General features: G+C 44.7%; 2 protein-coding genes across 3 annotated transcripts; one reads left to right on the top strand and one right to left on the bottom strand.

The window, feature by feature from the left end:
* Positions 1 to 38,795: 38,795 nt before the first annotated feature.
* OPN5 (opsin 5) lies at positions 38,796 to 58,612 on the top strand (the record flags this gene model as incomplete). Its single annotated transcript, XM_081855675.1, has 6 exons — positions 38,796 to 38,925; positions 49,513 to 49,632; positions 51,437 to 51,607; positions 55,430 to 55,764; positions 56,839 to 57,083; positions 57,984 to 58,612. 6 exons carry the CDS (start codon positions 38,796 to 38,798, stop codon positions 58,057 to 58,059), a joined length of 1,077 nt encoding a protein of 358 aa, XP_081711801.1. The 3' UTR covers positions 58,060 to 58,612.
* A 12,349-nt stretch (positions 58,613 to 70,961) lies between these two features.
* On the bottom strand, positions 70,962 to 130,288 carry PTCHD4 (patched domain containing 4). 2 transcript variants are annotated; one of them, XR_014154875.1, is made up of 5 exons: positions 105,340 to 105,444; positions 104,369 to 104,849; positions 74,446 to 76,218; positions 72,086 to 72,127; positions 70,962 to 71,189 (listed from the first exon to the last, which is right to left on the bottom strand). XR_014154875.1 is itself a non-coding variant. In XM_081855490.1 (3 exons), exons 1-3 carry the CDS (start codon positions 130,259 to 130,261, stop codon positions 74,585 to 74,587), a joined length of 2,664 nt encoding a protein of 887 aa, XP_081711616.1. In that variant the 5' UTR covers positions 130,262 to 130,288; the 3' UTR covers positions 72,687 to 74,584. The 2 variants fall into 2 exon arrangements, 1 of the variants encoding a protein (XP_081711616.1); XM_081855490.1 differs by lacking the exons at positions 70,962 to 71,189; positions 72,086 to 72,127; positions 105,340 to 105,444 and adding an exon at positions 129,713 to 130,288 and having other exon boundaries at positions 72,687 to 76,218.
* Positions 130,289 to 130,583: the final 295 nt, after the last annotated feature.

Below are 130,583 nucleotides of genomic sequence, written 5' to 3'. Positions count from 1 at the left end.
AATCTTGAAGTTGCTCGGGTGCACCTGCTGGCCACACTCGTATCTCTCTAGTTGATGGTCTAATTCTGCGTACGAGAGGTCTATATGATGGTATTATAAGTAAGGATATGTGGTCTGACTGTCCCAAATTGGGCAAGGGCTTGGTCTTGTATCCATGCATGATGTTGCTATATACTCGGTCTAGGGTATTTCCCCCCCTAGTGGGACAATCAACATACTGGTGGAACTTAGGAAGCACAGTCCTTAAATCGGCTCGATTGAAATCACCAGCAACCACAAATGCTCCATCCGGGTGGGCCCGCTGCTGTTTGCTAATAGCAGTTAGCAGGTGACCCATAGCTGTAGTAGTATTTGCATCGGGAGGTATATACACCGCTGTTATTATGACAACATTAAACTCACGTGGCAAATAAAAAGGGCGGCACTTCACCACTAGGTACTCCAAGTCAGGAGAACAATGCGTGTCCATTTGTTTAATGTCCGAGCTCCAGTTGTTATTTATATAAACGCAAATTCCTCCTCCTCTGCTCTTCCCGGATTCGGCGGTTCTATCCGCTCTAATTACTGAGCGTCCTTCTAGCTGCAAAAGTCCCTGTGGAAAGGAGGAATCCAGCCACGTCTCTAAAAGGACCATAACACAACAGTCCCGGATACTTTTCTGCCGAGAGGTAATAAGTTCCAACTCCTCTACCTTGTTGGGTAAAGATCTAACATTTGATACAAGGAGACTTGGCAATGCAGGCTTGTGCGGGGTCTGTGCGGGGGTAGTTTATCTGCTTCCCTTTCGCTGAAGACATTAGCCAAGTCGGCGTATTGTCGTGGTACCCTCCCTTGGTCTGTTACTTCCATCCTTGCTAGCGTGGCTTGGGTGCCTACTTGGCTCTCCCTCTCCGTGCAATGTGCCAGGCAATGCGCTGACCCAAAGGAAACCACCCTCTGGTGCCATCCCACTAGCGGATCATGCAGCGCTAGCCAGCTCATTCCCAAAATAATGGGCGCTCCTCCCAAGGTGGCTATATTAAACGCTATCAGTTCTGTGTGCCTTGCCACCTTCATTATCATGGGGACAGTCTGCTGGTTAACTTCTCCTCCCAACAACGCCCTCCCATCAATCGTGGTCACCTGCAGAGGGTTATTTAAGGGGATAGTCTGTATCTGGTGTTCGGCTGCAAACTCCTTACTCATAAAGTTGCAGGAGCTGCCTGAGTCCAATAGCGCCTTCACCTTTAGTGGGTGTCCGTTTGCCAGCTCTAGCAACACCTCTATTACAAGAGCTGGTCTTGGTGGTTCCGGCGTGGGCACATTCACTGTTCCTTGGCCTGGCTGCTGTGCCCCGATGGTGGCAGCCAGGCGTTGGCTTTTACTTGCTCCTTAGCTCCCTCCGCCTCCTCCCCAACAGCTCCCGCCATCCCTTGCCATTCCTTTCTTTGTGGACAAACTCTGGCAAAGTGACCTGGCTGTTGGCAGAGAAAACATTTCTTGGCGCCTTTTCCCTTCTTCTTCCGCCCTTCACTGGGGTTTGAAACTGCGCGCGCGCACGCGCTGTTCCAATTTCCATCGGCTCTGCTGGCGGGGAAGGCTGCTCTGGAATCTCTGGAATGCGGAAATCCCTCCAACGCTCCCCTTTCCCTTCCCGCTTCTCCAAGGCTCTGGCCTCCTGGCGTGCTCCTATGGCCAGCGCGGATTTAGTCAGCTGGTCCATAGACTCCGCCCTGGGCGCCCGGGAAAGTTCGTCTTTCACTGCCGAAGATAGTCCTTCTTCGAACAGCATTTGTATCGGTTCCGCTGACAAATCCCAACTTAATTTATGGATCAACATGGTGAACTCAGTCCAGTACTCACGGACAGATCGGTTCCCTTGTTTACACGCCATTAACTGTCTGCGCGCCACTCCCTGCTCTATCTCGCTGGAGAACATCAAATCCATGGCGCGAAAAAACTTCCTTGTGTCCTTTAGGACCTCATTATTGGCTGCCATTAGGGGTCTCACCCAGTGTTTCGCCCCCCCTTCGAGATGGCCAATCACAAACGCTACCCTCGATTCCTCATCAGGAAAATCATCAAACTGCAGATTGAGGGCATATTGCATCTCTGTCCTAAAGGCTTGATAGTTCCTGGGATCACCCCCAAACTTCTGCACCAGTCCTGGCACCTTCCTTGAGAGTTGGGTGGCTTTTCCCTTTTCTGCATCGTGAGCCCTCCTCTCCTCAAGCCTAGCCGTTTGCAGAGCTAACTGGACCTCCAACATCCTGTACCTTTCTTCCAGGCTTGGACCGGCTGCAGCTGCTCCCCCTTCTCCGGCTCCGGCTGGGTTGCTCATGATGCCTCTCCTTGCACAAGCTGCTTTCAGAGACTGTCGGATTGCTGTGATGGGATGATGAGCTGCTTGTGCTTAAAAGGGTTGGTCCCTCAGAGTTTGCTCAGCGTAGCAAAGCTCTGCCTTGAGCGGAGCCCTTTGGCATGGCTCCGTCAGTCGCTGTTAGAATCCGACAGTGGGCGTCTGCGGAAACGTTTCCAACATAAAAGCTGTTTAACGGAGAGGCGAAGAGTGTGGCGGAGAGGTCTAGCCGGCCGAGGGGATTACTATCTACCTTCAGATAGCGAAGCCCTGCGCTTGCAGGGAAAGCGGCAAACTCTCAAGAAAAAGAACTCCGATACTTGCAACTTTGTGGCTAAGAATATCAAGTTCTGGAAGTCTCGGAGCAGCAAGAGAGACAAACGGAGTTCAACCGACGCCCGAAATCAACTCAGACACGCCGAAACGCCAGTGCGGGATAATGAGAGAGTGAGTCGCCTGGGCGGTTACGAGGTTCTCTTTCAAGTCTCTTCCCCCCTCCAAAAAATAGAAGGGAAAGTAACGCTGGGAGGAAAGGGGGAGAGCGAAGAGGGACCAGAGACAAAGTATCGGGTTTCGGCGATCGTTGAGAACAGGAGGCTACGAAGAGGAGAAGGGGCGTTTCTCCATTATAGCGCCAGAGTGTAAGAGTAACAAAACCGGAAGAGAAAGCCCCGCCGCCATTTGAGGATTCGTACACGTGGGCTTTGGGAGAGGTAAAAGACAGTACAGATATAGACAGTTACACTGGGACTTATACGTTACCTGCATAGGAACTATATTTTTCTTTCCTTGGCTGAGGAGACCTTTGACTGTAGAAACATACTTTGGGAAGCGGTGCGAGTATACGCAGAGCTGGCAACCTCCGATAATAAGATGGAGGCTCTGTGATATGTGACTGTCCCCCGCCCCCCTCTGCCTTCGTTTCGATCTCCCCTCTTCCCTACCTATTTTTCTGTTTTACCTCCCTTATATTAAGCCTCCCTGTACATCTACCGAGTAATATGGACTGATAAGGTTGGAGGTGGGAAAACCTGCGATATCGGAATACTCTGTTCAGAAGAAAGAGGACTATGTTTTAAAATTCTGATATCGACTTTTCTTCATATAGATATCGATCTTCTACATGGACTCTTGCTAATTGTGCAGGTTTAAGAAAGTAGTAATTTTGATTAACATCCAATGAGTCAAGGTGGTTATAAGGTAATAGATAAGGCAAGAGCCACAAAGGGAAATATCTAAAATAATCTCGGGGGAAAAGAAGTACTGAGGACAGGGAGAGACATAAGGATATAAGATGGCACATACAGGGAAGAAAACCACGAATGGTGGGACACCTGGCGATAGGAGGGGCTCCAAACAGGAGGTAGACTTTAAATCAGATATTCTAAAGATGTTTGCAGAGATCAAGCAAAGCCAAGCCAATTTAGAACGTAAATTAGAACATGTGGATAATAGGATTGGAAAAATGGATAGGAAAATGGACGAAACTGTGAATGAACTTAAGGGCCAAATAAAAGAAATATCCAGGAGAACGCAGCTCACAGAGGAAGGACTTAAGAAGACAAGGGTGGATTTGAAGGACATAAAGAGGGATAAGGAAAGGATTAAAATAGAAATGATGGAGTTAAACAAGGCACATGAAGAGATGAAAGACATTATAGCGATGAATGAGTTGAGACAGAGGGAGGGGAACTTGAGGTTAAGAGCTGTGCCAGAGATACAAAATGAAAATATAAAAGAAAGACTTACAACAGAGCTAGCGGAATGGCTGGGTTTACCAGCCGAAGAGGTGGCCAATAGTATACAAAACGCATTTAGAATGCGTGTTAACACAGTAAAATCAAGGAAACTCATAGGCGACTGTTTGATCATATTCAAGGATAAAGAAATGAGAAATAGGATCCTTCAAAAAAACAGAGAAAAGAGGTTGTACATAGATGGTAACTACATAATTATTTTTAAAGATATTCCAATCAGATTACTTAAACGAAGAGATCATTATAAATCCTTGGCGCAAACATTGAAGAGAAATAGGATTGAGTTTAGATGGGAATTCCCGGAAGGGTTATCATTTACGTATAAAGGCAAGAGACATAAGTTAACAAATCAAGAAGAAACCGGGAAATTCCTGAGGAAATATAAGGAATTAAAAGCGGAGGTGCCTGAAACGGGAGTCGCAGAGGGGGACCCACCAGGTGAATCAGGATCAGGGGAGGAAGGGGGGGAGGAGGGAAGCAGACCGGATGAGGAGGTAGAGGAGGAGGTGGAGGACCCAGGAAACTCATAAAGGGGGAAGGAAAGAGGAAAAGAAAAAAAAGGGAAAAAAGAGTATAAGGATAATTTAAATAGAAGTTAAACACTATGGGATTAAAAATTTGGAACTGGAATATCAATGGGATGAACGACAAAAAAAAAGAGAAATAAAATCGAGCAATATTTGAAAAGGAAAAATTTGGACATTATTTGTCTCCAAGAGACGCACGTAGCCAGAAGGCATAGGAAAGTGTTAATTAATAAAAGATTGGGGAATGAATTTGAATCCTTAGATAAGAAAAAGAAAAGAGGGGTGGTATTGTATGTCAAAAGCAAAATAGAAGCTAAGACAACATTTAAAGATGAAGAGGGAAGGATAATAGGGGTTAGTGTTAATTGGCAAGGTGAAAAGTTGATGGTAGTAGGGGTATATGGCCCAAATGGTAGTAAAACAGAATTTTTCAGAAAACTAGAAGAGATGCTAATGGAATATGTAGATCAAAAAATAATTCTGATGGGGGATTTAAACGGGGTGGTTTCGCTAGAAGTGGATAGACTCAGAGAAGGAGTGAACAAAGAAGGAAAACTACCAAAATCCTTTTTTTCTATGGTAGAAAATTGTAATTTGGTGGACATCTGGTGTCTGAAGCATCCACTTGATAAACAATTCACCTTTTACTCTGAACCGAACCAATCAATGTCACGTATAGACCAGATATGGGTATCAAATGAACTATGCCCAAGAGCTAAACTAGCAGAAATAAGACCGAAAATAATCTCGGATCATAGTCCAATAGAATTCGAATTGGAGAGTTTGGAGACAAGAACCTATAGATGGAGACTGAAAGATTATCTATTAGATGACCAAAAAGTTGTGGAGAATGCACGGAAAAAATTAATAGAATACTTTGCGGACAACTGTGGCAAAGGAACAAAGGATAGTGTAGTATGGGATGCGAGTAAGGCAGTGATAAGAGGATATTTTATTCAACAGAATGCAATTAAGAACAAAAATAGAGAGAAAAATAAAGAAGAAATTCTAAAACAAATAATGTTAAACGAACAAAAATTATCTCAAAAACCTAACTGTCAGAAAACGAAAGAAAAAATAAAAATCTTGCAATCTCAGTTTGCCACAATAATAAATAGAGAGGTGGAGTGGAATATAAAAAAATTAAGACAAAGAAACTTTGAATTTTCGAACAAATTGGGCAAATGGCTCGCATGGCAAATTAAGAAAAGGAAGGAGCAGGGAACAATTAACAAAATAATAGTGGGGGGAAGTGAAAGAACCGACCCCAAAGAAATCAGGAGCGAATTCCTTAAATACTATAGAAGTCTGTATAAGGAACAGGAGAAAATAGGCCTAAGGAGGATAGAGAGATTTTTGAAGGAAAAAGAGGTGCAAAAAATCCCAATAGAGGAAAAGCAACGACTGAACATACCAACTGAAATCGAGGAGATAGAAGAAGTAATCAAAGATTTAAAGAGGGGCAAAGCACCAGGTCCTGATGGATTTACTGCTGGTTATTACAAAGAGATGAAATCTATATTGGCGAGACCTCTGAAAGAGATCATGAATAACATTTTAAAGGAAGGAGAAATTCCTGAGACTTGGAAAGAGGCATATATTACGTTTATCCCCAAACAAGATGCAGATCCAACTCTAGTTAAAAATTATAGACCAATCTCACTGCTAAATATAGATTATAAGATATTTGCAGGAATTCTGGCAAGAAGGTTAAAAAATTTACTATCAGAAATAATCCACAAAGACCAGGCAGGATTCCTGCCAGGTCGGCAAATGAGAAACAATACAAGGAATATAATTAATATACTAGAGTACTTATCGGTCAGGATTGACAAACAAGCCATAATGATGTTTGTAGACGCCGAGAAGGCATTTGATAATGTGATATGGAATTTTATGCTGAAAAATCTAGAGCATATGGATGTGGGTAACAACTTCTTTAATGGGGTAAAAGCAATATATACAGAACAGAGGGCCAAACTGATTATAAATAATATGGCGACGGAGGAGATAAAGATACAGAAGGGAACAAGACAGGGTTGCCCACTCTCCCCGTTGCTATTTATAACAGTCTTAGAAGTCCTCCTGAATTCAATAAGACAAAATGAGAACATAAAAGGAGTGGTATTAGGACGTAACGTGTACAAGACTAAAGCATTCGCTGATGATTTAGTAATAATGACAGAAGAACCAACAACTGCAATAGAAGAAATATTAAAGGAGATAGAACAATTTGGAGAGGTAGCAGGTTTCAAACTAAATAAGACAAAAACGAAAATGATAGCTAAAAATGTGGACCCAAAGACACTAGAAATAATCCAACAACAATCGCAGATAGAGATGGTTAAAAAAGTAAAATACCTCGGCATTTGGCTGACACCCAAAAATATAGACCTATTTAAAAATAACTATGAGCCGGTGTGGAGGGAAATAAGGAAAGACTTAGAGAAATGGAGAGGGCTGAAACTGTCATTTTGGGGAAGGATCAATATAATTAAGATGAATGTTCTATCAAGGTTAATGTTTCTATTTCAGACGATACCTATAATTAAAGGGAATCGAATCTTTAAAGAATGGCAGAGGATAGTTTCGAGATTTATTTGGCAGGGCAAAAAACCCAGAATCCAGTATAAATTACTGACAGATGTTAAGGAAAGGGGGGGTTTTGCACTGCCAGATTTAAAACTATATTACGAGGCCTCATGCCTGAATTGGATAAAAGAGTGGGTAAAGTTGACGAACACGGAGTTACTTGATTTGGAGGGCTTCGATAACCGTTTTGGTTGGCACGCCTATCTATGGAAGAACAAAAGGAAAGTACATAAGGGGTTCGAAAACCATATTTTTAGAGGGCCGCTAACTGAAGTGTGGGAAAGATATAAAAATGTGTTAGAGCCGAAAACTCCACACTGGCTATCACCTCTTGAAATAATGAGTATAAGGACTACCAATATGAGAAGTAACTGGGCAACATACAACCAGCTACTAACTAAAGAGGATGGGAAATGGAAGCTCAAACAATACGAACAAGTAAAGGAACATGTCTATGACTGGCTACATCATTATCAGGTGAATCAGATGTTTAGTAAAGATATCAAAGAAAGAGGCTATGTAGACAAAGATTCGAAATTTCAGACGGAGATAATAAATAATGAAGTGAAAACTATATCGAAACTGTACAGGATGTTGCTGGACTGGAACCTAAGCGATGAGGAAGTTAAATCAGTAATGATACGCTGGGCAAAAGATATAGGTCATAGTATACAATTTGAGGATTGGGAAAGATTATGGAAAGATGGCTTAAACTTTACGGCGTGTACAACGATAAAGGAAAATGTAATGAAGATGTTTTATAGGTGGTATTTGACGCCCATAAAATTATCGAGAATGTATAAGGTGGATAAAAAGTGTTGGAAATGTAGACATCATGAGGGCTCCTTCTACCACATGTGGCGGGAGTGTGGAAGGGTCAAGCAATTTTGGGAGAAAATATACATTGAACTAAAGAGGATATTAAAGTACACGTTCGTAAAGAAACCAGAAATCTTTTTATTGGGGATTTTGGGGCAAGAGATAAGAAAGGATGATTGTAAACTAGTATATTATGCGGTTACAGCAGCAAGGGTAGTACTAGCCCAGAGGTGGAAACAGCAGGAAACGCCAACGGTGGAGGAGTGGAGATGTAAGTTGCTGGACTACGCGGAGCTGGATAGATTAACAGGAAAAGTTAGATATTTGAGAGACCAAGTGTTCATCAAGGATTGGGGAAAGTATGTAGATTATCTGGAATGTATTAGTGAAGGACAAACAACGCTAAAGGGATTCAGAGACGTACTGTAAAAGAATAAGAGTTATTGTTCAAAGCAAATAGAAGACGGGAGTAGGCACAATGACAATACAAGCAAAGAAACGTGTAATCTTATTTATTGTTTCGAATGATTTACGGACAAGTTGAAGGAAGTCTTGATAGGGATAGCTAGGTGAAATGACTGAGGCGAAAGCAAAAATTTAGTGTATTCTTTTTTCTTTCTTTTCTGTTGAAATGTATTTACTTCTTTCTTTATTGTGTATTTTTCTTTTTATATATGTCTGTCAATCTAATCTTTTTTGTATATATATATGGAAATGATCAATAAAAAGTATCTCGGAAAAAAAAAAAGCTGTTTAACGGAAACGCGTCTCCTGGATTCTCTGCGTGACAGTTTCCGGCGAGGGGTGGGGGTCCCTAAAGGGGGCCTTGATACCTCCTCACTGTTCTCACTGGAAGTATCCCAGAGCCTCCCCTCCGACTCCCTTTCCCTTGGAGCTCCTGCTCCCCCCCTACTGGTTCCCTCTTCTGCTGCAGAGTCTCTCCTATTCTCCTGGAGCCTTTCCACCAACTGTTCTTCCGATGGCAGTTCCCTGACAGTACCTAACCCCATCAGAATTAGCCAAAATAAACAGCAGCAGCAACAACAACAACAACAACAAATGTTGGAGATGTAAACATCAGGTAGGAACAGCAAGTGGACCTGTCCCAAAATTAAATTATTTTGGGACATGATTTATGAAGAGTTAAAAAAAAAGCTAAAACATACATTTCAAAAAAAAACCAGAAGCATTTTTATTGGGCGTTTTCACAATAAACATTCCAAACAAAAATAAAAGAGTGTTCCTCTACACAGTTACAACAGCAAGAGTCTTAACAGCGAAATATTGCAAGAACGAACTAACGCCAATGTAATGGGATGTGGGGTTGCTTGTGCGTAAGCCGCAAACGGCTCCAAGCTGAGTAGTTTGGTCAAACTTTTCCCCGGCTGGACAGCCCTTACTCCATGGCTGTCTCAATCACTGGCAGAATCCGTCAGTGGGCGTTTCCTGAACTTTTTCCAACATAAAAGCTCTTTGACACCAAGTCGACGCCTCGCCTCCCTGCGTGGAAGCTTTCTGCGCAGCGTGGGCGTCCCAAGCGGAGGCTCTGTGCTCTCCCCACTGGTCTCGCTGGAACAGTCTCGGAGCCCTCCCTCCGAAGCTCCCTCAACCTCCCCTTTCTTCCTAGCCTATCTCCTTCCCCAGCGGAAGTGAGCTCTCTCTCCTTACTGGGTCCTTCTCCTGCATCGCTGCTGCGCCTTACCTCCTCTCCTGTCTCCGATGGCAGTTCCCTGACAGCCAACAAGGGAGGAATGACAATTAAAATTATGCAAGTATTTAGAACTTACTAAAATGACACAGTTGATAAGAAATCAATCGATAGATAAGGTTAAGAAAGAATGGGAATATTTTAAAAATTAGTTGAATAAATATGGTTCCAGCAATAACACTTGGCTGTGTTTAGATTAATTTCGCAGATAGAGGTATCCCAAGATTGAGACAAATAATTAAATATAGATCAAAGATAGAAATGGCTGAATTGAAACCGCAAAGAGTAGACGGAAGTCAACAAACCAACAAAATAAAAAAGGGACTCAATCCAGTATGAGGGACTTTGTGAGTAGAATACCCTGGTACTAGTCTGAATTAATTAAATATTGATTTTTGTTTAAATAGGTAGTTTTAGTTTTGTTAATTTTTCGGTTTTCTTTTTTTCCTTTTTCCTTTTCTCTCTATTTTTACTTCTTTTATATAATACATATTTATTTTGGATTCTTGACAATTCAATCACGTATACTGTAATAACTATCTAGGAATATATAATGTACTATTAGTTTGGTTTTTGCTTTTTTTGTATGTTATGTTTGTAATGTTTGTTTAATAAAATTATATAAGAACAAAACAAAAAAACACAGATTTGAACAGTTCCCCCAGAATGTTGTTCCCAAGGCTGCTGGAGGTGGGGGAGTAGAGAAGTTCCTTCCAATGATTTCCTTTGCTTAACTTGGCTAAGTCACTAAGTAATGCAGTACTTAAACATAAACAGTGGTGTAGCGTGGGAGGTGCAGGGGGGGCCGGCCACACCGGGCGCAACATCTGGGGGTTAAGGTTAGGGGGCGCAAATCCACGGGTTAGGGGGAGCAAATCCATGGGTTAGGGGGAGCAAATCCACGGGTTAGGGGGCGCAAATTACTTGCCTTGCCCCAGGTGCTGACAACCCACGCTACGCCACTGAACATAAAGAAGGAAACACCAACTCTACAGATGCATCATTAAAAGTTTGAGCTGCCTGTGACCTTGATAAAGGGAGTTTCGGTCTACACAAAGTCAACACTCTCCTTGCATTTGCACTGTGCCATTTTATTCCAGACAGCCACGGAAGGTGCAAATGTAATGCAAACTGTCATTTCACTGTAATGCAGTTTTTCTTTTCATGACGGTTTGCATTGACCCTGAGGGAATTTGAAAATTGACTGCAGAGGCCTTTGTGTGAAACACTCCCTAGTTTGTTCAACCAGGCAAGGCAGCACACAGAAGTTATTTGTTTCTTAATGGATGCCTTCTGTTAAGAAAATTGACCAACAGATGAATAGCAAATTAATTCTACTTGATTTTTAAAAATCTGTAGCAAAACTGATATATACTTCTTCTGTAAGTCTTTCCATTTAAAGATGAGAAATGCCATGTATTGCAGGTAGTGTGAAAAAGGCTGAGTGGACTCTGAATCTAAGTTAACCTGCTTTTATTTAATATATACTTCTATTCAAGGATTCTAAAGAATATGTGAGAGCGAGTGGGAAGGTGCTCTCTCCCATGTGCGCCTCTTAGCCCCACCCTTGCCAAGGTGAACACAGTTCCTGATCAAGGGGGGTGGGTTCCCTTCAAGCTCCTTGCAGACCTTCCAGGAAGGTCCGGGGTACAGCAGACATGACGGGGGGCACTGGGCGCAGGGCTGGCATGCAGGTGCCCACTCTTCCCTTGAAGTCAGTTTCTCCCATTTAGTTTGTCCTATTGTTAGTTTGGGGTCTGGCAAAATTTTGTGCCGTGGGGTGGGGGGTGTTTCAGCATCATCTTAAGATTCAGTTCAGTTGACAAGTTTATAAAGTTGAGTGCAGAATGTTATCACAAATCTTGTGGGGATTTTAGGCTTTACGAAACCTGTGAAAGAATCTCAGAAACTGACACTTCACACAGAAGTGTTGTGTGGCTTATTCCCCAGACGACTCTTCTTTTTCTCACTATTCAAGTGAACCATTGGCAACATTTATAATGCATTTAGAAGTTATGTAGAGATTCCAGCATCGTGGCCCAAATGCTGAAATGTGTGGCACGCATTCTGCAGCTGTGGTGCCCAATGCGAGACAAGGCCATGGGAATTAACCCTTTTCTACCACACCACAGCTCCAGTGAAGAACTCACCACCATTCAAAGCTTCCATTCTGTGCCAAAGAGAAGCTGGGGATGGAGGGTTGAAAATGTCTCAGTCCCTACCCAAGCAATTTACTGGTTCAAGTCTCCCCAGCATAACTTGAGGCAGTTTAACTTAGTACTTCTCTGCAAAGAAACCCCCAAGGCATTTGTCACAGAGCAAGCCAGCAGTAAATCACACTGTTTAGTAGCAGAAGCACAAGTCTGTGAAGGACTTGGCTGAGTGTCAGGCCTAATGAGCACAGCAGCTCATCCCCAGCAGGTCTGACCCTATGAATCAGTTGCTGAGACTGAAAGTCCCCACCTCCCCACAACTGTCTAAGTCCCCTCCTCTGCAGGGCCTTTTCCAAGCAATCAGAAACTATGTCTGTGTGCAGCCTACCTCTCCTCCACCCATTTCAGCCCTCTTCTAGTTCTGGGAGACAAGAGGGGAGGGGAGCTAGTTGCAGCAGGAGGGGGAGACACCTGTGACTCTTGACCTGCAGGACTCATCTCTGCCTCTTGGCCAGCTTCGGCTTCTGATTCTGGACTTCTCTGCAACCCTCTCCTCTGCAGGGAGGTGGGACCGATTCGGATGGTCCACCCCAATCACTTGATGGATCCAAATGGTTTCCAGAGAGTGGTAGGGGATGTTTGAAGGACCAGGTGCGCAACCTGGGAGTCATTTTGGACTCACAGCTGTCCATGGAGGTGCAGGTCAATTCTGTGTCCAGGGCAACTGTCTACCAGCTCCATCTGGTACACAGGCTGAGACACCATCCGCAGACACCTGTCCGCAGACTGTCTTGCCAGAGTGGTGCATGCTCTGGTTATCTCCCGCTTGGACTACTGCAATGTGCTCTACGTGGGGCTACCTTTGAAGGTGACCCGGAAACTACAACTAATGTAGCAGCTAGACTGGTGACTGGGAGTGGTCGCCAAGACCACATAACACCGGTCCTGTAAGAGCTACATTGGCTCCCAGTACATTTCTGGGCACAATTCAAAGTGTTGGTGCTGACCTTTAAAGCCCTAAATGGCCTCAGCCCAGTATACCTGAAGGAGCGTGTTCACCCCCATCATTTGGCCCGGACGCTGAGATCCAGCGCTGAGGGCCTTCTGGGGATTCCCTCATTGTGAGAAGCGAAGGTACAGGGAACCAGGCAGAGGGCACTTGCCCCGTGGAACACCATCCCAATAGATGTCAAGGAAATAAACAACTGTCTGACTTTTAGAAGACATCTGATGGCAGCCCTGTTTAGAGATGCTTTTAATATTTGATGAATCATTGTATTTTAAGATTCTGCTGGAAGCCGCCCAGAGTGGCTGGGGAAACCCAGCCAGATGGACGGGGTATAAATAGATTATTATTATTATTATTATTATTATTATTATTATTATTATTATTGACTTCTCGTTGCCAGAGTCTTCCAGCTGATGAAGACCCGTTAACCCCTCCTGACACCTCTTGTTCCCAGTCTTCCCCCTCTGACCACTCCTTGTTGTCCCACCACTACACCCTGGGCTCTGAGCCTTCTTGCCGTGGGGGGTTCTCCTGCTGGTTCCCCCCACCATTCCTCTGCAGCAACCTGGTCCATGACAGTATCTGACCATTTCAAAAAAAGACAGCTTTTATAGTATTAACTTTATGTGATGCATTTATGCAGATGCTGAACAATACTGTATTAAACAGACTCATTTACTCAAATAAGCCCCTTTTCCTCTCTGTTCCTTATTCAATGGAAAGCAAATGGAATCTTGTGTATTGTGCTTATTTTGGCTAAGCATTATCCGGTTTCCTAATACAAGAGAACACTTGTGTGTGCAGTTTTCGTCAATTCCTTCAGTAAGGATAAAGAAACAGCACCACATGCCCCCCGGCCACGCGAGGCGAAAGAAAACGTCAGTGGCTGTGATCCAGAGCTCATCATATGCTGTTATCGGTAGCCTGAGGAAGTGGGCAGGGCAGTGGTTCCACATTGCAAAATATCTATGCCCTGCAATGCAGACAAGGAATCTGCATTCATAGATCTCACTCCAGAAAGCAAATCTACATGGAAAAATTGTTTGTTTATCAGTCCTGGAACTCAGCCAGCAGAGGGAGGAGGATTTAAGGAAAACCAGAATCACTTGGTTTTGCCTGTCATGGCCTCTACTGCCACCTACTGCTGAGCTCCTGGAATCCTGCCCCACCAGCCTCACTGAACTCGGTTCATTTGGGGCATTTGCCTGCCAACAGCCTTTGTGACAGGTTAGTCTAATTGCAGGAACTTCTTCAGGGGATTTGAAACCGGATGAGTCGCATGAATGTCTAGTATTCCTTCTACCTTGGGTCTTGTTCCTCAAGCCTGTGCCTTCAGTTCCCAGCTATGACTGGGACAGGCTTTTGGAGATGAAGACAAACACTTTGGAGCCCAGCAGACACAGAAGCAAAGGACAGGGCTTATCCAGAAAGCTCAGAGATAAAAGTCACTCACTAGTTTTTTCAGACAAAAGAAATAAATCTGTTTGCTGCTCATTGGGTGTGATGTGCAGCGTAAATTAATAATGCAGAGTTTTAAAGAATAAAAGCTTTACTGAATTAAAATAAACTTCTTCATAAACAACATGGTTCCAAACAGTTTGACTGAGATTACATACTGATCACAACTGAGGCAGACTGACTCTGACTGAAATCTTACAGAGAACACAGAGAGAAAATGGCTGCTCTTATAAGGAGAATGAGTCCCATGCCAGAGTGACTCCACAGTTAGCAGTTAGGCCTGAATAACTTTAGTAGGTCCAAATGATTGTGCAGTCCCAGCACCTCCCAGCCTGCTTTGCTGTTTCTGCTCTCATGTGTCTTTGTCACATGACAGGGTGTGCATAGAAGACTAACTAATACCAATGAACATCTCTCCACTGTTAAGCACAGTTGATCTAGTGTGCTATAACAGAGGCGCAGCCTCCCACTTCAACCCATGGTTGGATGAAAGGCCAACAATCATGTGCATAGAAGGACCCTGGGAAGAAGAGGTTTTCGGTGTGCTCTTCCAGCCAGGTGACTCTTTCAAGCTGATGTCAAGAACAACTGCTGTCAGATATCAATCAATGGCAACAGCTTCCTGAAATATGATCACACCTCCCTGTCAACACAGTGCAAACTTTGCAGTTCACAGAGGATATTTACTCCATCAAATCCAATATTTAAGGAATTCCTTCTGGACCATGAAAAACAACCAGAAAGAGCTGAGAATGTGACCGTCTCCTACATGCAAAATGACTGCAAATCTCCATACTTCTTTAATAACTTTGCTCTTCAGGTCTCCAGTGTGTTCTCCTTTCATGAAATAGAACAACAAAAGTACATAGCTTTTTACTCTGGATGAGTGCTGCATCAAAGCATCTGACTTGCAGACCTAAACCTTCTGTAAAGTAACCAGCAAAGACCTTAAACTGGTTCATCATTGACCATCATGTTCCCAGAATAAACTCTGGGGAAATGAAAGGGGAAATAAGGCTAAATCTCACAAACCTTGCCGAACCACCCTTTCCCTCTGTTGCCTCCCTGTTATGCAATAAAATAAATGCCATTCAAGATATAGTGTGAATGCAGTGTTCAGTCTTATCCAATATGCTCTGTTGAATTGCAGTTTTGATTGTATTAGTTAATTTTATGTGATGTTGTGGACTTTATGTATTGCAACGTGTACTGGGGACTAGTATGGTGAAGAGTGTATTATAAATATACCAAATGAATGAAAATAAATACACTATGCTGGCTACCTATTACTTGCTTGTAAGTGCTGAACTATCAATTGTTACATAAAATAACTATCTGCTATTTTTCTAGCTCTTGTTTCCTGAGAGGCTGTATTATTAAAGTGATATTTGCACCCAAAGTTGCTTCTTCTTTTTTTTTTTTTTATAAATATTTATTAAAGTTTTTGAATACAATACATAAATAATAAACAACATTACTTATATCATAACATAGTTTCATCACTTCTTTGGACTCCCTCACGTCTCCCGCTCCCACTTACATCGTTATAAAATTTTTTCAAGCAAATTATCATCTTGTTTAGAACCTTATATCCGCTCATTTAAATAAAATCTAGCAGTTCTCCAAAAAATTTATATTTTCCTTAATCTCACTTATCGTCAAATTCAAATCTAATTCAGTGGTGGACAATTATTTATGATCTAGCATCCTTCTTAACATTCAACCAAATTACAATATTTTTGTAGATAAATCTTAAATTTCTTCCAGTCTTCTTCAACCCTCTCTTCTCCCAGGTCTTGGATTCTGCCAGTCATCTCGGCCAATTGCATATAGTCCATCAGCTGCATCTGCCACTCTTCCAGTGTGGGTAGATCTTGAGTTTTCCAGTTCTTAGCGATGAGTATCCTTGCTGCCGTTGTTGCATACATAAAAAATGTTCGGTCCTTCTTTAACACCTTCTGGCCGACCATACCCAGAAGGAAGGCTTCTGGTTTCTTAGTGAAGGTATACTTAAATAGTTTTTTCAACTCATTATAAATCATTTCCCAGAAGGCCTTCACTTTAGGGCAGGTCCACCAAAGGTGAAAGAATGTTCCTTCATTTTCTTTACATTTCCAACATTTATTATCAGACAAATGGTATATTTTGGCAAGTTTAACTGGGGTCATGTACCATCTGTATATCATTTTCATTACATTTTCCTTCAGAGCATTACATGCAGTGAAGTTCAGCCCAGTGGTCCACAACCTTTCCCAGTCCTCAAACATAATGTTATGCCCAATGTCCTGTGCCCACTTTATCATAGCCGATTTAACCATTTCGTCTTGTGTATTCCATTTTAACAGCAAGTTATACATTCTTGATAATACCTTAGTCTTTGGTTCTAACAATTCTGTTTCCAACTTCGATTTCTCCACCTGGAACCCTAACTTTTTGTCATTTTTAAAAACTTCTTTAATCTGAGCGTAATGTAACCAGTCTCACACTTTATCCTTCATTTTCTCCAAACTCTGCAACTTCCAATTGTCTCCATCTTTTTCTAATATTTCCCAATATTTTGGCCATTTGGCCTCCATATTGGGTCTTTTTCGGGCCTTATCTTCCAGAGGAGAAAGCCACCTTGGAGTTTTGTTTTCCAATAAGTCTTTATATTTTGTCCAGACATTAAACACTGCTTTTCTGACAATATGGTTCTTAAAGGCCTTGTTGATCTTAACTTTGTCGTGCCATAAGTATGCATGCCAACCAAAAGCATTATTAAAACCTTCCAAATCCAACACATCAGTGTCTTCGAGAAGTAGCCAGTCTTTTAGCCAGCAGAAAGCTGCGGCCTCGTAGTACAACTTTAAGTCTGGCAGGGCAAAGCCCCCTCTTTCTTTCGCATCAGTTAATATCTTAAACTTAATTCTGGGCTTTTTGCCCTGCCAGACAAACTTAGAAATATCTCTCTGCCACTTCCGGAAGCACTCCGTCTTGTCCACAATCTGTAGTGTTTGAAACAAAAACAACATTTTTGGCAATACATTCATCTTAATAGCAGCAATTCGGCCTAGCAAAGAAAGTTTCAATTTTGTCCAACTGTCTAAGTCTCTCTTAATTTCTGACCAACATTTTTCATAGTTATCCTTAAATAGACTCAGATTTTTTGCTGTTATATTTACCCCTAGGTACTTTACTTTTTTAACCACATTCAATTCTGTCTCTCCCTGAAACCGTTCTGACTCTGTATCTGTCAAGTTTTTTTCCAACACCTTGGTTTTCTGTTTGTTTAATTTAAATCCCGCCACCCGACCAAAGTCCTGAATCAATTGTAGTACTCTTTTCGTACTAGATTCTGGCTCCTGCAGAGTCAAAACTAGGTCATCTGCAAAAGCTTTAAGTTTATATTGTTTCGCTCCGACCTGAATTCCTTCCACCAACCGGTCCCCTCTAATCATATTCAAGAGCACCTCCAGAACCGAAATAAATAGCAAAGGGGAAATAGGGCAGCCTTGTCGTGTTCCTTTTTCGATTTTAAATTCTTCTGTAACCACATTGTTAACTATCAATTTAGCCTTTTGTTCTGAGTATATTGCATCAATCCCATTCTCAAAACCCCGTCCCACTCCCATTTCTTTTAGATTTCCCTTCATAAATTTCCAGGAAATATTGTCAAAGGCCTTCTCTGCATCTATAAAAATTAACACTGCTTTTGTATTTATGTCTGTTTGCAAAAGTTCCAAAATGTCAATAATGTTCCTTGTATTAGCAAACAAGTGTCTACCTGGGAGAAAGCCTGCCTGGTCCTTGTGTGGCATCTGAATATAGACTGCATTTTTAATCAAGACTTATATTGGCTTATATCTTGATCAGGTTCCTAAATTAAATGGGCTTAGATTTTCAAATGTTTCATGCCAGGCAGAGAAAACCTTGGCCATTCTCCTAAGACAAGGGGGCCCCATTGATTTATAGTAGAAAAACAATTCTCAAAGTCATAAAAAGAGGAAATTAAAGGCTGAGAGCGAGGACACTGATCCTACATGATACAGAAGATAAAAAAGGCTGAGAAAACACCATTAGGAATGGGGAAAATAATACCATTTGCCTCCCAGTAAAATGAGCCATATCTTCTTCCTAAGGTTGAAAGGCCAAGAGCTAATGGGAGAAGCATCTAGCTGGCTGTGAAAGGAGGGGTGCAAACTGAAGAGGCTTCTTTTAAAAGCTGTGTTTTACTGAGTTTCTTCCTTTTTACTTTGAAAAGCTTTATTCTTTTAAGAGGCTACCTATGATAAATGTATGAAATATATTAGCTTAAATATATTGGCTTAAATGTAATTATGCAAAGGATTTAAGAAATGCTAGATTCTTATTTCATAGAGTCATATTGCAATAGGAGACCAGAGGGGCAAATGAGCCTAGCCCCCCTGCCAGACAGAAGACGCCATCCAAGCAGTCTTGATATATAGTTGTCAGGCATTTGTTTAGAAACCTTAAATGAAGGAAATCTTTCAATGTTGGTGTGAAACTCAAGATCCTTGACATCTGTTGAACATAAAAATGTAAGATTAACCATTTGTTTTAGAAGGCAATAGGGCAAGGAGGGCAAGAGGTGAGCTGGTAATTAAGATTCCATGTAAGATATATTATTACTTATATGTCATATATATAGCTCTTTGTCTCCCTTATAAGGGCAAGGAAGTGGGTGTATCTTTTGTGGGTGTATCTTTTGTGATTGGTTCTAGCAAACAGCCAATAGGAATTTCAACCAGGCTGATTGAACAGAGGCAGCCACAGGAGGAGCAAAGGGGGCTGGATTAAGGGAATATAAGTGCTGGCCAGAATGGCAGGAGGCCAGGCCAGAGCTTGGTAACCATGTACCACTGTGCCTCTTATTTATTTGTCTGACAAATAAATTACTATTTTAATTTCTCTATTGCTGCGTTGAATATTTCATTCCAGCTAAGCGTTAACCACAAGCAGGGTGCTACATTTTATGGTGCCCTGTGACTCGGATAAGTGGTCTGCTGGAACGCAGCCCCTTCGCCCTACTGGGCAGGGTACAAGAGAGAGGACAACTGCTTACCCAAAGCGCGCACTGGTAAATTTTTCCAGGGGGAACGCAGAAGACTCGTCTGTCTGATACCCTGCTCACTGGCGGCGACGGACCGGGGGAAACAGGGAACCAACCAAGGGTAAGTGCACAAAGGGATTTTTGGCCCTCCAATTAATTAGGAGGAAGAGAAGTCTTGATCAAACTTCTGCGTCTCAGTAAGGGGAAACTGAGTACGCTAGGTGGTTGGGTACATCAGATGGTGATCTGGTGTAGGGAAAGGGAAGGATTGGGAGGTAGAGTGTGGTGAAGTATCCAGCGCATTGTATGTGTGAGAAAGTACAGAGCAATCTGTAGCTGACCTGAGTGTGGAGTGGGCAGTACTTCGGTTCCTAGTAAGGCGACTTCACTAGGCAAGGAAACCCACAAAGCGCGTCTGTGAGTGACTGAGTGGATACTTCACAGGGCCATACAATGGGAGTTGAGGGTTCAAAGGGGGAAAATACACCTCTTGAGTGTATGTTAAATAATTTTAAGAAAGCCTTCTCAGGGGCATATGGAGTCAAAATGACGCCAGAGCGCTTGAGAACGTTATGTGAACTAGAATGGCCAAAACAAATTACTGGATGGCCATCTCAGGGAACTTTTGATATAAATTTAGTAAGCAAACTTTGGACTGATATCGCCAAAGAAACTGGAGGGTGCCCAGAACAATTTCCATATATAGATTCCTGGCTGAGCACATTAAATAAAAATCCTCCATGGATAAGGGAATGCAAAGTCAAACGATGCAAATTATTGGCTGTAAAAGCCGAAGCTAGGAAAGGAATCTTGCCAAATAAACTCAAACCCATTTTTGAGGGGCCAGAGGAAGAGGTGCTTCCACCTCCACCCTATGCTCCACATCGAAGGGAGCTTAATCCAAACACTCCACCAGTTGTAACCCCAAGGCAAGAAACTGGAATGAATAATGGGAGTGGAGTCACAGAGCTTGATTCCTTGATAGATTATGATAAATATCTTCAGGAGGCATTGGAGTCCTATAATAAAGCCCAAGCAGAAGTGGTTATTCCACCTGTGACTCCTAATAGACCTCCATCTACAGTCTCCTTTAGTGGAACAACTGATTGCCCACCCCAAACCCCTGTACATCCAAGTCCCAGAGAAATGTTACAGAAGTTACAGGGAGACCTTGCTCGGTCAGCAAGCAATACAGCCAGGCGTATAAAGCTGCTAAAAGAACGCCTTGCGACAGATACCATCCCCTATGATTTGAGGCCCCTAGAGCAAAGTGAAGAGAAAGGTCACGTAGTAGCCCCTCTTAGAAGAGTATTTGATGCACTTGAGGAGCCTGCGCTGGTTAATGGGCAACCCGGACCACGGCCACCTCGAACTTCGACCCTGCAATATATTCCATTCACAACTACAGATCTGATGAATTGGAAAACACACACCCCATCTTTTGCAGAAAAACCTCAGGCTATGATGGACTTGGTGACTTCAATAGTAAATACTCATAGCCCTACTTGGACAGATTGTCGCCAGCTCCTAAATACTCTGTTCACCACTGAGGAAAGGAGAGACATAATTGAAAAGGCACAGATATATTTGCGTGAGCAGGCCAGAGTGGGAAATATTTATAATATTGACCGTCATCTCCAAGATAACTTTCCCTTGGAAGATCCTAATTGGGATCCAAACAATGCAATTCACCTGGCCAGACTTACCACCTACCGCCAGACACTTGTGCAAGGTATCCGCAGGGCATGCCAGAAGCCCACTAATATGTCTAAAGTCTCAGAAGTAGAACAAAAACCAAATGAGAGTCCGGGAGACTTTTTAGAGAGGCTGCAGGAAGCCTATCGTATATGGACTCCTTTTGACCCTGAAGCCCCTGAAAACAGCAGAATGATTACTGCTACATTTGTGGCCCAGTGCGCTTCTGACATTCGTAAGAAAATTCAGAAATCAGAAGGATGGGAAGGGATGCTGATGAGCCAAATTATGGCCATTGCACGCCGAGTTTATCGGAATAGGGATGAGGCTGAGAAGCAAGAGAAGAAGAAGTGGCAGAAGGAAAAGATGGTAATGCTAGCCACAGCAGTGAAGCAAGAACACCGCCCCTTAAATGGAGGGAGAGGGCGAGGAAGGAATCCACCACTGGGAAGGAATCAATGTGCAAATTGCAAGAAGGAGGGTCATTGGAAGCGGGAGTGTCCTGAACCCCTGAGGTTGGAAGAAGTACGCCCAGGCCCAGGCCCAGGCCCAGGCCCAGGCCCAGGCCCAGGCCCAGGCCCAGGCCCAGGCCCAGGCTCCGGCCCAAGAAACCAGGGACGGGGACGGGGAATGATCCGAGATGGAAGATATCAGAGACCAGGACAGGGACGGAGTAGAGACAATTTCATTGGACTGGCAGAAGAGGATTTTACTCAAGACTAGGAACGACCGGACTCCATAAAGTTAGGCTTCCAGGAGCCCACGGTCACGATTCAATTAGGAAGCCATTTAATAGATTTTATGATTGATACTGGGGCTGAATACTCAGTACTCCCAGAACTATTGCAGAAAAAGGCATCCAAAAGTGTAATCATTAAAAGTGCCACTGGACAGTCAGCTAAGAGGTCTTTCCTCCAACCTTTGGAATGCCAGATTGGGGGACATCGTTTAACCCATCAGTTTTTGTATATACCTGAGTGTCCAATACCTCTCTTAGGCAGAGATATGCTGTCCAAATTGCAGGCCCAAATCACTTTCACTCCTCGAGGTCCAGAAATGAAACTGCCATCAAAAGCAGCAGGAATAATTACCCTCTCAGTACCTAAGGAACAATCATGGCGCCTAATGTCAGCCTTGCAAGTCCAACCCACATTGGATACAGAATTAAACAAGCTCCTCCGAACTCTACAGGTGCCACCAGGAGTATGGGCCGAAAATAGCCCACCAGGAATGGCTAAGAATATAGCTCCAATTGTAGTAACCCTAAAACCTATGGCTACCCCTGTATCTGTAAAGCAATATCCCTTACCCCGGCGAGCAGCAGAGGGCATCCAGAAACATTTGGACCGCCTATTAAAATATGGTCTGCTTAAGCCTTGCCAATCAGAATGGAACACACCCCTTTTGCCTGTTCGAAAACCTGGGACAGATGAATACAGGCCAGTGCAGGACTTGAGGCTCGTAAACCAGGCTATCGAGACCTTGCACCCAAATGTACCAAACCCATATACCTTGCTGAGTTTGATCCCACCAGAAGCAACATTTTTTACTGTATTGGACTTGAAAGATGCATTCTTCTGTTGCCGGCTGGCACCACAGAGCCAACCTATATTTGCCTTCCAGTGGGAAGACCCTTTGACAGGAACAAAAGGCCAGCTAACCTGGACAAGATTGCCCCAAGGATTCAAAAATTCCCCAACTTTATTTGGCACTGCCTTGGCAAGGGATCTAACAAGTTACCCCTCAATACCGGGAGAAAAGGTGGTTCTGCAATATGTGGATGATCTTATACTAGCTGCAAAGGATTTTGATACCTGTAAAGAAGGGACAGAGGAACTGCTCCACTTGCTCTGGGAAGCTGGCTACCGAGTTTCCCAGAAAAAGGCACAGTTATGTTTAGAAAAGGTCAAATATTTGGGCTTTGACATCTCACACCAACAACGAGCATTGAGACCAGAGAGGAAAGAAGCTATTTGCCTTATCAAGGAACCTACCACAAGAAAACAACTTAGGGGATTCCTGGGAACAGCAGGGTTTTGTAGACTATGGATACCTGATTTCAGTAGTCTGGCCAAGCCCTTACATGAAAGCACTCGAGGTGCAGAAAAGGACCCATTCGTATGGGGACCTGAACAGAAACAAGCCTTTTTAGTTATCAAACAACGACTTATGGAGGCACCAGCCCTTGGATTGCCTAATTCGGAAAAACCCTTTCAGCTGTATGTACATGAACAGAATGGGATTGCAGCGGCAGTCCTGACCCAGAGATTAGGAAGTTGGAACCGTCCAGTAGCTTATTTGTCTAAACATTTGGACTCAGTAGCAAAAGGATGGCCTCCATGCCTAAGGGCAGTAGCAGCCACTGCGAGCCTTGTCAAAGAAGCTGATAAATTTACCTTTGGCCAGACGATGTATGTGAATGTACCTCATGCTGTTCTGACACTCATGGAATATAAGGGTAGTTATTGGCTAACGAACCCAAGGATGGCTAGATACCAAGGCTTATTGTGTGAAAATCCCAGGATTCATCTACGAGTAGTGAATATGCTCAATCCAGCGACTTTGCTGCCCCTACCAGAGGTAGATGATGAAGAATCACATGATTGTCTCCAAGTAATGGATGAAGTTTATTCCAGTAGACCTGATCTGAAAGATGAGCCATTGAAAAATCCAGATGTTGTATATTATACGGATGGTAGCAGTTACCTGCATGAAGGTGCCAGACGAGCAGGATATGCTGTGGTCACCAATGAGGAAGTTGTGGAAGCTGAAGCTTTGCCTGCTGGCACCTCAGCACAAAAGGCTGAACTTATAGGTTTAACTAGAGCTCTGCAATTGGCAGCCGGATGTAAGGCAAACATCTATACTGATTCAAAATATGCCTTCTTAACCCTGCATGCACATGGAGCTCTATGGAAAGAAAGAGGTCTAATCGGAGCCCACGGGAAGGCTTTGAAATATGGACCTGAAGTAGAAATCCTGTTGGAAGCAGTATGGGCTCCAGAACAGATTGCTGTAATGCACTGCAAAGGTCATGGACGAGGAAGGGATCCAATAACCAGAGGAAATCATGCTGCTGACAAAGCAGCCCGAGAGGCAGCCCAAAAGCCTGTGGGAGGATTTATAGCAGCCCTCATACCAGAGGTAGTTCCAGAAGATGTTAAACCTCACTATACCCCAGAAGAGAGGAAGTGGGCTGAACAGGAAAGAGCGGTTGTGAAGGACGGTTGGATGATCCTGCCGGACAATAGGATTTATGTACCTCATCATCTAGCAGGCACAATTGTAAGAAATTATCATGAATCTACTCACCTTGGCGGTACTGCAACTAGAGAGAGTCTCAGTCGGAAGTTGTATATTATTAATCTATCACAATTAGCAACTTGCATTTCACAGAAATGTGTTCTTTGTGCTAAAAACAATCCCAGGCAGGGACCGGTACAACCTCCTGGAATTCAGCATGTGGGATACGTCCCCATGGAAAGCCTAATTGTGGACTTCACAGAGCTGGTCCCTTCTAAGGGATTCAAGTATCTCCTTGTGTTTGTAGATACTCTTACCGGATGGGTTGAAGCTTTTCCCACCCGAACTGAAAAGGCACGAGAGGTAACTAAAAGACTCCTCACTGAATTGATCTCAAGGTTTGGATTACCTAGATGCATTGGAAGTGATAATGGGCCAGCGTTCATTGATCAAGTAGTACAAGATGTATGTCGAGTCCTACAAGTAAAATGGAGACTGCATACAGCATATAGGCCTCAGAGTTCAGGGAAAACTGAAAGAATGAATCGGACTCTGAAAACCCAATTGGCAAAATTAACCCAGGAAACGGGATTGGGATGGGTAGATGTGTTACCCATAACACTGTTTCGTGTTCGGTGTGCACCCACAAAAAGACTTAAGTTGTCACCTTTTGAGCTCCTGTATGGGAGACCGCCCTCCTTTGTTCAGGATATTCCAGCTGACCTTAAACAAATAGGAGATCATGTGACACAGGGACAAGTGCAATCTCTCTCCCGTGTTTTTGTTTCTCTTAACAGGTGGGCCCTCGAGCGCACGCCGTGCAGCATTGCCGAGCCGATTCATCAGTTCCAGGCTGGCGATAGCGTATGGGTGAAAGAGTGGAAACGTGATCCACTTGCACCTAAGTGGCGTGGACCTTACACCGTCTTGCTCTCTACTCCAACAGCGGTGAAGGTAGCTGAGGTGACCCCCTGGATTCATCACTCTCGTTTGAAGAAGTCCGAAGGCAGTTGGACGTGCAAAGGTGACCCCTCTAATCCTTTAAAACTAACTCTCTCCAAAAACCCCTGTATCTAGCCCTACCGGGAACGGGCTAGGTCACGGGCAACATTTGACGACCGGCCTGCTGCAGCCACAACCTGGAAGCTGGCTGACCTGCGCACGCCTGAAGCTTGAGGAGCGTCTGAACCAGCGACTGTGAACGGAAAGATTCTCTAATACAATTGATTGACTGCCCCCTTTGTGGAACAATTATCAGAGATATTACTCATTGGGGATCCTCGGGATATATGTTTTGGTCTTGGTGGTTCCCCATTTCTGTCACTGGGGGAATTATATTGGGGCTAATAATTATTTGCTATCACAATAAGGTAATCTTTTGTGGAAGGAATGCATATACTAGACATCAACATGATTTTATTATTAATCCTGATCCCTTGGGAAGGGGAAGGGTCCTTGAATCTGACCAAATTGGCTAAATATGGATTCAGCCATGACCACAATATGTGGGTAGGTTTAGCTGAAATGGTAGCTAATGTTGCAAATAGGACCAATTGCCTTGTTTGCTCTCTTGGGCCAGATGATTCAGAGGGAGGTATGCCCTTATTACCGATACCATTAGATGCCATTGGTATGGTAAGCGAAATGCCACACCAAACTGAAATACAGAATTTCCCCGGATGGAACTCAACTAAACCATTACGAGTTATACCTGTACAAGGGGAATTCTGTGTACATAAATCATCCGATGCAGCTGATTCTCCCATGATAGGCTCTTCTCATTGTCACTATACTTGGGATTATATTAAGAATAGTCATACCTGGGCACACGGTACTACCTATCGAACTCGGAATACCTTGCCCTGTGCACCTCCTTTTATTCACGCATGGAAAGTGGTGTGGAACATAACTGTGACAGAAAAAGGCAATCTAACATACTGCACTGTGAACTCTCTACCCCTTTTGGTATTTCGCCTTCTGTACTCCACGTACCAAAAACCTCAGACCCGATGGTTGTGGTGGATATGTGGAGAATGGGCATACAAGAAACTCCCTTCCAAATGGAGTGGGACTTGTTTCTTGGGTTGGGTATTACCACCAATGTGGATTATGCCCACTAGTTCGGCCAGGCGAACACGAAGGAATGCTGATATTTCTCATATAGCAGGAGGAAGTACCCAAAGTTGGAGCGGTACTGATGATTGGCCACCAGAGCGCATTATAGCCTATTATGATCCTGCCTCCTGGAATCCTGGTGAGCTCATACAAGGGGCACGGGATCCTATTTATAATCTAAACAGAATAATTCGATTGCAAGCAGTAGTGGAACTTGTAACCAATGCAACGGCCCAGAGTTTGAGACTTATTGCACAACAGTTGGATGAAAGTAGAGCCGCCATTTTGCAGCTGAAAATGGGAATGGATTATGTACTTGCCAGGCAGGGAGGCCTATGTGGAGTCTTGAACTTGACAGGGAATGCCTGTTGCTTTAACATTTCTGATAATGGTGAGGCAATCCGTGTGTTGGCCACAAAGATGGAGAATATAGCACATGTCCCAGTACAAACATGGGAAGGATGGGATATGGGATGGCTCACCAATTGGTTACCTAATGTCACAGGACTCAAAGGGATACTATTGTCTTGCTTGTTTTTCTTGACAGTAGTAGTATTGGTTTTATGTATGATGCCATGTATCATTTCATGTTTTAGAAGTACAATTAGCAAGATGGTTTCAAATGAAACTCTACCTCATATCATGGCCCTATACAGAGCTTTACCTCAGGAATATGATGAAGGTCAAGCTATCAAGGACACTTGGGATGAAGGTCCTTGAGCTTGAAAGGGGGGAATGTGGCATCTGAATATAGACTGCATTTTTAATCAAGACTTATATTGGCTTATATCTTGATCAGGTTCCTAAATTAAATGGGCTTAGATTTTCAAATGTTTCATGCCAGGCAGAGAAAACCTTGGCCATTCTCCTAAGACAAGGGGGCCCCATTGATTTATAGTAGAAAAACAATTCTCAAAGTCATAAAAAGAGGAAATTAAAGGCTGAGAGCGAGGACACTGATCCTACATGATACAGAAGATAAAAAAGGCTGAGAAAACACCATTAGGAATGGGGAAAATAATACCATTTGCCTCCCAGTAAAATGAGCCATATCTTCTTCCTAAGGTTGAAAGGCCAAGAGCTAATGGGAGAAGCATCTAGCTGGCTGTGAAAGGAGGGGTGCAAACTGAAGAGGCTTCTTTTAAAAGCTGTGTTTTACTGAGTTTCTTCCTTTTTACTTTGAAAAGCTTTATTCTTTTAAGAGGCTACCTATGATAAATGTATGAAATATATTAGCTTAAATATATTGGCTTAAATGTAATTATGCAAAGGATTTAAGAAATGCTAGATTCTTATTTCATAGAGTCATATTGCAATAGGAGACCAGAGGGGCAAATGAGCCTAGCCCCCCTGCCAGACAGAAGACGCCATCCAAGCAGTCTTGATATATAGTTGTCAGGCATTTGTTTAGAAACCTTAAATGAAGGAAATCTTTCAATGTTGATGTGAAACTCAAGATCCTTGACATCTGTTGAACATAAAAATGTAAGATTAACCATTTGTTTTAGAAGGCAATAGGGCAAGGAGGGCAAGAGGTGAGCTGGTAATTAAGATTCCATGTAAGATATATTATTACTTATATGTCATATATATAGCTCTTTGTCTCCCTTATAAGGGCAAGGAAGTGGGTGTATCTTTTGTGGGTGTATCTTTTGTGATTGGTTCTAGCAAACAGCCAATAGGAATTTCAACCAGGCTGATTGGACAGAGGCAGCCACAGGAGGAGCAAAGGGGGCTGGATTAAGGGAATATAAGTGCTGGCCAGAATGGCAGGAGGCCAGGCCAGAGCTTGGTAACCATGTACCACTGTGCCTCTTATTTATTTGTCTGACAAATAAATTACTATTTTAATTTCTCTATTGCTGCGTTGAATATTTCATTCCAGCTAAGCGTTAACCACAAGCAGGGTGCTACACTTGTGAATTACTTCATTTAAAACTTTTTAAAATCTACTTGCCAAAATGTCTGCAAATATTTTGTAATCCACATTTAAAAGAGAGATGGGACGATAGTTCTTAAGTTGTGTCTTTTCAGCTTCTGATTTTGGTATCAATGTGATAAATGCTTCCTTCCACGATTCCGGCGCCCTCTTCCCCTCCATAATTTCATTGCTAACCTCCATCAGTGGTTGTATCAAATAGTCTTTTAATGTCTTATAGTACTTGGAGGTCAGCCCATCTGGCCCTGGAGATTTGCCCAGTTGCATGTTCTGAATGGCTTGTTCAATCTCTTGTCGTGTTATTTTACTGTTCAGGAGTGATCTATTTTCTTGTGACAGTTTTTTAAGTCCATTTTTTCCCAAAAATTGTTTAATCTCAACCTCATCCTGCGGCCCTTGAGTGTATAATTTTTTGAAATATTTCTGAAAACATTTTCTAATCTCCGCGGGGTTCTGAATGTTTCTTCCTTCAATTTCCAAATTTGTAACTGTGTTTAATTTTTGTCTCTTCTTCAACTGCCACGCTAGCAGTTTCCCACATTTGTTTGCCGATTCAAAGGTTTTTTGTTTCATTAGTTTAATCTTCCACTCTATTTCCTGATTTATCAGTTTAGAATATTGTGCTTGATGAAGTTTGATTTCTCTCAGAATCGGCTGTGACTTCGGATTTAATCTTAACTTCTTCTCTAATTCTTTAATTTTCTCCAAAATCTTATCTTTCCTCTCGTTTTGTGTCCTTTTCTTTACAGCATTCTGTTGTATCAAGAACCCCCTCATCACGGCTTTGCTTGCATCCCAAATAGTTCTTTTTTCCACCGTAGTGTTCATGTTTATCTCAAAGTAGTCCTTCAAAGCTTTTTGGGCCTTCTTAATGATCTCCTGATCTCTAAACAAATTGTCATTCATCTTCCATCTAAAGGAACCGGTTGGTAATAGTGTCATATCCATTTTCAATGCATTATGGTCGGAGCAGGTCTTTGGGCAGATTTCCACCTTTCTGACCTTGGGTGCCAGACCTCTAGTTATCCATATTTGGTCGATTCTTGTCCAAGTCAGCTGGGCTTCAGAGAAAAATGTTCCTTCTCTTCCCAAGGGGTTCTTCATTCTCCAGATATCAATCCAATCCATATTGTCTGTCATTTCAAAAAAGGTCTTTGGTAGTCTTCCGTCTTTTGTGACGTTTTGGCTTTGTGACTTATCCATGTTAGTTGATACGACCCCATTCATATCTCCCATCATAATGATGTTGTTGTAGTCCAGATAGTCCAGCATGGTCTCATGCAACTTCTTGTAAAATTCCGATTTCCCTTCATTTGGGGTGTAAATTCCTAATATCAAAATTTTCTCTCCTTGGTGTTGTATTTCGATTGCCAAAATTCTTCAATGTTCATCTTTAAATAGAAATTTAGGTGAAAGGCTCTCTTTTGCATATATGACCACACCTCTCTTCTTTACTATGTCCGAAGATATGAATTCCTGGCCAAGCCTTTTATTTATTAATACTTTTCTGTGGAGCCTAGTCACATGTGTTTCTTGTAAACAAATAATGTCCAATTGTTCCTTTTTTAATATGTGAAAAAATTTCCTCCTTTTTTCCGGGATGTTGCAGCCATTTATATTCCAGCTCAAAAGTTGCAGAGACATCCTGAATAAATCTGGTTATTTTCCTTGGGGTGGTACTTTGTTCTCCGGGTCTTCAGGGTCTGAGGGTGCAGGTACCCCTGGTGGTTCAGGCCCCGAGGGTAGTTCAAGTCCTTTGTGAAGGTCCTCTCCGTATGCAGTCAGAAACTTATCTCTGTCTTCCAGTGCTCTAATTTTAATCTTCTTCCCTCTAAAAGTGAAAGATAATCCTTGCGGAAAATCCCACCTGAAGATGATTGAGTTGCTCCTCAACAATCTTGCTAGCTCCAAATAGTCAGATCTAAGGTCCAACAGTTGTTTAGGGATATCCTTGTAAATTTCAATTCTTTTGTCCAAAATGTCCAGTGACTTTCTGTAATGCAGGCCCAAAATCTTGTCCCTTTCCTCCTTTGATCTCAATGTTATCAAACAGTCTCTGGGCTTCTCTTTCTTTATAAGTCTTCCAAGCCTGAAAGCTGATACGATTTTAAAGTCTTTTTCCTCTAGATTCCAAAACTTGGAAAATTCTTTAGTCAGAAACTCAGCTAGGTTGCCTTCTTCCACTTCTGGTACCGACCTTATCCTTAAGTTGGTCTCCCTGTTCCGCAGTTCTATCATGGAAAGATAGGTCTGATGTTCACCTACTTGTTTACTGAGTGGTCTTACCTCTTTTTCTAACTCTCCCAGTCTTTGGCTGGTATCCTCAGCCAATTTCTGATTTTCACCTGCAGCCTCCTTCAGTTCTCCAATTGCTTGTGCATTCTGTGCAACTTGTCCAGTTAGTCTATTTAAACATTCTGTGTTTTGATCAATTTTAGCTGTTTGCTGATCAACTTTTCTATCCAAAGACTCCAATTTTTCAAGAATTTTCTCTAAAATAGAGCCAGTTGCTCCTGAGGCCATATCTTCCAATTGTAATTCCTCAGTTTCTCCCTCCCCTGCCTGTGGCAGAGAAGCAGCTTCTTCCTCAGAAGGCAAAGTAGGCACAGATGATCTGCGTGCCTGTGAGGCTGCGGTTAAGGTTGTTAGAGTTGTTTGTCTGGTTTTTGGTCCCTTTCTTTTTGCGCCACTCATTCCAAAGTTATCTAAAAGTCAAGGTCAAGCTGAGTTGTTCCCATGAGAAAACAACGGCACAGATGGTAACAGTCAAACAGGAGGCCGGGAAAAAGAAAGTAAAACAATGTCACTGCTTTAAATCACAAATCCTCTAGGGGGAGCTTAAAATGTCTTTAGGGAAGAGATCAATTCCAATAAAATTAATAAAGTCTAAATCAATGTCCAGGAACCTTCACTAAGATACGTTTTAGCAGAGTTAGTATTTAAAAAGCCACAATATTTCAGACAGTGCTTACTGGAATTCCGAAAGGTACTTCAAAGTAGCAAGTCCAAACTCCCTCAGATTGTTTCAAAGTTTAAGTTCAAAGTATCCAAATCTGCAGGCTGACTGCTCAGCTGCTCAGGCAGTTCCAGCTCCTGGGTTTCTTACTTAAATTGTAATCCAAATAGAAGAAAGGTATCACAGTCCCAATAGAAGTCATAACATCAATTACTTAGAGTCCTTAGTCTGCTTAAAAGTAATTTCAGTGGGTGCCCAGATCAGTTAGGTTGAAAGTTCGCTCTTTGCCTCCACTCCTCCAGCTTTTTACTTTGAGGTTCAGTGTCAGCAGAAGACGGACTTCCTGTTTTTCGTCACTCCGCTTTCAGCCAAATTCGTTATTTTTAGATCTTAAAATTTTGTAAAGTCCTTATTACTCACGGGTTGTTACTTTCCGAATCAGAGGTTTCAAGAAGAAAGGTCAGCGCTCACCGGCAGCAGCAACGCGGCTTCGCTCTGTTGATTGCGAAATGACCCACAGCGCCGCTACCCCCTCCGCGATCCGGAGCCCCTTACGGGGTCCCTTTAACGTTTCGGGGGCCGCTCCTGGCGCCCGCCGGGTCCCGAGACCACAAGCTTCTGCCGCCTGTGGTTTTTCAAAGTGGGTCTCCGCTTCGCCGCAGCGGACGACCCGTTCTCAGCGGAGCTTCCCTCTCCCGGTTAGAAGAGGGCAGCCATTGCCGTTCGCGCAGCCTCCGGAAGTCCAAAGTTGCTTCTTGCCTGTAGCTAATACCACAACGTCATTAATGCGTATATGTGGGTAATGTTTTATTATGCTTTTATATATGTTGGAAGCTGCCCAGAGTGGCTGGGGCAACCCAGTCAGATGGGCAGGGTAGAAACAATAAGTTTATTATCATCATCATCTAAACCAATTACCATATATTAATGAATCAGATGTCTCTGCTTTTTTAAGATGCTGTCTAGCAGAGACATCACCTTGCCAACAAAGGTCCGTATAGTTAAAGCCATGGTTTTCCCAGTAGTGATGTATGGAAGTGAGAGCTGGACCATAAAGAAGGCTGATCGCCGAAGAATTGATGCTTTTGAATTATGGTGCTGGAGGAGACTCTTGAGAGTCCCATGGACTGCAAGAAGATCAAACCTATCCATTCTTAAGGAAATTAGCCCTGAGTGCTCACTGGAAGGACAGATTCTGAAGCTGAGACTCCAATACTTTGGCCACCTCATGAGAAGGGAAGACTCCCTGGAAAAGACCCTGTTGTTGGGAAAGATGGAGGGCACAAGGAGAAGGGGACGACAGAGGACAAGATGGTGGACAGTGTTCTCGAAGCTACAAACATGAGTCTGACCAAACTGCAGGAGGCAGTGGAAGACAGAAGTGCCTGGCGTGCTCTGGTCCATGGGGTCACGAAGAGTCAGACACGACTAAACGACTAAACAACAACAGCAACAAATGAATCAGAAAGTGACAGATGGGGCTTCTGTCTCTGAGTTTTAAAGAAGTCTGTAGTTCTGCTGTCCATCGTCTCCCAAACATAATCTTGCAATAATGGTGCGAACTTTGCCAGTGCATGTGGACATTTTTCAAAAACATTTCATGCAAACTGCTTAACCATTCTGAATAATGTTATATAAATATGAAAAATAAATAAGTATTTCAGATATATGGAAGTGATGAATGCTCTCTCACCCTTTTGCCCCATTGAGTAATGGCTATTTGGTCTTCCCTCTATCTCTACAAGAGAAGATGCCTTTGTGCAGGGGTTGCTAAACTTTTTTTACCCAGAGGGCCGCATCGCCCTGCTGCAATCTCTTGGTGTGAGGCGTCAAACGTGAGCAGTGGTTTGTGCCCCAAAAGTGGGCATGGCTACCTGACAGTCTCTCACAGACAGAAATACATGCACACACTACATGCAGATGCATCCCACAAATGTTGGCACACACCTACAAATGTTCCCAGGTTTCCCAGAGGCCTCTGACTGGTCCCTGTGAGATGGGCCTTTGGTCTGATGAAGTTGGCAATGGAGGCTGCCCAATTAGGGCATTGTCCCACCAAGGGAAATGCCAAGCAATTATTTTTATAGTTTTCCCCAAATCTCAAAGCCACACTTTTTATTGCCCCCTCCATACTCAAGTCCTTTCATTTGAACTTTGAGAGACTCCTGGGTTTTTCTGTCAATCTCCCACTCCCCAGCCAGTCAGCTCTCTGCACCACTCAGCCAGTCACCATGTAAGGCCCCAAAGACCTCAGCCATCTCTCTTCCAGGCAGGAACAAAAATGTGATAAATTTGTATTTTACTAGAGCTGCAGATTCCTTTGCCCTGTTTTCCAGCCTCTTGTTGTCACAACAGCAATCCAGTCATCGTGTACAAGGCCAGAAGGGCTGCGGCTGCTGCTGCTGCTGCTGCGATGGAAGATGCCTTAGCTTGTTAAGCCAAGGAGGACACACATTTCTTTGGGGCCAGCAAATGGATGCTGCAAACCTGGCAACACTGGATTTGCCAAGGAGGTGCATGTAAAGTCCAGTGTTTGCAGGCCTGAATATCCTCCACCAATCCCGCCACCAAATTCAAGTGGGTGGGTACAGAAATAAGTTTGGAGAGGGGCAGGATCAGCCTGCAGACCAGCAGGTCAAGGCTGGAGAGAGAGAGGTTTGGAAGAGAGATTTCTTACTCTCTCGTAGCTGAGATAAGCACAATGGTGATTGCTCCAAGCACATGAAAATTTGTGTAGATTTGTTCCCCACAAAAATGCTTCAGCTAGGCTAGAATAAATTGCAGATGCTTAGCTTTGCAAATAAATGAATGTTTTACTCAAAGTGTTTCCAGAATTAACAGCAAACAAGTCTCCATCTGTTAGCAGTAAAATGAAGATGAAAAAGGTTCCAAATGACCACAATTATCTAGTATTATCTGGTGAAGGCAGTTGGGAGTTTGGTGGGGTCCCAGACTTCACAATCCATACTACCTAAAGTTAAGAGATTGTTTTTAAGCATTTACATTCTTGGACAGTGGATTTTCAATGACAAAAATAAAATTACTTAGAGTCCACAAGGACACATCTGTCTTCATTCTTTTTTTTCAATTCTGCCCCCTGAGTTTATCTTATCAGCAAAAGTAGACCTTCTTCATCCTCTTTAACCATCAATAAACAAAAAATACCCTACATGATGAACATCATTAGCTCAGGCACTTGCATTAATTAACTATGTTTGCAGAGCTTCTGTTTCTTTTATGGACACCAGATAACAGGAAAAATTTGTACTATAGACAAATCATCGGTGTTGCTTGTCACTGCTAAAGGGAGGCTCTTTCGGGCTATGTAAAATCCTCACCTTTTCAATTTGGTCTATGGAAATCTATGTGTTGTTTTGGTTATGTCTCTAAACACATAACCTCTGGCTTGAAAGGTGACAAGATCTGTGAAATGCTGGCTCCTGGAAAAAAAATAAGTCAAAAATAGACGATTCATTCAAACAAGATTTGCATGAGCCTTCCAATAATTATTGAATTTGACATAGTAAAACTGCATCAATTTTTGCAAATGAACAGCAGCTAGCAGCAAAAGAGAATACCAGTATTTATATGTGGAATTTCACCCCAGTCACAGGCAAAGTCCAGGACTGAAGCAGCATCCCCAGCATCTCTCCCTGCCTCTTGTTCTCTCATTGGCTCCTCAGAGCTCTGACTGGGCAGGTCCCCAAGGGGAGGGGCTGCTCCAGACGGAGAAAGAGCTCCAAGCAGGTGCTAAAACGCCAGACTCTCAAGCCCCAGCATGCGGGGAGCGGGGAAGGCGGCTGGGATGGAGCCCATGGGGAACAGCACCTCCTGCCAGGCTGTGAGGAAGCCCTTTCCTCTTCTTGACTACCACTTGCCACATCTCTGCTGAAAGAGCACAATTCGCCATAGACAGTAGTCAAGGAATTACTTCTGATCTGGAAACCAAGAGCAGAGCTTGGAGGGATGTACCGTGTAAAACTCAAGACACAGGTATTTCCGAATTCTTTTCTAACTTTTAAGAACATTTTTTCTGAAGGGTATATCTGAGGGTTCTGCACGTGTGTGTGTGTGTGTGTGTGTGTGTGTGTGTGTGTGAAATATGAGGTCATTTTAAGAATAACTTTTGTTGTCTGGGTAATGCCTTGCTCCACAAGAGAATACATAGTTGTAGAGAGGGGCTTTTGTACAGCTCCAATCTGTACAATACAGTGTGTCACATCTTCGGCGCTGCAAGTCTAAATAGAAAGCTTGCTGAGGAATCCTTGGCTTTTATTAATGCTCCTTTAGGCTTGCACAATGGAATTGGTGTTCCCCATTTACAAAGTTTGGGCATCATCCCATCAAATTTAGTTCCCATTGTTTTCAAGGAAATGTGATTTCAGTAAACGAGACTTAAGAAACTTGCATGGCACCTTTAAAACAAGAGACTGAGATTAAAATTGATTGGCTTATTTAAAATAAAGATAATGTACTAATAGGGGGTTCAGATTGTTGCAGCTATCATGTCTAGAATCTTTTACTTGCCGATGTGCTATATTTATTTAAAGTACAAAAGATTTGGATTACAGCAGCATTAATTTTAGGGGTTTTCAAATGGCTTTAACTGAAAACCAGTTATCCATTTTACCTGTTGAAGAGCTTCACATACTCCCAAAAGAAGATGATGGTGCAAAAAAAGGTCCTATTTTGTGCCCCTCTTTCAATTTTAAATGAACCAAAATGTTATTTTGTTGATCTCTCAGAAAAAGTAAGAATTCCAGGTGAAGATGCACAGTACAATCGGAATGCTAGCAGCAGCATTTCAAGTTAATAAGAGCTACTCTGGTATTCCCTTCTCTTCCTTCCTTTTCAGGCAATAATTTAGGCAGGAGGCAACTTGAATAATATATGACAATAAAGAAAGTGAAGGAGGTGCTTTAGTTTAGTTTATAAGCTTTTAGTGTGAGGGTTGTGACCATTCAGTTGTGTCTAATTATGGGGTGCATCCTATTCATGTCACAACCACTATTTTTCTTTGTCTTTTTACACTTTAACAGGAGAAAGAGAGAGAATGAAAAAGGCAAATATGCATAACTAAAATATAAAAATTCCTGTATCTGGTGATGGGAGTTAAATGGGAATGGCAGGTCTGGAAAGGTTGATGAAGGCTGTCCTATTAGACACTGACAGCAATCTAGCACTGTGGTCCTCAACTCAACTCTTCCAAAGTTGTCCAATATGACTGTAAAACCACCCAAATTCTGTGGGGTGGAATTCATAAAATCATTACTTAAATCGCAGAGCTAAATTGTTTTGAGCGAAAGGGAGTCCAAGGCTGGCCATCCACCCATTGAATCCACTCTTTACTCTCTCACATTTTTTCCGTATTGCATTCAAATATAAGTCCATCCTGTCACTCTTTCTTGCTTGACCCACAGAAACCAGCAGAATCTGCCATTTGTTTGGTAGATACTGTATAAGAAAAGGTAAAAAACAAACAAACCCTAAACCTCCAGAGATGCTACAGGCATTTACCTTCTGCTGTCACGCTATATTTGTAAAATACTACATCTAAGCTTTTCACCATGCTTCCTCCCTTGCCCAACTTGGGATGTGATATTTAAATATCTTTAATACATGACAGGTAGATGCAGGGCAGAGTGTCGGGGAAGTTCTTTCCAAGGCTTCCTTCGCTCACATCCCCCGCTGACACCCTTCTTTCCCTCCGTTCTGCTTGTTGCGTCTTCTCCTCCATCGCAGAAAGCTCTTCAGGACTGGGACTTAGTGTTTTGTTTTTGCCTACATTGCCCTTTCAAGTTCTTCAGGCAAATAAGGACACAGCTCAAAAGGGTGTACTGTGTTTTCAAATAAAACTCAACAAAACCATTTTTAGTATAAAATAAAGAGTTCTAAAATACTTTCTTGCATGTAAGTCTCCTAATATGGCCAGGTAATTGCATCTGCATAATAAAATCCATGGCTTCACTATTATAATTAATAATTATTTGATTATATCTTTGAGCTGGTGCTTCTCATGTTTTACCATCAACTTTAAGGGTCTGCCTGCCTCCACCCAAGTTGGAATATCGTTTCAGAGGAAGAACTATGAACCTATTTATTAAATGATTGAACACATAGACGAAACTCTGCTGGAAAGGTTTTTTATTTCTCTGTATGGAAACCCTTGGTAAATAGCAGAGAGAAGATTTCCTGGTGGAAAAGCACCACTTCCAGCCAGGGGGGAAGTCAAGCAGGTCTTTCCCCCCATTTTGTTTCAGTGTCTCACTTAAAAAAATAAAAATCGCTCCCATTGAAGTGAATGGGAAGGAAAGCCACTTCAGGTCTTGCAACAGACATGACTAAGACCTGTTATTTTCAATAGGTCTACTCTGAGTAGTACATAGATTCAATTTCTTACCCTCCCTTCACCGTAAGGTCCCAGGATAGGTTACAGCAATATAAAACGTTAAAATTTGTTGGATGCATTCCGTATACATTTGGGCAGCTATAGAATTGCACCCTAAATAAAAAAGAAGATCTTTGATGGTGTTTCAGGGATTCCTTCCTTTTGGCACTCTCAAGGAATGTGGGCTGAGGCGCAACCTTCAGCCATCTGTCCTCAAACAAGTCCTCCATTCTGGTTCCAGTTAAGCCCCATGGAAGGCTTTCCAGAAGCCTAATGGTGTCCTGGGAGGGATGTTTGAGGTGTGGAAATGACAGCGCACAGGCAGGGAGGGCCATCCTTCTGCCTGCAGCTGCTGCTCTCAGTATTATTGCTACTACAGTGGTACCTCGGGTTAAGAACTTAATTCGTTCTGGAGGTCTGTTCTTAACCTGAAACTGTTCTTAACCTGAAGCACCACTTTAGCTAATGGGGCCTCCTGCCGTCACCGTGCAATTTCTGTTCTCATCCTGAAGCAAAGTTCTTAACCCAAGGTACTATTTCTGGGTTAGCAGAGTTTGTAACCTGAAGCGTCTGTAACCTGAAGCGTCTGTAACCTGAGGTACCACTGCATTTACTTCCATATTATTAATTATTAGGCTTGTTCACCCCAGCTGACCATTCCCCTGCCCAGCACATGAATAATTATAAGAATAAATTTTGCATTAAAATTGTTACGTGGTTACATCTTGTAAGTACCAGACCATTAACAGGGCAGTGCTTAGCATGCTTACTCAGAAGTAAGCCTCCACATTCAGTGACGCTTACACCCATGTAAGTGTGCATAGAAGTGCCCTGTTGGTGCAGCCAACACCATTTAATCAGTTTTAATCAAACACAAAATCAGAGGTGGCCATTTCACATTAAAAACTTCCATCAAATAGGAATAAGGTTTCGGTATTTCCCCATTTTTATAAATGAAAAGGTTTCTAGATTTGTAGCATTGTGCCAGGTATGCGCCATTAATATTATTCTACTTCTCAGGTACTACTGTAATTTCTATTTGACTGAAATGGACTCAAAACAAAATATCTCATCTGAAGATGGCTCTCTTCCTCCCTATGAGCAACATGAAGACCCCTTTGAATCAAAACTCTCAAAAGAAGCTGACATAGTTGCTGGATTTTATTTATTAATAATTGGTAAGATTCTCAAATTATTCCCGTGAATATACTGTATAGTACTATCTCTGGATGTCTGCAAAGGAACTAGATATATCCAAGTATCAACCATGAAAATAAAGTGTGGGTGGATAATATTAGTTTTGATTTCCACCATGCCCTAATCCGATGGGGGGGACCCCACCCCCCTTTATCCCCCCTTTGGCAGCTTCATGATAGCCATTTTCCTGTTATTAGATGGTTATGGGGATTCCAAAATGTATTGCAAATGGAAACTTCATAAGCCATTCATCTGTTAAAATTTGGCCTCAAGGTGGCTCACATTATGTCAAATCAACAACAATAAATATAACAGAACACATATTGGGGAAAATTACAAATAACCATAACAGGTAGAATTCATCATGGGGGGGGGGGAGGCACCTCTGCTTGTGCAGCAAAGCTTTGCGTACTTTTCCTCTCCCTACAGCCCCCTTTGCACCTCCCAAATCTGCCCTAGAGCACCTGCCCAACCCTCTGGAGCAGATTTTGAGCTGCACAGAGGGATGCAGGGGGAAGAAGAGGAAAAGGAAACCTTGTCATGCAAGCCAAAGTCTGTCATCTAGTCAGCCCCCTGCAATGCAATCTTGTGCCCAACGTGGGGCTTGAACCCACAACCCTGAGATGAAGAGTCTCGTGCTCTACCGACAGATGCCAGTGGCCTCGGCCCTGTAGGAAGACATGCTCCAATGGGAAAGCCCCGATCCACAAGAGGCACCCATGGAAAGGGGCAGGTGTGGCGGAAGGAGTTTATGCTCCGGCCCTCCAAGGCTTGAGGGGCTGCCATGTCCGAAGCCAGCAGGTGCCCCTTGCTTGGGCTCCCCGATTGTCCAGAGGAAGCGGCTTTTTGGCCGCCATCCCCGTCCCGGGACGCCCCCAGACCCGAGAGAGGAGCGCGGAACTCTCCGAAAAAGAAAGACAATGGAGACAAGCACCAGGCCATCTAAAAACTTTAAGGCGGAAAGCTGAATCAGGAGATCCGCCATAACTCGTCAGTTCAAACTGCAATTTCAATTACCTTGCAGCAATTACACTACAATAAGACTGAAGACATTTCATCAGAATCTGGAGAGCCGAGACGGAAAAATTCTTTATTACAACTTACCCTGCGCATAAAGACAAAGGAAGGGTAGCAAGAGGGGGAAGGGAAACCAGGCGGAAACACCCCCCACCCCCCCACCCCATATCAGCATGAAAGGCAGAAAAACAGCAAAGACCCTCGCAAATCAGAAGCGCGGCGTGGAGGGGCGAAGCCGGAGAGCGAAGGATGGCGGGAAGGGCGGCGGCAGAAGACAGGGCTGAGCTGGCGGCGCGGAGGAGGGGAAAGAGGGGGAAAGGGGAGAGAACAATGAGGGAGAAAGGGAGAGCAGCAGCGACCAAAAGTGAAGAAAAATGGCAGTGACAAGAAGCTGAGTCATCGCCTCCTCCTCCTCCTGCTCCTCCTCCTCCTCACGGCTGGCTGGAACAGGAAGAAACTTCGCTTCATGGCCAAGACGCCACCAGAGTGAAGGGATACAACCAAGATGGCAAGGACACCGAGGGGAGGGACAAGGCAACCGCACCTCCAGAGATAGAAATTGGGGGTGTGTGTGTGTGTGTGTGTGTGTGTGTGTGTATATATATGTATGTATATGTGTGTATATATATGTATATACACACACACACACACACACACACACAAACACACACCAATACCATCTGCCTCACGACTATAGGAGTATCCCATCCATCCCAACAACAGAATCTACTATTCAATTCCACAAGAGTGTTCAAGTAATAAATTCCACAAGACTGCTCAATTAACCAATTTTATAAGCATTTACTAACCTGTATGAATTCAAAGAGCCTGTTGATTTATATTGATGCTATTTGTTGTTGTTGGACCAGAGCACTCCTGTCTTCCACTGCCTCCCGGAGTTTGGTCAAACTCATGCTGGTAGCTTCGAGAACACTGTCCCACCATCTCATCCTCTGTCGTCCCCTTCTCCTTGCGCCCTCCATCTTTCCCAACATCAGGGTCTTTTCCAGGGAGTCTTCTCTTCTCATGAGGTGGCCAAAGTCTCGGAGCCTCAGCTTCAGGATCTGTCCTTCCAGTGAGCACTCAGGGCTGATTTCCTTCAGAATGGAGAGGGTGGATCTTCTTGCAGTCCATGGGACTCTCAAGAGTCTCCTCCAGCACCATTGATGCTATAATGTAATGTAAAAAGCAATTGATTGCATGGGTCCCTCAGAGTTTGTAAAGTAATATAATTTGATAAACTGATAAATCTGATACATTGGTATTATGCAATTTAACGGATATAAAGGTGTACAAATAGAATTACAGAAACAAATCAATCCCTTTTTATTTAATTGGGGTGTGTTATATTGCTCCTCAAGTTATCATTGTTAAAGGAAGGATTTGGAATTTAAGATCTAGTAACCGCAAATGGGGGGTAGTTAACTGACCAAGTACCACCCAGTTCTCTCTAAAATAAGGAAGTACAGATACTGAAGCTCATTTTTAATTTTAATTCTATATATTTTCTTAATATTTTTATTTTATTTCATTATATTTGTTGGAAAACTGTAAATAATAATCAAAAGGAGTCAACTAAGACTGGGACAAAGTTTATACTTGTGTGTACATAGAAAGACAGTCATAATGGCAAATAAGAAAAATCAAACCACACAAATGACCTCCACAGTAGCCTCAAGACATCAATCAGCTGAACTAGACACCAATGTAGACCAAAGAGAGCTCATCATATGAATGAATAAATCAATAAATGACAATCTTGATAATATGGGCAGCAAGATAGAACAGAATTCCAAATTAATAATGGATCTATCTGGACAGCTAAAAGATTTGACTATCAAGAACATGGAAACAGAGAAAACTGTTCAAGATCTAAAATCCAGAACTAATAAGCATGAGGAACTCACAAAAGAAATAACTAAGAAGATCCATAACGAGAATAAAGACCTGAAGAGGGTCCAGAATACAATCATGGAGGAAATGACGGAATTAAAGAGAGTGCAGGAGGAAACATTAGACCAGATTGCAATTCTTGAGATGCATCGAAGAGAACTCATTCTGCGCTTTAGAGGTGACCCAGAAACTCAAGATGAAGATATAGAAGCTAAACTATCAAAAGAGCTCACCAGTTGGCTAGGAGTACAAAAAGATGAATTGCTACAAGATATAGATAAAATATTCAGAATAAGATCAGGAAAACAAACAAGTCAACCAAAGGACCAGGAGATTGCCTGGTCTTTTTGAATTCAAGACTGCTGAAAGATAAAATTTTGCAGAAAAGGAAACTGGTGATTGACGAGAAATATAATAATATACAAAGAAATACCAAAAAGACTTCTTAAAAAGAGACTGAATTACAGGACAATAACAGAGGCCTTAAAGAGCAATCATGTAAGGTACAAATCCCTGAGAGGATTTCCTTTACATTTAAAGACAGGAGGAAGACTTTCAGATCTGTTGAATAAGTTTCGAAATTCTGGCGAAGATATAAGAGAGAACTGGGGGGAGAGGCATCACAGGAAAGTGAAGAGACACTGGAGGCCATTGGAGGGGAGTGATAAGAACAAACAGCCCAAATCCATATATTTCTATTGCACGTCTTTGAATATTGAAACTAATAAAAATTGATGAATTTAAATATTATCTCTTGGAATATTAATGGTTTCTTGATGATTAATGGTTTCTTGATTCTGTGGATGAATTTTTGACACAATGAAAATAGAAAACAAAAATGGGTGGTTTTCATTTAAGCAGCCTTTCCATTAGTGTGAATCTATTTTCCGTCAAGGTTTTCTTCTGTGAACACTTTACCATTGAATCCATTGTAGGGTCAAAAAGCTTTACGTCTCATGATTTTATTAATAGTGTTATGAGTTGTGGGGAGGAGGTTAGGCTATATGCCTGAGCCCCCTTTCTAATTCCTCGATCCAGCATGGTAATTTCCTGCCAAGTGTGGGTTGGTAAGGAAAGAAAGGGAGTGGCTCTGTGCCAGAGGGCGAATGGGTGCCCCCCTCCACTGTCTGTTAGGAAGACAAAAGGCCAGAGTCGAGAGGGGAGGTAGATGAGCTAGAAGCTGGAGGCAAAAGCAGCAGCCTGGGAAGCCAGAGACAGAGCCAGGTCTGAATTCTGCTGGGACCTCTGTGGCTGTGGCTCTGGGAGAAGCAGGACCTTCTTGGGGTGTTAGCACTGGGGACCCCTCCATCGCAGGCTCAGGTTGTATATACAGGTGCCCCCCTCCTTACGTGTGATCATATAGCACGCAACCATGTATATGCGCTAAATAAAAAGAGTCAAACCTGGAAATGGCGGGAGAGAGCTGGAGAGTCCTTGTGGCTCATAAAGAGACCCTCGCTGGAACCTGATGAGGACGGAGGAAGCCCAAAGAGACCGGAGGCACAGCAAGGCTTTGTTTAGGCTGCTCAGCCTCCCTGCCTAACAGTGCACCCTCCAGCCTCCAGCTGCCCCCAGAGCTTCAACTCCAGATATTTTGGTCTGGATTGGGGAGAGAAAGCTGGGAAGCAGGACAAAAAATGGGCATTTAGAGGCTTTTCAGAGGGTGCTCCTCACATGATTTTTGCTTAGGTACTCAGGGGCCCAGCACGTAACCCACGTGCAAGTGGGGGAACACCAGTATTTGTAAATAAACCATATATCATACAGACACCGTTGTCTCTGCTGTGTCTCATTGTCCCAAAGGAAACCTGGACCCTGAGTGAACGCTTGGACCCCCTGGGATCTTGCACAGCTCAGAGATTGGGGTGGCAGGCAACAGTAGTTTCTCCCTAGGACTGTGACCTGCCTATGTGTAAATACTCATATACTGTTTTCTCAGCATGGTTACATTCAAGATATGAGCCAGTTACAGCTTTTAAGAACATATCTACACCATAGATCTAAAATGGTTTGATAATAGCTCTCTTTACCCAGAGAACCTAGGAAAGCATTCTTCTGTGAAGGAGGCTCTTTCTCTTTCAGAAATCTGATTTTCACACAGTGTAACTTCTTTTGGAATGAAGTGGGCACCTCCTTCCTCAGGGGACTTGAAATTAGTAACACATCAAAGATGACATCTCCTCTTTGTCCACACGTGATGTTGTGTATTGAGTCAAAGGATTTTATATCTGTATTATTATTGTCTGTAATTGAATTAGGGTAAAGTAACTGCCTTTTGGTTCCAGAGGGTACAGCTACCATTGGTTCATTTAAGCTGCTGTATTTGGATCCTCTGTCTTATTGGTTGCCTCCAAAAGGCAGGACTGTGATTGCCTGATATTGTTCCCTCCAAAATATATCCCTTCTAGCTTGTTCCCTGTCCCTATAAATGTAGCTCTCCCCTCCTCAGGTTTTAGTCTTGTTGCTTTTAATAAAGAAGTGTTACTAGAGAACTGTCTCCAGCATATTATGTCAAGAGAGCTGAAATCACAAACCCCACGTCACAACAACTGGCGACGAAGGTGGGATCCGGAATGCTGAGGAGCGGTTAAACGCAGCCCTGCCTCAGAGTCCAGATTGTAGCTAAGAACAAGACTCACTGGCCAGCTGAGAAGACGACCCTGCCCACAGGACAATGGAGAGTCCAAGGGTATTGGAGCCCTTCCAGCCATCAGAGCTCCACACGTGGGAAGACTACGTCGAACGCTTCGAGTTCTTCGCAGTGGCTCAAGGGATCACCGATGCCAGCAAAAGAAGGGCCACATTCCTGAGCTACTGTGGGCCTGAGACCTTCAAGCTGGCCAAGGCATTGCTTGCCCCAGCGAAGCTAAGTGAGACATCTCTCAAAGATATTCTTGCCTGCCTAACAAGCCATTTAGCGCCTACTGAGACCAAGATGGCCCGGCGGATGGAGTTTCATAAGAGGCAGCAGCGTGCTGGGGAGTCTGTATCTGCATTTCTAGCTGAACCGCGGAAGCTCGCTCAGCACTGCAACTTCCAAGATCTGGAAGAGACTCTCCTGGATCGGTTTGTCGGTGGTCTGAGCAGCAAGAAAGCCAGAAGACGCATTGTGGCTAAAGAAGAGGTTACCCTTGCTTCAGCCTTGAAGGAGGCCACTGCCACGGAGAATTATGAAAGAGAGGAGCTTGATGCCAGTCGCAGGGCCCCTAAGCCACAGATAGAAGTTGCGCATGCCATGGACGAGCTAGAGGCTACTCTGAGCCAGAGCCCAGTCTGTGGGTTCGAGTCGGTGCGTCAGGCCTGCACAGTGCACAAAGATCACCGAGGCAGGTGCCCTGGTTGTGGCGGAAACCATGAGCAGAAGAGTTGTCGTTTCCGGGATGCTATGTGCCGGACGTGTGGAAAGACAGGTCACATCGCCAGGGTCTGTAGATCGGCGGCGTTGGGAGCGACAGGAGCACCTAGACTGGAGCATCGCAGATCGCCCACAGCAAACCATGTTCTAAAGGACTGCCACTACGTAACGGAAATCAACGGGAGGGTCATGCAGTTTCCAGCGCAAGGCAAGGCACACGTCAAGGTGAAGATTGAGGGTCAGCTGTGCGACATGGAGGTGGACTCCGGATCTGGATTCACTATCGTGTCGGACCAGACCGCGAGGACATTCTTCCCCAGGGGTAAGTTGCCCCCTCTGGAGCCCTTCCCGGCAACTTTGCAGTCATACTCAGCGGGCCGCATCCATGTCATGGGAATGTGTGCCGTGAGAGTACAGTTCCGGGACAAACAGGCGGTACTCAAACTGGTGATTGCGAAGGGCAGTCGCCCCAGTCTCCTGGGCACTGACTGGTTCCCCGCCCTGGGACTGAGTATATCAGGGCTTAATTCAATCCAAACCTGCCCTGAGATGAGCGAGGCATTATGCAAAGAATTTGCTGGTCTCTTTAATGGAAAACTGGGTTGTTATAAAGGGCCCCCAGTTGACTTCGAATTGGACCCTGGGGTGGCCCCAATCCGACTCAAACCAAGGCGAGTGCCATTTGCACTGCAACCCAAGATCGAAGCAGAGCTGGAGAAATTGGTCAAGCAGGGAGTTCTCTCACCCGTGGACTCCGCTAAGTGGGAGACTCCAATCGTCACGCCCCTGAAAGCAAATGGGGAAGTCAGGATCTGTGCTGATTACAAATGTACTATCAATAAGGCACTCAGGGGAAACTCATACCCCATTCCAGTCGTATCACATCTGTTGGCTAAACTGGCTGGGGGCAAGGTGTTCGCCAAAATTGACCTGGCACAAGCTTACCAACAGCTGCCAGTAACCCCACAATCAGCAGAAGCACAGACTATTGTCACACATAAAGGGGCGTTCAGAGTTAACAGATTACAGTTTGGAGTTTGTGTGGCCCCAGGGATTTTTCAAGGGCTCACGGAACGCCTGTTAAGAGGTCTGCCGGGGGTCTTGCCATTTTTTGATGACGTTTTGATTGCTGGAAAAGACCCACAGGAACTGGTTGCGCGTGTCCGTGCAGTGTTGCTCAAGTTCAAGGAGGTGGGGTTGCAACTAAAAAAGGAAAAATGCAGTTTTGGGGTGCCAACTGTGGAATTCTTGGGGTTTAAAATTGATGCATCAGGCATCCACCCCACAGATGCTAAGGTTAAGGCCATCATCGAGGCACCACGACCACGACCACAGAACAAGACGGAGTTGCAGTCATTCCTGGGACTTATTAACTTTTATCATTCGTTCTTACCCCAGAAAGCTTCGGTAGCTGAAGCATTACGTAGACTGTTGCAGAAAAAGAAGGTGTGGCGATGGGGGCAGGAGCAGCAGAAGGCTTTTGACTCCTTGCGAGGAATGCTGAGTAGCAAGAGCGTCCTTGCTCATTATGATGAATCGAAGCCGCTGGTCCTGGCATGTGATGCCTCTCAATACGGCCTGGGGGCGGTGCTGAGTCATAGGGAACCGGATGGGTCGGAAAAGCCCATCTCTTTCTATTCCCGTACGTTGTCGCCCACGGAGCGCAACTATGCTCAAATTGACAAAGAGGCGCTTGCAATTGTGGCAGGAATCAAAAAGTTCCATGATTATGTGTACAGTCGCCATTTCTCCATTGAAACGGACCACAAACCACTGTTGGGGTTGTTCAACCCGAACAAACAAACGCCACAAATTCTCTCCCCCAGAATGTTGCGTTGGTCTATATTCCTGAACGGGTTCCAGTACACCTTGACTCATGTGCCGGGAAAACGGTTGTGCCACGCTGATGCGCTGAGTCGATTGCCCCTTCCTGGCGGGAGCAATGAGGATCCTGCTCCAGCGGAGCACATAATGATGCTGGAAACACTTCCGGGGGCTCCTGTAACGGCTACTGATATTGCTGAGAAAACGAAGAAAGATGCTGTTCTCTCCCGTGTGCTCACTTGGGTGGGGAGGGGGTGGCCAGGTGGTCCGCATGAAGACAAATTCAGGCCTTATGCGACAAGGCAGCACGAGTAATCCATGAATAAGCGTTGTCTCCTGTGGGGAGATAGGGTGATCATCCCAGCACCACTGAGAAACAGGGTTCTTGAGACGCTTCACATGGGACACCCGGGAATGGTCAGGATGAAGTCACTAGCCCGATGTTATGTGTGGTGGCCTGGAATGGACCAGAACATAGAACAATGGGTACGAACATGCAAGGCATGCCAAGAGGTGCGGCCAGAAGTGGCCAGAGCACCAGTTCACTGGTGGGAGCAGTCCAGATCTCCCTGGAGCCGGCTGCACTTAGATTTTGCTGGGCCATTCCAGGGGAAGGTCTTTTTGGTTATCGTCGATGCATATTCCAAATGGTTAGAAGTGGCGATGGTCCCTAGCATGGCATCAGCTGCCGTAATCAAGGTGTTGAGGCAGCTGTTTGCAACCCACGGGTTACCTGAGACCATTGTATCAGATAATGGGGCAGCTTTTGTATCCCAATAATTCAGGGCATTCTTGGCTGATAACTTCATAAGAGGGGTCACATCCGCGCCCTTTCACCCATCCTCCAATGGGCAGGCGGAGCGCATGGTAAGAACAGCCAAAGAATCCATTGCGCGCTTAATGGAGGGTAACTGGTCAGCTCGCATCGCGCGAATGTTATTTTTGCAGCATGCGATGCCGTGTACTGCGACGGGCAAGTCGCCAGCTGAGCTGCTCTTGGGTAGAAGATTGGTAACGGTGCTGGATTATGTCCACCCGGATAAAATGCCAAACCGTAATTCAAGAGCAAACCCCCAGGCTGAGACTGACACAACAAGGTATTTCGCCCCTGAAGATCTGGTCTGGGTGAGGAACTATTCACAAGGTTCGCGGTGGGTGGCTGGTGTGGTCACCCGGGCTAGTGGACCTGTGTCCTATTATGTGACCTTGGAAAATGGGCAAGTTTGGAAGAGACATATAGATCAGCTGAGGCGCCGGGCGCTCAGCAGGGAGGAGTCTGATAATTCATCCCTGGCTAACGACGCAGAGCTGCAAGACCAGAGTGAAAATGGCCCAGAGGTGCAATCACCAGGGGCTTCAGCAAATGAACCAGGGTCTGCTAGTCCTCAGGATGACGAGGTACAGGTAGGGGACCCTGAGATGTCTGGGACTCCATCTGTTCCTGACGAAACCCCTATAGCAGCCCCCCTACCACTGGTGACACCCAATCCAGAACCAGCAACACCTGTTGTCAGGAGATCAAGTAGAAGTTGTAGGACCCCACAGTACCTGAAAGATTACGTCTGCTGTGCTCACTAGGGGGGGAGGGGTGTTGTGTATTGAGTCAAAGGATTTTATATCTGTATTATTATTGTCTGTAATTGAATTAGGGTAAAGTAACTGCCTTTTGGTTCCAGAGGGTACAGCTACTATTGGTTCATTTAAGCTGCTGTATTTGGATCCTCTGTCTTATTGGTTGCCTCCAAAAGGCAGGACTGTGATTGCCTGATATTGTTCCCTCCAAAATGTATCCCTTCTAGCTTGTTCCCTGTCCCTATAAATGTAGCTCTCCCCTCCTCAGGTTTTAGTCTTGTTGCTTTTAATAAAGAAGTGTTACTAGACAACTGTCTCCAGCATATTATGTCAAGAGAGCTGAAATCACAAACCCCACGTCACAACACTTGATACAGTGCTAATTGTGTAGATGCAATTTGCATGCCCTGTTTTTCCAGTGCAAAGAGCTGTCCTGGAGAGGCACAGTCCAGGACCGCAGTGGATGGGGCAAAAGGGTTAGTATTTAACTCACACCCTGCCTTTCCAATGAAAATTATTGCCCCCCCCATCCCAAGGTACCCCAAGGGGACTTCCTTTTTGGCGTTCACCCCCTCCTCTCCAACTGCACAAAAGCATTTGCATTTTTAGACATGTGCAGATTGATGTGACATCTGATGTGGCCTTTGGAGCCCATACTGTGATGATGGTGAAGAAGCTTCATTTCGTTGTGCCATGGGGTGAATCTTGTGGCAAAAGAATGTCAAGGGAACGGCAATGGCTGAGCTCTCCAGCTCTTTATACTAGTCTTGTTCATTTCAAGAATCTTACAGTTCGTTTTCATTGCTGTGTATGCAATTGGAGCAGAAATTATTTCAGTTCTGGGGGAAATATTTTGAAGTTACTTTTGAGTACACCGACACCATTTTTGTTTGATTTTTCATTACAGGGATTATGTCCACTTTAGGCAATGGATATGTCCTTTATATGTCTACACAACGGAAAAAGAAGCTGAGGCCTGCGGAAATAATGACTGTCAATCTAGCAGTGTGTGACCTGGGTATTTCAGGTAATTTAACTTGAGCGGAGCTGAGAATGAAAATATTACCATAGTTCCTGTTCCTATGGACAGGCGTGGACTCTACATGGTTTTCACATTCAGATTTCGGTTGGCATAATTTTGCCTTGAGTAATGATTATAGAAAATCATTAGCGACATTCAAAGGCCCAAACATTTAGCACTTCCACAGGTTACTTGGTCTAACATATAAGTGATCAACATTGTTAAATTGATTACTTAAACATGACAGCTTTGTTTTCTTTTTAGCCTTATATTTAATCATTTATTATTTTAAGAAACACTGAAAATTGTGTGTGAGAGAGAGAGAGAGAGGAGAGAGAGAGAGAGAGAGAGAGAGAGAAATTCACAAACAGCAGAAATGAGGAATCCTGCAAATTTAGATGTTCTTACCAAAATCTGCTGTGCTTCCTTAAACCCACTGTACATATTCACTCTGAGAGCTACAGTGTGTGTTCTCATGACATCATTCTGCGACATTTTTCATTTAAAAAAATTCCAGTTCTGAAGAAATGTAGCCTTATTTTAACAAGAATAATGAAATAATTTATATCACTTAAGTTACATTAATATTCAGGTGACTTATTGAAATCACATAATTCACACTTTCAAAACAAAAACAGCAGCTAGAACTGCCATGGTTCATATTTGAAGGCAAATTTGTTCTGGCAAAGCAGTATTAGGAATAAAATTATCTTAAAATAAAATAAGCAACTTTCCCACCTCCAGCTCCTCCCTGCATCGCAGTTCTTTCACGAAGACTTCTCTCAGTCTCCATGACCTTGCCTGGGCTGCCTTCCATTGCCCCTGTTCCCCCCTGAACTCTCCATTGTCCATATGCTATACAGCGCCTTGCATCCTGCTAGGGATAAATAAAAATTTATTGGTAATGATATGAGATACCACCTTGCACCTGGAACCCCATCTTGGTCAAATGTGTTTTGGAAATTAAAATGTTTAGAATTCAAGCGTCAGAGTTCTGAAATTACGTAATAGCTGAATGTCAGCAAAACATTCTAGTTTACTAATCTCTACCTGAGAATGAATAATTATCCATGAAGTGTTGTTGGTTTTGGTTGTTGTTCTTCTCAGTAATTTATTTGCATAAAAAGGCAGATCTGTTTATACTCTGCGAATCCTGCCATGTCATTCTGTTTTTGAATATGCTGTTTTGCGCTGCTTGAAAAGTTCACTTTCGCGCATCTCCATCTTGAAATGCTGCTTTGAGGGCGGCAGTCATAGGCGCCGACTCCATGGGGCCTGAGGGGGCCCGAGCCCCCTCAAAAATTCGTTTGGGGGGGCTCCGCCCCCCCCAATAATTTAAGAAAATTATTAGTTATATTATGCTTTGTAAAATCACAAAATTATGTTGGTATTTTTTATTTTCCTTGTTTGACGATAGTTACCTTTTAAAATACATTCAGTGATGAGTTAAAACAAAGCCACTCCCGATCTAGAGAGGGGGTGGGGTTGCGGGCTCTCGACCCATCAACAATCTCGCGGGGCTGGCGTCAGCCCCGCGAGAAGCGGGGATTCCCCCTAGCCCATTAATATTCACCGCCCACGGCGGCAGCCAATCGGCTGCCGCAAAGGGCAGGCCCTCACAGGTTCACTTAAGGTCGGGGCAGCCCGGGGCTCGCCCCTTTCGTTCCCCCAGCAGCAGCGGTTTGGAGGTCTTGGGCCCCCCCAATATTTTTTATAAGTCGGTATGGGCCCCCACCCCCCCAATATTTTTTATAAGTCGGCGCCCCTGGCGGCAGTGCAAGATCATTCAACTCTGCGCTTTCCTTTCCAGTGCTGGGAAAGCCTTTCAGCATCATTGCCTTTTTCTCCCATCGATGGATATTTGGTTGGAGTGCCTGCCGCTGGTATGGATGGGCAGGTTTCTTTTTTGGCATCGGAAGTCTTATTACCATGACAGCAGTCAGCCTGGATAGATATTTCAAAATCTGCTACTTATCGTATGGTAAGTGACCGGGTGGGCTGGGGAGGATTAATGTCCCTCCTTTATTTTGGAAACTAGAGAGTAAATTTCTCTTTCCATCAATTTAAGCGGCAAACTTTTGTTCAGAGGAATGTCATCCAAGAACTGTGTCCTTGTAAATGGGCAAGAATTAATAAAAATCCCTTTGTGCTCATAAAATTGATGTAGAAAACATCAGGAGGTCTAAAGTCATTTGAATAGTCAGATGGTTAGTTAAACATAACTGTAGTGTTATAATTACTTTAGAATTAGAATTTTGAGTGACTGCTATGAGTTGGATAAGATGGGTAGAAATTAAAAAGCAGACGAGAAATCCAAAACTATACAGTTAGGCGTAATAAACTAGAAAAGATTTCTTAAATCTTAGATTTAAAAAGTTTTTAGAAAATATCTGGCCAACAATATCACAGACGCAGATAAAACACAGTCCAGATCTATTTCCACCCACGTGGAAACTCTGAGCAGTTCCACTCTGAGCCTTTTCTCTAGCCTGTGTATGTGTTTGTTCAAGCATGAGTGCATGCGTGCACGAGAGAGAGATTTTTTGCCAGGATCCTGGCATTAGGGAAAGGGCTAAACACTGCTACTCATCTCACTGCTGGTCCAGATCCTGATTTGGATGCAATGCAACTGATTTAAAAGAATATTTAAAAGGGTGTGAAGGCAATGTTACTGGAAGGCGACAGACAGATCATAGAGATCGGAAATCTATAGAGCCCATGTCTGAGCTCCTCTCTAGCTGAAAAGCAATGGGATAGCTGTGCCCTGACTCACCTTAACCCTCCAGTTTAAGAAGGCAGATTTCCTAAGCTCTGAAAAGAAGAGGAAGCAAAAGGGGCAAAACCTGAGAGGCCACATTTAGCTTACAGTATAATGTCATGCCCCCTTTGAATAACTCAGAGAAGCTATGAGCTATGCCAAGCAGGGCACTCAAGATGGACAGGTCATAGTGGAGAGTTTTGACCAAATGTGATCCACCTGGAGTAGGAACCGGCAAGCCACTCCAGTATCCCTGCCAAGAAAACTCCATGGACAAAGGCAACAGGCATATAAAAGTTATGATGCTGGAAGATGAGCCCCTCATGTCGGAAGGCGTCCAACATGCCACTGAGGAAGAGCGGAGGACAAGTACAAGTAGATTCAGAGCTGATGAAGTGGCTGGGCCAAAGCCAAAAGGTCGCTCAGTTGCGGATATGCCTGGAAGTGAAAGGAAAGTCCAATGCTGTACAGAAAAATATTGCATAGGAACCTGGAATGTAAGAACCATGAACCTGGGTAAGTTGGATGTGGTCAAAAATGAGATGGCAAGAATAAATATTGACATCCTGGGTATCAGTGAACTAAAATGGACGGGAATGGGCGAATTTAGTTCGGATGACCATCATATCTACTACTATGGGCAAGAAACCCGCAAAAGAAATGGAGTGGCCCTCATAGTCAACAAGAGTGGCGAAAGCTGTACTGGGATGCAATCTCAAAAATGATGGAATGATCTCGATACGAATCCAAGGCAGACCATTTAACATAACAGTAATCCAGGTTTATGCACCAACTACTGGTGCGGAAGAAACTGAAATTGACCAATTCTATGAAGACTTACAACACCTTATAGAAGTGACACCAAAGAAGGATGTATTTCTCATTATAGGGGATTGGAATGCTAAAGTAGGGAATCAAGAGATAAAAGGAACAACTGGCAAGTTTGGCCTTGGAGTTCAAAACGAAGCAGGGCAAAGGCTAATAGAGTTCTGTCAAGAGAACAAGCTGGTCATCACAAACACGCTTTTCCAACAACACAAGAGACGACTCTACACATGGATATCACCAGATGGGCAGCATCAAAATCAGATTGATTATATTCTCTGCAGCCAAAGATGGAGAAGCTCTATACAGTCAGCAAAAACAAGACCTGGAGCTGACTGTGGCTCAGATCATCAGCTTCTTATAGCAAAATTCAAGCTTAAACTGAAGAAAGTAGGAAAAACCACTGGGCCGGTAAGATACCATCTAAATCAAATCCCTTATGAATACACAGTGGAAGTGAGGAACAGGTTTAAGGATTTAGATTTGCTGGACAGAGTACCTGAAGAACTATGGATGGAGGCTCTCAACATTATATAGGAGGTAGCAATGAAAACCATCCCATTCCATGTATGGAAGTGAGAGCGGGACCATAAAGAAGGCTGATCGCCGAAGAATTGATGCTTTTGAATTATGGTGCTGGAGGAGACTCTTGAGATTCCCATGGACTGCAAGAAGATCAAACCTATCCATTCTTAAGGAAATCAGCCCTGAGTGCTCACTGGAAGGATAGATTCTGAAGCTGAGACTCCAATACTTTGGCCACCTCATGAGAAGAGAAGTGTGATGGCCTGGGAATTGGATTCAGAGGCTGAACCTGAGGAACCCCAGCCTGCACTGGAGTCCCCGCCTCCAGGGCTGGCTGAGCCAGGGCTGGGGCTTGAACCTGTGCCGGATCCTCAGGAGTAGACACCAGCTGAATCCACTCTGGCTCTCGCCTTAAGGCCAGGAGAGGCGAGTCACCTGTGGGCCGGGACCGCCCTATGCCTCAGAGGAGATAAAGGCCAGTCAACCCAGTCCCAGGTTGCGGGAGCAACATCGTTGGTAACCTGTTCCTGCTGGCACCCTGTCTTGCTCTTCCAGAGTTCCTGACCACGCCAGGCTCCTGGCCTTGGACCCCGCTTCGCCCTTGACGGACAGCCTCCATACTCTCGACCCAGGACCGGACTCAGACCACGCCGCATGGTAAACCCCCCCCCCCCCGGGACCAGCACAAGAAGACTCCCTGGAAAAGACCCTGATGTTGGGAAAGATGGAGGGCACAAGGAGAAGGGGACAACAGAGGATGAGATGGTTGGACAGTGTTCTCGAAGCTACCAGCATGAGTTTGACCAAACTGCGGGAGGCAGTGGAAGACAGGAGTGCCTGGCGTGCTCTGGTCCAGGGGTCACAAAGAGGCGGACACGACTAAACGACTAAACAACATAATGTCATGCAGATTCCCTGTAAAGTGCAAGTATGCAAAGAGTAGCAATTCCACAATAGATGCGGAAGGAGCCTAATGTGTGGGGGCTGTGATCTTGCGCCCCTGGCAGAACCATCCAGATTGCGCCCCCCAGACACGGACAAATTAGCTCTTTTTTCTGCCTCTCCTCCAACCCCCCTCTCCATCCATTCAATTCCTCACACACTTCAGTTGCTCACACACTAATCAATATTTTTATTTATAGATGTATTTATGGACATATTTTAGCCAATTTTGTGCGCGCGCCCCTCGCCTGCCTAGCGGGGGCCTTCCTCACCCCCCCTAGCTACAGCCCTGTGTTTTCATGGGGTCACTGCCATATGAGGAGGGCACCGAGATCAATGGGAAGGGCCCGTACAATTATGCCAAACCTCCATGGTTGGTAATTTAAACATTCTCCCAGGGACTTTTAAAAGGTCTGATAAATTGGATTACTCACATGTGTACATGTACAGTGGTACCTCGGGTTAAGTACTTAATTCGTTCCGGAGGTCCGTTCTTAACCTGAAACTGTTCTTAACCTGAAGCACCACTTTAGCTAATGGGGCCTCCCGCTGCTGCTGTGTCACCAGAGCACGATTTCTGTTCTCATCCTGAAGCAAACTTCTTAACCCGAAGCACTATTTCTGGGTTAGCAGAGTCTGTAACCTGAAGTGTATGTAACCTGAAGCATATGTAACCCGAGGTAACACTGTATATTTATTGCATAGGCATGTTTTTAGCATTTACTTAGCAATAATACATTTATTCTTTTCTAGGTACTTGGCTAAAGAGATGCCACGCCTTTATCTGCTTGGGAATAATCTGGTCCTATGCTACGTTTTGGGCAACAATACCATTTGCTGGCTTGGGAAATTATGCTCCAGAACCATTTGGGACCTCGTGCACCCTGGACTGGTGGCTAGCTCAAGGTTCCGTGGCTGGACAGGCTTTTATTATGAATATCCTTTTCTTCTGTCTCTTATTCCCAACTGCAGTGATCATGTTTTCCTATATTAAAATAATAGCAAAGGTCAAGTCATCCACAAAAGAAGTAGCTCATTATGACACCAGGATTCAAAAAACCCATGTGCTGGAAATGAAGTTAACTAAGGTGGGTACAGGACTCCCAGCAGTTTTTGGAAGTCATCTGCTTGGACTGAAGGATAAAAGTTCAATCAAACTTTTGCCTGCTCACCCAGAGAGCATAGGCATATTTTTGTGCGCTGTTATGTCCAAATCACAGTTTTGTATCCATCTAAATCATGCGGATGGCGCTGTGGGTTAAACCACAGAGGCTAGGACTTGCCGATCAGAAGGTCGGCGGTTCGAATCCCTGTGACAGGGTGAGCTCCCATTGCTCGGTCCCAGCTCCTGCCAACCTAGCAGTTCGAAAGCACAAAGTGCAAGTAGATAAATAGGTACTGCTCCAGCAGGAAGGTAAACAGTGCTTCCGCGCACTGCTCTGGTTCGCCAGAAGCGGCTTAGTCATGCTGGCCACATGACCCAGAAGCTGTATGCCGGCTCCCTCGGCCAATAAAGCAAGATGAACACTGCAACCCCAGAGTCGTCCACGACTGGACCTAATGGTCAGGGGTCCCTTTACCTTTACCTAAATCACACACAGAATAGAAGTCACTCGACTTGGGCTAGCCATGTCCATGGATTTCAGAGGGCCTTCTCCAAGCATGACTGGTGGATTATTCACCATCCATGGGGTGAACGGTATGTCTCCCTCCCATCCGTACCCCATAGAGGGTGATGGGTGGATGGGAAAATATCATACAATCTGCCACATCCATGTGATTCGCCTGCCTATTGTTGGAGCATCATGGAAGAAGACAGAGGCTGTTGCAGTATTGTATGAATTAGCCCTAACCTTCAGTGGAGTCCTTCCATTCTAATTTTTGCCTCTGTTATATATATTTTTTATCTTATTCTTAACCTTAAGCATAGATGTCTGCTAAAAGAATGTCTGTGTTATACCAAGTGGAAATAGATCTGAATATAAATGTCAAAACTTAAATAAATGTGTTCTGCTTTTCTCAATGTGAAAAAAACCAAAATCTGCTTGCTTCACAGTATCTGCCTTTTGTTATACAGCTCACAATGTACAGTATATTCATATGTCTATTATACTAAGTGGGGTTTTATCCTCATCATTTCATGAAATGAATCTTCTCACCAGGTGGCGATGTTGATCTGTGCAGGATTCCTAATTGCTTGGATACCCTATGCGGTTGTCTCCGTGTGGTCAGCGTTTGGAAGGCCAAATTCAGTTCCCATCAAAGTTTCTGTGATCCCAACCTTACTTGCAAAGTCTGCCGCTATGTACAACCCTGTCATTTACCAAGTCATTGACTGCAAATCTGCCTGTTGCCGGCCATGTCCTCTCAAGCCACTGCAGAAGAAAACCTCCTTAAAGAGATCCCAGTATGTTTTTCAGAAGTGGCCAATTTCTGCATGCTGTTGTCAGAGTACTGGTGTGAGTTTGGGGGGTCAGTCTGTTTGAAACCTGAGTCCCTTCTAGATTACGGGGTCCTGGATCCAGTAAGGGTTGTATATATGTGGGAATAACCCAAATAGCATAAAGACGCTACAGTCTTCACCGCTCCTCCTTCCAAGGAAGGCAAAGGCCTAGGACCCCTGGAATCTCTCACTGCTTGGAGACTGGGGTGGCATGAAACAGTACTTTTCCAAAGACGTGCAGGACTTGAGGGATTGAAACCCATTTCTGAAAATACATGGGGATGTAACATGACAACAATATGAGCCAGGGGACCAAACTTGAAGTGATGGAAGGCCCAATAATTCATATATTGAGGGTGAGGATTAGCATTTAAGGAATGCAGACATACACCCCCCCCCAACATATTCCTTCCTCCACCCCAAGCACTATTCATCCAGCTGAATATACTTCTGGTATCAGGATCACTGGAGGAGAAAAAGTGCTTAACAACAACAACAAAAGCAGTAGAAAGTAAGTTAATCTTATGGGCAGGAGGGTTTTGTATTCCGCATTAATTTTTTACCCAATTCTGTTCGAGTTCTGTGTTTTAACATATGGAAATGCTGTATTTACATGAGATACTCCTGTATTTTAGTTGTTTTAACATTTATTCAGATTTTAGGTGTCTCAAGATAGCAGTTTTGTGGGCCATTTGATAAATACACACACATTTTCCTTGATTGTACTCAGATATTACTTGGGATTCAGTTGTGCAATCTAAAGAGGGAGGAAAAGTCTGGGTGAACACCTTATTTATTATTTAACATTAATCAAGATTAATATGACATCAAGGTCATATGACATTATTTTATTTCTTCCCATAGGCCGTATACAATATCTGCAGATAACAATTCTGAAGTAATTAATGAAACTCAACTGGACAGCGAAGAAACTCTGTAAACAGTAATTTTAACCTACCAAGCAACTCTTTTCTTAATTGCTTCCTTTACAACGTTTAACATTAATTTAGCTCTATTTTGCTGTGTTTTTATTTGCATGCATTTTTCCATGCCAAGTGAAAGATCCCCCCCCAAAAAAAATAATCGTTTTGTTTGTATATGTTATAAGAATGTAAAACACAAGCTTCGTTCTTGCAAAGTGCTTGCCATTGACAAGGTTGACATCTGCTCTGCTCTGCTCTGCTTTCATTCATTAAAATATATTCACTCTGGTCAGCAACAGCCATACGTAAGCAGCTGACTTCATTGGGCAAATGACTGAAGGTCAACCCCCACAGAAAGATTGTTTACGGTGTGTGTTTCTTATTGAGTTGAAAATTGTTAAACAGAATTGCAAGAGCAATGGGTGTCTCTCCATGGGGGCTGTTTGCTCACTCCCACTTCCTGGGCATCCAGTTGCTCCCACCAGTAATTTGTGTTGCTGTGCACACATGACATCAGCCACAGTTCACTTCTAACTGGTAGTTCCTTGAGAAATACTGTGGTTTTATGTGTCCTACCACCTTTGATCCAATTTGAAAAGGACATCTATGTTCCCTCTTCATCCACTGACGTGAACAGAACATGAGATTAGAGACACAGCAAAGGGGGGGGGAGGTCCAATTTTTACTGTGTTTTAAGCTGGTGGTGTTTACATAGTCATAGTCTTCATTTGCTGTAGAAAATATATAATACCTATGAAAATGTACTTGCAGAACAATAAGAAAATTGCAATGCAACATTTTCAAGATACGAGTAGAAGTAGTGATTCAAAATTTGTTGTTGTGTGGCTCTTCCCATGCCTTCTGCAGCAAGTACTTTTCTCTAGTCCAGGAAAGAGGTCTCACTGTGCACTAAAGTGCTGCCGATGGGATGGCCATTTAGTCCCTTGGAGCTTCTGGACTGTGTGCCATGCAAGCGGGGCAGCACATCAGAAAGGGGGCTGGATTGAGGGCTACGGAGCCATCCTTTCAGAGTTCCTTCTCAAAACCACATCCCACTTTAGATCTGGAGCAATATTGATTGCCTCCTGCTCTAGGTACGTAGATTGCTGAGACTGCAGCACCATGTATGAATGATTTATTACCGCGAGGCAGATAGTGTGAAAATGGTGTTATTAGGGACGCAAGTGGCGCTGTGGGTTAAACCAAAGAGCCTAGGGCTTGCCGATCAGAAGGTTGGTGGTTCAAATCCCTGCGATGGGTGTGAGCGCCCGTTGCTCGGTCCCTGCTCCATTGTGGTGTCCCAGAGCCAGTGTGGTGTAGTGGTTAAGAGCGGTAGTCTCGTAATCTGGTAAACCGGGTTCGTGTCTCCGCTCCTCTACATGCAGCTGCTGTGTGACCTTGGGCTAGTCACACTTCTCTGAAGTCTCTCAGCCCCACTCACCTCACAGAGTGTTTGTTGGGGAGGAAGGGAAAGGAGATTGTGAGCCGCTTTGAGACTCCTTAAGGTAGTGATAAAGCGGGATATCAAATCCAAACTATTCTTCTTCTTCTCCTGCGAACCTAGCAGTTTGAAAGCACAACAAAATGCAAGTAGATAAATAGGTATTGCTCCGGCAGGAAGGTAAACGGCGTTTCCGTGCGCTGCTCTGGTTCGCCAGAAGCGGCTTAGTCATGCTGGCCACATGACCCAGAAGCTGTACGCCGGCTCCCTCGGCCAATAAAGCGAGATGAGCGCTGCAACCCCAGAGTCAGTCATGACTGGACCTAATGGTCAGGGGTCCTTTTACCTTTACCTTTACTACAGATGTGGAAAGGTTCTTTTATTGCCATCTTTGCCAAAACTTTCATTTAAGAAAACAGGTCCTCAAAGAAATTAGAACACGTTTGACGAATGCTTTCTTTGACTTTTTTTGATGTTCCCATGAATATCTGTGCTAAGCAGTGAAAGGTTAGCAAAATTTAAGATACCCTTTCTTCTTCTTCTTCTTCTTCTTCTTCTTCTTCTGCCACATCTGGCCTGTCCTCCTCTGTCAGGAAGCACCAACTCCCCGCCCCCTTCACTGGTCCCCCTCCTGGGTCACTCCTGGTCATAGATGAGCATTTGTTGTTGCATTTGTTTAACAGAACCGCATAAGAAATAAAAAGTAACACATTTTGTTATTTTTATAGAAGTTTAATTAAAAATCAGTTTTCTCTTTTGATACAAAATTACACAAGCTGGTAAATTTTGGCAAGATACTGAGAATAGTGCGCTCCCCCCCGAAGATAAACATAACAAAACTTCAGAATAATTGAGAGCATTCATCAGGTTATCATCGCCCAATCTACACTTCTAATATAAAATGTATATTAGTCACCACCCTACGAATAACTGCATATAGGACAATACTAATAATCTGGATTCCTTGACAATTTTCAGTGAGCCAAACAGCTGATGGTTACAACAAAATAATAAAGCTGTATAAGGAATCCTAATACAATGAACCCTGTAAAATAATGTAAATATGTGCCGATTAGCATAGTTAATCAACACTATAACTCATACGGCCCATTCCGTAATTTTGTACTGGAGTATGTGCTGGTATGTTATGTTGTGCTATAATGTGAAGAGCATGCAAATTGGTGAAATACAACCTTCACACAAATATTCGATCCGGTGGGCTCTCTTTCAGTCCCTAAAATGGTCTGGGGGACTTCAATGCACTGCAGGTTCTTATGGAACCTGCAGCTCTCCCCTCCAAATCTCACGTAATGAATGCAAGAAGTTTTTGATGGATCAAGTGTATTACAATACACTTAAATGCTCCATGAAACAGATGGCAATATTGAAGCCTACAGTAGTATCTCCCATTAACTGGACTGAATACTAATTGCTATCTTTGATAAACACACAATATTTTGCATCTCCTCAAATTCAGCACCACACAACCGCCCCCAAGACCAGCACTTCCCCAGTGCAGGTGGTGGAGTTTATGGCTTGGTTGTGATGGCATCTCTGCAAATGGCAAGGAATGCAAAAGGCATATGACTTCCTTAAGCAACTTAGAAAGGGCTTCCCAGGATCACAGTTTCGGTGGTAAAAGCCTGGCATTAAATAAAAGTCTGAGGAAGTTTAAATCTCTACTTTGTTTCTGTAAAATGAACAACAGCACTGAAATAACAACATGGAATGTAAAGTTTGCATTTCATTTTGCATAGCATATTTGATACTCTCTTGTTAAGAACAGAGTGAGGATTAAATGAACGTTTCTCATTCGTCTGCCGTCCTCAAGGGAAAGAAGGGAAGGCAGCCGAAGGACCACATCCAACATCCAGCCAGGTTTGCACTCTAGCACAGCTCTCTTTCTCCAGGCTTTTAAGTGGGTGATTTCTGTCCCACTGGAAACAATGGGAGGATCTCTTCTCAATCCAGGATCAAGTTTAGGAAACAATAGGAGGAAAGCTCATTCCGCTAGGTCTCTGGGTTGGCAGGGGATGGAGGAATGAGAAGGTGCTGAATCCCTCAGGTCCAAGCTTTGTTGTGATGCTCCAACAGTTTCAACCTATAGGTACTTTCAGTTGTTCCCTAAATGAGAAATATGGCCTTCACCTCAGCTTCCTTTCAACTGATGGAAAATCATATGAATTGTCACAAAGAGTCGGACACGACTAAACGACTAAACAACAACAGCAACAAAATAACAGCATAGCTATACATTGAAATATGTCTGAAGGTTGTAGTTATGTGGTGGGATTTTTAGGATCTTAATTTTTTTGCAGAAGACACTGCTGCACATTCCATGTCAATAAATATTTTTAAGTCCCTCAGCAGGACTAAGACCCAGGAGACCAAGGTTCAAATCCCGACTGAGCCATGAAACTCACACGGGTTGACCCTGGGCTAGTCATAATCTCTTAACCCAAACCTATCTCACAGGATTAATATGAAGATAAACTGGGGAAGAGGCGAATCATGTTCACCACCTTGAGGTTCTGAAAGAATAAAGTTAGTTGGCTACAAATTTATGCAGATTATGCTAATGGGGGGCTTTAAAAAATGCTGCCTTTGCATGTTCTTTTTCTCTAACCCATATTTTAAAAATGGAAGGTGGGGCTGATTGTTTCCAAACTCAGTGTCCTTTTTGTGCAAACCTCCAATCCAACAGAAACTATTATTCCCTATGATTATGAATTGATGGTAATAATAATAGTTTATCAGAATTTATCAGTGATGGTGGTTTTACAGCTGTATTGAATTTAACTCACAGCTATTAAAAACCTATCCCACAAACATATTAACCAACATATTAACAATGTCTTAGTTCTTTTATGTAATGTTCTTTCTTTCTTTCTCCCTCTCCCTCTCTTCAGTTGTGCTTTATTGTCCCTGAAGTTTACACTAGGGGAAACTACCATGGCCTTTCATGTTCCATCTGCATCAGGAGTTCAGAGAAAATGTGTGATCATCCATCTCAAAAGGGCCGCCTCACATAAGTATTTCTGATATCACTGCTCAGTTTATATTGGAACCAGGAATTAGAAGCAACATGGAAAACGCCTCCAAGAGATGTAAATGTATTTGTAATTACCAGCCTTTCTCACAAGCCCTCAAGAGATTCCACCACCCTTGTACAGAAGCTGATGGGAGATGTTGGTAGGAAGCATGAAGGAAGCTATCTCCCTCCCCCCCCCCATCTCTCCCCTTAACTTCCCTCATCCTATTTCCCCCCTCCACATATATATGTGTAAATAGTCAGAAACACCTGCAGGATGCTGAACACTTCTGAAATTCAGGTCACATTTCTATACCTAAATAATTCAGCCTTAAATGAATTTTTTAGGAACCTAAATTTAGCAATCCACTTTCCACAATCTTTGCGTCCAATGTGGAGTTTTCTTGTTGTTCAATGACATGGAAAGGCAGCATAGGAATTATTATGAGGGTCCAGTCCCCATGAATGTGACTAACTGGGCCAGAGTGCTGGTGGCCACATCGCTGCCATCTGCTCCTCTGAGGCCGTTTCCTGATTTAGGAACATCAAATAGTGAAGTGAGTAGCTTCTCCCTCAACCTCGTGTAAGTCAACTTGAATGTGCTTCTTCCCCGCTTCCTGCAGCTCCCGACATTCTCTATTATTCTACATGGAGGTTGCCTTCGAACCCTTCAGACGCTCTGACGCTTATTGGGACGGGGTGTTACTGTCCTTGATAACCTTAAACTGGAAAGGCAGCCTTCAAATATAAAACTATCTCCCTGCCTCCTGTCTCTTATGCTACTTACTGGCACCAGTTTTAACTTCAAGTAGGACTTTGACTTCCAGGTTTTGGAAGTGGGAGCCAACTAAGAAAATGTTCACTTTTGGGGGGAGGGAGGGACCACTTGCTACTCACTAACATATCTGCTAATGCTGCTCAGTGCCATTTTCCCAGGCCAGGGCTTCTTTCTCACAGCCCATAGGGGTTGTACTGAATGTGCTGCTGCATAGGCAATTTGATTGGCTTGCGTGCTGCGCTCACAGGGGCAAGAAAACCCGTGGAGAACAAACTCGAAGGCAATGATTTCTGGACTGCTCAATAGCCAAATAGGCCATGACCCGACTTGAGGGTCGCCTCCTGGACTAAAGCTGCTTAGCTAGCCATCTTCCATATTTCCTGAACGTTTTCGTGCTGATTTGATGTTTGTGTGTGTGTGTTTCAAAATGTCTATTTGAGGGAGGAAAGGCATTTTGAAATAAGAGTGCTGGTTCCAGGTTTCTTGGGGTCTTATTATTGCTGCCCCTATGCCAGCACATTCACTAGAGCATATTGGTGGTAACAGTAGCTAGTGTTATTTTTCAAAGCTTCTTGGCTTTAAAAAAGCCCCCAAACCTGTTTGGCTACCAAAACCAGCTTCCTGCACAAACCTTTTCATGCGTTATCATGTATCCATGTTCATATGTCCTTATGAAATGGTAGCTTCAGAAACAATGCCAAAGAATGGGCCACGTGAATCAATAAATGGCATTCAAGGATTTAGATACTGAAAGGAACAACACAGGCCCCAAATGAGAGCTGAGTTGAATAATAATAATAATAATAATAATTTTTATTTATACCCCGCCCTCCCCAGCCAAGGCGGGCTCAGAGCGGCTTACAAGCAATAATAAAAACAAGTTAAATGATTACAACTTAAAAACAAAATTAAAAATACAACATTAAAATATTGAAACAATTAAAATATTAAAATGTAGCCTCATCGCAGGAGAAGGAAAAGAAAAAAGAAAGAGAGGGAGGGAGGGAATCAAATTGGCTCCAAGCCAAAGGCCAGGCGGAACAACTCTGTCTTACAGGCCCTGCAGAAAGAAATCAGATCCTGCAGGGCCCTGGTCTCATGAGGCAGAGCGTTCCACCAGGCTGGAGCCAGTGTCGAGAAGGCCCTGGCTCTGGTTGAGGCTAATCTAACTTCCTTAGGGCCCGGGACCACTAGGGTGTTGCTATTTATGGACCTTGAGGCTCTCCGTGGGGCATACCGGGAGAGGCAGTCCCGTAGGTACGAGGGTCCTAGGCCGTGAAGGGCTTGAAAGGTCAAAAGCAGCACCTTAAATCTGACCCTGTACTCCACCGGGAGCCAGTGCAGCTTGAAAAGCACTGGGTGAATATGCTCCCATGGCAGAGACCCCGTGAGGAGCCTCGCTGCAGCATTCTGCACCCGCTGGAGTTTCTGGGACAGCTTCAAGGGCAGCCCCGCGTAGAGCAAATTACAGTAGTCAAGCCTGGAGATGACCGTCGCATGGATCACTGTGGCCAGGTCGGGGCGGGAGAGGTAATACACACAGAGATACAAAATATATTTTACATACACATAGAAGAAACTATGGCAGTGCAGATGCAGTCCATGAAACTGGTTGTGGATGAGCGTCCTCACCTGCCCTGCCATGTGGGCGCTCAGGCACACCCTAAGGGGGCATCATGAGAAAGGGGCCTCTTCCGCCCCACTTCCAAGGGCACCGCGGATGTTGCTGCACAGCCAGGTGCAACCTCACATCCAGACCCTGCAGGCAAAGCTGCCAATCTGGCAAGCAAAACAGTCTGCGGGGATTGCACCTTTATTTATATATTTTCTTAGGCAGCAATTCTGCTAGTCATGGAATAATTGGTTACATGTGGAGGTTTCAAGGGAGATTTGTGATGCAAAGCTGGGGCATGGATTTCTTGAAGATGTCTGCCTGCAATGGTTTGGCATCTGCAAGTGCAGTGGTGTGAGTTGGACATTCAGAACAGCTGTCAATCTCTCCCTTACATGGGATTATATTCCTTTATGCTTGATCACTTTAGTCTAGCCTTAGAAACATAGAACCGTAGAACTGGAAAGCACCACAAGGGTCATCTAGTCCTACCCCCTGCAATTCAGGAATCCTTTTGCCCAACGTGGGGTTCGAACCCACAGCCCTGAGATTAAGAGTCTCCTACTCTTTCCAACTGAGCTATCCCGCTTAGTTGATGGAGGAGAAGGAGGGGGGTTTCCATGTTTTTGTAACATTTCTTTATAAATTTTATACCTCACCCATCTGGCTGAGTTTCCCCAGCCACTCTGGGTGGCTCCCAATCAAGTGTTAAAAACAGTACAGCATTAAATATTAAAAACTTCCCTAAAGATGCATTGTGATGCAATGCTGGGGCATGGATTTCTTGAAGATGTCTGCCTGCAATGGTTTGGCATCTGCAAGTGCAGTGGTGTGAGTTGGACATTCAGAACAGCTGTCAATCTGTTCCACAGGGCAGGTGCCACTACTGAGAAGGCCCTCTGTCTGGTTCCCTGCAACCTCACTTCTCGCAATGAGGGAACCGCCAGAAGGCCCTCGGTGCTGGATCTCAGAGTCCGGGCTGAACAATGGGGGTGGAGACGCTCCTTCAGGTATACTGGGCTGAAGCCATTTAGGGCTTTAAAGGTCAGCACCAACACTTTAAATTGAGCTTGGAAACGTACTGGGAGCCAATGCAGATCTCTCAGGACCGATGTTATGTGGTCCCGGTGGCCACTCCCAGTCACCAGTCTAGCTGCTGCATTCTGGATTAATTGCAGCTTCCGGGTCACCTTCAAAGGTAGCCCCAAGTAGAGCACATTGCAGTAGTCCAAGCGGGAGATAACTAGAGCATGCACCACTCCGGCAAGACAGTCTGCAGGCAGGTAGGGTCTTAGCCTGCGTACCAGGTGGAGCTGGTAGACAGCTGCCCTGGACACAGAATTGACCTGTGTCTCCATGGACAGCTGTGAGTCCAAAATGACTCCCAGGCTGCGCACCTGGTCCTTCAGAGGCACAGTTACCCCATTCAGGACCAGGGAATCCCCCACACCTGCCTGCCCCCTGTCCTCCCAAAACAGTACTTCTGTCTTGTCAGGATTCAACCTCAATCTGTTAGCCGCCATCCATCCTCCAACCGCCTCCAGGCACTCACACAGGACCTTCACCGCCTTCACTGGGTCTGATTTAATGGAGAGGTAGAGCTGGGTGTCATCTGCATACTGATGAACACCCAGCCCAAACCTCCTGATGATCTCTCCCAGCGGCTTCATATAGATATTAAAAAGCATGGGGGAGAGGACAGAACCCTGAGGCACCCCACAAGTGAGAGCCCAGGGGTCTGAACACTCATCCCCCAACACCACTTTCTGGACACAGCCCAGGAGGAAGGAGCGGAACCACTGTGTAACAGTGCCCCCAGCTCCCAGCCCCTTAAGACGGTCCAGAAGGATGTTATGGTCGATAGTGTCAAAAGCTGCTGAGAGATCCAGCAGAACTAGAAAACAGCTCTCACCTTTGTCCCTAGCCCAACAGAGATCATCAACCAGTGCGACCAAGGCAGTTTCAGTCCTATGGTGAGGCCTGAATCCCGATTGGAAGGGATCCAAATGGTCTGCTTCTTCCAGGCGTGCCTGGAGTTGTTTAGCAACCACCCGCTCAATCACCTTGCTTAAGAATGGTAGATCTGAGACTGGGCGATAGTTGGCCATATTGGCCGGGTCTAAAGATGTTTTTTTAAGAAACAGTTTAATGACCGCCTCTTTCAGCGGGTCTGGGAAGGCTCCCTCACAGAGGGAAGCATTCACCACCCCGCAGAGCCCATCGCCCAGCCCTTCCTGGCTCGCTTTTATCAGCCAGGATGGGCAAGGATCAAGGGGACAGGTGGTCGGTTTTACTTGTCCAAGCAGCCTGTCCACATCCTTGGAGGCAACAGATTGGAAATGATCCCATGTAACAAGACTAGACAGAACTCTAGCACTCTCCTGCCCTGGCCCTGCTCCCACGGTGGAGTCTACCTCCTTCTGAATCTGAGTGACTTTATCTGCAAAAAACTTTGCAAAAGCATTGCAGGAGATCTTGGGGTCCCTACCAGGCCCCGGTGGTGCAGGTGGTTCCGACAGACTGCGAACCACCTGAAAAAGTCTCCTGCTGCTGTTTTCTGCAGATGCAATAGAGGCGGCGAAGAAGGCCCTCTTCGCTGTCGCCATTGCCACTTGGTAGGCTTGACGTTGAGCTCTAGCCTGTGTCTGGTCTGATTCAGAATGAGTTTTCCGCCACCGGCACTCTAGCCATCTCAACGATTGTTTCGTCACCCTCAGCTCCGGGGAAAACCACAGGGCTGTCCGGGCTCCATGCAATCGGAGAGGGCGCTTCGGAGCCAGACAGTCAATAGCCCTGCTTAACTCTGCATTCCAGCGTGCCACCAGGGAATCAGCTGAAAGGCCATCAGCTTGGGATAAAACATCCCCTACCACTCTCTGGAAGCCAATTGGATCCATTAAGTAGCGGGGTGGACTATCCGAATCGGTCCCACCTCCCTGCAGAGGGGAAGGGTCGCAGAGAAGTCCAGTTGCACCTAGAAGTGATCTCACCATGGCACTTTTTTTGTTTCACTTTTAGTTAGTGTCAGATCACCAAACTTATTCAGCGACAGCCCCATGGAGACCATGCTTTCCACAAAGTCCCGAGCAGCCCCTTGTAAGGTCGTGTCGGCATAGATTTTAAAATCCCCTAGGACAACGAAACTAGGTGTCTCCAGGAGAACATCCGCCATGACCCGAAGCAGCTCCGGCAGGGAATCCTCGGTGCAGCAGGGAGGTTGGTACACCAACAGGAATCCTGCACTGCCCCTATTGCCCAACTTCCAGAACATGCACTCAGAAAACTGGGTCTTCCCAATAGGATGCCTGGTGCAGACTAATGACTTCCTAAAAATCACTGCAATGCCCCCTCCCCGCCCACATGACCTGGGTTGCTGTGCATAAGAGAAACCTGGGGGGGGGGGGGGCAAGCAGCGGCAAGGACAGGCCCATCTGCTTCATCCAACCAGGTTTCTGTCACACATGCCAGGTCAAATCCACAATCAGGTCGTGGATGGCAGTTGTTTTATTCATCATTGACCTGGCATTACACAGCAACACTTTCAGGTCATGTACGTTTCTCTTGCTGATTCCAGTATCCTTCCGGTCAGGACCAGACCTGCAGGCAGGGATAGTCCTCAAACAACAACTAAGCCTGCTATATCTCTCCTTTTTGAATGTTTAGTAACCTGCTGTAGGAAGGCGTCATCCAAGTCTCCAGTCTGGCTTGGAGGTCTATATGGCAGACCCCCACAATGAGGTCACTGGTCTTTTTCTCTCCTACATTTTTTACCCATATACAGTGGTACCTTGGGTTAAGAACTTAATTCGTTCTGGAGATCCAGTTAAGAACCTGAAACTGTTCTTAACCTGAGGTACCACTTTAGCTAATGGGGCCTCCCGCTGCCACCGTGCGATTTCTGTTGTCATTCTGAAGCAAAGTTCTTAACCCGAGGTACTATTTCTGGGTTAGCGGAGTCTGTAACCTGAAGCGTCTGTAACCTGAAGCGTATGTAACCCAAGGTACCACTGTACTCTCCATCTGCCTTCTATGCTCCAGGTCACGGATCCCTTCACAAGTGCACCCATCCTGGACAGACCGCTCTGCTCTATCAAGAAATCCCTCAACTTGCCCAGTAGCTCCAAGTGCAGATAGGAAGGCCTCAATTGCTCTGCCTTTTCCTCCCACAAGTGCTTGCACTTGATGCAGGGGCAGTTTTGCACATTTTCAGGCTGGAAGGCAAACCCGGCACAGGCGCTTCCGGGCGCTGCAGCAGCTCCCCCAGCCCCCAGCCTCCTGGTCCTATGCCCACCATGAGACCACACTCCAGCCCCTGCTTAGCTCCCAGAGACTGCAAGCAGCTAAGTCAAGCTGCTGCTGGCTGCTAAATCATTCCACAACTCACTTACTGCAATGCAAGGGGTTGGACTAGATGACCGTTGGGGCCCCTTCCAACGCTACAATTCTGATTCCTCCTCCAGCCTGGCTTCCTCTCAGCAGTAGCCCCTCCCACTCATACCATGAACTCTAGCTGAGCACGTGGCCCCCCACAAACAAACTCACAACCCCCTTATTCTTGCCCCTACCATCCCAAAAATTGTTGTTATCGTACCAGACCTAGTTGCAGAGCATAGAATTGCTTTCCTGGGGCTTATTTCTGAGTAGACATTTATATATTGCACTGTTACTATATATGTCTAGTACAAATCACATGTATTCCTTGGGTGGCTAACACAAACAGCAAAAGAACTTAGCAACTCTCCAAAGTTGTCTTCAAAGTTAGTCCGATTCCTGCAGACTAAGGTCTATGGACTACAGCTCTGCTATAACCAAAGGACAGATCCAGAATGCTGTGTAACAGAGATACAGTATTAATGCAAAAAAAATAAATACATTGATAAGCTACAATGGTATCTTGAAAGGGGCATTTCAGGTCCTCTCAAAATGTTTTCCTCTTGCCTTCCTTTATCACATGCTCAAATACAGCTGCAACACATGGCTAATGAATATAGTAAATGTTTTATTATTATTAGTAGAATGTCCTCCAAAATTACAATTCATCAACTTCAAAATAATATATATACCAGTCAGTCAGTCAAAGTTTATTGCTTATACCCAAAGGCTGCTCCAGTGTATACAATATATATCAGTCCGTAACCAAGAAGTCATTCATTGTATGTAATGTATTCAATTTCATCATCAGCTGACGAAGATTCATCTTTGAAACAATTAATTCAATCTGGATATACTGTCTTGGACTTCATCCACTGAAAGGCGTCATGGTGTTTCCCGCCAGCAATTCATTTCGTCGACTACTTCTTGGTTATGGACTGATATATATATTATTTTGAAGTTGATGAATTGTAATTTTGGATGACATTCTACTACTACTAATAACACATTTACTATATTCATTAGTCACGTGTTGCAGCTGCATTTGAGAAGATTATTCTGTATTGCAACACAGGGGTTTGCTTTTGTCTCTATAGTTGTTCCTTTATCACATGGCATAAGAAAAGAAACCGCCTTCAAACAGCAGCAGAGCCAGCTGCTCGGGCACCCCGTGCACCTGGGGGCCGGGCGATCCGCCCAGGGCGGTGATCGGCATGGCGGTGATCTGCCCGGGGGGGGGGGGATTTTGTCTCCCCCCTCTGGGATGACATCTGGGTCAGTCCGCCCCCCTTCCTACGCCCCTGCCTTCAAAGCACTGTGGAAGGAACCTGCCTGGAAACAGGTGAGAATGGGCATAGTCTTTGTATAATGAATGATTTGCAATGTAGGAGGTGTCTGCCTCTTTCTGTGTGAAGTGCTCAAGCTCATTTCTATGGGCTCAGTAAAAAACTGTAACAGAGACAGAGATAAAGAGGTGGAGGAGAAGGAGAGAGAAGGCCTCCTGGATTTTTAGAACTTGCAAGATAACCTTTTTGCAAACAGTAGTTGCAACTATGACTAGGGCCACGGCCTGTAGTAGGGGAGTTAATCCAGTCCTCCCATGCCGTGGTCCTCATGCAAACTGCCACCCCACAAGCTGCTGTTTGCATTGGGAGGAAAGCACCCTTCGGTAGCAGTGGGATTCAAGCAGCAGCTTCAGGGGAGATTTTCTTTGGGACTGTGGTAGTAGCTCTTCGTTCCTCCTCCCTGGCACAATGGCCTTAACCCTGTTCTCCCTGGGAGGCTGCTATTTGTAACTGTAAAATATACTCACACGATTTAAGTGTGAACACTTGTAGTTTGGCCCTCCATCTACCAGATTCTTATGGTGCTAGTCCCTCATTCCTACTACCATACCTTGCAGTCTCCTCCTGCCTATGAATGTAGGAAATGAATGAAGAACAAAGGATCTCTTTTAGTGCTTGACAGATTATGTCACAAGAGAGAGATGGAAAGGTGCACCACTTTTTCAATCTACAGTTCCTAGAGTTTCCTGCACAAGCAAGCACATTACCTATCTATCTGCACATGCGCGCACAGGCACACAAACAAACAAACAAACAAACAAACAAACAAACAAACAAACACAAACATGCATCCACATTCTAACACTACTTCTGTTTGGCTCCAGGAAATATCACCATAAAGATATAGAGAAATATAAACTCTGTCCCGTTGTCCTTGTCCTTGCACAAAGAGAGGCAAAGCAGGGATGCTCGATAGCCGTGAGCTGCATCCTTGTCTCTTGGCCCCATAAAAGCCTCCAACTGCTCAAGAACCTTTCAGAGTCAATTATCTAAATCATGCCGGAAGACGGCACAAGTTTACTGGGTTCCTTGCTGCACACCTTCAACCTCCAACAGCTGAAGGGCACTGAGGCCTGATGGTGGGGATGGAACAGGAGAGGTGCCACCTAAAGCATCTAACACATAACTTTGATCCTTTCCATAGGGCAATCAAATGGGCGATCAAGTAGCCTTGGTCTTTTCCCACCCCCCAGCCGGCCTCAGGTAAAGTATCCTCTCTTCCCTTCTCACCATGCTTGGACCTCACCTGTTGTCATCTGAATGGGTTCAGGAAGACAAGAGATTGTGATGAATGAGTATGTGAGTCCTCGACAAATGCTGCAATGCCCATCTTCTTCCCACCATCCCTGATTTTGGCATGACAAGATTTTAAAATGTAGCCTGTTACAAAATCAAGTTTCAAAAGATTTGATGTACCAAAATGTGACATTAAGGTGTTGCTCATAATTTAAAATGCTGATTTACCAGATGAGATTACTTGAGTCTTCAAATGCTGTAGACAAAGACCTGCCAATGAGAATATTTCAACCAAATGGTGAACGTCCAGATTAAGAGCAGACAAATTCCACACTAAGTTAAACTTTTCCGTTTGGATTTAAACATTTCAGATAGTGATGTTGTCAACAGAGAAAATAAGTGAAAAATGTTAGCATCTTGTGGCAGCAGATGGCATATATGGGGATTTTGAGAGCAGTTACCTTTTTTTAAGGATATGCTTTTCATAAAATAAAATAAATGGAGATGGAAAATGTATAAGCAGGGTAATAGTTATCCACAACACTTTAGCTGCGGAGACATAACAATGCTTTGCTAGAATGCATCCTCTGCATGTAGAACGTCCCAGATTAAATCCCTGGCATCTCCAGTTAAAAGGAAATCTGCCTTCAGTCTTAAATTGCTACCACCAGTCAGAATAAGAATTAGATGGTCTGACTCAATATGACATAATATGGTGTGTGTGTTTTTTACAGAATATGGCTTTGGATCAGACACATTTGCTAATCAGAATCTGTTTACAGCATTGGTGTCATGGAAGTTAAGATAGCAGCTATAACCAAGAACGTGGGACGTGGAAGCCCTCTTTCTCCCCTGCATTGCCAATATTTGGGCTTGTCATTACTTTCCGTGGGAGAATCGTGATCACTTCCACCTCATCCCCAGGATTATGCTTAGGATTTACTCACCCCACCTTACTGAAGGGGCAGCTGGGGAAGGAGGGGAGGCCTCCACTGAGCGGTGTGTCAGTCCCCTTTTACAAACACAGCCACATGCATGGCAGGACTGGGCGGGCGGTCTGAACCTCCTTCGAAAGGGATGAACCCCTTCCTCACACTCTCTTTGACATTTGTTTTAAACAGTGATTGTAATATATGGAATATATTGCAGGAAGACATTGTTTATGCAAGGCTAGATTGCATTCAAGAATGCAGGAAGCAAACACTTTCTAGAATGCTTTTTGGAAGAGAGAAATACGTGGCTTAACTCAGGGCAAAATAGCACCCTCTCTGAGTATTATTGGCTCACTCTCTTTCCATTCCTTCTCTTGCACTTCTAAGCTTGTATACTTTGTAAAGCAGAGACTACCCTTTTGTAATGGTATAACTCTAATCTCATGCAGTAAGAGACAAATTTACTGCGTTCATCTATAATTCTCAACAGCCATAAAGCTTTGCTTTGCCTCAGACATTCTATCAGGCATTTAATAGTAATGCTGCATAAAAACCAATTTCCCAAGCAGCTGGTGCCTTTATGTTTAATAACTCTCATTATTGTTATATTTTGTGGCAAAAGGCATCATCAACTGATCAGTTTGCCAAGATGTGAAACGCAAGATGCGCAGTTTAGAGAATATTTCAGGGCAGGGAAATGGTATTTCGCTTTGAACTTCACACGTGGAGCTTCCCTTTGCTCTGTGCTCAATACTTTTGGTTCAGGCACAAAGTGATCTTCATGCTGTGTCTTTGGAGCCTGAGCTATTGTGACGGTGGACACACCTGGCTAATTAGTATTCTGGTCTAATGTTGGTACAGAGAATGTGTAGGAAGCCAAAGGACAGCACTGCAAAAATTACAGGTGGTGCAGCCAGGAGCCTCTCTTAGAATTCAGGTTGACATACGTGGGGCTGCCTCTGATGCTCTCAAGTGCCCTGGGAGTATCGCCAAAGGCCTGCTTAGCCAATTTCTCTCCAATTAATTTTAGGGGAGCATAGGTTTACTCTCTGAACAAATGGCACAGTTTTTCATGGTGGCACATAGGGAAGTACTTTGGCTTTGATTTACTGAACATTTTCTTTCCAACTGCATAGGTTTTACTTAGACCAATCTCTTAAAATAAACATGCTCCCTATTATGACCATAACTACTTCCCCTCTGTTTTTGTTACCTTTTCTGGCTTGAAAATTATTGGTAATGGAACTTGGCAATATGGAGTGGTGCCCAGGGGGGTCTCTGTGCTGTTGAAAGACATCCATCAGTGGGAGAGCGGGATTCTAGTCAATTATTCTGCCTCCCCCTTCAGCCCCTTGCCCAGCCCCTGTATCTGTTCTAGAGAGCCCCACAACCCTACACAGCAGATTTAGCAAAGGCTGCATGGGAGGGGAAATGGCCCAAAATGGCCTCTCTTCCCATTCCACTGAGGGGTGCCTTCCATCAGCATAGGGACACCAACAGATATTACCCAGAAACTTCCATTTATATTATAGGGTATTGTGGAACATTTCCCTCAGTGAATTGAGAGGATCATAGGGGAAGTTTGGGGCTTGTTTTCCTCCTCTACCCTTAAAAGGGGGGGGGACACCTCTGGTTATTATTTAACAACACTTTCACCTCCATGTGCCACAAATACTCCTTTTCGGGGCTTGTTTCGTGTGGGCCAGCGCAAGCAGCGGAGATCTTTGCTCTACTTTCCCTCCAGCTCAGTGTAGCATTTATTTTCGCAATTAAAAACCATGTAGTTCTGCGTGACTCAGACTGCTGTCACGTGATCAGGATTCTCTTGAACTTCTATGCACTCGATCTCTTCCCGCTCCTTTCGTTTGGCTCGTTTCTTTTTCTTGTGGTGCTTTTTGGAGGGTGGGAAAAATGTTAGGAAGACAGGTAAGATTACAAAACAGTGCAGAAGTGTGCAACTGCCAGTGAGCAGCAAGCATTTGAACAGTGTGAAGGTCAAGTTTGAAGGCACGAAAAGGAGGGGGACCAACCCAATAAGAAAAGAAGTAACGTTTTGCAAAATTGCTGTTCCGTGTTCTTGGAGGGAGCTTTTGATACACTGAGTTCGGGTGTGCTCAGTTGCTAGTACAAATGTGTAAAGCAGGGGTGCACAGTGATCTATGGAAAAATTCAAAGTGTAAATAAGGCACAGTGTGGAAATGCAATCCATGTCAACGTTCCACAAAGTCATCAAGCCAAGAACACCCAACTCTATTGAGGTGACAGTGAGAATTAACCAGAAGTTCCCTAGAGGATGGATCACCAGGAAGAAGGTAAGCAGCAACACCAGTAAGATGCCAAAGCTTGAAATCAAGACCGGCATGGTTACAGAGAGGCTGTATTGGTCCATGAAGACAAAGGTGGGGTTGAACACGATGAACTTGATGCTCTGCTTCAGAGACAGGGGTCTCAGCTTCTCCAGTAACTCGATAACATCTCTCTGTGTTTTTTCACTAGTCCTAGCCACAAGGTACATGCGGGATGCAATTATGCTATTAACATTTCCAGCCTTGGAAAAAATGATATCATTTTTGAAGTGCTGGAATTCTGGCTTTCTTAAAAAGGAGCTTTGCAGGATGCTATGGAAATAGCTTTTGTTGGTGGCACTAATATTCCCAGCTTTCAGATATTGGTAATACTGTTGAATCCAGGACAGGGTGTTGAAACCTTCAGTCAGCTTCTTTAAGTCATCTTGGACGGTGCCGTTCCAGTACTCAAGGGGCTCGTAGATATAGAACCCTATCACTGGGCTGTAGTTGCTAAAGTACTTCTGTTGAACGACAGCATAGGAGACACTTGGAGAATTGCTGGAGAGAAGATTGATAATATTGGCTCCATCGCTGATCTGCAAGCAGCCCATAAAGGAAAAGGAAGCATAAATGAGATACAGTATCACCACAAAGGGCTTAACATAGATATTAGTAATCCATTCATTATAATGCTCCCGCAGGAAATGTTGAATAAAGTGATTCTGGTACGGATCAGTTTCGTGGTGAGAAGAGTGGTGATAGCCATCACTCATCATGGTTTGGAACCAAATAGGCTTCCTTTCCAGGTATTCTGCTGAGGGGATTTTACAGCAGAAGATGCTGTGGTACCGATTCTGCTCCAGCTGTCCAGCAAAGACCAGGCAGGAACCAAAGAAGGAGAAGATGTAGAAGTAGTTCAACAGGATAGAGATGCACATGTTCTGGCAGAAGACTTTCACAGCCTCAATGTTGGTGAAAGGACTAGCACCCATGCCAAAGGCAATGAAGTACAAGGAGCTTGTCATGGTGTAGGAGACCATCACATCAGAGTAGGCGTCGGCAACCCTGTCTTTGAAGGGCAGGCTTTCTCTGGTCCGGCGCCATCCTGACAGGAGTTCAAACACTCCTTTGGTTCCATGACCTATAGCAATGACAACAGGGCCATCTATTAATTTCTTTTTATTGATTATCACATTTCTTTCTCTAACTCTACTTATGGATGATCTTGATATCTCTACATTTAACTGATGCAAAATGTCACACAGAATATATTTATTTAGATTTATTATATTGCAGAACACATTGTCGAAATCTAATCTTGAGCTCCAGAGCATAGACAACAGAAGTTAGGCTATCCTTGTGCAGATAAGGGCATAGCAGGACCACCACTGAGGCCACTTGTCTCAAGTGACAATAGTGGGTCTAGGCTACACAGCTGCTCCTTCAGAGGCAGTGTACCCCTTCCACACCCACCCAGCACCAGATTTAGGGCAGTACAGGTGGTTCCCCATCAAGGGTGCTGATTGGAGGGGATGCAAAATGGAGAAGATCCATTTGGGGATGCCAAATTTTAGCCTGGCATAGGGTGCCGTATTATCAAAGTCCACCTCTACACCCATCTGATCTAGGGAACCACTCACTAACAATGTCTCACTCTATCTGGATTAAGCTTCAGTCAGTTGGTTTTCATCCAGCCCATGACTGAGGTCAGACATTAGTCTTGCACATCCACGGCAAACCCTGTAGATGTAAAGGAGAAACAGAACTACACATTACTGTCACTGCACTCCCAAACTCTGGATGACCGCAGTGTGGTTTCGTGTAGATGTTAAACAGCAGGGGAAGGGGGGATCAAACCCTGTGGCACACTGAGGGCCAGGGGTGCCAACTTGAATAGAATATTGTGGGGGCCCAGGTAAGTCCTGCCCTTCATAATCAATCACATGACACAATGCACACAGACTATTTGAATTGGAATGCCCATCAACTTTGTGGGGGCCCAGCCCCCTCAAATATATTATTGTGGGGGCCAAAGCGCCCATGGCCCCTAGGAGTTGACTCCTATGCTGAGGGCTCACAAGGTCAAACAACACCTCTGAATATGGTAATCCAAACAGGACTGGAACCATTGCCAAGTGGTGCTGCCCACCAACTTGGACAGCCATTCCAGCAAGATACCAAGGTCAATGGTATTGAAACCTGCTGCCAGATCAAGGAGGATTGACAAGGGCGGACACACACACATCCCTCTTCTGTCAGAGGTCATCGTACAGAGCAACCAAGTAATTTCTGTGCCCCAAACTGATCTTAACCTTGATTCAAGGTAGCAGTTCTACATTTTTTAACAAGCACCAGCCCAGAACCTGAACAGCCTCACTTGATTCATATGACACAGATAAATAGAGTGGAGTGTGATAAGCCTGCGGGGGTCATCCCAGTCCAAATTGCCCAGTGAGCTCACTCAGTGCTTCCATGGAACTCAAGAGCTGCCAACATTTTGGGACTCGTGGCCACATTTGGAACTGTGAGAGTGCATTGTGGGCACCAGTTACAAAATGGCTGCCATGTGGGCAAAGCATAACATAAAATTAGAGAGAGTCTAGCCCTTGCTGGTCCTGCCCCCAGAGACAACTTCATGATTCCTATGGGCAGTCAACTCTCTCCTGCTGCTCCTGTTGTGTGAAAAGAACAAGAACTCCATTTCCCCTAATGCAGACACTAAACCAAAGCCTCCTAGGCTGCCCTCCTGTGCCCACATATCTGGGAGTAACGTGGTGTAAACCCTCTAAATTAATAAATGCCAGGGTTCTGATTAATTGGGATATGGATTGAACTGCAGAACTGTGCCAGACACAGTGGCGTAGCGTGGGTTGTCAGCACCCGGGGCAAGGCAAGTAATTTGCGCCCCCTAACCCGTGGATTTGCGCCCCCTAACCCGTGGATTTGCCCTAACCCCAGATGTTGCGCCCGGTGCGGCCGGCCCCCCCTGCACCCCCCACGCTACGCCACTGGCCAGACAGGGAATTCCTGGGCTAGATGATGCAAACCAGCCTGGCCAAGCAAGGGCCTTTGAGGAGAGAAATCTTTTCGCCTGGGGAGTGAGATGTTACCAAGGAGATGGTGTGTTTGTTTGAGGGGGGGCAGGAAAAGGGAGTTTGGAAGCAGGGATTCCTGGGAAAAAGGAGGAGGAAGAAGGGCTGAGATCCATCTTGGCAGGGGAGAGGGAAGGTTGCCCACAATGCTTTGGGCCATACTGTAAGATCTGCACTTCCTCCCTGCAGGTGTAAACAGGTAAATAAACCCTGTTTCTTAAAGCACAACAGTCTCTGCTGTGATACACTTGGCATTTAACCCCCTGTCCCATTCCTTACAGCCATATGAAGCTCGAGGTTTAAGAATGTGTACGAGTTAATCCATTTCTTTTGGTAGGGACTTATGTCATCAAAAGAATGCAATGAATGAACATCAAAGTGCTAACCTTTTTTGTTTTGTTTTTCCTTCTTTGTATGTAATGAATTCTGAATAAAAAATAAAGCACAGAACATTGGCAGAGAGGTTCAGTGATTTTAGCATGTGGAAGTGAATCAAAGTAGGTTAGCCTATAAGAACTCATGCAAAAAAAAATGTTGAAAGGTATGAAAGGACTGGATGTTGGGGGGAAATATTATTTGTTATGTACTGAAGTTCTCACTCTGGGCCAGCAGGGGGATACTGTAGATAGTTCAGGTCCACATATGCAAATAAGGGATCGGAAGTGATGTTCAGTGATTGGATAGTTACAGAAAATGGTTACTGTTGCGTTCTAGTGGAGCTCCATATAAGCAGGCTGGCTGAACCCTTCAGTTCAGTTCTGTTCTGGCCTCTGAATAAACAAGAGCTGTTTGGAGAATCACTGTGTCGTCTGATATGTCCACCCACAACTTAACATCATTAATGCTTCATTTTTAAAAAATTAAATGTATTGGCTGGGGAATTTAAAGTGGTCATCTTACTGGCCAAAATAATACTTTCCTAAATGTTGGCTTTTATACTAAAAATATAAATGTTGTATAATTTAAATGTTGTATTTGAGCTCTCCCTGCCACTTCCCTCTAAAAATGAGAAAGGAAACATCAGCCAATAACTCTGAAATAAAGCATGAAATAAAACAAATAAATGCAAACTGTTTTAAACAGAACTTGCACAAGGCACAGCAAAGTGGACTGTTTGATGACTCTCAAAGAACTAAATATTTCTAGTCTATTTACCAAGAAACATGTGAAACTGTATTTTAAGCTACTGGCCACGTCTGTGCTGCTACACACAGGGCTGCCATCTTCTGTTAAAGGAGCTTTGCTCTCAATGTCTGCAGGAATCGGGCAGGAGGCACGAGCCTGCAGCAGTCCGTTTTCCTGCTTTCTGTCTAAATGCAGTTCCCATTGTGCCTGGGGAGGTGGTCTAATTAACTTTGCTTTTTGCCAGGCCAACAGGCACAGCAAGAGAACAGCAGGAAATGAAAAGGAGGCTGTGCTTATACTTGCCAAAAAGAAGGAATGAGAGGAGTGGGTACAAATAAAGCGATTGGTTATGTGCCTAAGAGAAGGCTGTTACTTTTCAACCTATAAAGCAGCTGCAAATTCTGCATGCCTAGCCCAGCCTCCTTGACTGGCTTTTCAATTAATTAATAATTGATTGGAAGGGATCCCAAGGGCCATCTAGTCCAACCCCCTGCAAGCCGTCCCTGGGGAGGCTCACACCACCAACCCTCTGGTTAACAGCCAGATGCACAGACCCGTTGTGCCACCTGGCAGGAGGCAGGGCAGTGGAGGTGTTGCTGCAAGGTGCACTCCTGTGGCCCTTTGTGCATGACTCCAGGCCACTCTTGAGACAGCAAAAATGGTCACCTAATGATTGATCACACAAACACTGCTGTGTTTATAAATGGCATCTCCTTGGAGAGCCAACATCCCGCTGTGTCCAGAAGCAAAGGAATGATGGATGTCTGAGGTTGCAAGAACCTTGCTAGAGGATAACATTGCCTTCCTCCGCTGCACGTTTCCTGAAGAGTGAAATCCCTCAACCCAGCCCCGCTCTGTTATTAGGCTCAAGAAAGCCTTTGCAGGGGTGAGGAAGGGACGTCATGACCCAGATGCAGGTAACAGATACAACTCAAAGCTTCTCAAAGCTCATAGTTCAACTACTTAAGATTTAGGGGTGACCAGCAACCTTGATGGCCTTCAAAGAGGACTAGACAAATTCATCGAGGACAAAGCTATCTGCAGTCGCTAGTCGTGATGCTGATTGACTGATTTCCTCCCAGGGGCTCAAAGAGCTCCACATCCCCATTTTATCCTCACAACAACTGTGTGAGGTGGGCCAGGCTCAGAGGCAGTGACTGGCCTTGGGCTACCTGGCTGAGGGGGGACTGAACACCATTGACTGGGAACCCTAAGCAGGAGTTGCGTTGTGGCTCTGAGGTGTGGCTTGTGGGGTCCCACAGGCATCTCTTTGACCACTGTGGAAACAACACCCTGCGCATGATGGGCCTTTGGTTGAATCCAAGAAGGCTCTTATGATGTTAGTGCTAACAATATAGCAGAAAGATATTATTAAACTAATAATTGCAGGCGTCAAGGAGAAGAGCAACATGAAACGTGCATAACATCTTTATTAACTTTCATTCAGGTTTATCCAGGCATTTGATGGCTGAAATACATTGTTCCTGGCAACCTTGAAATTATTAGCTGTGAGAGTATGTGACCGGGTATGTGACATGGGTTTAGTTTTTTTAATATTCTCAATGTCTTAAAATATGTTTTAATTTTATTTTTAATTGTATTTTTCCCCACTTTGGTGTTTGGCTTCTTGGGCTCCTTTCTTCTAGCCCATGCCTGATGCACTAGGGAGTTCCCAAACAGGAATTCTATTAAGAGGAAAATACATAATTTAAACAAACAGAACCTCAGAACGTTTGTTTTTTTGTACCCTCAAGGCAAACAGGAAATTTATTAGGCAAAGCAGGTTCTCAACAAAAAAGGAAGGATTGGTGCAAAAGAATAAAGATTACAATTCGTCTTGTGAAAATTCAGAGTAAGTCTACCAAAAATGAAGTGCCCTAAGCTTACAGCATCATGCAAAACAGCAAAACTCAGTGACCCTGACCATCTTCTCTGGCTTAGTTTCACTTAATTAGTTCTGGACGAAGTTGGCTTTGAGAACTATACAGTGGTACCTCGGGTACACTTCAGGTTACATACGCTTCAAGTTACAGACTCCGCTAACCCAGAAATAGTACCTCAGATTAAGAACTTTGCTTCAGGATGAGAACAGAAATCGTGTGGCAGTGGCGCAGTGGCAGCGGGAGGCCCTATTTGCTAAGGTGGTGTCTCAGGTTAAGAACAGTTTCAGGTTAAGAACAGACCTCCAGAACAAATTAAGTACGTAACCAGAGGTACCACTGTAGTGGATTTGTTATTCTACTGTAAAGGCTCTCCTTTGTTATAGCATTTTTTAAAAAAATCCTTCACATTTGATGAGCTCTTGAAGAATTCTTCATTAATTCTTTCATGCTGGTCAGGGCTACAATATTAATGAGAGATATTTTAGAAAAGAAAGTAGCTTTCAAACACTCAAATGCAAAGTACATGTGGAGTGGACTCTATCTGTATCCTTGAGCTTTGCAAGTTGGATTATATTGATTTAGGGTGTTCCTGATTTAATCATGCTTTCATCATGATTAAAACTAAATTTACAGCATCTCCTGAATGAAACACAAGATCATCTGCAATACATTAAGACAAAAGTGTATTAATGTATAGGAGAAATACTTGCAGTTATCCAATAATAAACCATCGTGAATAGCTTTTTATGGGCTCTTTTCCTTTCAGGGTTACCTCCATCTCAGAGGTTGTTCAATAAAGCCATTGAAATTCTAGAACAAGCTGGAAACACCAGGCCTTGGGGTGGGCTTGATAGGGTTAGGGCCAGTGGCCTGAGCTGTAAGCTGGCAGGCATCCCAGAGCTCTCAAGTGGGATGGGTGCTATGGCCTATGATGATGATGATGATGATGATGAAACAGTTGCAGAAAAAAAATCATAACAGTCCCCCCCCACACACACTTTAAAAGGCCATCAATTGTTTAATAACCGAAGGTCTGGGTAATGTTTTCGCCTGGTGCCTAAAGACATGCAATGATGGCGCCAAGTGAGCCTCTCTGAGGAGAGCACTTTACAGATGGGCCCTGTTGTGTATTGAGTCAAAGGATTTTATATCTGTATTATTATTGTTTGTATTTGCATTAGGGTAAAGTAACTGCCTTTTGGTTCCAGAGGGTACAGCTACCATTGGTTCATTTAAGCTGCTGTATTTGGATCCTCTGTCTTATTGGTTGCCTCCAAAAGGCAGGACTGTGATTGCCTGATATTGTTCCCTCCAAAATGTATCCTTTCTAGCTGGTTCCCTGTCCCTATAAATGTAGCTCTCCCCTCCTCAGTCTTCAGTCTTGTTGCTTTTAATAAAGAAGTGTTACTAGAGAACTGTCTCCAGCATAATATGTCAAGAAAGCTGAAATCACAAACCCCACGTCACAACAACTGGCGACGAAGGTGGGATCCGGAATGCTGAGGAGCGGTTAAACGCAGCCCTGCCTCAGAGTCCGGATTGTAGCTAAGAACAAGACTCACTGGCCGGCTGAGAAGACGACCCTGCCCACAGGACAATGGAGAGTCCAAGGGTATTGGAGCCCTTCCAGCCATCAGAGCCCCACACGTGGGAAGACTACGTCGAACGCTTCGAGTTCTTCGCAGTGGCTCAAGGGATCACCGATGCCAGCAAAAGAAGGGCCACATTCCTGAGCTACTGTGGGCCTGAGACCTTCAAGCTGGCCAAGGCATTGCTTGCCCCAGCGAAGCTAAGTGAGACATCTCTCAAAGATATTCTTGCCTGCCTAACAAGCCATTTAGCGCCTACTGAGACCAAGATGGCCCGGCAGATGGAGTTTCATAAGAGGCAGCAGCGTGCTGGGGAGTCTGTATCTGCATTTCTAGCTGAACCGCGGAAGCTCGCTCAGCACTGCGACTTCCAAGATCTGGAAGAGACTCTCCTGGATCGGTTTGTCGGTGGTCTGAGCAGCAAGAAAGCCAGAAGATGCATCGTGGCTAAAGAAGAGGTTACCCTTGCTTCAGCCCTGAAGGAGGCCACCGCCACGGAGAATTATGAAAGAGAGGAGCTTGATGCCAGTCGCAGGGCCCCTAAGCCACAGATAGAAGCTGCGCATGCCATGGACGAGCTAGAAGCTACTCCGAGCCAGAGCCCAGTCTGTGGGGTCGAGTCAGTGAGTCAGGCCTGCACAGTGCACAAAGATCACCGAGGCAGGTGCCCTGGTTGTGGCGGAAACCATGAGCGGAAGAGTTGTTGTTTCCGGGATGCTATGTGCCGGACGTGCGGAAAGACAGGTCACATCACCAGGGTCTGTAGATCGGCGGCGTTGGGAGCGACAGGAGAACCTAGACTGGAGCATCGCAGATCGCCCACAGCAAACCATGTTCTAAAGGACTGCCACTACGTAACGGAGATCAACGGGAGGGTCATGCAGTTTCCAGCGCAAGGCAAGGCACACGTCAAGGTGAAGATTGAGGGTCAGCTGTGCGACATGGAGGTGGACTCCGGATCTGGATTCACTATCGTGTCGGACCAGACCGCGAGGACATTCTTCCCCAGGGGTAAGTTGCCCCCTCTGGAGCCCTTCCCGGCAACTTTGCAGTCATATTCAGCGGGCCGCATCCATGTCATGGGAATGTGTGCCGTGAGAGTACAGTTCCGGGACAAACAGGCGGTACTCAAACTGGTGATTGCGAAGGGCAGTCGCCCCAGTCTCCTGGGCACTGACTGGTTCCCCGCCCTGGGACTGAGTATATCAGGGCTTAATTCAATCCAAACCTGCCCTGAGATGAGCGAGGCATTATGCAAAGAATTTGCTGGTCTCTTTAATGGAAAACTGGGTTGTTATAAAGGGCCCCCAGTTGACTTCGAATTGGACCCTGGGGTGGCCCCAATCCGACTCAAACCAAGGCGAGTGCCATTTGCACTGCAACCCAAGATCGAAGCAGAGCTGGAGAAATTGGTCAAGCAGGGAGTTCTCTCACCCGTGGACTCCGCTAAGTGGGAGACTCCAATCGTCACGCCCCTGAAAGCAAATGGGGAAGTCAGGATCTGTGCTGATTACAAATGTACTATCAATAAGGCACTCAGGGGAAATTCATACCCCATTCCAGTCGTATCACATCTGTTGGCTAAACTGGCTGGGGGCAAGGTGTTCGCCAAAATTGACCTGGCGCAAGCTTACCAACAGCTGCCAGTAACCCCACAATCAGCGGAAGCACAGACTATTGTCACACATAAAGGGGCGTTCAGAGTTAACAGATTACAATTTGGAGTTTGTGTGGCCCAAGGGATTTTTCAAGGGCTCACGGAACGCCTGTTAAGAGGTCTGCCGGGGGTCTTGCCATTTTTTGATGACGTTTTGATTGCTGGAAAAGACCCACAGGAACTGGTTGCGCGTGTCCGTGCAGTGTTGCTCAAGTTCAAGGAGGTGGGGTTGCAACTAAAAAAGGGAAAATGCAGTTTTGGGGTGCCAACTATGGAATTCTTGGGGTTTAAAATTGATGCATCAGGCATCCACCCCACAGATGCTAAGGTTATGGCCATCATCGAGGCACCACGACCACAGAACAAGACGGAGTTGCAGTCATTCCTGGGACTTATTAACTTTTATCATTCGTTCTTACCCCAGAAAGCTTCAGTAGCTGAACCATTACATAGACTGTTGCAGAAAAAGAATGTGTGGCGATGGGGGCAGGAGCAGCAGAAGGCTTTTGACTCCTTGCGAGGAATGCTGAGTAGCAAGAGCGTCCTGGCTCATTACGATGAATCGAAGCCGCTGGTCCTGGCATGTGATGCCTCTCAATACGGCCTGGGGGCGGTGCTGAGTCATAGGGAACCGGATGGGTCGGAAAAGCCCATCTCTTTCTATTCCCGTACGTTGTCGCCCACGGAGCGCAACTATGCTCAAATTGACAAAGAGGCGCTTGCAATTGTGGCAGGAATCAAAAAGTTCCATGATTATGTGTACGGTCGTCATTTCTCCATTGAAACGGACCACAAACCACTGTTGGGGTTGTTCAACCCGAACAAACAAACACCACAATTTTTCTCCCCCAGAATGTTGCGTTGGTCTATATTCCTGAACGGGTTCCAGTACACCTTGACCCATGTGCCGGGGAAACGGCTGTGCCACGCTGATGCGCTGAGTCGATTGCCCCTTCCTGGCGGGAGCAATGAGAATCCTGCTCCAGCGGAGCACATAATGATGCTGGAAACACTTCCGGGGGCTCCTGTAACGGCTACTGATATAGCTGAGAAAACGAGGAAAGATGCTGTTCTCTCCCGTGTGCTCACTTGGGTGGGGAGGGGGTGGCCAGGTGGTCCGCATGAAGACAAATTCAGGCCTTATGCGACAAGGCAGCACGAGTTGTCCATGCATAAGGGTTGTCTCCTGTGGGGAGATAGGGTGATCATCCCAGCACCACTGAGAAACAGGGTTCTTGAGACGCTTCACATGGGACACCCGGGAATGGTCAGGATGAAGTCGCTAGCCCGATGTTATGTGTGGTGGCCTGGAATGGACCAGAACATAGAACAATGGGTACGAACATGCAAGGCATGCCAAGAGGTGCGGCCAGAAGTGGCCAGAGCACCAGTTCACTGGTGGGAGCAGTCCAGATCTCCCTGGAGCCGGCTGCACTTAGATTTTGCTGGGCCATTCCAGGGGAAGGTCTTTTTGGTTATCGTCGATGCATATTCCAAATGGTTAGAAGTGGCGATGGTCCCTAGCATGGCATCAGCTGCCGTAATCAAGGTGTTGAGGCAGCTGTTTGCAACCCACGGGTTACCTGAGACCATTGTATCAGATAATGGGGCAGCTTTTGTATCCCAAGAATTCAGGGCATTCTTGGCTGATAACTTCATAAGAGGGGTCACATCCGCGCCCTTTCACCCATCCTCCAATGGGCAGGCGGAGCGCATGGTAAGAACAGCCAAAGAATCCATTGCGCGCTTAATGGAGGGTAACTGGTCAGCTCGCATCACGCGAATGTTATTTTTTCAGCATGCGACGCCGTGTACTGCGATGGGCAAGTCGCCAGCTGAGCTGCTCTTGGGTAGAAGATTGGTAACGGTGCTGGATTATGTCCACCCGGATAAAATGCCAAACCGTAATTCAAGAGCAAACCCCCAGGTTGAGACTGACACAACAAGGTATTTCGCCCCTGAAGATCTGGTCTGGGTGAGGAACTATTCACAAGGTTCGCGGTGGGTGGCTGGTGTGGTCACCCGGGCTAGTGGACCTGTGTCCTATTATGTGACCTTGGAAAATGGGCAAGTTTGGAAGAGACATATAGATCAGCTGAGGCGCCAGGCGCTCAGCAGGGAGGAGTCTGATAATTCATCCCTGGCTAACGACGCAGAGCTGCAAGACCAGAGTGAAAATGGCCCAGAGGTGCAATCACCAGGGGCTTCAGCAAATGAACCAGGGTCTTCTAGTCCTCAGGATGACGAGGTACAGGTAGGGGACCCTGAGATGTCTGGGACTCCATCTGTTCCTGACGAAACCCCTATAGCAGCCCCTCTACCACAGGTGACACCCAATCCAGAACCGGCAACACCTGTTGTCAGGAGATCAAGTAGAAGTTGTAGGACCCCACAGTACCTGAGAGATTACGTCTGCTGTGCTCACTAGGGGGGGAGGGGTGTTGTGTATTGAGTCAAAGGATTTTATATCTGTATTATTATTGTCTGTATTTGCATTAGGGTAAAGTAACTGCCTTTTGGTTCCAGAGGGTACAGCTACCATTGGTTCATTTAAGCTGCTGTATTTGGATCCTCTGTCTTATTGGTTGCCTCCAAAAGGCAGGACTGTGATTGCCTGATATTGTTCCCTCCAAAATGTATCCTTTCTAGCTAGTTCCCTGTCCCTATAAATGTAGCTCTCCCCTCCTCAAGCTTCAGTCTTGTTGCTTTAATAAAGAAGTGTTACTAGAGAACTGTCTCCAGCATAATATGTCAAGAGAGCTGAAATCACAAACCCCACGTCACAACAGGCCCATTCTCATGTGACCCCCCCCCCGAACCTCTTAGGCAGCGGGGGCATAGAGAAGGGGCTTGGGTGACAAGCACAGGGTCTGGGTCAGTCTGTATGGGGAGAGGCCATCCTTAAGGTATGCTGCCAAGGTATAAAAGGATGACAAGCGGCAGAAAGAGGAGAAGAGGTTTTGAGCTCACCTGGATGCTAACCAGAAGGGCTGGCCTAGCAGACAACACAGGGGCAAAGGAATCGTAGGTTGCCAGGGGTATGAGGTTGCCAGGGGTATGAGTGCGCCAAAAGAGTTGGAGGGTCCACAAAGGAACTGGGCTATTGGCCTATGCGCTGTGCCTTCTGATAGTGTGGGTTCTGAAAATGCTTTTCAGACTTGAATGGGGCACCTCCAGCCTGAAAAGTATACCCTGCTCCACTCTTCTAGTTCTAGGGCTGCTCTTGCAACTGCTGTGCCCTGTTCTGTGGAGCCTGATACTGCTCATTTTCTTTTGCCCCTTACCCAACTGTTGTTGTTGTTGTTGTTGTTGTTGTTGTTGTTGTTGTTATTATTATTATTATTGCTAGGCATTCAAAAGAAGAGTAGGGTCATGTGTTCTCTCTCTCTCTCTCTCTCTCTCTCTCTCTCTCTCACACACACACACACACACACACACACACATACATACACAATCATCCCCTGCTTCCCTTTTCCACATCAAATGCAGCACACTCCTGTGGGCTGTGTGCCAGGATGCAACTTTTGCAGCTTTTCCTTTGGGAATAGCTGTGAGGCCTTAGTTGTCAGTTAGAAGATTATTTGTGTTTTGACTGTTTGAGGAACAGGATTAGCAAACACAAAGAGGTAAAAAGGAGACTCCGGATTATGATTCTACGGTGTCACCTTAACAGGAATTATCTACACAGGAACAGATGGCAAGGAGAGGTTTGCAGGAGATACTACACACACACACACACACACACACACACACACACGGATACACAAAAGTAAATGTGTCCTGCAAAGAGATTAGAATTGAGCCAACATGCCTACAAAGAGTTACAATCTTTAAAAGTTGCATTTTGGTTTGCCAAACACCCAAACAAAAAGATTGCAAAGATTGATAGTAACATCATTTTGTTAGCAACGCTTGAAGAGTTTAAACCTTGCTAGAGATGGACCAGCACTTCACCTGAGCCTGGCTTGCAATCCAAGCTCCTCCCACAAGGAGGGGAATAAACTTCTACATACTCGTTTCCAGCTTCAATCACTTCCTGGGCAGAAGAGCTTTCCCTGTCCTAACCCCAAAATATTTAAAGGGTTTTTTATTTTTGGACTTGCTTCTTTGTACATAACTCTCGGTATTTTATTTTTAGCATCTCTTATTGTCTGCAAGCATTTCTTTTGCCAAGGTTTGTGTTCTGTTCTGTTTTGCTCACTTGGCCAAGATTTCCATTTTCTGACAGCTGCCTTCTTGCCTCCTAAGAGCATCCTTGACTTTGCTTGTTACCTGTGCTGGCATCCTCTTGGGGCTTGGAGAGATTTGACTTTCCTTTTCAACTTCCTTTTTTGTCAATAGCCTTGTTTTTTTCAGAATTTTTCTCTTAGGGAGTCAAATGTGACTGCGTTTGACTTTGCTTGCGATTGTCTTCTGACATACATGCTGAATTGGTTCAAGTTTCCAAATCAGTTCCACAAATACTTGCATCTTGCACCAGATCCACTTCTATGCTTACTTGTCCTCTGGAAGGTTCCAGGAGCAGCTCTTCTGGGGCATGGTCATTTAGATTGTAAGTTTTACCTCTTTATCATAACTGGAACACCCAGTCAACGTGAAGGTAGCTGAACTCAGCTTTTGCAACAACTCTTCTCTTTTGGAGAAACCACCAAAGAGGAATTCAAACAAATAGCCAGCACGTGTAGACACAAAGTCAGAAAAGCTAAAGCACAGAATGAACTCAGGCTTGCTAGAGAGGTTAAAAGCAACAAAAAAGGCTTTTATGGGTATGTTCGTAGCAAAAGGAAGAACAAAGAAACAGTGGGGTCGCTCAGAGGAGAAGATGGTGAAATGCAAACAGGGGATACAGAAAGGGCTGAACTCCTCAATGCCTTCTTTGCCTCAGTCTTCTCCGATAAAGAAAACAATGCCCGACCTGAAGAATTTGGAGCAAATGATTCAGCAGAGGAAACACAGCCCAGAATAACTAAGGAGATAGTACAAGAATACTTGGCTAGTTTAGATGTATTCAAGTCTCCAGGGCCAGATGAACTGCATCCAAGAGTATTAAAAGAACTGGCAGATGTGATCTCAGAACCACTGGCACTCATCTTTGAGAATTCCTGGAGAACAGGCGAAGTCCCGGCAGACTGGAGGAGGGCAAATGTTGTCCCTATTTTCAAAAAGGGGGAAAGAGAGGACCCAAATAATTACCACCCAGTCAGTCTGACATCAATACCAGGGAAGATTCTGGAGCAGATCATTAAGCAAACAGTCTGTGAGCACCTAGAAAGGAATGCTGTGATCACCAATAGTCAGCATGAATTTCTGAAAAATAAGTCATGTCAGACGAACCTGATCTCGTTTTTTGACAGAATTACAAGCCTGGTAGATGAAGGTAACGCAGTGGATGTAGCCTACCTTGATTTCAGCAAGGCATTTGACAAGGTGCCCCATGATATTCTTGTAAAGAAGCTGGTAAAATGCGGTCTTGACTATGCTACCACTCAGTGGATTTGTAACTGGCTGACTGACCGAACCCAAAGGGTGCTCATCAATGGTTCCTCTTCATCCTGGAGAAGAGTCACTAGTGGGGTGCCACAGGGTTCTGTCTTGGGCCCGGTCTTATTCAACATCTTTATCAACGACTTGGATGATGGACTCAAGGGCATCCTGATCAAATTTGCAGATGACACCAAACTGGGAGGGGTGGCTAACACCCCAGAGGACAGGATCACACTTCAAAATGACCTTGACAGATTAGAGAACTGGGCCAAAACAAACAAGATGAATTTTAACAGGGAGAAATGTAAAGTATTGCACTTGGGCAAAAAAAATGAGAGGCACAAATACAAGATGGGTGACACCTGGCTTGAGAGCAGTACATGTGAAAAGGATCTAGGAGTCTTGGTTGACCACAAACTTGACATGAGCCAACAGTGTGACGCGGCAGCTAAAAAAGCCAGTGCAATTCTGGGCTGCATCAATAGGAGTATAGCATCTAGATCAAGGGAAGTAATAGTGCCACTGTATTCTGCTCTGGTCAGACCTCACCTGGAGTACTGTGTCCAGTTCTGGGCACCACAGTTCAAGAAGGACACTGACAAACTGGAACGTGTCCAGAGGAGGGCAACCAAAATGGTCAAAGGCCTGGAAACGATGCCTTATGAGGAACGGCTAAGGGAGCTAGGCATGTTTAGCCTGGAGAAGAGGAGGTTAAGGGGTGATATGATAGCCATGTTCAAATATATAAAAGGATGTCACATAGAGGAAGGAGAAAGGTTGTTTTCTGCAGCTCCAGAGAAGCGGACACGGAGCAATGGATCCAAACTACAAGAAAGAAGATTCCACCTAAACATTAGGAAGAACTTCCTGACAGTGAGAGCTGTTCGACAGTGGAATTTGCTGCCAAGGAGTGTGGTGGAGTCTCCTTCTTTGGAGGTCTTTAAGCAGAGGCTTGACGACCATATGTCAGGAGTACTCTGATGGCGTTTCCTGCTTGGCAGGGGGTTGGACTCGATGGCCCTTGTGGTCTCTTCCAACTCTATGATTCTATGATTCTATGATTCTATGAGAGCAGTACATGTGAAAAGGATCTAGGAGTCTTGGTTGACCACAAACTTGACATGAGCCAACAGTGTGACACGGCAGCTAAAAAAGCCAATGCAATTCTGTACTGCATCAATAGGAGTATAGCATCTAGATCAAGGGAAGTAATAGTGCCACTATATTCTGCTCTGGTCAGACCTCACCTCACCTGGAGTACTGTGTCCAGTTCTGGGCACCACAGTTCAAGAAGGACACTGACAAACTGGAACGTGTCCAGAGGAGGGCAACCAAAATGGTCAAAGGCCTGGAAACGATGCCTTATGAGGAACAGCTAAGGGAGCTGGGCATGTTTAGCCTGGAGAAGAGGAGGTTAAGGGGTGATATGATAGCCATGTTCAAATATATAAAAGGATGTCACATAGAGGAGGGAGAAAGGTTGTTTTCTGCTGCTCCAGAGAAGCGGACACGGAGCAATGGTTCCAAACTACAAGAAAAAAGATTCCACCTAAACATTAGGAAGAACTTCCTGATAGTGAGAGCTGTTCGACAGTGGAATTTGCTGCCAAGGAGTGTGGTGGAGTCTCCTTCTTTGGAGGTCTTTAAGCAGAGGCTTGATGACCATATGTCAGGAGTACTCTGATGGTGTTTCCTGCTTGGCAGGGGGTTGGACTCGATGGCCCTTGTGGTCTCTTCCAACTCTATGATTCTATGATCTCAGGATTGTCTCTGGGAATTTGGGTCAGCGGGGTGATAGTGTATCCTTGACATGGCTATTGCCACTAAAAACATTATGTCCTGGATTCTTCCCCTCTGGGATTTTTTTAAAAAATATTTTTATTAGGTTTTACAACAAATTTTAATATAATCACTACTGATAATATAATCACAAACTAAGTTTCAAAATATCCCCCACCCCACGACTTCCCCCAACTTCCCTTTCTGGTTTATAACACATTTGCTTCTCTTGCACATTATCTTATTCCCTAATATAGTCTGCCCCTCTGGGATTTCAAGCTGGTTTGACTGTCATCTTTCACGTATACGGTGACATCACCTCCAAGCTACCCTTCCTTGTCATTTCCAGCATTTGCGTGCAAAGATGTGTCCCACGGGTTCTCCTTCTTAACCAGCTCCCCCCCCCCACGCTTGTAATGGTCCTTCTTTTTACCTATGAGCTGCCTTGAATGCCATCAGGTGAAAAGTCAGGGTATGAATTTATTGGTTGTTGTTGTTGTTGTTGTTGTTATGAAGCTTTAGTTACTTCCCATTTGCACATATTAGTTCAATAAAATGCATGTACACCCTAACAATGAATATAAGGGCTAACGAAATGTCTGAATGATCAAAGGATTTATTGCTAATAATAATAAAAAATGATAAATATAATGACAGACTAAACTGAGGTAAAATGGAAATGTAGCCTGTGAAGGAAATGCTCTGAACTGTATTGGACGTACTGTACTTATTGCAAGTTTGGGGATTGTGGGGTTAATTTGCTAAGACTGGCTTGTCTTGAGATCAAAGGTTCCTTATAAGGTGTAATCAGGCTGGCCCACCCATGAGGCAGGTGAGGGGACCACCTCAGGCAGCAGAATACACTGGGCAGCAGATCCCAATATTAATCAATCTTTCTTCCTCCTTTTTCCTGATGTAGATCTTCTCTCACCCCTTCTTCTTTGGCAGGCAGGAAGAAGCCATTTTGGGGGCCACCTCAGGTGACCAAATGTCTTGGGCCAGCCCTGGGTGTGATGGTGTCACCTAGGCATTGTTTGCATTTTCCACAGAGCATTCAGAAAAAGTTTCACAGGCAGTAAAACTTGGCTTAGTTACAAAGTGGTAAAAGTCCCTAAATTATTGGTGTAGGAACTCAAGAGTAGCTTGTGAGAGCCAGGCAGACTGAGCTGGAACAACCAGGTCAAACCTCTTTAGATGCCACATTTCTCAGGTAGACTAGAAGTTGGCCAAAAGGCTTTATTACCCATTCCTCCCAAAGTAAGGGGAAATGACCTCACTAAGCCTGGCAGGACAGCTTACTATATGGTATTAACCCCTTAATGCATTAATTAGACTTAAGCACGTTGGTTATATATGGGGAGGAGGAAGAGGCTGAAAGGAAAAGAGGAAATGCCAGAAATTGCTTTCTTTCCCATTTCACTGATGGAAGCTTTGCTGGCAGCTGAGTTGGATACAAACCACAGAAGTTGACGGCAATATGGTGGCTCTGCTGGCATCAATCCATAGCATATTAACAAAATTAAGTTGGAAACATCTTGAAGCTTTCTGGCAGTGTACCATAGCAGGCCATTATTCTATTGGAAAATGAATGCTAATATATAGCTAAGGATTACAATGAGAAACAAAGGATGGGAATGAAGTATTTGTTTCTGATTGAATAGGTGAAATGTATGACAGGCAGCAAGCTTCCAAGAGTGTACAAACTTTGTTTTAATTTTAGAATAGGTTTGTTTTAAATGCTGATCACAATTTTGGGCTGAGTATATAGTTGGCAACCAGCTGTCTTCATTAAACGATGAGCTTGCAGTGTTCTTCTGTATAATTTGGATCCCATCGGATTATAATAACAGGAACATTAAATCTGCCACAGGGCATCAATCCAGTTAAGAACAATGAGAGTGCCATAGGTTCCCGCCCCCTAAACTGTTACTATTTTCAAAAGATTAATAAACATCTTCCACAAATTCTTTGGAAATGGGTCTGTGGAAATCATTCTCAAGTATTTTGTTCTTATGGTTCATGCACAGAAGCAAGGAGATATTTTCTCAGTTCCTCTTGGACCTCTGCTCCTCAGTTGTGTAGCCTTTATTCATCTCCTGGACAGCTCAACTGGCTCAGACAAAAGAGGCATTTTCTCAGCCCCCTTCTTTCAGCTTGGCTGCTGCTGCGAGTTAAAAGCATGTGATGGCCACAACAAGCAGAACGGAAAGAAGCAGTTTTCAGGCTAGACCAGCTAAGTTTTTGGGAGGATTCACTTTCTTTTTCTCTCCATTTGGAGAACTGTCCATTTACGCCTACTCTTTGCTTCCTGCAACTTAACCAATTCCTGATCTACAAGAGAATTTCTCCTCTTATTCCTTGATGGCCAAGCTTAGTCAGGAGTTTCCGGTTAGGTTCTTTGTCAAAAGCGTTTGAAAGTCCAAGAACTGGATCACCGCTATCTATATGCTTGTTGACACTCTCAAAGAACTCTTAATAGGTTTGTCCTTGCAGAAGCCATGCTGACTCTGCTGCAGTGAGCCTTGTTCTTCTATAAGACTGGTTATTTTACCTTTAACAATACTTAGCACCAGTTTTCCAAGGACAGCATTTTTGGTTGTTGACAGCGAGTTTGTAATTTCTTCCAAATTCTCTGAGGACTTATCTCCCCCAATTAAATTCTAAATTATTTGAGAACAATGGACAATCAGCATACCAAGTATTGAGCTAGGGAAAACAATGACCGAAGAGTCTGTTTGGCCACCTGTTAGTGCTTCGTATAGGCTTGCCACTCTTTTTTTCTTTTTTTCTTTTTTGGCAACTAAGAGGGCATTGCTGTATGCCTGGGTGATGTATTACAATGAGTGATGTCATTTCCTAGTGCTGTGTCAAAAGTTTGAAACTGAATGTAGAGCATGGGTAGGCAACCTAAGGCCCGGGGGCTGCATCCAGCCCGTGTATGGTCCACGGGCTGGATGCCTTCTAAATCCAGAATGTAGAGCATGGGTAGGCAACCTAAGGCCCGGGGGCTGCATCCAGCCCAGTCGCCTTCTAAATCCAGCCCGTGTATGGTCCAGGAATCAGCGTGTTTTTACATGAGCAGAATGTGCCCTTTTATTTAAAATGCATCTCTGGGTTATTTGTGGGGCATAGGAATTCATTCATTCCACCCCCCCAAAAAACAAAAATTATAGTCCAGCCTCCCACAAGGTCTGAGGGACAGTGGACCGAACTCCTGCTGAAAATGTTTGCTGACCCCTGAGGTAGAGGAAGGGAAAAGAAAGCAGGTGGTGACAGCCACTATTTTCTGTGGGCTGGCAAAACATTTCCAATTTCAGTGTTGAAGGACTTCATTTGTAATGAACAGCAGAGGCTTCTCTTCATCCTCTTATTGCAACTGTTTTTGCCACCATAAGGAAGCTTGTTGGCTTCCCATAGGTATCTGGTGGGCCATGGTGAGAGCAGAATACCTCTGGCGCAATGCAACAAGATCTTCTGGTGTCCTGAAGATCTGCTGCAGAATTGCTAGCTTTTGGAAGAGTTCATGGCTATATCTGGCAGTCTCCTACAAAGGATGATGTGCATACAATACTATATCATCCCTCTTGTGAAGCATGTTCCTTTCAGCCTAAATGAAATTGTGCTTAATATGATATGCACTGCTACATTTTAAATACAAGGGTGACAGTTTTCATAAATTAAACCAACCCCAGAGTAGCAGCTGATCTGGGACAGCTACTTAAAGAAAACAGATCAACAAAGATTGTATAGCCTAGGTTGGAGAAAAGCAAGGACAACATCCTATTTTCGTAAGTCTGAATATCCCAAGTAACAGGGAGATGTGTGTGCAGAGCAAAGTACATTTACCTCTCAAAACACAATGCAATATAGTGTTTTGACTGCTGTACAAATTGAGCACACAAGGAATGCCAAAATCAGATATGTTTGGTCTCTATACTTATTTGATTAGTTGCATGACTGCCATGAGAAAGTTGTTGATACAAATAGCTAAAATGAATAAAGTAAAAGGCATTCTGCCGCCATTCACGTTGTGAGCGGATCCCACTGTCAGAGGACTGAGGCAGGATCATGCTCTGCTCACAGCACTCTATCAGTGTCATGCACATTGATGATGCTGGAATACACACCATCTCTGAAAGTACAAAAATAAGACCAGACTTTGAGTATATCTGAACACAACGAATACAGCGCATTCTAATTTCTGTCACCAGGAACCCTCTAACTTTCTTTTGGGAATCTTTGGAATCAGGTAGGCTCCCAGATTTGGTTTAAACACAGAGCAGCACTAGAGAGAGAGAGAACCACTTCAACTGTGCTGAGAAGCAAGTACCACCACCCCCACCACATAGAGGCACAAGCAAAAAGCAACCACAAGACTGCAAAAAATGTTTTGTGGTTTTTTTTTTAAGGTCTGATGAGGGGAGGGGAATGAATAACGCATTGTGCACTAATTTGAAAGCATGTCCACCTGTGTGTACAGACAACAGGGATAGTAGCTGCTGTTTTAGATTATATTGTTGTGTGAAATTGAGTACGATTGCAAACTGCTATGTACAAAATAACGCTGCAAAAAAATAATCCCAGTGTATTTCCAAGGCTATGTATTTCCAGGCTAGATACTCCTCTTCCTATCAGCAACTGCCTGAATCCTGTGTTCCCACAATACTACACAAAGGCACCAGTACTCCATTTTCTCATGTGTGAATATAGTAGCTGCAAGGAAAGAGCGCCATTTTAACTTGTTCATAAAATATTTCAAGTTTGGGGTGAGAAATGAGGTAGCCAGGTTTGCTGATGATACCCAGTTGATCAGGGTGGTTTAAACAAAAAGAGATTGTTAAGAACTCTAAAGGGATCTTTTCAAACGGAATGAAGGGGCAGTAAAATGGAGGGGGCCCACTAGGGGGCGCATAGGAAGATGGCCAACAATAACATCTCTCCGACCCACGGGAGGTATTTGGAGGCTATGTTGGGAGTAATTAGCCTCCCTAAACCCACTCAAGATGGTGAGTGGGGCCGTATGCCTGCTGTGCCCGATACCACCCCCGAATTTTTGAGGGGGATGGGGGAATTAGGCACAAAACCCTCCCATGGGTCGGCACTCCTGGACGCCATCTCTGACCTGCGCCACTAGCTGCGAGAACTTCAAAAGAAACGATTTGGCACGAAGGAAACGCACATACTTCAGGAAATGAGGAGGAGTGAATACTGCAACAAAGAGGTCTCTGGAAAAACAAGATTTAATTTATGAGAAGATATGTCAAGATACGGTATGGCAAAGACTGATGGGGGAGGGGGGGAAATGTTTTATTTTACTTATGTGATTAACCCCAAGAATCCCCTCCCTTCAAGAGTCAAAAGCCAGAAATGAGGTTTTAAGGACTTAAGCTGTGAATCTAAGGCTGTGTGGAGATAAACTTTCGAATCAAAGTATGTTTTTAGAAGACTGCGGAATGCATAAGAGCTTTGTTCTGACGTAGTTAAAAATGTCGTCGTCGCCATCTTGGGAAGCTCTGTCGGAGGAATAAGCCTGGGAGGACAGTGAATATCGTGGGAGAGACTCATCAAAGAGGCTTTAAGTACGACAGAGCTATGAATTTACGAGGGGAAAAGTGATCTTATCTCCGAAGGTGATGATTTATGGGAACCATCTGGATGGAGGTTCACGACGGGAAATCTACGCAGGAGCATTACCGGTGTATATTGGCTTAAGGAGACCACCAGGAGAGACCATAAAGGACAAAGAGAAAATATTTGATTAAGAAGTGATGTGGAAACAGATAAGACTGGAAAGAACTATGAATATTGTTTGGACTGTTTGAACATCTATTTGGACTTATTTGGACTGATTTGGACATTAATGCAGAAGTAATGATTAGATCAGAATCCCTCCTTGGATCTGGAAGTATGGGACCCCCCAACAAAACTTAAAAATTCGGCACTGTAATTTGGAATTTATGTGATGTGGTTTGATTCGATGTGATTGGCCGGTTAATAAAAAAAAATTTTTAAAAATGAAGGGGCAGTAAAATGGTAAATGCAATTCATTATAAACAAGAATAAAGTGATGCATGTCAGGGCAAAACAAAATCTCAATTTCATAAATACGTTCACAGAGTCTGAAATGGCCAGGAATGACACCTTGTGGCCACAGCGGAAAGCACAGTGAAAATGCTGACCCAGCATGTGGCAGCTGAGAAAATGCCTAGTTCCATTTCTGGGATCATTAGGAAAATACAAATGCTAACCGTAGGCTTGTTAATAGAAACCTATGGGCAGTGTTCAAAATTCCCATTGTTCTAGTCGCATTTTGCAACAGGGAATTTCTTCAGCGTGAACAGTTTCTGAGCTCTGGGCGCAGTCCTGCGCCAAAGATTTCAGATTAAAACTATAGAGTGGAAGGAAAGGCGGACCTTTTTCTGCCTCCAGCTATTCTCTGAAGACTGGAGAAGAAACCTTCTTCAGATATTAGGGGGGTGGGCAGGGGTAGGACTAGCCCATGTGAAAAATGAACATAATACTTTAACTGCAGTTCATTCATTTTCAGCTTTGTGTTTTTGTTACAAAAAGTGTGCCTAGACATTCCGTTGTTGTGCCCATTGTTAAGTTGTGGGTTGACATAGCAGATGACACAGCGATTTCTCCAAAGCAGCTCTTTATTTCGTAAGCTGGAATAGAACTGACTAGCAAACAGCTCAGCCGGCCTGCTTTTATAGGCAGCCGGCTGTCAACATTGTAGCAACAACAACCCAGAGTTTCCCACCTAAAATAACTGACGTGGACCTGAGTGAAAACTATCTACAGACCTGGGGGATCTACAGTATCCCCCTGCTGGCCCAGGGTGAAACTTCACTACATAACACCCCTCCCCACCGAGATAAGGCGTTAGTTACAATCATAATGGTTTCCTTATATACAGCACTACGCGTAATGGTTCAATTAGGCACAAAAGCATATCGGTTACATTTCCCATACTTAGACCAACAGTGATACATGTCCAACAACATAGTCCTTTAAATAAGTTGGGCGCTTGAAAACTCTGCCAGACCGCCGGGGACTGGTAGCCAAGTCCGGAGGGCCACACAGTTATTGCTGAGGCTGTGGTGTGACCCTAGGTGGTGTTGAAACCAAATCCCCTGGATCCGCTGCTGTGGGTGGAGCCTCCGCAAGTGGAGTGGTCTGAGTCTGTGATAAGTCTGGCAGACCCTCTGAAGTGGCTTGGTTCGGCTCCACGCTGGCAGTTTGCGAGGGAGGTGTAGGTGGAGCCTCGCCATCTGTAAGTGTCTCTTCTGGAGCCACAGGCGCAGTTGGGGGCACCACGGTAGTGTCCAAGTCCCCAACCCTGCACCTAAGCTGGTCTATGTGCCGGCGCCACAAGCGTCCGTCTTCGAGTGCCACCTGGTACGAGCAAGGTCCAGTGACTCCCACTACTGTGGCTGGCACCCAAGGAATGTCCCCCACATAGTTCCGGGCAAAAACCTGGTTTCCTGGGACAAATGACCGTGGCGCGTTGGCACAGCCTGGGGGTTCAGCCACGGCAAAGTCCGGGTGCAGCCGGTCGAGCGGTGACCTGAGGCGGCGGCCCATAAGCAGTTCAGCAGGACTCCGCCCTATGGCCGCATGAGGGGTGATGTGTTGCACGAACAAGTATTCGGCGACCCGCTTGTGCCAGTCTTCCCGGTCCAGGCGCGCCAGTGCCTCTTTTGCCGAGCGCACCATTCTCTCCGCTTGCCCGTTGCTGGATGGATGAAAGGGTGCCGTTAGGGCATGGCGGATGCCCAGTCCCAAAAGATACCGCTCAAAAGTGCCTGACGTGAACTGCAGTCCGTTGTCAGAGACAAGGACATCAGGACACCCATGCGTTGCAAACAGGCCTTGCAGCACCCGGATGACGGCCTCGGTAGTGGTGGAGGGCATCAGGGCCACCTCCAGCCATTTGGAATAGGCGTCCACCACTACCATAAAGGTCCGGCCGTGAAAGGGGCCAGCCAGATCGATGTGTACCCTCGACCAGGGTGTCTTTGGCGTCTCCCAGGTGTGTCCCTTACTTGCCGGTGGTGCAGGCCTCAACTCTTGGCACGCTTGACAGGCGGACACCCAGGCAGTGATGGCATCGTCCATATTAGGCCACCAGACGTAACACCGAGCCAACGCCTTCATTTTGACAATTCCCGGGTGGCCAACGTGCAGAGCCTCCAGGATGTGCTGACGGAGTCCCTGGGGAATCACGACGCGGTTTCCCCACAGCAGACAGCCGCGGTGAGCCGAGAGTTCATGTTGTCTGGTTGCGAAGGGCTGGAACTCTGATGCAAAAGGCCCTTGTGGCCACCCCCTCCACACCCAGTTGAGCACCTGGCTGATGGTGCGATCCTGGGCAGACGCGGAGGCCACAGTGGCAGCCGATACAGGCGCTGCCGGAAGATCCTCAATCAGGAGGAGCGATGAAGCTGGAGCCGGGTCTTCCACAAATGCTGGAAGAGGGCAACGGCTGAGGGCGTCGGCATGGCCCATCGATTTCCCCGGGCGATGGACGAGCCGGTACTGGTAGGCAGCCAGGAAAACAGTCCATCGCAGCATGCGTGGCGAGAGGACCGGTGGAGTTGGACGATCACCGGCGAGGAGGCCCAGGAGTGGCTTGTGGTCAGTGATGAGGTCAAAAGTCCTGCCATAGAGGTATTCATGGAACCTCTTCACTCCAGCCACAAGTGTCAGTGCCTCCTTGTCGAGCTGGCTGTAATTCCGTTCCGTCGGAGATAGCGTCCTGGAAAAGTAGGCGAGCGGTGCTTCTCTTCCGTCTGGAAAATGGTGACTAAGGACAGCGCCGATGCCAAAAGGTGAGGCGTCGCAGGCAAGGACCAGCGGCCTGGATTCACTGTACTGTACCAGCACACGGTCCGATGAAAGGAGAGCCTTGACTGCGTTGAAGGCCGCCGTCTCCCAATGACCCCAGGCCCAAGGCGTCTTTGTGCTAAGGAGTCGGTGAAGAGGCTCAGCCACTGTGGCTTTGTGGGGCAGGAACATGTTATAAAAGTTCAGCAGCCCCAGGAACGCCTGCAACTCCATCTTGTTCTTTGGGATGGGGGCCTGCTGGATAGAGCGGATCTTGGATGTGGTCGGTTGGAGGCCGGAGGCGTCGATAAGATAGCCCAGGAACTCTACCTGTGGAACGGCGATCTGGCACTTCTCCCTCTTTACCTTGAGCCCGGCCTCTTGGAACCTGGTCAGCACGGCACGGAGGCGCTCGAACAGCTGCTGGTGTGAGTCTGCGGACACCAAGACGTCATCAAAATATGGTACCATGCCCGGAAGCCCTTGCAGGAGACGCTCCATAAGGCTTTGGAAGATGCCAGGAGCCACACTCACCCTGAACTGCAACCGGCGGCAATGGAATGCCCCTCGGTGGGTGACGATCGTCTGGGCTTCAGCAGTGGCATCATTGACGGGCAGTTGTTGATAGGCTTGGGCAAGGTCCAGCTTAGCGAAGACCTTACCCTCACCCAGGGAATGCAGCAGGTGTTGGACAACAGGAACTGGATAAGCGTGCTGCTGAAGTGCCTTGTTGATCGTGCACTTGTAGTCAGCGCAGATTCTCACCGACCCGTCTGGCTTGACAGGCGTGACGATGGGGGTTTCCCACTTGGCGTGGTCAACCGGCTCCAAAACTCCTTGGGCGATCAGTTTGTCCAGTTGTTCGTCCACCTTAGCCTTGAGAGCAAAGGGAACCCGGCGTGGCTTTAGCCTGATGGGGGCGACTTGTGGATCAAGGCTAAAGGAGATGGGCGTACCTGTATATTGCCCCAAGGTGCCGTCAAAAACCTCGGCAAAGTCTTTGACCAGACCCTCAGTCTCTGCGTTAGAGATGCAGTTGATGCCGGTGACTTCCAGGCCGAGGGCATCAAACCAGTCTAGCCCTAGGAGGCTTGGCCGCTGACCTTCGACCACCACCAACCAGAGCAGGCCCGAAAAATCCTTGAAGGCGATCCGGAACCGGCCAACGCCTACCACGGGAATGTCGTTTCCCTGGTAGTCTCTCAGGTGTACGCGGTGAGAGTCGAGTTGCCTTTTGGACACTCTGGGTACCAGTCTTTTGATGGTGCTCCAAGACACGATGGACAGGGCAGACCCGGTGCTGATCTCCATGTCACATGGAGCTCCTTCAATGAGCACCGTGACGTTCAGCTTGCGTTGCGTAGGCGAGTCGGTTTGGCCAATCGTGGTTCCAGACGGGCAGCGGCAGTTGGTGAGAGCGAAACAACTTTCCTTGGCAGACTGGAGTGAAGACTTGGACTTGTGAGTCGGTGAAGGGGGGGTGTCAGACGGAGCCGTTCGGCAGACCTTAGCGGTGTGGTCCCTTCTGGAACACTTCCTACAGATGGCGTCTCTGAATCAACACTTGGCACGGGAATGGTTGCCTCCGCAGCCGGCACATTCTGGTTGACCCTTGGACTTCTGTTGGAACTTCCTGCGCTCCCGCTTTGTCTGGTGCATGTCATCGTCTTCACTGGAGGATGCCTCATCACTGCTGGCCTCTTCATGATGCACCGGAACTGGCTTCCTATCAAGACGCGGGCTGCTGGACTTGCGGATCTCCTGGGCGGAGCGTTCAGCAGCTTCTGAGGCCACAGCCTCCTCAATGGCTTTCTGTAGCGTGAGGTCTGGCTTGGCGAGGAGACGCCGTTGCAGATGGATGTCCCGGACCCCGCAGACGATTCGATCCATCAGGGCATCGTCTAAGTCTCGGAACTCGCAGTGCATTGGAGCCTGTCGCAGGGCGGTGGTGTAGTTGTTGATTGACTCCCCCTCTGCCTGGTTCCGGTGGTAGAACGCATGGCGGGCAGCAATCTTGGACGGCTTTGGTGCGTAGTGGTTGCGGAGCTTCTCTTGGATTGTGTCCCACGGTGTTGCCTGGACTGCTTCAGGCGCAACCAATGCTCGGGGCGTCTCAAACACCTCAGGCCCACAGAGGCTGAGGAATAGGCCCCGCTTCCGCTCCTTTGATACTTCTGTCAGCTCGTTGGCTTGGAGGTAGCAGTCGAACCGAGCGAGGTAGGAGTCCCATGATTCAGAGGCTGGCGCAAACGGTGGTAGAGGCACAGGTGAAGCCATGATTCCGATGCCGGCGTGAAGGGCGATGGATGGAACACAGTGCACTAGCCAGAACAGTCAGCTCTGAATTGGTTCTGTCCAGTGATTTCGCTCAGTGATTTCGCTCTGTGATTCAGCTCAGTGATTCAGCTCAGTTCAGAGGCTGGCCACATCTGGCTGTGCTCTGATGTCCATCCATCCCATCCTCGTCGCCAGTGTTAAGTTGTGGGTTGACATAGCAGACGACACAGTGATTTCTCCAAAGCAGCTCTTTATTTTGTAAGCTGGAATAGAACTGACTAGCAAACAGCTCAGCCGGCCTGCTTTTATAGGCAGCCGGCTGTCAACATTGTAGCAACAACAACCCAGAGTTTCCCGCCTAAAATAACTGACGTGGACCTGAGTGAAAACTATCTACAGACCTGAGTGAAAACTATCTACAGTATCCCCCTGCTGGCCCAGTGTGAAACTTCACTACATAACACCCATAACCTAGGTTTAAGGTGCCATTTAGCTCCTAGTGTTCATTTATCAGTTTCTAGCATTGCCTATGTGGAGACCAGACTTGGAATACGGTGCAAAATTCTGGCTACCTCTCCACAAGGATATTGTAGCTATTGTAGCCTCTGGGATACAAACCTACCTCATTCACATCTGAAAATAAGGATAAGGATCTAGAAAACCCACTCTTCTGATTAGAATCAACATTTTGTTTAGTTACTTCTTGTGATCAATTAGTTTAAATAATACAAAAGAAAACTCACCCAAATCAATTTCACTTTATCCAAAATATCATGCTTGCTATTTAGGTGGAATGAATGGCACCACACTGCAGTCTCTTGCAAATATTAGGGCTGGGTTTGTAACGTCCCTTTGTTTACATTCTTGCAAACATTTGGCATTTATGGCCCATTTACTCCAAAGGAAGTGTCACTTGTTTCAGTGGGTGGCAGCCAAGAGCAGAGCTAATGGACTTGACTTGGGCAGGGGTCATTAGAACTGCTGGCTTTGGTCTCAATCCTGCCCACACTCACTTTGGAGTGTTGGGGAATTTGCTTCTGTGTAAACATGCACATGATAATACTGTCAAGGAGTAAATCCTACCAAACTCAGAACAACTATCTTCCACATCTACCTTTATAGGAACATTATTCTCCCTCTATGTAAATGGGGCGGGGGCAGGAATGCCAGACAGGATGCTGCACACATTTCCCCTTTTAAAAAGCCTCCTTCCAAGCCTTTCTGTTTCCCTTTTTTGGCCCATCTCCCCAGTCCTGCATCAAAGTCTGTTCAGCAACTCTTCATTTTCTCTGCTGACTTGACTAGTTTTCAATAACAATTTCTCCTTCGTTTTGTAACTTGGATCAATAAAACACATCTCTCATATTGGCCGAGGTTATAAACACAGTCATTTTACCCTTTTCCTTTGTTTGGAGATCCCCCCCCCCCCTTGGTAAGTGGATGGAGCAATTTAACAGGCTAAAAAAGTTGAAGGTAAATAAATAAATTAAACACTGCATCTTTGTAGCTCAGGACACATTCTACAATCCTGTCATTAAGCCATGCTAATCCTATTATTATGAAGATAAATAATTACCCATTGCGAAGAAAGGAATTCCCAACAGAGTCGAATTATATTTTCCATCAGTAATGAAAAATATCCCTGCCGCAGTGACACTGGAGATACAGATCGTGAGCGCTCCTAAGAGGCCAAGAAAGGGCTTGCTGCGCAGGCAGTCTTTCATGGAACTTGAGAGGATGGCAGCCAGCAGAATCAGCATTAAGCTCACCAAAATCTTGCCTCTGGCCAGGATGCTGGTCTTGTGAAAGTCCCTCCACAGGCTGAAGGAGGCTAGAGCATACAGCTGCAGGTCCTCCTGGTGCAGCTGTAGTTTGTGTATCAGTTTGCAAAATTCATTCTCCCATTTTTCACCAATGAGGTCCTGTACTGCAGAATGGTAGGTTTGGAGGTAGTAAGTGATTTGGATGGCTCTGGCCGACTTGACCCTTTGGTCCTTGCTGCCTGGCAATTCCATGACCCCACCAAGCTGATGGCCGATGAAACTGCTTCTTCCATCCTGAAGAAGAAAGTATTTTAAAAAGCAAAAGAAGTGGTAAGTGAACCAACCCAACAGTAATTTGCAATTTACTCATGCCATAAATTCTGTTAAAAGTCCCATTGTTATGAGAGTTCAAAGTATCTTCTGTTTTAAACTTAGAATAATATGAGGTTGTCTGAGGGCTGTTAAACCATTTTCTTCTTTGGTTTGCTTGCTTAGAGGTAAGAGCCTCTCAGAGAGGACAGGAAGTGCAGCTGCGGCCACTTGTGCACATAGCAGGGAGGCAAAAATAAAGAAGAAAATAGCTGAAGAGCCCTTGGGCCACTTTGTATTATTGCAAGTTTACTGAGAAGCCCCACCACCGACTCTCACACATGCAAACAATGCAGGCACATAACATATAAATTAACACATAATCTTAATTATTGCTTGGATTATTGGATTAATTGGATTGAAATAAGAGCTTGCCATACATTCAAGAACTGTAAGCATACTAGATTTGACTTACAAACTGCTCAATGTCAAGTTTCAGAAGCATCACTAGAAGTTGGTTAGAATGCTGCACTTTCCTCCCATTAACCCAAACCATAGAACTCTCCACCTTAGAAAAGCCCAACAGTTGTAAATGTGTTTAGCCTTACAGTCTTTCTAGTTTCCCCAAAGACGTAGGCAATTTGATTAAAGTTTGAAGCCTGTAGTGCAGCCCCAACCATAGAGGGAGCCAGCCTCCTATGACGTCTGCAAAGCTCACCAAGAAACACTTGTGTCTCTATATGCCCCCATTTAAAGAAGCTTTCATGGGGGGGCCACCGGAGGATAAAGAGAAAGTGTGGCTCTTCCCTGCTCTGACATCTGTGTGCTGATCTGATACATTTGCACAATGTGTCCTTCTCCTTATCATCCTTTTGCGGTGTAATCCTATACATGGATATTTAAGAATAAATCCCACTGAGTTCAACTGCGCTTATTACCAGGTTAGTGCATATAGGATTGCAGCCTCGGTGGCTTAATGTGGCAGAAATGGGTCAGGCTTCCAAAGGGAAGGGAGGAGCTGCACACTAGAAAACCCTGTTGACCCAGGACAGGGAATTAAGTTTAGGAACAACGTCTCTTTCATTTTCTTCTTGCATGTAAATTATTCTATGCCATTGCTACAACTGGCTGTTGACAGAGCTGCTATTCTCTGCTGCATTTTACCATAATAAGTTGAAGTTGAAATAAATAAGTGTCCACTTTGCAATTCTGTGATTCAGTTAACAGACTGAAAGAGTATTTATTCAAAATTCAAATATTTAAGACCTAAAATAGAATATGGATATTTATTTTTCATGAATATTTTCTCCCAAATGTTGCCTGTAAAAACTTAACACCATGAAATTTAGCCATTGCTGAATGAAATGATTTTCATTTTCTAATCAATTGTATTTCCCCCATCACTCTGAATACAGCAATGCATACCTGAAATTTTTAGTTTCCTTTCCCATTTGATGTCTCATTTGTTTTTCATTCTTACATTCCTTACAGCACATTCCATCAAAATGGTATGAAACTTGAATTGTTCCCCACCAGTGACAGCAGACATACTGGACGAGGGGTCCATTTTATTAACAATTTAAAAAGGAGTAACATCCTGAAAGCTTCCCACTGCTTTACTCTTCAGATCTGACAGTTTTCACTTTTTAATGAGTTTCAGAGTATTTAGAGAAGCCCTCTTTCTTTTAGAACATTGCTCAAATGTGACAGTTTGCTAAGCAAAGCACTGCAATGAGGGTAAGCAGTGGATTCGGACAAACTGCAATCGGAAGGGGGTTGCTTGGGGCAGATTTGAGGCCTGTTTGAGCCAAAGCAGAATCCCTCTTCAGCACCCCTAACCAAAGGAGGGGCTCCTAAGTGATTTGGGCATTTGAAAACCATGCAGAAAGTGTGTCTGCAAAAACTGAAACATTTGTCCCCCAAACTTGTCATATAAACAAGGAAGAAATGCCGGGGGGGGGGAGGGGGAGGGAGGGCTCTTTTGAGCTTGTAAGCAAGGCATGGCCAAAGCTGGCCCTCTAGCTGTTTTGGGACTACAACTCCCATGATCCCTAGCTAGCAGGACCAGTGGTCAGGGATGATGGGAATTGTAGTCCCAAAAATGGCTGGAGGGCCAGGTTTGGCCACGCCTGCCTAAGCAGAGGAAATGGGTATGATCTACTCACACTCTGACCAGATCCATTAAAATAATCAACACTGGATATCATCCTTTGTTTTTACATTTTAATTGGGATTCAGATTTTAACTTGAAGCAAATCAGGTAGCTTCCAAAATGTTTCAGGCCAAATCATTTTGAATTTTGAGAGAGTGCTGCGGGTGCCAGTCACAAAATGGCTGCCATGGAGGCAGGTCCTTAAAAACATGGGTGTCAAGCAGGGGCATGGCAAAACACAAAATTAGAGAGAGTAAAATCATGATGAAGCTTTCCCTATAATGTATTTCCATACTATAGAAGGTTTAACTTGTTTGATTTCTGTCTGCCATACAGCTCTTAAAGGCACAAACCCTGGTTTTCCCCAATGCTGACTCTGAACCAGAGTCCAGGTTGCCACATCAAGCACAGTTTTACTATTTAGCAGACATTGTACCGTAAGTTAACTATACAGTGAATTTTTAGTGATCACTTGGCCCTTAACTGCTGCACAGCAGGAGACTTACTTTAGCTTCGTTGCAAAATGTTCACATTTGGCTTTTGGGGAGAGGGGGAATCTTTAACATACACTTACATTTACTGAGTAGAAGAAGTTGCAGAAAATAACTTCTAGGGAGTACCTGATCTTAGACAAACCCACCCTGGGGGAAATGCATCTTGGTTGCTAGGGGAAATGATGGAAGGACAAACTACTAAAATATTTTTTTATATATATATAAATATTTATTAAAGTTTTTAAATATAAATGCACAAATAATAAACAATCTTACTTCTATCACAGACATAATTTCATCACTTCTTTGGACTCCCTCGCGTCTCCCGCTCCCATTTACATCGTTAAAAGTTTTTTCCAAACAAATTATCAACTTGTTTACAATCTCATGTCCACTCATTCAAATATAATCTAGCACTTCTCCCAAAAAATTTTATATTTTCTTTAGTCTCACTTATCATCGAATTCAAATCTAACTTAGTGGTGGCCAATTTTTTATAATCTAGCATCCTTCTTAACATTCAACCAAATTACAATGTTTTTGTATATACTTCTTGAATTTCTCCCAGTCTTCCTCCATCTTCTCTTCTCCCAGGTCACAGATTCTGCCAGTCATCTCGGCCAGTTGCATATAGTCCATCAGTTGCATCTGCCACTCTTCCAGTGTGGGTAGATCTTGAGTTTTCCAGTTTTTTGCGATGAGTATCCTTGCTGCCGTTGTTGCATACATAAAGAATGTTCGGTCCTTCTTTAACACCTTCTGGCTGACAATACCCAGAAGGAAGGCCTCTGGTTTCTTAGTGAAGGTATACTTAAATACCTTTTTCAGCTCATTATATATCATTTCCCAGAAGACCTTCACCTTAGGGCATGTCCACCAGAGGTGAAAGAATGTTCCTTCATTTTCTTTACATTTCCAACATTTATTATCAGACGAATGGTATATTTTGGCAAGTTTAACTGGGGTCATGTACCATCTATATATCATTTTCATTACATTTTCCTTCAGAGCATTACATGCGGTGAAGTTCAGCCCAGTGGTCCACAACCTTTCCCAGTCCTCAAACATAATGTTATGCCCAATGTCCTGTGCCCATTTTATCATAGCCGATTTAACCATTTTGTCTTGTGTGTTCCATTTTAACAGCAAGTTATACATTCTAGATAGTACCTTGGTCTTTGGTTCTAACAATTCTGTTTCTAGCTTCGATTTCTCCACCTGGAACCCTAACTTTTTGTCATTTTTAAAAACTTCTTTAATCTGAGCGTAATGTAACCAGTCTCGCACCTTATCCTTCATTTTCTCCAAACTCTGCAATTTCCAATTGTCTCCATCTTTTTCTAATATTTCCCAATATTTTGGCCATTTGGCCTCCATATTGGGTCTTTTTCGGGCCTTAGCCTCCAGAGGTGAAAGCCACCTTGGAGTTTTATTTTCCAATAAGTCTTTATATTTTGTCCAGACATTAAACACTGCTTTCCTGACAATATGGTTCTTAAAGGCCTTATTGATCTTAACTTTGTCATACCATAAGTATGCATGCCAACCAAAAGCATTGTTAAAACCTTCCAGGTCCAGTACGTCAGTGTCTTCGAGAAGTAGCCAGTCTTTTAGCCAGCAGAAAGCTGCGGCTTCATAGTACAACTTTAAGTCTGGCAGGGCATAGCCCCCTCTTTCTTTCGCATCTGTTAATATCTTAAACTTAATTCTGGGCTTTTTGCCCTGCCAGACAAATTTAGATATATCTTTCTGCCACTTCCGGAAACACTCCGTTTTGTCCACAATCTGTAGTGTTTGAAACAAAAATAACATTTTTGGCAATACATTCATCTTAATAGCAGCAATTCGGCCTAACAAAGAAAGCTTCAATTTTGTCCAACTATCCAAGTCTCTCTTAATTTCAGACCAACATTTTTCATAGTTATCCTTGAATAGACTCAGATTTTTTGCTGTTATGTTTACCCCTAGGTACTTTACCTTTTTAACCATAGTTAGTTCTGTTTCTCTCTGAAACCGTTCTGACTCTGTATCTGTCAAATTTTTTCCCAGCACCTTGGTTTTCTGTTTGTTTAATTTAAATCCCGCCACCCGACCAAAATCCTGAATCAGTTGTAATACTCTTTTCGTACTAGATTCTGGCTCCTGCAGGGTCAAAACTAGGTCATCTGCAAAAGCTTTAAGTTTATATTGTTTCGCTCCGACCTGAATCCCTTCCACCAGCCGGTCCCCTCTGATCATGTTCAAGAGCACCTCCAGAACCGAGATAAATAACAGGGGGGAGATCGGGCAGCCTTGTCGTGTTCCTTTTTCAATTTTGAACTCTTCTGTAACCACATTGTTAACTATCAATTTGGCCTTTTGTTCTGAATATATTGCATCAATCCCATTCTCAAACCCCCGTCCCACTCCCATTTCTTTTACATTTCCCTTCATAAATTTCCAAGAAATATTATCAAAGGCCTTCTCCGCATCTATAAAAATTAACACTGCTTTTGTATTTATATCTGTTTGCAAAAGTTCCAAAATGTCAATAATGTTCCTAGTATTGGCAAACATATGTCTACCTGGGAGAAAGCCTGCCTGGTCTTTATGAATTACTTCATTAAGAACTCTTTTAAGTCTACTTGCCAAAATGTCTGCAAATATTTTGTAATCCACATTCAGAAGGGAGATGGGACGATAGTTTTTAAGTTGTGTCTTTTCAGTTTCAGATTTTGGTATCAATGTGATAAAAGCTTCCTTCCACGATTCCGGCGCCCTCTTCCCCTCCATAATTTCATTACAGACCTCCATCATTGGTTGGATCAGATAGTCTTTTAATGTCTTGTAATACTTGGAAGTCAGGCCATCTGGCCCTGGAGATTTGCCCAGTTGCATGTTCTGAATGGCTTGTTCAATCTCTTGTTGTGTTATTTTGTTGTTCAGGATTAATCTGTTTTTTTGTGACAACTTTGTTAGTCCATTTCTTTCCAAAAATTGTTTAATCTCAGCCTCATCTTGCGGCCCTTGAGTGTATACTTTTTTGAAGTATCTCTGGAAGCACTTTCTAATTTCCATGGGGTTCTGAATGTTTCTTCCTTCAATTTCTAGATTTGTAACTGTGTTTAATTTCTGTCTCTTCTTCAACTGCCAAGCAAGCAGTTTCCCACATTTATTCGCCGATTCAAAAGTTTTTTGTTTCATTAATTTAATCTTCCATTCTATTTCCTGGTTTATCAGTTTGGAATATTGTGCTTGGTATAGTTTAATTTCTCTCAGAATCGGCTGTGACTTCGGATTTGATCTTAATTTCTTCTCCAATTCTTTAATTTCCTGCAAGATCTTATCTTTCCTTTCATTTTGTGTCCTTTTCTTTACGGCGTTCTGTTGTATCAAGAACCCCCTCATCACAGCTTTGCTTGCATCCCAGATAGTTCTTTTTTCCACCGTAGTGTTCATATTTATCTCGAAGTAATCCTTCAGAGTTTTTTGGGCCTTCTTAATAATCTCCTGATCTCTAAACAAGTTGTCATTCATCTTCCATCTAAAGGAGCCGGTTGGCAAAAGTGTCATATCCATCTTCAGCGCATTATGGTCGGAGCAGGTCTTTGGGCAGATTTCCACTTTTCTTACCTTGGGTGCCAGACCTCTAGTTATCCATATTTGGTCGATTCTTGTCCAAGTCAGCTGGGCTTCAGAGAAGAATGTTCCCTCTCTTCCCAGGGGGTTCTTAGTTCTCCAAATGTCAATCCAGTCCATATTGTCTGTCATTTCAAAAAAGGTCTTTGGTAGTCTGCCGTCTTTTGAAACATTTTGGTTTTGTGACTTATCCATGTTAGTCGATACGACCCCATTCATATCTCCCATCATAATGATGTTGTTGTAGTCCAGATAGTCCAGCATAATCTCATGCAACTTCTTATAAAATTCCGATTTCCCGTCATTTGGTGCATAAATTCCTAGTATCAGAATCTTTTCTCCTTGATGTTGTATCTCAATTGCTAATATTCTTCCATGTTCATCTTTGAATAAAAATTTAGGTGACAGGCTTTCTTTTGCATATATCACCACTCCTCGCTTCTTTACTCTGTCCGAAGATATAAATTCTTGACCAAGTCTTTTGTTTATTAACACCTTTCTATGGAGCCTAGTCACATGTGTTTCTTGTAAACAAATAATGTCCAGTTGTTCTTTTTTTAATATATGAAAAATTTTCCTCCTTTTTTCCGGGATGTTACAGCCATTAATATTCCAACTCAAAAGTTGCAGAGACATCCTGAGTAAATCTGGTTATTTTTCGAGGGGTGGTACCTTATTCAAAGGATCTTCAGGATCCAAGGGTGCAGGTACCTCTGGTGTTTCAGGCCCTGGAAGTTGATCAATTCCTTTGTGAAGGTCCTCTCCGTGTACGTTCAGAAATTTATCTCTATCTTCCAATGTTCTGATTTTGATCTTCTTCCCTCTAAAGGTGAAAGATAATCCTTGAGGGAATTCCCACCTAAAGATGATTGAGTTGTTCCTTAGCAGTCTTGTCAGCTCCAAGTAGTTAGATCTAAGATCCAACAGTTGTTTAGGAATATCCTTGTAAATCTCAATTCTTTTGTCCAAAATGTCCAGTGACTTTCCGTAGTGTAGGCCCAAAATCTTGTCCCTTTCCTCCTTTGACCTCAATATTATCAAACAGTCTCTGGGCTTCTCTTTCTTTATAAGTCTCCCAAGCCTGAAAGCTGAAACAATTTTAAAATCCTTTTCCTCTAAGCTCCAAAATTTGGAGAATTCTTTGGTCAAAAACTCAGCTAGGTTGCCTTCTTCCACTTCTGGTATTGCCCTTATCCTTAAATTGCTCTCCCGGTTCCGCAGTTCAATCATAGATAGATAGGTCTGGTGTTCACCTACTTGTTTGCAGAGTGGTCTTACCTCTTGTTCTAAATTTTCAAGTTTTTGGCTGGTATCTTCAGCCAATTTCCGATTTTCCCCTGCAGCCTCCTTCAATTCTCCAATTGCTTGAGTATTCTGTGCAACTTGTCCAGATAATTTATTTAAACATTCTGTGTTTTGGTCAATTTTATATGTTTGCTCATCGGCCTTCTTGTCCAAAGATTCTACTTTCTTGTCCAAAGATTCCAATTTTTCAAAGATTTTCTCTAAAATAGCAGTGCTTGCCCCTGAGGCCATATCTTCCAATTGTAATTCCTCAGTTTCTCCCTCCCCTGCCCGTGGCAGAGAGGCAGCTTCTTCCTCAGAAGGCAAAGTAGGCACAGATGATCTACGTGCCTGTGAGGCTGCGGTTAAAGTTGTCAAAGTTGTTTGTTTAGCTCTTCCTCTCCTTCTTGCACCACTCATTCCAAAGTTATCTAAAAGTCAAGGTCAAGCTGAGTTGTTCCCATGAGAAAGCAGCAGCCCAGATGGTAACAGTCAACAGAGGGCCGGGAAAAGGAAAGTAAAATAAAAGTCACTGCTGTAAGTCCCAAATCCTCTAGGGGGAGTTTAAAATATTTCAAGGAAGAGATCAATTCCAATTAAAATCAAGTCAGATTTCAAAGTCCAAGAACCTTCAATAAAAAGTTTTTCAGCAGAGTTAGGATTTAATACAGCAACAGTGTTTCTGATGGTGCAAACTGGTAATCCAAATGCTTCAGAGTAACAAGTTCAAACTCTCTCAGATTGTTTCAAAGTTCAGATTCAAAGTATCCAAACTGCAAACTGCAAACTGACAGCTCAATTTCTCAATTTCTCAGGCAGCTCCAGCACCTGGGTTTTTTAGTTAAAATGTAGCTCCAAGAGAAGAAAGGTATCCCCATGCAGCTAAAATTCATAAAGTCCAGCACATAAAATTATTATTCCACTTAAGGTAAAGTTCAATGGGAGCTCAGATCAGATAGTTTAAAAGGTCTCTCTTTGCCTCCACTCCTCCAGCTCTTTGCGTTCAAGTTCAACGGGAACGGAAGACGGACTTCCTGTTTTTCGTCACTCCACTTTCAGCCAAATTTAGTACTTTAAAGTTCCAAATTGTATAGAGTCAATTATTTACTCACGGGTTGTTGTTTTCAAAGCAAAAATTTCAGGAAGAAAGGTCAGCGCTCACTGGCAGCAGCTACGCGGCTTCGCTCCGTTGATTGCGGAACGACCCTCAGCGCCGCTACCCCCTCCGCGATCCGGAGCCCCTTACGGGGTTCCTTCAGCGCTTTGAGAGCAGCTCCTGGCGCCCGCCGGGTCCCAGGACCGCAGGCTTCTGCCGCCTGCGGTTTTCCGATGTGGGTCTCCGCTTCGCCGTAGCGGACGACCCTTTCTCAGCGGAGCTACCCTCTCCCGGTTAGAAGAGGGCAGCCATTGCCATTGCCATTGCCTTTTCGCGCCGCCTCCGGACAAACTACTAAAATAATTGTGATTTTTAAAACCTAGGGAGATGCTGATTCAGCTTATTCTGTAAGTTTGATATGCCAAGTTATTCACAAGCCTCTTGGCAGAATTCTTGCATAGAATGGCTGCCAAATATACTGATGGGAAGGATGTCAAAATTAAGCATATTGAGGCTCCTATATGCAAAACATTGAATCTGATGTACTATGTAATAATAATGATACTTTAATAATAATAATTCCTTATCTTACTCTTTCATTAAATGTCTCAAAAACAATAAAGCCAGTTTTAGAGTAAACAATATCAGACTCTTCCAGTCTGGAGTGGGGCACCAAACACTGTTGTTCCTTATCTCCTCTTCTACAAGCCGCCTCCACAGAACCTTTGGCCCATATAATAGATAATAACCCAATCAAAGGTATTTCTTTTCATGGTCAATAATATAAGTGTCGACTTTTTGCAGACAATACAATCTTTTCCCTATCAATGCCTGAACACTCACTACCTGAGACAGTTAGATTGAGTAATGAATATGGGATTACTGCAAGACTGGATATTAACTACAGAAAGTCTGAACAATTATGTTTTGGACTTTCAGAAACAGAACAAAAACTAGTAAAGGACGGGACAGCTGCCAGTAATAAACAAAATAATAAGATACAGTACCTGGGAGTAAGCATATTTAAAAATCTAAATAAACTTTTTAGAACTTAATTCTGTCCCACTTATGAAGAAAATTAAAAATTATCAAGAAAATTGTAAAAATATATAATTGACATGTCTGAGCAGAATAGCAGTATAAACTCTTATTTTATTAATCGGGGGAATATAGATTAAATGCAAAAATAATGTACCAATTTGTTTTTTATAATGAGGGTTGCTAAAATGCTTAATAACATTGCAGTTGATGTTATATCATTCCTTGTACAGCACCTGATCCTTTCTGCTGGTGTGTTACGAACTTACACCAAAAGAGATCCTACCCACCATAGAACAAACCGCAGTTTGCAGCCAGCATAAATCGAATTAAATTGCCATCTCCATCACTCCCTTGAAACCAAAGCCAAGTGAAATGCAAATGTGGATTCATTTTCAAGCAGATGCAGCTAATCTTTTAACCCTCTAACATGGCAAAATGGAGATTTTAAATTAGACCAAAGTGTGTGTTGCTGTAGTTTTCTCCCCTGGTTTTCTTTACAATTCAAAGGCTTACAAAACAAAAATAGGAGGGGGGGGGGATAGCAAAGAAAAAGGCAACAGCATCCAGAACAAATAATGAGCCTAAAACCAGAGGTTTCAAAAATCAAAGTAAAGTTATGAGTTTAATAAATGGATTTATATTGCCTTGAACCTTGCTAGAGCAGTAGGTTACAAAGAGACTCCGTTTTTCTACAAAGCCGTTATCAGGCTCTCTGTCTTCTGGGGTTCTCACCATATTTGCAAGCTTTACCAGACAAAGTGCAGTTTTTCTGGCTCCGTTAGGGAACAGACTGTGGAAATATCCAGTCTGACACCAATTGCCCATTTAGGGTTGTGACTTCTAGTGGGCACCAGTTTCCCAGGCTCTCAAGAGAGAATTGTTTGTGGCACCTGCCACTCGATCATTTTGGCTGCAGGTGCCAGGGACGGGACGTGGGACGTTCTGCATGAAAAGCATGTGTTGAAATATTCCACTCACAGGCTATGGAAAGTCCTCGGAGTTTTTTAAATGCTGGGTCCCCCCCAGATCACACTCCTTAAAGCAGCTCCAGAAATTGTAACTGATGGAGTAGATACAAGCTTGGCGGATCATAGTGTATGTTGATTTCAGTCAGGCATTTGACAAAGTTCCCCACAATATACTTGCAAGAAAGCTGATAAAATGTGGGTTAAACAAGGTAACTGTTAGGTAGATTTGTAGCTGGTTGACTGACTGAACGCAAAGGGTGATCACTATAAAAAGTGACCAGTGGGGTGCTGCAGGGTTCTGTCATGTTGTTTAATGGCTTCATAAACAACTTGGATGAAGAAATTGAGGGATGCTCATCCAATTTGCTGATGACACCAAACTGGGAGGGATAGCTAATGCTGCAGAAGACAGAATCAGGAATCAATATGGACCTTAACAGACTGAAGAACTGGGCACAAGCTAACAAAATGAATTTCAATAGGGATAAATGTAAGGTTCTTCTTTGAGGTAGGAAGAAGCAGATGCACGAATATAGGATGGGGGACACCTTGCTTACTAGTAGTACATGTGAAAAGGATCTAGGGACCTTGGTGGACCACAAGCTTAACATGAGTCCACAGTGTGATGCAGCAGCAAAAAAAAAAGAGCTAATGCTATTCTAGGCTGAATCAACAGAAGGAAGTCTAGTGTCCAGATCAAGGGAAGTCATAGTCCCACTCTATTCTGCCTTGGTCAGACCACACTTGGAACACTGTGTCCAATTCTGGGCACCACAATTTAAGACGGATGTTAACAAGCTGCAACATGTGCAGAGGAGGGCAACTAGGGTCTGAAAACCAAGCCTTATGAGGAACGGTTGAAGGAGCTGGATATATTTAGCCTGGAAAAGAGGAGACTGAGAGGAGATAGGATAGCCATCTTCCAATATCTTAAAGGCTGTCACATGAAAGATGGAACAAGGTTGTTTTCTCTTGCTTGAACCAATGGCTTCAAGTTATAAGAAAGGAGATTCTGACTCAACATCAGGAAGGACTTTCTAACAGTAAGAGCTGTTAGACAGTGGAACGGTCTCCCTCGGGAGGTTGTGGACTGCCCTGCCTTGGAGGTTTTTAAGTAGAGGTTGGATGGCCATCTGTCGTGGATGCTTGAGCTGGGATTCCTGCATTGTAGGGGGTTGGACTAGATGGCCCTTGGGATCCCTTCCAACTCTACAATTTTATGAAAGTGCTCAAGTTTGGGGCTACTTGAAAGTGCTCAAGTTTGGGGCTACTATTGCTACAGTGAGGGGGAAATTCTGGATGAAATCTCTCTCTGCCCCCACCTCCACATACAAACAAACATGCACCAAGTCCCATATAACACTTCTTGTTCCAGGATGCCTTTAGTCCTGAGCAGGTGTACTGTTCTCTATTAGAAGCTGGAAATAAACTGCAACATTTTATTGCAGGAACACAATTATTGAGTTATCTATCAGCAGAGTATGATTCTGTAAACAAACAAATAGGAGCCCAATAAGTACTCAACATGCTCATTGTTCTCCAAGGGGCGGGGCAGTTGGAGAACACACAACGGTCTGCTTGAGTCCCTGGTAACTTGCAATATCCTGGAGGGTTGTGTGGAGTTGTGGCTGGGGAATGTGCAGTGTGAGAAATGGACTTCCCTGCCCTAATTCCCACCAGTCCAAAATGTAATGAACTTTTAAGGGCCTGACCTCTTTGAAGCTGAGCCATGAGCTGTGCAATATATACATACAGTTAACAGTCAACTCCTGGTGGGGTGATGAATTAGGAGCAGAGGGGAAATGCTCCAAATTCTCTTTTAGCCCCTGGCAATTTTTCTGTTGTCTAGGAGGAAAGATGAAAGCAGGGCCAGAGATCCATGTGATGAGACTCTCCCATAAATATAACCTCCTTCACATTGTATCCATTCTAGTTCCAGACCACATAGGCAGCATCCTGCCAGGGGCGGAACTATGTGCCCTGGCGCGGCGAGCAAGCGGGGAGTGGGGGTGTGGCAATGTCACCCGCCCTCACGGCTGACACCCGGTGCGCACCACACCCCCCGCACCCGCCTTCCTCCGCCAGTGCATCTGCTCACGTAGCTTCACGACTTGGCACTGGGAGCTCATCCATTTGGGCTATAAGGAGTGATTTCGCAGCAGTTCACCCAGAGGCACCACACACACAATTTCTCACAGGCCTCTAACTTGTTCCTTCTAATCTCAGCCTTGGTGGTTTTATGCCTATTGACAAGAAGACAATTGTATCTTCACACCTGGAGAACCCCCTAAGCATGCTCAAAAATAGGGGCTTGTAACTTTGAAAGGAGACAGCCCACCTCAGCCCAGCAAGCTGAAGGAGGAGATATGGGATGCTGAGGGTGTTAGGTAGAAAAAAGAAAACAGGTTATGAGGAAAACAGCTTGATGAAGTCCCTGATAGAAATAAATTCATTTGGAAATGATTAGGGTTTGAGAGATGCAAATCGAGTTTAGCATCTCCCCTCCTCCTGTGAAACGGAGAGGTGGAGGAAGGTGTCTCCTGGGTGGAATCTATATACATAGAAAAAAACTCGTCTTCTGGTGAGGAGGCATCATGGCAGACGCCACGGCAGCGAGCAGCTCCTGAAGCCAGCCAGAACCAAGTGGGCTACCTGGCTGGCTCCCGGACTGCAGGGCCTGCTGCTGCTGCCACTGCTGCCACAATCGACAAGGAACTGGGGGCGCCCGGTGTGCCAACTGAGGGAGCTGCCAACCCCTCCCCGCAGGCTGAGCCGGGAACAAAAGTGACGACACCCAGCCACCCAGCCGACAATCTGGCACCAAGAAGATCCCGAAGCCGGCGCAGGGGAGAAGAGGAGAGAGGAGAGGAGAAATGAAAATGATGTATAGGTGGTACATGACCCCAGTCAAGCTTGCAAAAATCTATCATTTGCCCGACAATAAATGTTGGAAATGTAAAGAAACTGAAGGTACATTCTTTCACCTCTGGTGGACGTGCCCAAGGATTAAGGCTTTCTGGGAGATGATATATAATGAACTAAAAAAGGTACTTAAGTACACCTTCCCTAAGAAACCAGAGGCCTTTCTCCTGGGCATAGTCGGCCAATTGGTGTTAAAGAAGGATAGAACTTTCTTTATGTATGCAACAGCAGCAGCAAGAATTCTCATAGCAAAGCATTGGAAGACACAAGATGTACCCACTCTGGAAGATTGGCAGATGCAAGTAATGGAGTATATGGAGATGGCGGAAATGACTGGCAGAATCCGAGACCAGGGAGAAGAGTCGGTGGAAGAAGACTGGAAGAAATTTAAAATTTATTTACAGAAACATTGCAAAATTTTTGAATGTGAACGATGTTGGAATGAAACGAAGTGGTTCTAGCAATATGATTAGAAGTTACAATATGTGAGGAAAAATAACTAAGGGTAAAACAAGAGGGTATGAATTTGCTGAACAAATTTGTAAATGGAATACAAAAAAGGGAGGTGTGAGGAAGTCATGAAAATAAGTTAATGAGTGGTACGATATCTGAAAGAGTGATTTTTTAATTTTTTCTTTTTAAATTTTGGTTTTTGTCTTTTTGTTTGTTTGTGTGTTTTTGTTTTTTAAACTTCTTTTTGTAAAAACTTAATAAATATTATTTTAAAAAAAGAGAGAGAGAGAAATAGTGGGCAAAGAAAGACACGGAGCCCCGACCTTGCTGCTGCTGCTGCTGTCCCCAATGCCACCACTGAGAAGGGAAAGGAGGAGAGGTAGGAAAGAGCAGCGGGAGGGCAAGGGAAGCCGTGAAAAGACACGCGGCTGAGCCCGACCCGAGCCTCCACCCCCCCCACCGCGCGGGGGGGGGTGTGTTTTGAAAAATACATAGCTCACTGTTGCCACCTAGTGCCACATTTGTATACTACACTTTACAACACATTTAAAACATTTTATTTGCAGCTGTGTAGCTGAGTCCCTGATGAAGCCCTGAGGCCAGGAGCGCTGCTCTTCTAACTTAGCTCCAGCCCTCAACAGGAGCACTTATCTTACACAACACGGGATACACCACGGGAAAGAAGCATTTGAGAAACTCGCCAAATCTTCCAGAGGGAGCAAGGGAGATTAACAGTGGCACAACTGGCACCCTGCACAGACTGATGACACATTATTCCGTTTCCAGAGGAGGAACCATGTTGGTCTGCTGCAGCAACGACAACCATTCTCTTTGTGTCATTATTGAGATCAAATGAGCACTTTCACCACACACTTTTCGGAACTAGCTAAAATAGTCTTGTTTAAGTAAGTGTACCCAGACATCGAGAATGTTGAGATAATTTTAATCTGTTTTAATATTTTAGCTTTTGTATGTTTTAAAGGATGGCTCTGAATTTTTCTGGATTTTACTGTTTTGTCTTTGGTAAACTGTTTGAGGTTTTTTACACTCAAGCGGTGAAAAAATAAAATAAAAATCTAAGTCAATGCAGACAGTCATCTCTCTCTTTGGTAGAACATGTTCATGTTTCTATTTACCAGGAGATTATTTGGAGACTGGAATAACCAAACACCTCATAATATATGCTCACCCTCACAACAGCTCTCTGGGACAAAAAGTGTCCCCAAGTGAGAAGCAGATGGGAAGCAGCTCAGAGGAACCAGTGGAACAAACCTCTGAGGAAACGTGGTGAGAACACTTTAAATTGATGGCATAAAAAGAAACACAAATGTGTTCCTATTTGGAGATTCAGTTCTCCCACATGCCCTGCCTGGGACGTTCTATGCCTGGCCCAGAGGTGACTCTTGTGTCTTTAGGAGTGAGGAAAAAGTTGGCAGCTGCACCTGCCTCATCATAACTGCTCTGAGAGGTAAGAAACTAGATGTACTAATTCACTTCTTTACACACAGCCAGTAAAGAGCCACTTAGGAGCTGTCAGTCTTGAACTGAAACAGAAAGGGTTGTGACCACTTAACCTTTATTTAAACCAGCACAGAACTGGTATGCGCAATTGGACATTTTTTATTTTGCGACAGCTAATCCAAAATTGCTTCCTTGATTAAATTTGCACAGCTAGGGTTGGTAGGATGCACCCCAGAAAACAAGCATTTGTGCTTAAAACAGGAGCTAGAGTTGCCCGGGGGCACCTGCATTGCCTTCCCCCAGTTACCCCCTGAGTTGCAGTGCTGAGCAGGAGTTTGCTACAATTGCCTGACTGAAGGTGGCCTGATGGGAAGGCCCTGCTGCTTTGTGCTTCCTGCCTTGTAGGCCCAGCCCTGTATTTTAGTGGTCTATCGACAAGGTATAGTTGTTTCTTATATGAAACAACGTGAGCTTACATCAACAAAATAAAAGAACATCGGATAACATGCATAATTTTCATTTGGTACCTCTCTATAGCAAACATGTCATGGAGTCCACTGTCACCCTGAAGCTAATTTTCTTAGTGCTAAACAAAACAAATTCCTTCCAGTAGCACCTTAAAGACCAACTATGTCAGTTCTTGGTATGAGCTTTCGTGTGCATGCACACTTCTTCAGAAGAAGTGTGCATGCACACGAAAGCTCATACCAAGAACTGACATAGTTGGTCTTTAAGGTGCTACTGGAAGGAATTTGTTTTGTTTTGACTATGGCAGACCAACACGGCTACCTATCTGTAACTTTCTTAGTGCTGTGTTTGTATGAATGTGGAGAACATTAGCACACATGTGCACTGCGTCATGTTCAAAGGCCTCTTATGTCCCTCCTCTTGGAATGTCCACATTGTGTTTCTTGGCCATGCTAGGGTGTGGCAAAGAGGTATTTTATAAGGAATACAGAGTATATTCCATAGCAGAAATGTTTTTACTTCAGACTTAAGGAGGTTGCATTCTAAAAGGGAACTGAGAAAAAACTTCTACAACAGCGCTGTTCTCAGTCAACCTAACATTTCAGTCATTTTTGCTTATAAGCTAAGTAGGTCATGCATTAAAAAAGCAAAAGTATTAAAGGTAAATCTCATTTAGCCAAGTGACCTAGAGCACACTGAAAACACCTAAGGTCTGTATTTTATTTTTATATGCACTGATGGGGAGCTAAGTAAGGTGCACAGAGTTTTGATGAAGAGAAGATACTAGAGCACTGATATGATGTTTCTATATTTATTATTCTTTATTATATTTTTAGTGATTTTTGCAATCAAGGGAAGCAAAAATAAAATGACATAGTCATAAAAATCAGATGCAAACAGCAAAAAAACTAAAATATTCATCTGACAATATGTTTAAAGGGAACAAGTCCTACCCTTGCTTTCAGTGACCCTCCAAATTAAGTTTGGACAAATAAGCTTACCCAGCAATGGTCCCAGATGTGCTTCCTGGAAAAGAGCCTTTTGCAGGTGGGGAGCCACCACTGAAACGTGGGGGTGGGTTGTAGGTCAAACCAGCACTGCAAACTAAGTGATAGCCAGTGCAGTCGAGCCAGGATAGCTGCTAAATGTTCAGACTGCCCTGCCCTGGTCAGCCCTGCTGGCTGCTGAAATCTGCATCAGCTGCAGTTTCCAAACTGTCTCCAAATGCAGTAATCTAATCTAGAGGTGACCAGAGCACAGACAACAGAAGTGGAGCTATCCCTGTCCAAATTGGGGCATAGCTGGGCTGCTGGCCAAAGCTGATGGAAGGCACTCTGCGCCACGGAGGCCACCTGAGCCTCAAGCAACAGCAAGGGATCCAGAAGGACCCGCAAGCTACATAGCTGCTCCTCGAGAGGGAATTTCATCCCATCCACAGTAGGGGACGCTCCACCCATCCAGTCTAGGGAGCCACCCACAAACAGTGCCACAGTCTTATCTGGATTAATCTTCAGTTCATTTGTTTGATTTTGTTCTATTTCTGGGGAATATGAGTTTGGCAGGACACCTGGCCTTGTTGTAAGCTATTAAAGGTCATTTTAGAAGCACCTGATGAAGTGTATATACATGGTTGGCTAATGGCACTCAGTAAATGCTGGAATGTGCATCGACGCCCGTGAGATTCACTCCATAATGTCACAGCAGCCCCGATTTTACAAGCTGCCAAAGTCAGGCAATATGTTTTGCAGTAACCTGACTTTTAATTTCTCTTCCTTCTGTGGGGGGTAATTCCCTCTTCCCATAAATATGTAAGTTAGATTTCATAGAGTGGTCCCAGGGCAGCTGCGGAAGAAATCATCTAGCATAAATTCATGCTGAGGTATTCCTGTCACTGCAATGGTGAAGCGAGTTCAGAGCTGGAGTGTGGTGGGCCCACGATGAAGGACATTTGAATGGCGCTTGGAACAACATGTGAGAGTTCGATATAGAATAAGTGTATGTGGCAGCTTCGTCACAAAGAAAACGCCTCAGAGCGATGGCATCTCCTGTCTTTTTCATCTTTGTACATGTTAAAGTTCTCAATAACCACAGAATGTCAAAAATATTGGTTTTTGATGGTAAAGTCAACTGCACTAAACACTAAGAGCATCTTAGGGCATTAACATCCAGAACATTAGCCTAACCCTAAAACAAGGGAGCATTCACAACATTTTCCCATAGTTAATAATCCATAAAGCATGTTGACCACAGTCATGGACAGCTGAGGAGTCAGTGATTAAATAGTGCACAAATGTGTAAATTTGTGTAAAATGTGCACAAGCGTGTGAATGTGTTATTTTGTTCTACCCCTGCCCCAGTGTCCCATAGAATAGAATCATAGGACTGGAATGGACCTTGGATGTCACCTAGTCCAAACCTTGGCTCTGTGCAGGTTGCAACAATAGCATTTCTGCCTGATGGCGATCCAGCCTTGAGTTTCATACCTTGCTTCCTGACTGGGCAACATGTTGCAATCAAGTCTGACTCTTGTTTCTGCCCTACCTAACATTTTGAAGTTCAGTTTGCCAATGTGTTGGTTTCTATAATAGAGAACCAAGGATTTCTGCAAGTCAGTTTCCAAACTACAGTTGTAACTTGACAGCTATGCTCCTTAAAAGTCTATGCCATTCCTCTACCAGAAAAGAAAGAAACATTCTGATCTAATTCAACTGCTCTTATGACAAATTTTCTGAAGTATGTAGAAAAGAAACAGACTTAGACCCAATAGGAAGTTTTTTAGAATCTAACTGGTATGTGGGAGTGGAGTTTTTGGCAACAGCTGCAGCAGACGCCCCCTCCCAAATTAAAAATCAGGTGGCATCTATCCAAAAGTTCTTAAAGAACTCAAATGTGAAATTTCTGGTCCTCTAAGAAATTAGCAGCAGCAGCAGCAGCAGCAGCAGCAGTAGTATATTGTCCTTCATCTATAGATCACAGTTCATATCCATAGTTCACATCATAATAATAAACATATGTAGCTTGTTTTTTAAAAGGGTCCAAGAAATTATACGTTAGTTGGCTTTGTATCTGTTCTGGGGAAAGTGATGGAAAGCATGACTAAAGACAAAATTACCAAGCACAGAGAAAAGTCAGCATGGCTTCTGAAAAGGTAAGACCTGTCCAAATAATTTTTTTAAGAGTTATTTTAGTGTGTCATTAAGCACATGGTGATGCAAAACGTTGGATCAGCTGGAACTAATGCTTTTTAATTTGTTCATGAATGAATGACCTGGAGTTAGTATTGAGCAGATGACACCAAATTATTCAGGTTGGTAAAAGACAAAAGGGGTTGCAACAAGTTGTGGTTCAATGTAAACAAGAGTAAAGTGTTACACATTGGGGCAAATATCCTAAGTTTCTGGTGGTTACTGACCAAGAAAGAGATATTGGGGTCACAGTTTGATGAAAATGTTGCATTGGTGTGCAACTGTTATGAAAAGGGTGAATTTAGTGGTAGGGATAGAAAATGAAACTGTCTGTATCACAATGCCTCCATAGCATAAATCAAAATGCTTATAAATGTGGCTATGTGTAGAATATTGTGTACATTTCTGGTAACCACAACTCAAAAAGGGCATTGTTGGCATCTGTCTTTCTTTTTTTGGTGGCTCTTAAAAGAGTCTTTGAGGTCGCGTGCCGAGGGCAAGCGGTGGGTCCAGGGAGCCTCTTCTTCTTGGGCTTGGCCACTTTGGCCTTGGGGGTCTTGGGCTTGGTTTGGCCTTGATTGCCTTGGCCTTGGCCATCGTCTGTCTTCAGAGACAATGGAGTACATCTCCAGTGGTGAAGCAAAACCGCTGCATTAGCACCACCAAAGTGACCTGGGCAGTGTGTCTGGAGGTCCTGGGCTGCCCAGACAACAAGACCCCCTTCTCAGCCTCACTGATGGGGTCCACAGGAAAGCAGAGCAAGGTGTTTGGCACCAGATCGTCTGCAGGAGTTGCTGGAAGGAGGCGCGCCAGGTGCCATCCAACCACCTTAGGGACTCCACTGGATTTGTGAAGGGTTTACTCCTGAGCCTTTTCTTCTTCTGAAGATATCCCACAAGGCAGCAGAGGTATAGGATCAGAAATTTCATTCTCCTAGATGGGCCAGATGGGCTACCTTCCTAGACTGACAACCCCCTCTCACTTCCCTCTACGGCATGTGCAGAACCGCCTTGACTGTTGGACCCACTCTTGGTCTCATCTGCTCAATCCACCAGAGCCTGTCTTTGAATGCAGGGGAAGCCCTTACTCACAGAGAGATTGAGACCCATCAGCTCCACTCACTGGCCAGTCAAAGCTGTTCTCAGGGCATAGAATCATAGAATCATAGAATCATAGAGTTGGAAGAGACCACAAGGGCCATCGAGTCCAACCCCCTGCCAAGCAGGAAACACCATCAGAGCACTCCTGACATATGGTTGTCAAGCCTCTGCTTAAAGACCTCCAAAGAAGGAGACTCCACCACACTCCTTGGCAGCAAATTCCACTGTCAAACAGCTCTTACTGTCAGGAAGTTCTTCCTAATGTTTAGGTGGAATCTTTTTTCTTGTAGTTTGGAACCATTGCTCCGTGTCTGCTTCTCTGGAGCAGCAGAAAACAACCTTTCTCCCTCCTCTATGTGACATCCTTTTATATATTTGAACATGGCTATCATATCACCCCTTAACCTCCTCTTCTCCAGGCTAAACATGCCCAGCTCCCTTAGCCGTTCCTCATAAGGCATCGTTTCCAGGCCTTTGACCATTTTGGTTGCCCTCCTCTGGACACGTTCCAGTTTGTCAGTGTCCTTCTTGAACTGTGGTGCCCAGAACTGGACACAGTACTCCAGGTGAGGTCTGACCAGAGCAGAATACAGTGGCACTATTACTTCCCTTGATCTAGATGCTATACTCCTATTGATGGAGCCCAGAATTGCATTGGCTTTTTTAGCTGCCGCGTCACACTGTTGACTCATGTCAAGTTTGTGGTCAACCAAGACTCCTAGATCCTTTTCACATGTAGTGCTCTCAAGCCAGGTGTCACCCATCTTGTATTTGTGCCTCTCATTTTTTTTGCCCAAGTGCAATACTTTACATTTCTCCCTGTTAAAATTCATCTTGTTTGTTTTGGCCCAGTTCTCTAATCGGTCAAGGTCGTGTGGAAGTGTGATACTGTCCTCTGGGGTGTTAGCCACCCCTCCCAGTTTGGTGTCATCTGCAAATTTGATCAGGATGCCCTTGACAGCTTCTGACAGCTTCTGACAGCATGCTGACAGCTTCTTGGAGCCCCTCCCCAAACACCCCATGCGACCCCCCAAAAGGATATTATAGAGCTGGAAAGGGGGAAGAAAGGGGTGACCAACATGTTTAAGGGGCTGGAGCAACTCCTCTGTGGGCTACAGTTACCACATTTGGGGCTCTTTAGTTTAGGGGGGGAGACAAGTAAGGAGGGAGGCTGGGATAGTGCTGTAGAAAACTATGTGTGGTGTAGGAAAAGTAACACTAGAACCCAGGGCCTTCCGGGGAAGCTGAATGTTGGAAGAGGCACTAACAAAGCAAAGTGTTTCTTTACACTGCGCAAAGTTAAACGATGTGATTTGTTACCACAAGATGTAGCGATGGCCATCAACTTGGAAAGTGTTAAAAGGGAATGACAACCATGTCTATTAGCATATTTGTGTGTGTCTATACTGTATATTAAATTTCTGTCTCATTTTTCTTTTTTCATGGAACCCAGATTGGAATATATGTGGAATCCAGGGACTGACCAGACACAGGAGTTTCAGCAAGGTCACAGTGGCCTCTTGTGCCTTAAGCTAAGCGCTGCCGGATCACACCAAAGGCCTTGCCCAGTCTGCTCTTTGGGCACTTAGAAGGTATCCATAGAAAACAAAGAACTACAAAGAACTACATGTAGCAGGCTGGTGTGAGAAGGACCAAAGCGTTCTGCTCCTCTTCTGGGACCATCTCCCCCACAAATGGGTTACCAAATGAAGGAGAGGCCCTTCTCCACAGTCCAAAACAGCTCTTGTTTTGTATTTGTTTTGTTCTTTTCAGGTTAGCAACTTTTTTGGATTTTCTTACCATTTCCTTATGTATTTACAATTAGTGGTATGAGGGGAATTTTAAAATATGCAGGAGCAATCAAAATTAGAAACATTATATGCTTTTTTTACACACATTTCTATGGTAAAAGTATCTGTATATCATGCACAGACGTTATGTGTGGCAGTCTTGCTACATGGACAGACAGAAAAACTAACATACATGTCATTGTTACAAAGTTATAACATTCCTTTTTAAACACAAGATTTTTTTAATCCATCAAATCTTCAATGGTGGTAATAAATCTTGCAACTGGTGTTGAACCTTGATTGAAGTCCTTTTTTTGCACTTGGATGTTTTCTGTTTGGCCTGTTTGGCTTGTGGGTGTCATATATGTGGTAGAATTGGCCTCTTGCCCGGTGGTTGGTCAAAAGTGAACTCAACCAAGGAAGGTGCTACCTTCATCACCAAAACACGGACTCTGCTCTGTTTGGTTGGTTGGCCTGCCCAAGGGACACAAGGGCAGAGAGCTGGCAAGGTTTCATAGGGGAGGAATACAGGGCCAGCCTTGGGTCAACTCACTCTCCCTGAAAGAAGCTGCGGTCCAAAGTGCAACCAAGGACAGGGTAGCAGGAGCTGCATCTCTTGAGTCTCAAGGTTCTTTACAACTAGAAGGAGCAAGTGAAAAGAACAGCTAACCAATATTTGGCCACGTTAACTGATCTTGGGCCTATGGAAGAGAACCTTTAAACCTAAAGATTTCATTCCCTAATAGCTGTGCACAGAGACATGGAAATAAATTATGGTGTTAATGCACAGTTTCATATTCCACAGAGCAACATGGACTTCCACAGGAGCACCAACCATGCCAGCCAGAAATTCCCTGAGAGCCCAAAGGAACACATTAGATCCCATCAACCTTTAGGGGGGGTCCTAATCGACCTCTTCTTCCTATGGTGGACAGCAGCAGCTGGAGGCCCAAACCACCCCAGGATGTGGTGCAATGGCAATGGCAAACTCCCGCAGTTCCAGCTGACCCCGTCTCCACCAAGTCAAGAACATCCAGGACGACCTGCCACATAATGGGGCAGACTCACAGTTCTAGACTCAGGGGCTTCTCAGAATGCAAAAAGTTACAGCACATCTATTAGGTGTTTCTGAGCATGGAGAAAGATTCACTAACGGCATGGAACAAAGTTTAATTCCCTGACTGTTAGTTTTCAAAGCCGTTTTCCTGCCCAACAAAGACAAGTCATGTATATGAATCAGAAATAAACATAAAATGCCCCTCAGTTATAGAAATCAGAAAAAATCCCAGTCAGATGGGTGGTATATAAATAATAAATTATGGCATATGAATATGTTGTTGTTGTTGCTGCTGCTGTTATTATTATGTACTCCATCTGTCATATCTTTCCTACACAAAATAAATAATTTCAGTGAAAGAAAATGAACTACTACAGTGTGTTTTTCTTACTTCACTTAGGGCTTATGGTAGACTTTATGCACATTTTCAAGTATGGATATTTTCCCATGTAGGACATTATCATTCACACACACACACACACACACACACACACACAAATAGCTGAAAGAAACATGTAAGGTATAATTCAGCAAAAGTTAATGCTGGCAAAGTTCTTCTGGCAACAATGGGATGGGATGGAATGGGACATGCAACACAGCACTGCGCATGGTTACTTGGAAGTAAGTCCCCCTGCTTTCAATAGGACAACTACTAGGAAAGTGTGCTGAGGATTGCAGCCTTAAACAAGCCCTCTTAATCTCAGTAGGGCTTAGATGTGACCAGGTTTTGCTGCATTGTGCTCATATTTATAACTTCCAGGTAGATCAGGAGAACCCACTATTAGGGCTGCAGCCTGAACTAATGTAGGTCACAACCATAAAAATGAATGGTGTTTTTTTTCTGAAGAAAAATAAGAAGTTTTTGTGGGTTTCCAAATGTATGTTTGGGCTAAAGGTGGGTGTCAGGGATCACAATAAGATATGGTTTCTGAACTACGTGGCTAAGGCTTAAATTGCACATTCAGTGATGTCAGTGATAACAAAAGGTTGCAGGTTATACCTGAAATTCTGTCTGCCATGCAACACAGCAGTCTCAAGAAGAATCCTAGAATAAAATTTCTACCAGTGGAGAAATTGTTGAGCCAAGCATTCATATCCACGGTTGCATTTTTTAGATTCAGGTAGGGAACCTTTGTTTGCCTTGGGATATGAAATATTAGGGTTAGCTGGGCAGAAACTTTCCATATCCCACCATTTTGCCTTTACTTGAGCATTGCATTGATGGTGCAATCCTATATGCCAGATCATAACCAGTGGCAAGGCTGGCCGTGCGGACATTGGCCATCAGACTTGCCCCCCTAGGCATGCAGCTAACGAACACAATTCCTAGAATCACTACTGCAATACTTCTGCCATCAGCACACTACAGGGCAGGTTTCCTAAAATACACCTGAGGGAAGCCTTTTCTGGACCATATCAAAGGTCTGTTCCCGTACCAAGCTGAGTTCATGACAAGTGCAAAAAATGTGACATTTCCCATATACATTCCTGTGATGGATTAACCTCTGCCTGAAAAGCGTTGCAGAGCTTTACCCCATGCTCAGTTTATTTGCAGACGGGACAATTTCCCACTCCACACCATTCCCACCCACCCCCAAATCTACCCGCCCCCCCCCCGGATTCCCCATAGAAGTATGTCATTGGGTGCCGTCTTTGGAAAACTACCCCAGAAATGACCACGGCGCTTCTCTTTGCTGTTGAGGACAAGGAAGGAAGTGCTGCCTCTTTAACGGGCAAAAGCATGCAGTTGAGAGCATACCTTCAATTTAGTGTTGGGATAGCTCACTTGCACCCTGGCTGTTGTCTTATTGGAGAGGGCAGCCTGCCTCAGATCCTCTAGCACTGAAATTATATCATCCAGCACGCATTTCTTATCCTGATTTCTCAACACACACAGATGGGAAAAAGTATAATTATAGCCTTTGTGGTTCACCTTCATTTCCAGCACGGCTCGGTGGATGCGCAGCAGTCCTTCTGCCTGATGCAGAATATTGCCTCCGGGCTTGGAGAGGGCGATCAGGCGGCCATAGCGCCCCGGGGTGTGCAAGTCCGAGTAGAGGCGGCTTTTGGAGCGGTCCAGCGGGAAGAGGCTGTTGGCCAGGCTGCGCTCGATCTTGGCCAGGCTGTGGCTGGGCGCCACCAGGCGCTCCAGGTCGGTCTCGGGCTGGAAGCGGTGCAGGGCGCTGAAGCCGAAGATGAGCGTCAGCACTGCGGGCACCGTCAGGAAGAAGACCGGGTGGCGGCTGACGAACAAGCCCAGCTGGTGGCACGACGAGCGGAGCCCTCTGTGGATCGCCTGCCGCAGCATCCTCCTCCGCCCCAGCCGGCGCCAGGCTGCCGGCGCCGAGCGGGCAAGCGCACCTTCCGCGGGGCTCCGCGCCGGATCCGCCTGCCGCGTGCACGCCCGGCGCGCGCCCCCGCCCCGCCGCCCCCGCCCGCGCGCCCGCGCGCCCGCGCCGTTCAAACACTGCAGCAAGTTGCAGCAGCGCGGAGGAGAAGCGCCGTCCGGGGGGGGGGGCGAGGGAGGGAGAGGGCAGGGCTTCCCTGGCTGGCTGCCTCTCGCCCGCCCGCCCGCCCGCCCGCTGGCGCGGATCCCCCACCAGCATCCTCGCCGGCGGGGCTGCAGCAGC

Source organism: Podarcis erhardii (genome assembly GCF_964252035.2).
Source record: "Podarcis erhardii genome assembly, chromosome: 3".
NCBI classification, from domain to species: domain Eukaryota; kingdom Metazoa; phylum Chordata; class Lepidosauria; order Squamata; family Lacertidae; genus Podarcis; species Podarcis erhardii.
This window is presented reverse-complemented; position numbering and strand designations above follow the sequence as displayed.

Bases quoted from the DNA above. Each gene is read 5' to 3' on its own strand.
- PTCHD4 (XM_081855490.1), bottom strand. From the start codon at position 130,261: ATGCTGCGGCAGGCGATCCACAGAGGGCTCCGCTCGTCGTGCCACCAG. The intron at 104,850-129,712 runs GTATGCTCTCAA...TTTCTTCTTCAG, and splicing joins ATCCCAACACTAAATTGAAG to GATGGAAGAAGCAGTTTCAT. The intron at 76,219-104,368 runs GTAATTATTTAT...TCATTGCTATAG, and splicing joins AATTCCTTTCTTCGCAATGG to GTCATGGAACCAAAGGAGTG.